This window comes from Medicago sativa, chromosome 2 (genome assembly GCF_051527215.1).
Source record: "Medicago sativa cultivar Bolivia chromosome 2, Bolivia_mono, whole genome shotgun sequence".
In the NCBI taxonomy this organism is placed as follows: Eukaryota; Viridiplantae; Streptophyta; class Magnoliopsida; order Fabales; family Fabaceae; genus Medicago; species Medicago sativa.
Window position 1 is genome coordinate 26,332,988 of NC_140750.1, and position 111,963 is coordinate 26,444,950.

At 34.1% G+C, this 111,963-nt stretch overlaps 6 protein-coding genes, 1 long non-coding RNA gene, 2 other non-coding genes and 1 pseudogene across 11 annotated transcripts; 6 read left to right on the forward strand and 4 right to left on the reverse strand.

The window, feature by feature from the left end:
- The first annotated feature begins 9,630 nt into the window (after nucleotides 1-9,630).
- Nucleotides 9,631-10,602, forward strand: LOC146945842 (uncharacterized). Its single transcript, XM_085744147.1, has one exon. The coding sequence runs from the start codon at nucleotides 9,733-9,735 to the stop codon at nucleotides 10,393-10,395; it is 663 nt and encodes a 220-aa protein (XP_085600273.1). The 5' UTR covers nucleotides 9,631-9,732; the 3' UTR covers nucleotides 10,396-10,602.
- A 3,637-nt stretch (nucleotides 10,603-14,239) lies between these two features.
- LOC146945843 (Translation initiation factor SUI1 family protein) lies at nucleotides 14,240-17,944 on the reverse strand. 2 transcript variants are annotated; one of them, XM_085744149.1, is made up of 7 exons: nucleotides 17,657-17,944; nucleotides 17,466-17,564; nucleotides 16,523-16,572; nucleotides 16,335-16,416; nucleotides 15,328-15,395; nucleotides 15,159-15,242; nucleotides 14,240-14,524 (listed from the first exon to the last, which is right to left on the reverse strand). In XM_085744149.1, exons 1-7 carry the CDS (start codon nucleotides 17,805-17,807, stop codon nucleotides 14,468-14,470), a joined length of 591 nt encoding a protein of 196 aa, XP_085600275.1. In that variant the 5' UTR covers nucleotides 17,808-17,944; the 3' UTR covers nucleotides 14,240-14,467. The 2 variants fall into 2 exon arrangements, with proteins under 2 accessions (XP_085600275.1, XP_085600274.1); XM_085744148.1 differs by having other exon boundaries at nucleotides 16,523-16,575.
- Nucleotides 17,945-22,002: 4,058 nt separating this feature from the next.
- On the forward strand, nucleotides 22,003-22,107 carry LOC146945844 (small nucleolar RNA R71). The gene has a single exon (XR_015029553.1). It is a non-coding gene; the product is annotated as a small nucleolar RNA R71 (small nucleolar RNA).
- A 9,358-nt stretch (nucleotides 22,108-31,465) lies between these two features.
- Nucleotides 31,466-40,423, forward strand: LOC146945845 (perakine reductase-like). Of its 2 annotated transcripts, XM_085744146.1 has the most exons (7): nucleotides 31,466-31,575; nucleotides 31,610-31,754; nucleotides 32,287-32,490; nucleotides 37,368-37,540; nucleotides 38,114-38,210; nucleotides 38,296-38,449; nucleotides 38,947-40,423. In XM_085744146.1, the coding sequence occupies exons 1-7, from the start codon at nucleotides 31,511-31,513 to the stop codon at nucleotides 39,123-39,125; spliced, it is 1,017 nt and encodes a 338-aa protein (XP_085600272.1). In that variant the 5' UTR covers nucleotides 31,466-31,510; the 3' UTR covers nucleotides 39,126-40,423. The 2 variants fall into 2 exon arrangements, with proteins under 2 accessions (XP_085600272.1, XP_085600271.1); XM_085744145.1 differs by lacking the exon at nucleotides 31,466-31,575 and having other exon boundaries at nucleotides 31,646-31,754.
- LOC146945846 (uncharacterized) lies at nucleotides 35,122-35,967 on the reverse strand (annotated as a pseudogene).
- An 8,349-nt stretch (nucleotides 40,424-48,772) lies between the features above and the next one.
- LOC146945847 (cytokinin dehydrogenase 2-like) lies at nucleotides 48,773-51,869 on the forward strand. The gene is made up of 5 exons (XM_085748859.1): nucleotides 48,773-49,441; nucleotides 50,247-50,374; nucleotides 50,456-50,722; nucleotides 51,018-51,286; nucleotides 51,457-51,869. The coding sequence occupies exons 1-5, from the start codon at nucleotides 48,841-48,843 to the stop codon at nucleotides 51,746-51,748; spliced, it is 1,557 nt and encodes a 518-aa protein (XP_085604985.1). The 5' UTR covers nucleotides 48,773-48,840; the 3' UTR covers nucleotides 51,749-51,869.
- Nucleotides 51,870-71,359: 19,490 nt separating this feature from the next.
- LOC146945848 (uncharacterized) lies at nucleotides 71,360-87,288 on the reverse strand. The gene is made up of 3 exons (XM_085748104.1): nucleotides 86,026-87,288; nucleotides 71,479-71,864; nucleotides 71,360-71,396 (listed from the first exon to the last, which is right to left on the reverse strand). Exons 1-3 carry the CDS (start codon nucleotides 87,175-87,177, stop codon nucleotides 71,360-71,362), a joined length of 1,575 nt encoding a protein of 524 aa, XP_085604230.1. The 5' UTR covers nucleotides 87,178-87,288.
- LOC146945849 (uncharacterized) lies at nucleotides 73,688-76,012 on the forward strand. The gene is made up of 4 exons (XM_085747689.1): nucleotides 73,688-73,937; nucleotides 74,979-75,061; nucleotides 75,160-75,486; nucleotides 75,563-76,012. The coding sequence occupies exons 1-4, from the start codon at nucleotides 73,688-73,690 to the stop codon at nucleotides 76,010-76,012; spliced, it is 1,110 nt and encodes a 369-aa protein (XP_085603815.1).
- Nucleotides 87,289-102,714: 15,426 nt separating the features above from the next.
- On the forward strand, nucleotides 102,715-102,786 carry TRNAP-AGG (transfer RNA proline (anticodon AGG)). The gene has a single exon. It is a non-coding gene; the product is annotated as a tRNA-Pro (tRNA).
- Nucleotides 102,787-110,168: 7,382 nt separating this feature from the next.
- On the reverse strand, nucleotides 110,169-111,379 carry LOC146945851 (uncharacterized). Its single transcript, XR_015028204.1, has 2 exons — nucleotides 111,242-111,379; nucleotides 110,169-110,743 (listed from the first exon to the last, which is right to left on the reverse strand). It is a non-coding gene; the product is annotated as an uncharacterized LOC146945851 (long non-coding RNA).
- Nucleotides 111,380-111,963: the final 584 nt, after the last annotated feature.

The window sequence follows — 111,963 nt, forward strand, 5'->3', positions numbered from 1 at the left end:
CAATTTTTTTTGTAAATACTATTATTTTTATTGATAGAAAAAATACTTAAATTTATTATATAAAAAATATATGTTTCATTTAAAATAAGTAGTTAAATTAATTAATTGAATTTAAACAAAAGAATCAAATTAGTTTGAATGGAAATGTTATTTTAACATAGGGACATTATAGTACTTTTAAATATAAACAACACTTCTCTCTTCTCTATTTCTCTCATTTCTCTTTTATACCAAACAATCCATCAAATCTACTATATTTCTCATCTTTTTCTCTCTTTTCAAACTCTCTCTTACCTACTTCTCTCTTCACAACTTCTCTTCTACACCAAACACACATCTATACATAGATATCATAGTTGGTTTAGTTTTCTAAAGTTGTCTAACACCAAAAGAAATTAAAAAGTAAAAAAATCTCAAGTTGGAGTCGAAAAAAATAAGCTCAACTCAGTTGTGAGCTGCCATAAAAAATGGGCTTTGCCTATTATACTTGGAAATTGCTGTTAAGCCCCCCACATTGCTACAGACACCCTAAAATTCCGAAAATGCTCATATCCACAATCATGGGTAGTTGCGTTCCAATGCTCTTGGAAGTTATGTTCTGATACTTCTAGCTCTATTAACAGGAACTAACTTTGTCTTCTTTTTGATCTTTGGCAATGGTTGTGTTAAGAAAAACAAACAAAATTCAAAATTCATATGCTTAGTCAAATAGAAAACAAAATTGGAACATCAAATGTATATGATTCTTGTTTTTATCTTCAACTACAATGGAACAAATGAATAAAGAGGTACGCGACCTCTGAGTGAGGATTCCATTTCTGAACAATTAGTGTAGCTAGAAACAATTCTTGATTTTATGATTGCATTTTTTTTTTCCCATTTTTCTTGTGGCTGATTCTGTTTTTCAGACGCTGCTGAATATGAAGCATGTGATTTTTTTTTTGTAAAACTAGTTTTAGTATGATATGATAATTTGAAAATTGTGATTTAAGGATCAGCTGTAATTAAGTTCATATTATTTGTGATTTTGTGATTTTGTTCCGTAAATATATTGTTAGCAATCTGCAGTCTCTAATGAATAGCATCAGGAAAGTAAGTTGCAAGGAAAATAAAGTTCAATCCACCTACTATTTAATTTTCTTTTATTTGTTTCATTATAATTATTACTTATCATAATCGAGTAAACCATCAAATTAGTCCCTGAATTTTCACGCGTCGGCCAACTTAGTCCCTCAATTATACGAAATTTCTAATTAGTCCCTGAATTTGTCAAACGTCGATCAAAAAGGTCCCTCCGTCAAAGTGCTCCGTTAGCCATGCTGACATGTCGCCCTGCATGCTGTGTTGTCTTGTACGCGTGGCAAGAAGGAAGCCACGTGTTCAGGGACTAATTTGATTGATTTGGAAAAAGTTCATTTTTCACTTTTCAGTTTATTTTTTTTCCTGCTTTTCCCATTTTGCCCCTGCATTACATATTCCTCCTTCTTCACATTTCAGTCAGAACCATCAAAAACATCATTGACCCTTCTCCTTCCCGCTAAAAATTTCTCCATTCTCACCCCTCCAAAATCATCATCATCTCCGGCGATTCTGACGTTGGTAATGAAGAGGAAAATGTTGGTGCTTCTGATGAAGATTTACGGTGGCTGGTTTTGTGACCACCAGGTGCTTGATAAGATGGAAAAGCTTTGTCGCAAACACTGCACTTGTGGTTCAACTTCACTGGTGATGGCGGCGACTGCAACGGTTGTTGTTCCTGTGAAGATGATGATTCAATTTGGTGATGAGATTCAGAGATGTTGATTTTTTCATTGGTGTTGCTTTGTGAGAGCATGATTTTTTCGTTAGTAGCTCCTGTTGGAGAAGAATTCAAAGCTTGCAACTCTAAAACCATTAAGCAATAATCAATTGATTAATTGAGGTTAAGTATGTTTGGTTGAGGATAGAAAATGAGTTGTGTTGGTTGGGTAGTGTTGTTGTGTTGTGTGTTGAGTGATGAATGAATATGAATGAGTTGGATGAATGACTTTTTCAAAGTCAAATCAAAACTAGTTATGTTAATGCCTATGCTTTGCTTTACTTGCTACTACGTGATACGTCTGCGCTACCTTTCCTTTTTCTCTCTCTTTCTAGGTGTATCATGTCATGAGTGATGTATGTGTGAACTACTACTAGCAGTAAATTTGTGTGTTATGTAATTTCAAGGATCTATTTGATATATGATTAAAAAATTCAGGGACTTATTTGATGGTTTTTAATATTAAGTAGGGATGTATTTGAAGGTTACATTTCTGAATCATCTTCAACCTCTTTTCATCACCATTAAACTTGGACATAGCTTGAGGAGTTTCATTGGCAGCAGGATTAGGCACTGTCTTGGCCTTTTTTACCTGTGTTATGCCTTTAGAATTGATATTTTTTAATCTTTTAGGTCTCCCCTGAAATAATATGAACACAATAATGCATAAGAAAATATTTTACCTGAGTCATATCAGATAATGTAACACAATTTTGCACAGTTTTGCACATAATTCTGCATAGTTTTACACACAAATTTTGCGCAGTTTTACACACGAATTTTGCACCATTTACATACAAATTCTGCACAATTTTGCACGTAGATAATCATCAAAATCTGCACATTTTTATGCATAATTCTGCCCAGTTTTGCATACAATTTCTGCACATTTTTATGCATAATTCTGCGCAGTTTTGCACAATTTTACATTTATTTTGCCCATTGATAGGTGTGATTCCTTCTTCATAATATTTCTTATAAGTATCTTTATGGTAATACCTTTGCACATAGTTGACAGGGTCGTCAACCTTTTTATGAATTGCCGAGACTGCATGCCGGCATGGTATTCCAACTAATTCCCAGAAATTGCATGAGCATGAATGTTTTTCCAGATCAACAGTGAAGCTATCAGTCATATTAACATGAGTCACTTGAAAGGATAATCTACCAGCATAATGCCTCAAAATTGGGTTGCTTTTGCCTATGTAATTTCTCAGACTTATGACTTATGACCTATGCCTTTTGCCTATATAATATTTCAGTTTCAATTTGTGTGTTCTGTAATTTCAAGGATCTGTTTGATATATGATTAAAAAATTCAAGGACTTATTTGATGGTTTTTAATATTACTTAGGGATGTATTTGAAGGTTACATTTCTGAATCATCTTCAACCTCTTTTCATCACCATTAAAGTTGGAGCTTGAAGACGAAGCTCGACTTTAATAACAGTTTTTTCCCATATCCCCATTTAATTAGAATGTAGATTGCATATTGTTTAATTAGGGTTCCAATTTTATACAATTGGGGAAGACAGATACGTTGGGGAAGAAAAGAGCTGTTTGGGAAGAAGCCAAAAAAATTTCTGCAAATCAATCAATTTAGTCCTTCAAAATGTTTGTTATTTTCGGCCAAATTAGTCCCTGCCTACGTGGCGTATGACATGTGAGAGGTTAACGGCCACGTCAGCCCGTTAACCCTCCGTTTGGACTGAAGGACGAAATTGATTGACAATTTACAAATTCAGGGATTAATTAGAAATTTCGTATAATTGAGGGACTAAGTTGGCCGACGCGTGAAAATTCAGGGACTAAGTTGAGTATTTACTCTATCATAATCCTTACCAGATTGCGAACTAACATGATAATATGAAGCATAAGAAAAGGGGATCACTTCCCCATATGGTATAACTTGACTATATCGGATCAGGCACAGTGATGCCCTATGTTGAAAAATGCCTATGAAGTCCGGATACTCCAAAATGGTGCCGTACCCGTGTCGGATACGTATCAGATACCGATACTCCGCGGATACTCCGGATACCGTATCCTAGAAGTATCAGAATTAATTATTTTAATTTAAAATATATATTATATCGGATACTTATAAGATACTCGACGGATACACACAGATACTTATAAGATATTTCACAGAGACGTATCCAAAAAAATAAAGTGTATAAAAATGAGATTGTGTTGTGAAAATTTAAGATACGAATCACATTATTTTTTGATTAACAAATTAAATATTATGATTTTGATGGATGAAAGTAACGAGAGAGGGAAGATTTAATCAATCAATATTAAACAAACTTTGTTTTGAGTTCTTTTATTGATACATTTGTTGATATCCTAACATATGAATGAAAATAGAATATGATTATACAAAAACTTTACATTTTTTATTTTGATCAGATGTATTTTATTTTATTTTTTGTAAATTGTGACTTTTATGATTATATAGTATGAGTAATCAATGTTTTTTTAAGTATTACACGCATATAAGTTTTAATATTAATATTTTGTTAACGTATCTTAGCCGTATCGTATCCTAAATTTTAAAATTTTCGCGTATCCGCGTACCCGTATCGTATTGTACCCGTATCGTACTACGTATCCGGGCTTCATAGAAAAATGCTTGTAGAAAAATATTTAATCAAATTGAAAATTGGAACCACGTTTTTGAAACAGTGAATCATATCAAATCATAAGATTACGAATAACAACTTAATAGCTTCAAATATGTCATAATAATAATGTTCAATTCAATAATTGAGAGCTAGAAAATGTGGGGGAAGAAATGTACACCACCAGCCTCACAAAACAAAATACGCAAATGTTAACTTGTGCCCTCAAGGGCACATTTTAAGGAACTTATTATAGAAATATATGTATCAAAAGTTGTGATGTCAACTTCTAAAAAGTTAAAATATTATATATTTCAATGCAAAATTGCTCTTTTTGAGTTTCTTAACATGTGCCCTTAGGGCACAAGTTAACATGACCCAAAAAAATAAAAAGCCATACATCATAAGTCAAAGTTAGGAAAGATCAGTTATAAAGCACGAACACCTTTAGGACTAGGCGTGTTGCGGTGTCTGACACACGTCAGTGTCCGATACTCTTATGATACTCGTATGATACGTGTCGGACAACCAAAACCGATGTTCAAAATAAAATTCTTTTTTCTATACTTTGATGCTCCAAAACCTATACAACACTCATATGAGCCGTATCGGACAACTCAGTCAAAAGTCTGAAACATTTGTGATTCCCAACATCCTTGTGTCATTTCTTTGTGGTGGGTGTTGTTGCACATATTAGGCCTTTACGGGGTTCTCATTCTTATCGCGGTTGGTTGCAGTTCTTATTCATAGTGCACTATTCACTCTTGAAATTTTTCAGAGCAACATCTATGAATTTCTTTCTAGTGTTGGGTACGCATGAATTCACGTGGAATTCGTAAGAACTGCCGAACCACACGTTTCAAAGAAGGAATAACGGTGCTTAGTTGAAGAAAAATGTTTAAACAATAGAAAATTAATAAATAAACGGCGAAATGGATAAAGACACCGCTAGCTATTTATTTATTAATTGCTACACAAGCTGAGTGTTCTCAAACCTATACAGGTCTCAATCTATTTGCTTGGTTTTATAGACAGCTTTCTTATATAGTTCTCTAAAATCTTCCGATGTGGGACTTAGCCTTTTTTCTCATTCAACAGCTTTGTCCATTTATGCTACTAGCTGCCTGTCAACTTTGATGTTTTGATGTTTTTTTTTCTTTCTTTTGGATGTGTAAATATTTTTAACATTGGTATTGCGAATCGAAGCGTACCGAAAGCTGTATACCCCTATACGTACCGAATTCTTCACACGTCGCGTACCGCGAACCCGTACCCGTACCGCCTACCAACGCAAATTGCAAATTGTGTGACTATGTCCGAGACAATAAACACTTCATCATGTTTATTCCAAAGGAGTATTTCTTTAGACTTTTGATCCTTTTCTTCTTGGTCATCCATTTCGAGCGCTACTAGGATCTCATCCTTCAAAACATTATCAACTTTGTTTGTTGTTAGGAAGAACATTTTTGTTGCTATGTTTTGAAGTGATTCCCTTCAAGTCGAAACAGTTTGTACTAGTCAAGAATAGTTAAACCTGAGTTAGTAATTTTTTTGGTGGACATGTCAGAAAAGAAATGTCTTAAAATTGATGAAACCAAAGTTAAAATCCTTCAAAAGTATTGCAGCCACCGATGAGGTTATTGGACTGAGTCGTTGACTAGATTGCTCTTTTAAAGACGTTTTATAGAACTACCGAAAATTTTGCAAGCAAACTATTATTCACAACGTCCCTAGGATAAAACAACTCAACTACACCCTCAAATATGTTGCTTAAATATGGTATTATGATCACTCTAATACGGTCCTAGGACCACTCTTAAACGGAAGGGATAATGGTTACTAAGACAACTCCAATTATTGAAAGGACAATGATATTGTGACCACTTTAAATATCAAAAGGACACATTTATCAAAAGAGACAAAAAAACCCACTCTAAGTATCAAAGAGACAATGATATTATGATGAATTTTGCTCTTCACCCAGCAAATTTCGCTCGCGCCCTGCAGCCATGCCCAAAATGCCCCCGCGGCAGTTAACTTGCGCAAGCGTAAATTAATGCGCAAGTTAAGTTACGTGGCGCAAGTTAAGTGGCGCAAGGCTACTTTTTTTAATTTATTTACTATTTTCAAATTATGTTATTAACTATTTTCAAATTATGTTATTAACTTTATTCTAAATTAATTTATTAACTTTATTGGAAATTAATTGCTACTTTTTTTTAATTTATTTACTATTTTCAAAATTATGTTATTAAATTTATTCTAAATTAATTTATTAACTTTATTCTAAATTATTTTGTTTACATTAATCTAAATTATTGATTCGATATTATTCTTTAAATAAATACAAATATAAATAAAGGTAAATACAAAATTAGAAACTAAAAGCAAATATAAAATAAATGAACAAAATTGAGGCATATAATAATATCTCATTTTATTAATAATTCATACAATAATTTTGAACTTATTCACTAAATCTACTTATTTTATCCTTCTTGGGGTAAAAAGTGAACAATCTTCGTGGGGTAAAAAGTGAACAATCTTCGTGGGGTAAAATAGTGAGCAACCTTCTTGGGGAAAATACATCATCAATCCTTGGACTAAATTTAAATCTGGTTTTTTTTACCACAATAAGTTCTTTTTACCCACGGTAAAAAGTTTCTGCGGTTAAAAAAGCAGGTTTAAAATTATCACAAGAGTCGATCACTTCCCCAAGTCGGCTACTCACTACTTTACCCCGACGAAAATTGATCACTTTTTACCCCAAAGAGAATATTGAAAAAAAAAAAGAAAGAAGAGAAATAGAGGGAGAGAGTGAGGAGGGGGAGAAAGTAATATAGTGTGAGGAATTAGGGAAGTATGGAGAGGTATTTATAGGTAGAAATGAGAGCCTAGGTTGTAACTACCATAAATGTGGTAAAAAAAATGTGTAAATGTTGTAAAAAACGTGTAGATTGAAGGTTGAAAATGTGACCACCGTCCACAAAAACGTGTGTTCTTGAGGACAGACCACCGGCCAACGTGCGTGAATTAACTCGCGCATAGGCCAGTGGTGGGTGACTTAAGTCACGCATTGATTACAACGTGCGTTAGTTAAGTCACGCTGCGTGACTTAACTAACGCAAGGGTATATTCGGAAGGCTTGCAGGGCGCGAGCAAAATGTGTAGGGTGAAGTGCAAATTTCTATTATGATAACTTTAAATATCAAAATAACATAACACACTCTAATATCAAAATGAAATAACTAGCAGATATGTGTAAACTAAACGATGCAAGACTTCATAATATTTCAAGTCACACTACTATACTCTACTATCCAATTTTGATCTCTATAAATTTTATTTTATTTTCAATTCACACGCTATTGTGTTCCAACAACACATAAATTAATCGTTAAAAGATAAGTATGATGAGTCAGACTTAAGACAATGATATATCTAGTTAAGTTCTAAGGAGAAACACTTGTGTGGACCAGGACCAAGAATTTTGGTTTGGTCACACACACAAGTTTTTTTCTTCTCTCTCTTCTCTTCTCTCTTCTCCATTTTCTCTCTCTTCTCTCTTATCTTTTTTCTCTTTGTGTGACCAAAGACCACTTGTGTGGATCAGGACCACAGAAGATTTTCTCTCCTAAATGGTATCATTACATGCATACAAAAAGTCCAAATCAATCGTTTAGTCTACAGTATTGCAAATTAACAATATTCAATTAACATTGTTGCAGTCAGGTTTGACGTCGGCAAGGAAATCACGACGAAATTAACAATGCTCAAAATCACCATCCCTTTATAATTTTTTTTTACTAATAGATAGCTACAATGTGGTCCATAAATTAGTTTAAAATTATAAATATATAATGATATGGTGGCTATTCAGGTGAATATGTTTGATTAAAAAACATAGTAAAATAATGTTAAAACCACAGGCTGGTTGAAATATGGTCCATTAACTAAAATTATATATGTATTGATTTCAAATCTTTAATATTTATTTACCTAAAGAAACAAATGAAGATGATTCATCGAATGCTAATTAGGCACATAATGGACCCACCAACCGTCCACCCTACAATTTTGTCATGCATCACAATCGATTATAGTCCCAATTTCTCACTTAATTCATTTCTTTGATTTGTATATAGGGTGTTTGATCAAAATCAAACAATTTATAGTTATAGTTAAACTATGTATGTATGTTGACTAAATCGAATAGTTGAGATGTGAGTTGTTTGATTTTGATCAAACAACCTCCCATCCATGATTGTAAAAAATACAATTGTGTTAAATTTAGATCATGTGTCACATTCTTTTGGCGATTAGTTTTTCTTTTTAAATTATGTCACCTTGATTGGTGTTCCTAGATAAACTCAATTTGAAGATCTAACCAAGTGTTTGGTTTTTCTTATAATCATTGTTTGGATGATAAATTTGGTTTGGATGATATATTTATGATTTTTAATCAAGGACTCTAACTTATTGACACCCAAATAATGAACTTTTTTTTTGGAGAGAAATAATGAACTTGTTAGATTTGTTGTTTTATAGCTATAATAATTCAAAACTTTTAATGGCTTAATTTAAGTGTTGAATTTTTTTTTTTGGTTACAATTTAAGTGTTGAATATGAAAATGGTATTTTAATTTAGTTTAGATGTTACTATAATTTAGTCCAAATGCGACTCTTTTGTGGAATATACCATTTAATTACACTTTTTGGAATTATAAAAATCATAGTACCAAATCAATGTTGGCCAACATCAACGAAAGAAAATTTGATTGGTTCTAGTAAACTCTATCTATAAATATGATTGTGACTCAAATTTGTATCAATCCCATTAAATCTCGATTCTTCGTGGCAACAACCATGACCACAATTGAAAATTTTCACACAACTCTATTTAATTTGTTTATTTTTTGTAGTAGCATAACATCAATCAATAAGTTAACACATGACACAATGATGAGTTCACTTCATACATTACACCAACGTTACGTTATTAAAATGTTCCTTATCACGTCACGTTAATAATGCTACGGTAATAAATTACTATAAAAAGAAAAAACATGCACTTGTTCAACCCCTCCCTCCTTACGTTTGATCAAAAAGAAACAGCTTATAATAAAATAAGCAAAACGTTAACGTCATTTTAAACCCCACTTCACAAACATTTTTTATATATAAAGAAAAAAACTTACAACATTAACCAAACATCACCATTAATTTCTCAGTTACAGAGAAAAACCTTATCTGAACCAAAGAAAATTTATATTAAATTTGTCTTTGAATACAAGTTATTTTTTTATCACTATGGGTGAAGAAGATTCTGTATCAATATATGATATAATTGTAAGTTGGTTTACTCCTTCGTGTATATTCTTAATCGTTAACCTTGTCATAGGTACCATAGCTATTACTTCTCATTTTGCCACTAAAAAAAAACGGCAACTCGACTCGCCGCCGCAACTTGTCCGTTCATCGTCGTTTCTTGGACGAGTCACATCCTTTGGACTCAGTTGCTGTAAATTTGAACCAGCATCAGCAGCAGCAACAATAACAACGCCTGAAGAAACCCAGGTCGAACTGGTTCAGAACCAAGACTTGACCCGAGTCAACAGGACAGTATCATCTACCCTGTTGGACCGGGTCAAGTCAATCGACCTGGGCCTCAATAAAACAGAAATGAATGGAGACCCAGGTGATTCTACACCGTTGATCCGAGCTCCGTCCTTGTTAGAACGGCTGATGTCGGGGAATTTTCGTCGATTAGATTCGGTAAAGGTGGTGGAGAAGGAGAAGAAACCTGAATCAGAACTGGAACTCAAACCTGAAAGGAAGTTTGTGAGAGGAAGGGCAGAAGAGGAAGAAGTTGATGCAAAGGCTGATGATTTTATAAAAAGGTTTAAGCAACAACTTAGGTTGGAAAGGCTTGATTCTATTTTACGTTATAGAGACATACTTCATCGAAACTGAAGAGAATAACATTCAAGAGAGAAAAAAGAAGAAGAACAAGAAGAAGAAGATGGTGTCTTTAGTAAAAGATGTTATATATGGTTTGTTGTTTGTAAAGATGTTATATGTTGCCAGGTTTTAATTAGTTTAGTGTTATTGAAATACTGTTTAGTTTTGGAACTGATTATGATTCATTATATCATACAATTAGTTTAGTAATTTCATTCATCCTTGTTTTGTTCACATCCCAAAAATAAATTTAAGAGGTAATTGGAACAAACAGATATACAAGTGAGTACTGAGTTGAATAAACTCGTCTGAATATATGATGACCTACGTGTCAGCTTACAAGTCAAAGCATAAGGAGCATCATATGCCGTCTTGGTTGGGAATATTCGAGAAACATTTGTGGGGACCATGACCAAGAATTTTGGTTTGGTTTTTCTCCTTCTCTCTCTTCTCTTCTTTCTTCTACATGTTCTCTCTCTTCTCTCTTCTCTCTTTGTGTGTGACCAAACCAAAATTCTTGGTCTTGGTCCACACAAGATTTTCTCGGAATATTCAGTCCAAAGGAATTAGGATGTGTAGAAAAATATTTGTACCATCACAATCCAAAAATAAATATCACAGAGAGATGTTTGTTTCATATATTCCAAATTTATTGCACAAATGTGAGATTGAAAATCCTTCATTTCTACCATTGTTTTAAAGTTTTCATAAATTATTTATACGAGTGTGTTTGTTTTAAATTATTTGAGAATAAAATGATAAAAATATGTGTTCTTATGTTTTTGTAACAAGTTTATTTAATTTTTTTTTTGTTAAGGTATATGTACTTTTTATTCCTGAGAATATAATTAACAATGATTTTCCACTTTATATTCTCACGTTAAAGGGTGAGAATCTTTTATTCCCTTGACAATAAGAATGTAATGTCCTGCAAACACAATTTAGTTGGTAGCTACAAGGACAATATTATGTAGAGGTTAAAGTTCGATTATGAACTCTCCACATTTAAAATGTGTGAGCTTTAATCATTTGTCTACTTGACCAAAAAAGAAAAAGATGTAATCACCTATAATTTCTCACTTTCACATTATTTTAACTTCTTTAAAAAAAACTTAAATGTTTTATTTTAAATTTTAATTAAATATATTTTAAAAATATTTCCGGAAAATTACATTACTTACCAAACACTTTAATATGAATAATTCATTCCTCTGGGTTAACACTCCGGTTCCCAAGGGAAAAGGATAATGATAACCGAAATTTGATCAATCAGGTGAGTAAAATCTAACCAATAATTATTTCACCCAATAATCGAACTCAGGCTCTTCTAAAAATAATGTTCTGAGGAATAATAATATTCCAAGGATTCTAAAATCAATCCTTAAAATCAATCACACCCACACCCTTAGATACATATCATTTAATTATACTTTAGGAGGCAAACTGTTGGAACAACACTTTTGGCTTAAAGAAAGTCTGTAGACATAAATCTGGAGATTATACGGTTTTTCGAATTTTAAATTGTTTTTCTATATTCTCGGATGCTTGTACATCGGGACCCATATTCACACTCAATAATATATCATGGGTTCAAATAACACATCTGTTTGGCTTAACGCCAAGAATAGTTTGTGCTCAAGGAAGTTGATGACGTGGTCATTGCGTGAAGTGAGAAAAAAAAAATGAAAAAGATTCTTATGAAAATATAGGAATGTGGCTAGTGGAAGCTTGTGTAGTGATTTTAGTAATTATAGATAGATAGATTGTGGCAGATAGGACTCATGCTTTGTTAATTGGAAAAATGTTCCTACGTCAAAGATTCTAGAAAACACCACAAAAATAACCTCATCGGCAATTTTAACTGACGGTAGTTAACTGCCGATGGAAATTGGGATTAAGTTTGTCATTTCATGATGTTTCTTAACTTTGTTTGCAGCAATTTTCTGTTAATTGTAGACATAAATCAATCGTCAATCAATACAACTACATTTTACTACAATTTATCCCTTCTTAATTTAGTTGACTTTGCTTTCTAATATTTTTTGGGTGAAAAAAAAACTCAGTGATAGACTACTTTCCTCAACACAATCGACTAAAGAAAAAGGGATCATTGTTGTTGAGTAATACTAATCCATCATTTGACTAAAATAAATTCAATTCGCAGTCAATAATAATAGATTACACTATAGTATGGTGAGTAACTATCTCACTGAGATTCAAGACGATATCAGTGCAAGTGCTATGTGAAAGGTTTTTGCTAAGTATGGACGCATTCAAGCAGTAGTTATCCCGACAAAGAGAAAAAAATGCAGATGCAGATTCGATTTTCCTAGATTTAGAGGTTAGAGATCTAAGATTGTTTACGGTCAAACTAGATAGTATAATAATTTGAGCCAAGAAAATCAGCTTTAAGTTACCATGGTTTCAGAAAATTGGGTACGGTGGGATAGAAAATTAAAGTAATCGGAAGAGTTTTGAAGTGTACGTTAAGAATGGCGAAAAGAATGCAGATGAAGAGAAAAATAATTCATTCAGAAAGCAAGGGAGGGAAATCATATGTTACGATTGCAAAAGAATCTCTAAACAAAACATGGAGAGTAGAATGAATGCAAAGAAGAGTCAGGTGTTCGCTCATTCAACAAAATGTATGTCGGCAAGCTCTTGTGGGTTAGCGTGTTGAAGAGAACGTCCTAGTTCAAGTTCTTGTAGAAGACACAATTGATTGTGCTCAGGATATGAGTTGATGAGGAAGATGACATAACACATTTGGAATGCAAAGGGACACAATCGTGGCTGTAAATCACATTGAGACTACAGATAATCTTCGACCAAAAAAAAAGACTACAGATGATCTGTTATTTGTTGCAACCTTGCTAGTTATCATTAGTCCTGGCTTGGCCATCTACGATATCACATTGACTCGTAGATTTTGAGCATTATTTAAGTTTTGTAACCATTGTCAGAGTCCTCGTGTTCAGCCAGTTCAGGGGATCATTGTGGTAGCAACTGTTCACGTTTTCCAGATTATTTGGCATATAAAAAATGAGTTATTTCACTAAAATAAAAAGTACATAATGTATCGATTTATTTCTCTCATTTATCCATTTAATCTCTCTAGTTGGGAAACTTTCTAAAGAGACCATGATTTCTTTACTCATGAATCATCCATCCTTATAATTTTCTCAGTTGATATTTCATCCTAGAATAGATCCTCCCACTAGAAGGATTGATTGGACTCCTCTATCCCAGAATTGGTTGAAATGCAAGACAGATGATCCCAGAATTGGTTAAAAGGGTTGATTGGATTCCTCTTTCTCTCTTGTGTGGGTTTGGCCTTTGTCCCCCCACTTTGTTTTTGATTATTTATCTTGAATATTATTCATAAGGTGTGATGCAAATGATTGGTAGAGTTTATAGTGCCAACCTAATTAGGACCATTCTCCCTATAGTGATGTCTTTACATACCTTAGTTAATATAAATGCAGAGACAGCCTCATCAGCATACGATATCTCAGTTCAAAACTAATTATAAATGAAACAGCTTAAAAAATTGACTTAATGAAAGACCTGTAATAAATTCTGGTTCTATGTTCAAACCTAGATGCCAGAATACTCTAAAAATGCAGATTAATTATGAAAGCCGAAAACATTTTCTATTTCTAGTCTCATTTTTTAATTATGAAAATGTTACATTGTTTTCAAACTGTTTCATGTGTTCAAATGTTAACACAGGAAACAGTAAAAACAACATTTTCAAGTTGGCATTTTATCCATGTAGAACTTTTCTTCACACAAAACTCTTAAGCACCCTTAACTAACTTAAAAGATTAATAAATGCTATTATGCTAGTACAATATTGAAGCAAATAAACCTTTTTCATTTTTTGCCTCTATACGCACACAGTGCATTGAACATAATTTAACTGAAAATACACATAGGACCATGCCCTAATATATGTTTAATGGCTAAAAGTAGTGTTCAAACATTAAATACCAAGTTTATCAGCCATTCCTTTCAAAATCCAGCAAAATAGCTGATTCTTTTCTAGCCACCAGTCCAAAGTTTTTTTTATAAATAGTCAAAATCAAGCAGCTGGAACCTTTTTCCCATCTTCTATAAAGAAAATTGCTCTTTCTGGAACCTGAAGAAGGAAGATAGATTTCCAAATCACATAAAAGTTCTCTAGTCTTGGGATAAAAACACAATTTTCATTTATAAAGAACCTGTGGCATGATGCATAATATAAAGAGAGCTAGGAAATTAACCTCAACCTGCTGAAGACTGCTAGCTTCTCATATCAATTAGAAATAGACCATGGAAGATAGAACACAACCTCACCACCTCTTAGTTATAGATCTATATTTTTCTAGGTTTACTACTAACTAGATTATACTTGTATCTTGTCTACGCTAGTGTTTTAAACAGCGGTCATTCTCCTAGGCAGATTTTGAACAAGCCTTTATTTTTTGTAATTGTGATGGACAACACTGCTCTACGCATAAGCATTGGATGTGTTTCTTGTGGTGGGTAATATTTTTAATGATTATTTTTGTAATCATAATGTTTTTAATGGCTCCTTTCAGCACTTATATCCTAGGTTAATGAAGTGTTTCATAAATCCCTTAGGCTGGTGTCAAAGACAGATTGCCTATTTAAATAACATGTTTTTGTAGATGAAATTTTATAACCCAAATAAAAATCCACCAGTATCTCTTCCACAAATGAATATGCAAATTAGAACAGAAATTGTATTACTGAAAAAGAATAACACTCACGTCAGGCCATGTATCTGTAATGAATTCCACGACGTCATAAGATATATCCCCTTGTACATCAATTTGCTCTTTCTCAGTTGGGCCCTGACACCAATAAAAGAAATAGTATAAGTGATTATATCCAACTATTAAGCAACTATGCATGTCCATTACGTAGAAGCCAATAAACCTTGACAACGGAGGCTCCTGTAGCAAACTTTTTCCCGAGTTTCTTTGAAGCATCACTGAGCTTGACGCCTGAAATGCAATAAAAGTGTCGAGTTAAATACCAATGACGTTTATGTAATGATAACTCAAAGCTATCGTTGCTGCATTATAAAAACCTATGGACAAATGTACTCCAAAATTAAAGCCACATACGTAACGGACAGGTGGTTGTTTCCCGGTACGCATTGGGTACTTATGGATACGTATCCGGTACGTTCCAAAAATATTATTCAACAAGGAAAAAAAACTAAATATTTAAATATGGGAACATGAGGATGCCGTTTGGGTATGTACAAACCTGTACCCCCAGCCCAATAAATGTGAAAACATTGTATAAAAAAAATAAAACAGGTTTTCCGCCCCATTCTTCTGTCGATAATGTTGATACTTTTGTGTAAAATAAATGTCGATACTTTCTTTATTACCTTATGGATTCTTTTCCTACTTCCTACCATACAAATACCCAGTTTTTTGCTATGTAAATATCCCCTCCCCTAATTTCAGTTTCAAGTGACAGAGTAGCAATTCAGTACCAATTCTAGTTTCTTATTCAGGTAATTCAAGTTCTTTTTCCTCAAAAATCTAATTTCTTATTTATATTACCATAGCCTAGTTTTTTTGGAAAACCCCGTACTCCAACATATCTAGAATTGTGCAATGTAGAGAAAGAGATACAATAAAAAAATGGAATGAGATTAGTGGCTGATATTTGGTAGAACCTCGTATAATCTATTTCATTGCATCAAATACCTTGATCCTCCCTCATCCCAAATAAAAAAATAAATATCAATTGCTAAATATGGGATGAAAACACTTAGTGTTAACAATCTCTTATCATTCCATTTCATTTCAAAACACTGGAAATTTTTTTATTTCTTTCAATCCTCCGGTTTCATTCTATTCTACATATAATCATTAAATATCCAAAAAAAAAAAAAAAAAAGTAAGAGAAAGAAAAATACAACTCACCGAAAAGTTCCAAGCCTTTCACGGTGGTGATAGATTTTCGTTTGTTACGTACGACCTTCTCAATAATAACCTCTTGCTTGTCCTGAAAAGAAAACATTGCATCTGATCACATCAATCAAATGATGGTAATTGTAATCGTAAACATTTAATATCAAATGAAGATTGCATTCAAGAATTCCAAAACATACCTTTTTCTTTACCTTCCCACCTGGAAGACGCTTGACCTCTTCTGGCTTCCCTGCTAAAATATCAAAATAGGGAATTGAATAATAACCAATAGGCAAGCAACACGTTACAATAATAAAAAGAAAAGGAGGGAAACAGCATTCAGGTCACAACCACAAAAAAAGAAATCAGAAATGCTATTTGAAAATCAATTTGAGACAACAAAATTTGACAACTTTTCAAATGGTTAACACAGTTCAATAAGTTGTTAATAGGTATATAAAGATTGGATAACTGCTTAACCATCTACTGAACTTAATTAACCATAAATTTAAACACTAGTAACCACAACTCCATGCATTCCAACTACTTGTAGGTTTGAAAACTTGAAATCAAGGTTAATCACATTTCATTGGTCATTAACCCTCGGGTTAACAGGGGAAAGAGACCTGGCAATCCAGAGTTCGGTCGGTCGGTAAGTAAAGTATGACCAATGATTCAATCTTGAGTTCTCTCAAACAATTTTTCCTTAATTAGGTTTCTTAAAAATCGTGGTTGGGCCTAACACAACCCCACAAAACCGGATTGTGTGGTGAGGATTGCCCCCACTTATAAACACATTGTCAGGCCATGTCCTATCCGATGTGATACTCTTAACAAGGTTAATCACGTTTAAATTTGTGGCTAATAAAGCTCAGTAAATAATTCATAAGTTGGGACACCTTATATACTTATCAACCAAATAAAACACTTTATCAACCAAGCATATGAACTGCTTTAACCATTTAAAAAGTTATCGAATTATATCGTCTCAAATTGATGTTCAAATAACATTTCAGAAGCAAACAAAATCCAATGCAAAACAAAAACTCAAAATCATGGTTACACTCACAAATTAAGTCACAAATTAACAAAACCATTCTTCATCATCAACATTCAATTACAAAATAAAAATAAAAAACAAACCTGATGAAGCAGCACCAGCACTAGCACTAGAAGCAGCAGAAGAAATACCAGTTCCTTGTAACTTATCAGCGACTTTACCAACTTCTTTCTCATTCACCTCTACAAAAAAACAATAATTAATTAATTAATAGAATAAATCACAATAAAAAAAAGGATCAATCAAATTAAGAAGAATAAGAATAAGATGATACCGTTAAGAAGATTAGGGTATAAATCAGGTACGTTTTGGATCAACCAGGGTTTACATTTCTCAAAATCGGATCCGCCGAATTCGCAATATTCAGGAGGTAAACTGCATACTTGGCAGTATAATACACGAACCGGTTGGGGTTTCTCTGCCATTGTTATTATGCAGTGATATGTTAACTTGTTTTGGCTTTTGAGAATGGAGGAGAGAATAAAAACGATTCCTTTTCGAAACGCTGGTTTTTTAAGAAAGACGGTGTCGTTAGAAGATGGTTGGATTTTGAGGAATTGTGTCAATACGATGTCGTTTTGGCTAGACCAAATAATATTTTGTTTTTGGCTTAAATAAGAAAAACGTCCCTGTAAGTTCGCGTGTTTTTGGTTTTAGTCCCTGTAAGTTTTTTTGTTGCGAAACAACCCTTGTATTTTCATAACTTTTTGAAATTCGTCCCTGCCGTCACCATCCGTTAAAAAAACGCACATGTGGCTAACGGAGGCTGACGTGGCGACCTGTGACATGGCGAAATTGGTTGATGTGTCCATCCATGTGGCCAGTCACCAAGTTTCAGGGACCAAATCCAAAAACGAAAATTACGAGAGGGACCAAATCCAAAAACGAAAATTACGAGAGGGACTAAATCCAAAAAAGATGGTAATCACGAAAAATTCAAATTAAAAACCAATTTCTCTTCCATCTTCTTCCTCATTCCTCACTTCCAGCTTCTTCTTTATCTTCCTCCTTCTTCACCAACATTCTTTAAAAAAAATCCAGAAAAAAAAACCATAATCAATTAAGCATAAATTTAAACATTCAAACTCTAATCAAATACCTGAACATAAATCCAATCCAAACCAATCCTAATCCATCATTGTTCCCAATTCCAGGAATTAAAACCAAGAAAAAAAATATGCATATTCTTAATCCAATATACGATGAAGAAAAGCCCAAAAAAATAGAAGAGAAAAGGAACACCGCATGGTAAAGAGGTAGGCGATGATGATGAGGTGAAAAAGGGAATTGATGTAGGTTCTTAATCTTCTTAAAATATGGCATATACTGGTGATGTCCACCTCAATCAACTTCCACCACGCTCCATCAAGGGGGACAATGTTTGTATCCGAATTTCGCAGCAGGAGTGTGAGTTAGGGATTGAACCATTTGTCCAAATATGGCCGGAAAAAACCCCTACCCGCGGTGGAGGAAGAAAAGGGTCGACAAAAAAGTGGTTCCTTTCGTGAAATTAGTTGGACCAATGGAAAGCCCTAGTCGAGATGATAAGGAAAATGGTCTTACTTTTTCCGATCAGTGCACTTGGTGGACAGAACGACGCCGAGAATGGGTCAGCGGCGGTGGTGGTTTTAAGAGAGAAGAAGGACGCCTGAGAAGAAGAAGGAGTTTTTTTTTTTTTGGTTTTTTAATCCAACGGTAGTCTTTTTTTAATCCAATGGTTGTTGTTGTTGGATCATTGTAAGATAAAATAGTCCTTCATAATCTAATGGTAGCTTTTTTTTAAAAAGATCAAACGGTTAAAATTTAAAAAATTAATGAAGTCTATGGTGGACCACTCTTATGGTGGGTTTACCATAGACATTTGAGGTTAAACTTGACGGTCAAGGATTTATTTGGTAAACGGAGGAAAATGTGAGGGACTAAAATGCCATTTTTATTAATTGTGGGACCAAAATGAAAACAAGAAATTAAATAAGGGATCAAATGATGTAATAAGCCAAAACTATATATGCATTTAATTTCTAGAAAATCAAATATAGAAGAGTTAGCAATGGATGATGAAGACATTCTTAGGCGTGTGATTACAAAAACGAGGAAGATGAAGAAGTAGAAAGATAAAGAAGAAGCTGGAAGTGAGGAATGAGGAAGAAGATGGAAGAGAAATGAGTTTTTAATTTGAATTTTTCGTGATTACCGTCTTTTTTTGGATTTAGTCCCTCTTGTAATTTTCGTTTTTGGATTTGGTCCCTCTCGTAATTTTCGTTTTTGGATTTGGTCCCTGAAACTTGGTGACTGGCCACATGGATGGACACATCAACCAATTTCACCACGTCACAGGTCGCCACGTCAGCCTCCGTTAGCCACATGTGCGTTTTTTTAACGGATGGTGACGGCAGGGACGAATTTCAAAAAGTTATGAAAATACAAGGGTTGTTTCGCAACAAAAAAACTTACAGGGACTAAAACCAAAAACACGCGAACTTACAGGGACGTTTTTCTTATTTAAGCCTTTGTTCTTTTAGCACAAATAATATGTTACACCAAATGATAGACAAATAGCTATGAAGCCCCGATACGGATACGGGTACGATACGATACGGGTACGCGGATACGGGAATTTTTTTAAATTTAGGATACGATACGGTTAGGATACGTTAACAAAAACTTATAATAAAACTTATATGTATGTAAAATACTTGAAGAAAATTAACATTGATTACTCTTCATTATTGTATTATTATAAAAATTTCAATTTTTTAAAAATAATACATGTGATCAAAATAAATTTTTTTGAAAGTTTTCTTATAAACCATATTACATTTTCATATGTTGGGATATTGAGAGAAACATCATTAAAAGAACTCAGCACAAATTTTATCTAATATTGATTAACTGAATCACATCTCTCGCTACGTTCATCCACAAGAAGTATAATTTCAAGTGTTTCATTGAGAAACAATTTTATTGATGCATATCTAAAATTGAGTCATATACATCTATAATGAATTTTTACAACATTGTCTCACTTTTTTACTCTTCATCTTTTTCTAGGATACGTGTCTGTGAAGTATCTTAGAAGTATCCTTGTGTATCTGTGGAGTATCACATAAGTATCTGATAAAATATTTATTAAAAATTAAAATAATTAATTCCGATACTTCGTGGATACGTATCCGCGAGTATCCGTGGAGTATCGTCCGGTACGGGTACGTCTCTGTTTTGGAGTATCCGGGCTTCAGACAAATAGTCATCAAAATATTAACAAAACAACAACACTTTATTTACAAGGACTATAAGGATTGACATGACCGTAAATATATTAAGGGATTGGTCTCATGTCACAATGTTAACGGAACATTTTAATAATTTGAGATATTTTAGAATTTCGGTATATTAAATGACTAATGTGAATTACAAGACGAAAATTATTATTTACCCTAAATAATTATAAGATGGTAGGATTTTTATTTTATTTTTTCAGTATTTTGCAATCACATAGTATTATCAAAAACTTCCAAGACCATTAAATTATGTCATACTAATTATTTTTCATATGTTTAGGCAAGCTACCTTAGCAAATAATATATGTAGACCGGGTTGCAAAACTTAGTGTTACTAGCGATCTATAACCTAAAATCGATTCAAAGTTGATAAGACAGTGAAAAACATTAAAGACTAGATATCTTGAATAAACATTAAACATAATCAAAATGTAGTAAAAGAGAAGAACATTATAGATTACATGGTTCAAAAAGTTCCATAGAGATTCATCATTCAACCCTAATATGAAGAGCTTAGTTATTGATGGTAATAATAGACAAAATCAAACTCTCTCAAAAAAAAAAAAAAGACAAAATCAAAGAGAATGAAAATTATACATGCAAAAAGTGAATACCACATGATTTCAAACAAAATTTCCCATAGTTGTGTGAACTTTATTATCTTCATTGTGCTTCCGTAATTTCTATCGCATGTCTTTTGATTAGATCAATCCAATGACCTATACCAAAAAGACTACGACAAATTATAAAGTTGTCTGGTTAGGAAATTACAAGACTCGCAATGATTCAATTCAAAACACTACATACTCTTTCCTAAACTATGAGTAACTCACTCTAAATCGTCTATATTAAAATCTTAAAATAAATGATAAAACACTCGATAAAACACTAAAATACATGCTATGGTGGAGAGTCATTAGTTTTTCCCTTATTTTTGTCCATAGTGGTTATTGACAAAGCTAACTTCTTCTTCAGCTGAACAAGAATCAATTTGATGATTTTCAAAACAGAGGTTACACTGCATCACTTTTTCATCTTCTTCTTTTTCATGCTTTTTATCTGTTGAGAAATTTTTTGCCAGTTGCTCTCATAATTTTGGTGAGAAGTTTATTTTGATCTAAGATTGCATCAATGATATCTAGTTTGAGCAATCTTGCTTTCCGTTGTGAGTTCCCCTAGTTGTATTCAACTTTTTGATGGTTCAGGGCCATGGATTCTATGTTCTTGATAGCATTAACAACATTCTTTGACCATAAAGACCCTCTCACTGTTGCATCTAGAAAGGGTTTGATGTTGTTGTAATTCATTCATGAAGATGTGAATTTGGGTTGTATCATCAAAACCATGATTAAAACATTTTCTCAAAATAGCTTTAAAGTGCTCCCAAGTTTCACAAAGAGTTCAACTACTCTTTGTGATAATACAATTATTGCATCTTGTCTTTTGCTTTGTGGATAAATTTGGTTGATGCACTTGTCTTTCATTGAGTTTGGCTTATTTTAGATTCTTCATTGTCGAGTTGAAGAGAAGATTGCCGACATGATCTTTTACCTCGCATACAAAGCAGAACAACACAATAACAAACCCGTCAAGAGCAGAGGGTAAGAGAATTCAAAGAATATATCAAACAAATATTTAAAAAATAAAATAAGATAAAATAAATAAATAAAAATATAATTTTTTTAAATATTCACAAAATTAAAAGTAGTTACAAAACTTTTTTTTTTTTGACAAAAAGTAGTTACAAAACTTAAAAGGGTTGTTGAGTAACATATTATAAAAGGGTTGAAACTATTTATGGTAAAGTTGTGTTGAGATTAAGCTTCATCAGTTAGTTTTCTAATACCTTTTATTGATCGATTATATACTCCTCTTATTTCAGTCAGGGCCGGCCCATAGCCCGTCGGGGCTGGACGACGACACCGGGCCTCAAATTTTTGGGGGCCCATATATTTTTTTTATATGTAAGGTCCTATAGTAAGTGTTATATAGAGGTAAAAGCGAGCACTAGACAAACTGGTAAGAAAGCTTCAGTGGTAGAGCATTGTGTATTTGACCTTACAGCCAGGGGTTCAAGTCCTGCCGGCGTCTTTTTTTATATTTAATTTCCTTCACAATGCCTCAATGCCTCTTTTTCGTGGGGCCCAATTTGACCTTACAGCAAGGGGTTCAAGTCCTGCCGGCGTCTTTTTTTATATTTAATTTCCTTCACAATGCCTCAATGCCTCTTTTTCGTGGGGCCCAAATATATTTAATTTTAATCACTTTTTTGCCCAAACTAATTCCTTTTGCTTAATTAAAAAAGAAAACCCTTTATTTAATCTGTCACAACCACAATTAGAAGTTAGAAACTCAGAAGCCACCACACCCACCCACCCATATCCTTTTGGATGTTATTATAATTTACTTTAAAAAATTATTATTTTTTCCTATTTTTATTAGGGGCCAATTTATAAGATTAAAACGGGGCCAACGAATTGTTTAAGACGGTCCTGATTTCAGTTATACATTCATTTATCTCTCTATATACATCTCGTTGTCTCACAAATAACGGAAGATCCATTTATTCTCTATCTTTCGACGTCTCACTCACTTAGCTAATAGAATAGTTTTACATTCTGATAGTGCGTGTGATTGCACTTCCTAGAAAGAAAGTCTAAGTCAAGCACTTCCTAATTTAGGAAAAATAAATTTCGGGTTGCACGTCAGAAAAGCATTAAATGTAGAAATAGATACATCGATATCATATAACAAAATATAATTTATTTATAACCAGTCAGATCAAATATTTACCTTAGATTTCTAACCAATACACCTAATCCCAATACAAAGAGATTAACTACACAGGATTTTAACTACAAGAAGGATGTAAACAATATGCATCAGACTATGCTTTATGGCCTCAAACAAGGCAGTAGAAAGTGGTAGGATAAATTGACATCTCTCTTATTACAAGAAGGATATAAACAATATGCATAAGACCACTCTCTCTTCACCCTCAAGCAAGATAGTGAATTCACAACTTTGTTGGTGTATGTTGATAATGTGATTCTAGCATGAACTTCACTCCACGAGTTCACTAGAATCAAAACCATTTTGGATACGAGCTTCAGGTTAAAGATTTGGGGGTACGTAAATGTTGGAAATTTAGGTTTTAATAGAAAAATAGATTTCATAAAACATGTTCAACAATTATGAATCAATAGCGGAAGCAAACAAGACATTGAACATGATTATGATCGGATCTACGACATGTTTGATTTATCAAGGATATTAAGAATTAGGGTATTATGAATACCTGGAGATGAAGCTTTGATGACAGCCCTCTCGACAACAACGATAAAGAGAGGAGGTGATCTGAAACCAAACATCAACGTCAACACGGTTAGCGGCGGCTAATTTGGTTCTTCCTCAACCGGTACCTTTATGCCTCAAGTTCTCTTCAGATGGGGAGAAAAGAGAGTATTGCCGCGTACGGTATATTGGGGACCATAGCCTCTTTTATATTGGATGGCCATTAGGGTTTCCCATTATTCCGTTAATGGGCCATCCAGACATCCACTCATGGAGTCCATATCAACTAATTAAATATTATTTAATTATCCAATTAGAAATCTAATAGCCTTATTACTTAATTTGATCACTAATCAACTAAGGCCCACAAATGATAAATAGCTAATATAATTATTGTTACGATATTTGCCCACATAATATTATTGGAATATAATAAATAATAAAATATTCCAACAATCTCCCACTTGGGCTACATATCTTAATAATTATATCAGAATTCTTTAGGCGCGCATCCGAATGCTATTTATCTTTAGATTTCAACTTTACAATCTGGTCCACCTCATACATTAATAATGGGACCACCGCGGCTGTCGCCACTGACATATAACGTGACGGAACCCCGACGACCACCATATCAATGCACTTGATGACATAGATTGATATGGATGAGTGGCATGGAAATTTCATGTAATGTGATCTCTAAATCATGCCTATTTCCAACTGATCCAACTGAAAACTTTAGTGAGATCAAAAACTGAAGTTTGCAAATTCAATATTTGCACAAAATGATACATAAATGGTTATAATAAATATAACCTCATGAACTTTATTTCTGCAGAAAATCATAGCATAAAGTTTGTATCAATACCAAAACAAAAGTATAGAACATAAAATTAAAGAGACTCCCACTAATCCAAGACATCCTTAATGACAACAACCATATGAAAGACCTTATGTGTCATGTCTTTGATTAGTGGATCAGCTAGCATAAAATTTGTCTCAACTTGTTCTATCTTTCAACAACAATAATCTATAAGGCAATAAACTTTATGAAAGTTGTTGAATAACTCTATGACTAAATTATGTCACTATATATCTTGAGTGGTCTTTCATTACCTTTTACTATATGCAACCAAGTGACATAAATACTTACAGTCATTTCTTGAGTTAGGATGTGTGTTATATACTGACATCCAAAAGTCAGAGTCTGACACACAAATGATCTCCAAATTGTCAGATCTCTGACGTGAGCATAAGCTCTCTTGTTCTCTTTAATAATCCTTAAGGTTGCTTTTCAACAATTCAAACTTTGAATTGCTCAAGTATCTGCAAACAATCTGATTATATATGCTATTTCCAAATGCATATAAATAAGATCATACATAAAAAATCCTATAGTCAAAGCGTAGGAAAATACTTAATTTTATAATTTTTCTAATTGGCAATATTTGAGACTGAAAGTTTCTCTCAGTGAATGTCACATATAATTTATTATGTCAATTTATTTTCAACTTTATTGATATAAACCTTTTGTGACATCTGAAGGATACTTTGAGAATAATCTCTAAGTATCTAAAACTTAATACAAAAGAAGTGTCCCCAAGATCTTTCATCGCTAAGCTTTCATTAGAGATATTCTTGGTTTCACATAACTAATATATCAATGTTGACTAAACAAAATATAATTGACACATTAAACTTGAACTATAAATTTACTCCCACTGAGCTTAATAAAACCACAATTCTCCATAATGTTATCTTAAAACCAAATGAGACAATTACTTTATGAGAATTTGTGGTAATACTAAAGAGACAAATTTCTTAACTTATAAGTGGATTTCATGAATTTGCAAACCATCTATTTTGTATCAATTGACACAAGTTTGATTCAGTTGCACCATATTGCATCATTAATGTCACCATTAAGAAACACTATATTGAAATCCATCTTGTGTAGCTCCAAAATTATAGTAAGCAAACTAGTATCATGACTGTCCTAATAGAGTCATTCAATTAAACTAAATAGAATTTCTCTTTTCAGTCAATTCTTAATGACACTAGAATCCCTAGTTCTTGAGGGTGTTGAGTTTGATCTATATGAAATAATTTCTTAACTTAATTGAGAGGAAGAACAATATTGTCCTTATGAGGATCCAAAAATACTATAATAGTAACTACATGAATTGGTTTAGAACTAATTCTTCCTCATTCAATTTTGTTCGATTACCATATCTCTCCCCCAAAATCAATATCCTCAAGAAAATTTAACAATTTCTGTCTCAAAATTTCCTTAATTTGTGGGACGAAAAATTTATAGTATTCAAAACCTTAAACAATATAGAATGTCACAATCATAACTGAATCGACTCTAATAATTGAACTTAAAAGACACATTGAATCATCATTTGAAAATAAAACTCAAAATATCTTGATTTATTCAAAGAGAAATTAAAACAAAAATTAATTCAAATAATGATTCACCAAATTGTCTTTTAAATACAAAAATAAGCTAGTAACGACAATCTAAAAATAGTTCAAAGATGAATAAAATAATCTTTATCGACTATGTCCATTCTAAATTGATATATCTTTCAACATCATTGGACATAAATCAGTCAAGACTACCTTTCTTTATTTGCCCTTATCTTTTGAGGTATTTTTCTGAATGAGCACCATTTTATTTTCTCTTGCTTATGAATTGATCATTTAAATGATCGCTTCAACCTTTTCTTATTTGCACACTTTATGAATTGATCATTTAAATGATCATTTCTAACTGTAACAGTTATAAACTTAATTGTGCAAATAAAATACTATATACTGAATTCTCGAACAAGTCATATGATAGTCGAAATTACTGAATTTTCGAACAAGTCATGTGATAGTCGAAATTATAGTGCCTTAGCAAGATTAAATATTTACATAATGTGCTCCTAACATTTTCTTTGCCTAATAATCTTAATGAAATACTCACTCTCCAACGAGAGCTTGTCTTTCTCTATATTGCTTTTGAAAGCACCTTAATTTAAGCAAAGAAAATATGACAAAAATTTTGTCATCTTAAATAACACCTCTAATACATATGATATTTTAGCTTTATGATCTCACGTGACCTATGAGATTTGGTGTATACTCACTTGTCAAACTTAATTCTCACATTATAGTTGCTGAATTTGTGAGAGAATGTGAGTTTCACCAACCTTATCTAAGGTCTAGATCCAAGAACAATATTAATATTATTCTTTAATTCCTAAAAGAACTTTTAAGAGTTAAAGTTTAACTCAAATTAACAGATACATAAACTATATTAGTTTAAAGAGAACAAGAGTAGCAAAAGCACTCACTAAAATACCTAGTGCACCATTAATATCAACTCTTTAAACAATAATATCAATTGCTAGTGGTATTTTACAGGAATGATCAAACAATGACAATTTACTTTAACAAAGAATAAATTCTTATAATTGTCATATGTTTATCATAATATATGTGAATGTAAACTCTTAAATATTTAAATAAGTTTACACTAACACAGCATCATCACACATGTCAGTAAAATATTAAAGAAACGTGCTTCTTTATTTGTAAATAAAAGACCTTAACAAGATACCAAGCGCACCATTAAAACACAATCTTTGGATTGCTAAGAATTAATTGCAAGCGGTACTCTCAATGCGATGTTCAAATATTGGTAATAAGTCCTGTCAGATAATGGGTGCCTTTTGACATCCTCATTACCCACATGGAAAATTAAAAAATTACCACATATTTAACATCACAAGTTGTAAATTAAAAGACCAAAAAACAAGATACCAAAGCACACCATTAAAACACAATCTTTTGACTGCTAAGAATTAACTGCAAACGGTAATCTCAATGCAATGATCAAATATGGTAATAAGTCCTGTCAGATAATGGGTGCCTTTTGACATCCTCATTATCCACATGGAAAAACTTAATAATTACCGCATATTTACCATCGCAGGTATGTAATTATCCGGCCAAGTTGTGCCTTCCTTTTGGCCGACTAAAACAGCTCGCATGAACAATTCCATACTACATCTTTTGTAATTCCAATTGAATCAAATCTACGCAACAGAGGTTACTTTTGCAACTTGTTGTTTCAACCAAAACAACTAGAATTACTAGACAATTCAATAAATGAATTTAAATAGGAATGGTCTTAATTTTACAATGCAAATGGGAAATGTCTTAAATTTACAAGGCACTACCGACATAATGTAGGCCGAATTAGTTCATTATGTTGCTAAGTAACCATAAGGTCACTCGACAACCCTTAAGTGTGAAGACAAATTCACAATAATTGAAAAGAAGATGCAAGTCCCAAAAAACAACACCAACGTGTGTATGACAATGCATTTACAAACATAAAAGCGACAACAAACATAGCATGAAATATGTCCTAAATGCATGATTGGAAGAAAAAAAAATAATATTATTGTAGAAACTTAATAACAATAAACTCAAATATCACAATCATGCTATAAACCAAATATTCAATTTAAAATCAAAAGAAAATTGAATCTTATATACACCAAAAAAAATATTCATGCCACAATTGATTCACATATATCAACGATTCTTTAAATAAAATAAGGAATAACTCTAGAGTAGACTCAATTATTTCGTAAATAAGGAAACAAACTTTATATGTTTATAAACAAACAAACAAAACTAGAATTATTATTTCCAAAACTATAAAGAACCAAATTCTTACCTTATGTACAAAAAAAAAAAAAAAAAAAATGTTCATAATATTTTGAGATGCGTTGCTAAACACTATTCAAAAGAGGCAATAAATTTCCATCAATAATATATGATAACCAAAATATATATAACCTCTTTATTTGCCAATTTCTCAAAATTCAACTTTAAAATGAATCAATCTTGACTTTAAACGGCAATCAGAATATTAAAGCAATAGTTGAAAATTATGCCCAATTAAAATATTCTATTTTCAAAACAAATCAAATCATCCAAATTAAAATCCTTATTTGTTATAACAATGGTCAAATATGTATAACAACATGACAACTATATATACTTTCAGATCAAGAAAAAAAATTATCATCTGAAATATGATCCGAAAAGGAAAGGTATTCGATGATGATGTAACAAAAAAAAAAGGGATAAGTCAAGTGTTTCAATAAAATAGGAAAGTATTAAAATACAATCCAAAAAATAAAGGAAATAACTCCACTAATATATGGATCAAATAATAGCGATCCGATATAATTGTTATATTCCAAACCAAATTGATAATTTTAGAGAGAGAAAAACAACTGACAAAGTATATTTGGAAACAAAATCAAATATACATAGAATTGTTTTAAATCAGACTTAATTGATTTAATATCGGTCAAATTAAATAAATCAATATCATGGAACAAATGGAAAATTTGCCCAGAAACTCTACTCCACAAAAAAAAAAAAAAATTACCAAACAAATCCTTTAACCAATTTTAATTAAGGTTGGAAAGGAAAAAGAAAAACAACTTTAACATCAATACAATATTGAATATCAGTGTGCTTCTAATTGTTTTTATATCCAAAACAACATAAATTTGTGAACAACACAAAAGAATCGTTCCATGGGGTTGTAGCAAGCAACCAAGTAAAACAACAACTAATTAATCAAAACGACATCATAGAGAAGGGTTTTGAAGTCACACGATTTTATACCCCTAAATCAATCTAGTAATTTCTGATAGAAAATAGAATAGATATCCAAATTGGTCAAATAATGTCCACAGATTTGGAGAAATTAACCGTAAGCCAAAAGATCCAAAGTGAGATTTATACAAAACTGAATCCTTTAATACAAAGGCATCGATGAAATACAGAAACAAATAGGCATCGAGAAAACAAATGGGCATCGATATCAAAGAACAGAATATATCACGCCACAAAACAAAATTGAACCTAAACATGGATCACGTATATAAATTGAATATATTAACATCCCAATAGATCAAACATGAAGTGGCTCTGATACCACTTGTTGGAAATTTAGGTTTTAATAGAAAAATAGATTTCATAAAACATGTTCAACAATTATGAATCAATAGCGGAAGCAAACAAGACATTGAACATGATTATGATCGGATCTACGACATGTTTGATTTATCAAGGATATTAAGAATTAGGGTATTATGAATACCTGGAGATGAAGCTTTGATGACAGCCCTCTCGACAACAACGATAAAGAGAGGAGGTGATCTGAAACCAAACATCAACGTCAACACGGTTAGCGGCGGCTAATTTGGTTCTTCCTCAACCGGTACCTTTATGCCTCAAGTTCTCTTCAGATGGGGAGAAAAGAGAGTATTGCCGCGTACGGTATATTGGGGACCATAGCCTCTTTTATATTGGATGGCCATTAGGGTTTCCCATTATTCCGTTAATGGGCCATCCAGACATCCACTCATGGAGTCCATATCAACTAATTAAATATTATTTAATTATCCAATTAGAAATCTAATAGCCTTATTACTTAATTTGATCACTAATCAACTAAGGCCCACAAATGATAAATAGCTAATATAATTATTGTTACGATATTTGCCCACATAATATTATTGGAATATAATAAATAATAAAATATTCCAACAGTAAATACTTTCTAGTTTAGATTTACTACAAACATCTGGAGTTCTTGGTTCTAAAGCTACTAGCCCACCTCTTAGCACTTCCATAAATAATAAAGTTGCATTATGATTCTAGCAAACCTCTTGAAGATTTTCTAGACTCATTGGTAAACTGCTATACTTGAACACCAGCAGGCCAGACATTATACAGTTGCTACTCAACAGTTGAGCCAGTTTTTACACTCACCAACAACCACACATTATAATGCAGCTTGTATAGAGTGATACATTACTTTAAACACAATCATGGATGTGGCATTTTGTTCCCTAAGAAGTCAGATTTGCGGATACTAGGCTATAAATAAGTGAAGGAAGATGAATAGAAGATAAGTTGTTGAATCAAATTGATTTATCGTAAGAATTAACCTAGAAACACATCATAAAATCAAGAAAGAATATTGAAAACACTTAGAAAAGTGGATTAGACAAGAAGATGAATATGAAAATGATTTATAGTCACTTTCATGAGAAAGATAACAACAAAAGATGACCGTTACAAGAGATTTGAAAATCTATTGATGAAATCCACAATGGTTGAACGAAAAAAATCCTTTGACAGAATTCTTTACCTCCATAAGACAAATATCGATTTAATTAAATTTTCAATTTTGCATTTATTAAAGAATTTACAATTTTTTCTTTGAATCCATTGATTTTCATGGAACGTCTCTCATTTTCATATGGCTACACATATTATTTTGGTCAAAGTCAAATAAGTCTTGCAAATACAAATAAAATAGTCATTTATCAAGATCAATGAATAAAATATGTTAGTGGGAAACAAGCATGTGATTCTCAACATTAATTAAGATTTAAGGTTCCCCAACACGTTCTAAAGGGGATCAAGACACTGAGGAAGAGAGGAAGAGTGTAAAAAACACAAAAATGGAAGATGTTCCTCGAGTGAAGCTTGGTAGCCAAGGCCTAGAGGTAAGTATCCTTCACTATCATCCATATGAATAATATATATGATTTGTTAATTTTGTGTTATACTATAGTATACTATTCCTCTATTACAGAAGATGTTGGCATCTCATTGATAAAATATGCATTCACCAAAGGAATCACATTCTTTGACACAGCAAATGTTTATGGACCCAATGGTGTCAATGAAATCATTGTCGGAAAGGTTCACTCTTCACTCTTAAAGTTAATATATTTAGTCAACTTTCTAATAGAAATAGATCTATTCTTTCTTTGCCATTTACATGTTTTTTGTAATTGTAAATACAAGTTTTTTTATCCTATAAAAAATTGCATTGCTTTTATTTAATTTTTTTATGTTAAGAAACAGGATTTAAATAAATAGAAATTTTGAAAAAAGATAAAAAAAAAATGTAAGGTAAGATATGTTAAGATAGTAATTTTTTTTCAATCGTAATATTACTTTTAGTGTGTATAACTTTTTATAAAATCATCCGATCTGATTTTGTTATTTAGATATTTGTTGAGATATTTATAGAAAATCATCTATGAGATATCACTAAATTATTTAAAAAAAAATAATATCATTAAACGAATGTGTAAAAATAAATTTATATTGTTTATGTATAGTTTTTAAACTTTCATAGTAAACTTCTGTATAGAATAAAATCAAATCATACTAAATATTTTTTTGGTTCTACAAATTATGCTAACTTACATGACATTTGATCTCTCAGGCATTGAAAGACTTACCACGAGATCAAATTCAAATAGCCACAAAGTTTGGGATTGAGAAAATGGAACCAAATAATGTCATAGTAAATGGTACACCTGAATATGTTCAATCGTGTTGTGAAGCTAGCCTCCAACGTCTCGGGGTGGAATACATTGATCTCTATTATCAGCATCGCGTTGACACCACAATACCCATTGAAGACACAGTGAGTATAATTTACCACAAAAAATATCTTCAATCTGGTTCTTAGCAAAGTTTAGTTTAAATAGCAGTTACGGTTGCAATGGCATTGCGATCTTTGATATTTGGAGAATTGCACTTAAATGTGGTTAATGCACTCTCTATCGCATACGGGCTGCATTCTCGGCAACTACAAAAATTTATTATGTCACAGTCTAGTCGAGAATGCAGTCGCGGACTGATGGCGATTTTCGCAAGTGTACGAAATCGTTCAAGTAGTAAAGTTAAAACGGTAAAATCGAGTATCGAACTCGAGGATTGCGTTATACTATTGAATTGTATTTCAGAATTAATTGAACAAAAAGGTACGAGATTTGTTTTTAGTGCAATAATGAAAATAACGGAAAATAAAGTGATTAAGATTAATGGGAGAAAGATGTTAGGGATGAGTTTCGCTAGATGACCATGAAAAACTAATAACTTAGTCTAAACTATTGAATCGACTCATATGATTGTTACCGAATTATCTAATTTATTCTTTCCCTAATTCCTTAGTGACAAAATCTTTAATCCTAAAATAATCCCTAATTCCTTAGTGAATTTGAAGATTAGGGTTAAACATTAACGAACAAGAATTCTCTTAATGATTCCAAGGGTTTGTATCTATTCCTAGATTACAAAGGCAAGGATCTCTTATTTCAAAGCGTTTATCAATTCCACTTCCGTATCACAAAATAAACCATGAATAAATTTAAAGGCGGCCGACACAATAAAAAGCATTAAAAACGGAAATAAGAGAAACAATCATATGAATTTCAATCAATAAAATAAACTAGGTCATAATAAACATGTTCATCTAGGTTTACTCATCCCCGACAAAGGAGGGTTTAGTTACACATAATCAAGCAATAAACAATAAAAGAAGAATTACAAGGTGAATTCATGTATAAACCTTGTTAAAACTCCTTTAATGATGTTCCAAGTCGCTCCAAATCGCTCTCCTATGTGTTTCTATGCCTTTTGATCTCCAAAAAATCGTCTCTTTAAGTCTGAGACCGAGTTCCTTTAAATAGACACAGGCAAAATCGGCTACCGATGGCATCCAATCGGTAACCAATTGCCCACTTAAGCCCAAAATATGTGATCCAGAAAAGGCAGAATCGGTAGCCGATGCAAAGCCATCGGTAGACGATTTTTCCAGTGTTGAAAGATGGAAATTCAGCAACAAAATCGGTGGTTGATTGGAAATATCGGTGACCGATTTCTGACTTCCTCAAACTTGTGTTTTTCCTCCTTTGTGGCTTCTAGCTTCCAGAATTACATCAAAAATGGTCCAAACATTACATAAAAAGTGCTTAACAAACTAGGATGACAGGGTGTCATCACAACCCCAAACTTGAACTATTCCTTGTCCTCAAGGAATTTACTTGCAACAGTGACAAACGACAGTAAAATAACAGGTACCTGATGAAATGATAGTACCCAAAAATTCAATCTCCCTCTAGCTAAAGATGAGCTAGTTTGACTTGTTCGCATCCACCAATTCACAACTCCACGCAAAAATTATGAAATAGGGTTCTACCAGTCGACATGCAGGTCTACATATTACCATACGCTTGAAAAGTTTCTAAACATCAATCAAAGTCAAAGTCATTACACACTTTTGAGGTCTTTAGGGTTATAACGGGGCTTAGGTAAAAGGTGGGATATATTTGGATAAGTAGGCTACACAAAATTTGAGTTAGGCATTCCTACAAGTGATAAACAAAATTCAATCCCCCAATTCCCCTTTGAAATAACGATTCTAGGTACCTAGAGAACATTTTCAAAACTTGGGACACTTCGAGTTTGAAGTTTACTCGGATATAGCAATGTGTGTCCCTTTTTTCAATTTCATTCTTCTTTTTTTTTTTTTCTCATTTTTTTTTCAAACTTTTTGATACACCATTTTGTGTGTATTTTTCATTCCTTTTCTTTCTTTCTTGTTCTCTAGTACGCCACCCCAAACTTATTAGGTTGAAAATTCCAAAGGCAACCCCAAACTTATCATTTAGCAACATTCTACATAGCCTAACTCAAAAATAAAATTTCGGATTAATCATCCTAAAAGGCTCTAGGCTTCATTTGTAGTTTGTCACCGAACAAAAAGTTCTAAACCTACCGGCTCAAATTGGCTTAAAATGGATAAAGCAAAAGTAAACAAAATAGGGTAGGCTTCAAAAAGGCTCACAGGACCAAGCACCTTTGCCTCAGTGTGTAAATGACAAAGACCAATCAACAGTAGAGAAACAATGCAAGTTCTAGAAATGTAGTTGCATGGAAATCTAATATAACATATAAGTAAATTGGAAAACAAAGTTTGGCAATGAACCTTATGGCTGAGATTTCTGGGAGTTGTGACTACCTAGCAACGCCGTACACTTCGCCTTTGAAAAACCAAGTCACTCCTCCTTTTTGAACTTTCAGAATATCATTTCATCAAATCACTGTTACTAAACTGGAATAGGTCACATGAAACAAACAAATTCATTAATAATAAACAAGTTCAAGAACAAGTACAAATAAGGGACACTACTCAAGTTCAAATCAAAATACAACTGAAACAAAGTACTGGATCAAATAACAAAAACAGAAAAAAATCTAGAAAATTGCTTACTGACGTGGGTTGCCTCCCACGAAGCGCTTTTTTAATGTCATTAGCTTGACGCATCAACCACTGTTAAGGTGGCATATATGATACAAAGAACACATCATCCTTCTTCTTCCTTTTGTTGGATAAGAACTCCATGAACTTGAGCAATAGATGATGTTGCTTCCATATCATTTTCAAGTGGACAACAATGAACAAGGCATAAATGGCATCTAGGACTTCATCAATCTCTTCCTTTTTCCCTGCCTTGTTGCTAAAAAAAATTGGAGAAATGTTTTGTTGAGGAATTTCTGGTTGGACATCTAAATCTCTCCAAAGTTGAGACTTTTGAGTTTCCTTACCAACTAGATCAGCCTCAATATTTATTGATTCCCCCTCATCTTCTTTCTTTTCCACAACAATGAATTTATCTCCAATCTCCAGCTTCTCAAGCTCAACCACTTGCTCAAATAACCTCTCACATTGACTCTCAAATGTTTCAATCGAAACATGATTATCAGTCATGAATTCAATCAAAACATCGTTGATATGAAATTTCTCGTCATATGAATCTAGGGGAAGAATTTGAGTAGGTAAAATTTGCTCCCATTTGATATTTTTCATGAAAATCGTATTTTCTTCTACTTCCATGACCAACAGATCTTCTTTCGGCATTGGGACATAATAATCAAAAGTGTCACTCATATGTCCTTCTCTACAAAAATCAAATCTATGAGGAATAAACCGAAGGAGATCTTTTTCGAATGTATCTCTCATGATTTATCCCTCAAGTATACGACATTGTGCGGTTAGAAGACAAGTTTCAGTTTCATCCCGTAGTTGTAAAAGAAGACAATCATCAAACTCTTCCATACTCTACGGACGATAAATATCTCAACAAAGAAAAATAATACTAACACACGACATTAGAAAATCAAAAAAAATAAAATAAAACAAAAATTTTATTGCAGAGCAAAAAATTTCAATTAAGCAAAAAATAAATTCAACAGCGATTTAGCAATCCCCGGCAACGGCGCCAAAAACTTGATGGCAATTTTCGCAAGTGTACGAAATCGTTCAAGTAGTAAAGTTAAAACGGTAAAACCGAGTATCGAACTCGAGGATTGCGTTATACTATTGAATTGTATTTCAGAATTAATTGAACAAAAAGGTACGAGATTTGTTTTTAGTGCAATAATGAAAATAACGGAAAATAAAGTGATTAAGATTAATGGGAGAAAGATGTTAGGGATGAGTTTCGCTAGATGACCATGAAAAACTAATAACTTAGTCTAAACTATTGAATCGACTCATATGATTGTTACCGAATTATCTAATTTATTCTTGCCCTAATTCCTTAGTGACAAAATCTTTAATCCTAAAATAATCCCTAATTCCTTAGTGAATTTGAAGATTAGGGTTAAGCATTAACGAACAAGAATTCTCTTAATGATTCCAAGGGTTTGTATCTATTCCTAGATTACAAAGGCAAGGATCTCTTATTTCAAAGCGTTTATCAATTCCACTTCCGTATCACAAAATAAACCATGAATCAATTTAAAGGCGGCCGACACAATAAAAAGCATTAAAAACGGAAATAAGAGAAACAATCATATGAATTTCGATCAATAAAATAAACTAGGTCATAATAAACATGTTCATCTAGGTCTACTCATCCCCAACAAAGGAGGGTTTAATTTAGTTACACATAATCAAGCAATAAACAATAAAAGAAGAATTACAAGGTGAATTCATGAATAAACCTTGTTAAAACTCCTTCAATGATGTTCCAAGTCGCTCCAAATCGCTCTCCTATGTGTTTCTATGCCTTTTGATCTCCAAAAAATCGTCCCTTTAAGTCTGAGACCGAGTTCCTTTAAATAGACACAGGCAAAATCGGCTACCGATGGCATCCAATCGGTAATCGATTGCCCACTTAAGCCCAAAATATGCGATCCAGAAAAGGCAGAATCGGTAGCCGATGCAAAGCCATCGGTAGCCGATTTTTCCAGTGTTGAAAGATGGAAATTCAGCAGCAAAATCGGTGGTTGATTGGAAATATCGGTGACCGATTTCTGACTTCCTCAAACTTGTGTTTCTCCTCTTTTGTGGCTTCTAGCTTCCAGAATTACATCAAAAATGGTCCAAACATTACATAAAAAGTGCTTAACAAACTAGGATGACAGGGTGTCATCACGGACGTTTATTTAAAACCTTGAATTGTAGCTATGTCATTGATTTGCTTGCAATATTCGATTTTCTTTGAATCATAGATGGGAGAGCTTAAAAAGTTGGTGCAAGAGGGAAAGATAAAGTACATAGGATTATCTGAAGCTAGTCTTGAGACAATTAGGAGGGCACATGTTGTTCATCCTATTACTGCTGTTCAAATGGAGTGGTCCCTTTGGACACGTGAAATTGAGCAAGATATTGTTCCACTTTGCAGGTACTTGTTTAGGATGTGTTGCATTCTATATAGCACGGATACGGACACGTACATCGGACACGACATGGACACTGACACTCCGATACCGCTAATAATTTGAGAAAATCACATAATTTAGTGTAATTATAAGTGTCGGTGTCATGTTGGTGTCGGACACGACACATGTTTGACACCGGGACACGTCTAATCCAAAGAGTGTCCGTGCTTCATACTTGCATTTGCTTGCATGATTTTCTATCCTATATTAAAACATTGAATTTAGTCTCCAAAATTGCATGATCAGAGTAACTTTAATGACTAAATTGATTAATTAAAAGAACTAATGTGATAGAGTTTTCAATTTTATGGGTGGTTTTGGAACTTGGTTACTTCATAATTTTAAAGACTAAATTGGTGATTGACTGAACTTAGTTCGGTGGCTCTAAATTGGTGATTCACTCGACTTCAAGACGTTAGTGAGGGATGTCACTTTTTATAAACATTCTTCGATCTTGTATCTTTCTAATGTAGAACTTAGCTTTTTCTCAATATTATATATCCTTAATCATATGACTCTTGCAAAAACAATTTTAGGGAACTTGGAATTGGAATTGTACCATACAGTCCTCTTGGCCGCGGATTTTTCGCAGGCAAGGCTGTCACAGAAAGCATACCTTCAAATAGTTTTCTGGTATGGACTTGATTCTTTTGTTTCTGATGCATAGTTGTTTGGCTTTTCTCACTGTTCACCATTCACCAACTTCTCTTTTCACCAGGTTTCCCATCCAAGGTTGCAAGGGGAGAATCTTGACAAGAACAAGATCTTATATTCTAGGATAGAAAAATTGGCATACAAGCATAAATGTTCAACTTCACAACTTGCTCTTGCTTGGATTCTTCATCAAGGAGACTATGTTGTACCAATCCCTGGTAATCTTATTTGCTAGAATAAATGGTAATTTCTTTAGTGTCTAAGTTCAACATAGGCCCAAGTTGTCAGAATATTGGGAGATCAAACTAACGAGATTTTTGGATCATGATTTAACTGGTTGAACCATATGATTAGACGGTAAATAAATAAATAAACAAATATTACAAATGTATTTGATAAAATAAAAGTTGAACGAACTACGGTTGAAGTTCAACCTAGTTCTATAAAGTTGTGAAACAACCATAGTTGAACAAATTGTTAGACTCATCAGTTCTCGATTTCAATCAATTGAACTAGTCGATTGAGTTCGATTTTCTCAACACTTGGAGGTAGACTAATACAAATTTCTAATCTTAGGAATTTTATATTGTTTTTCACATTATTAACCTCATAAGTGCAATTTGACCATTCACAATGTCATGCAATATATAACCTTTAATTATAACTTTTTTTTGGAAGCAAATAACATTTGTAGAACCTCTAATATGCATTGTAGGAACAACCAAGACGAAAAATGTTGATGGTAATGTGGGTTCATTTCATGTGAAGCTTAGTAAAGATGATTTGAGGGAGATTGCAGATGCAATACCAATATCTGAGGTGGCAGGGGATCGGATTACTGATATTTATGTCAAATGCTCATGGAAATTTGCTAACACTCCACCAAAATCATAGCTAAATAATACAAGTTATGTAACTTCACAAAAAAATTGGGATGCACCATTCAGTCATAGTTGTATTGTAGCATTATCCAATTAATCTTCGATAAGTTATGTATGTCCTGTTGAATTTTAATTAAGTAATTTCCTGTTTTGAATAAATCCTTATTATTAGGGAGCAGTTATTTGAGTTGTTTAATTTGTATTTTGTTTCAGTTAGTATGCTCCACGTTTTAGGATGTGGTAGTGGGTGGTTATTTTAATTCCTATGTAAAAGGCTACATATGCCTGTACTGTACTCAGTTTTTTCAATCAATTGAGTTTTTCCTTTCTCACATTTTTGTTACAATTATCTGTGAGTGTTTCTACATTTGGTATCAGGAGCCTACCCTGGGCCTGATAGAGATTGAAGCAGCAGCTTTTTTGCCGTAGCAAATGGCATCTGAAAATAGCAACTTTGTGCAACCGGCAATTCCACGCTTTGATGGTCACCACGACCATTGGGCTATGTTGATGGAGAATTTTTTGCGATCAAAAGAGTATTGGCCATTAGTTGAAGATGGCATCACAAGTTATCCAGAAGGAACAGTGTTGACAGCCGCTCAGGAGAAGCAACGGGAAGAACAAAAATTGAAGGACTTGAAGGTGAAAAATTACTTATTCCAGGCTATTGATCGTACAGTCTTGGAAACTATTCTTCAGAAAGACACCAGCAAGCAAATTTGGGACTCGATGAAACTCAAATATCAAGGGACAGCAAAAGTGAAGCGTGCACAACTTCAAGCCCTTCGAAGAGATTTTGAGGTTCTTCATATGAAGATGGGAGAGTCGGTCAGTGACTATTTTGCAAGGACAATGGCAATTGCAAACAATATGCGGATCCATGGCGAGAAACTACAAGATGTTACTATCGTTGAAAAAATTCTCCGATCAATGACTGCAAAATTTGATTATGTAGTTTGTTCGATTGAAGAATCACATGACATTGATAAACTTTCCATTGATGAACTGCAAAGTTCGTTGCTGGTTCGTGAGCAAAGAATTAATAATCACGAGTCTGCAAGTGAAGAGAAAGCTTTGAAAGCCTCCACCAATGGTCCAGTTGATTTTGAAGGTGTTGGACGTGGTCAAGGAAGAGGCAGAGGCAGAGGCAGATTCAATTCTTATTCTAGAGGCAGAGCACGTGGTCAAGGATCAAGGTTTGACAAATCCCACATTGAATGCTTCAATTGCCATCACTATGGCCATTACAGGTCAGAGTGTCCTAATTTCTTTAGAGGTCAGGGAGAAAAATCAAATTATGCTATGATAGAAGAAGAAGAAGAAGAAGAAGAAGAAGAAGAAACAACCTTATTGATGGCATGCCATAACAAGGAAGAAAAATATAATAATATGTGGTACTTAGACTCAGGTTGCAGTAACCATATGTGTGGCAATAAGTCTTTATTCTCTGAGTTGGATGAGTCATTTAGAGATGTTGTGAAGTTTGGAGACAACTCAACTGTTGATGTCATGGGAAAAGGAAATGTCAATGTCCATTTGAAAAATGATGTTGTTGAAAAAATTTGTAATGTATTCTATGTTCCAGAACTGAAAAGTAACTTGATTAGCTTGGGCCAACTTCAGGAGAAGGGGTATGAGATCACAATTAAAAGTGGAACATGCATTATCAAAGACACAAATAGAGGAGTGATATCTTGTGTTCACATGACGGGAAATAGAATGTTTCCAATCATTGTAGGTGATGGTGCAGATTTTCAGACTTGCTTCGCTGCAAAGGTGAAAGACATTGCTTGGTTGTGGCACCTTCGATATGGACATCTCAATTTTAATGGGCTGAAGACTTTGCTGCAAAAAGGAATGGTAACAGGGCTTCCTCAAATCACTACTCCCTCACAAGTTTGTGAAGATTGTGTTATTGGCAAACAGCAACGTGATTCCTTTCCAAAGGGAAAAGCATGGAGAGCTAAACAACCTCTAGAGTTGGTTCACTCAGACCTTTGTGGACCTATAAGTCCAACTTCAAATGGAAACAAGAGGTACTTTATTAGCTTTATTGATGATTATAGTAGGAGAACATGGGTTTACTTCTTGCCGGAAAAGTCAGAAGCTTTTTCTGCCTTTAAAAGCTTCAAAGCTTTGGTTGAGAATGAGGCTGGTAGAGCAATTAAGGTGTTGCGGACGGATCGTGGTGGAGAATTCAACTCACAAGAATTTTCTAACTTTTGTGAGATGAACGGTATCCGAAGACAATTAACTGCAGCTTATACACCACAACAGAATGGGGTTTGTGAAAGAAAGAATCACACAATTCTAAACATGGTCCGAAGTATGTTGTCTAGAAAAGCCATTCCAAAATGTTTTTGGCCTGAGGCTGTTAATTGGAGCATCCACATATTGAATAGAAGTCCAACATTAGCAGTGAAGAACATGACACCTGAAGAAGCTTGGAAAGGAAACAAACCAGCAGTGGATTACTTCAAAGTTTTTGGTTGTATAGCCTTTGCCCATGTTCCTGATGAAAAGAGGAAGAAGCTTGATGCTAAAGCCGACAAATGTATATTTCTTGGTGTAAGCGAGCATTCAAAAGCTTATCGGTTGTACAACCCGGTCACACAAAAAATAATAATTAGTCGAGATGTGGTATTTGATGAAAGCAAAACATGGAAGTGGAGTGTTAATAGCACCGGAGAGTACATTTCAGTAACTGATGATGAAGTTGAAGAAGAAAAACATGATCAGCCTTCAAGTTCTATTATCACAGGTTCATCATCTGCTCCCTCACCAAATTCACAGCCTTCAAGTTCTATTATCACAGATTCACCATCTGCTCCCTCACCAAGTTCACAAGTAGAAGTGGAAGATGCAGTTTCAAATGAGTCTAGATTCCAACGGACAAGAACAAGGCCAGCATGGATGCAAGATTATGTGATTAGTGGAGTTAATCAAATTGATGATCAAATTTCTCATTTTGCATTATTTTCAGACCATGATCCTATTGCTTTTCATGATGCCATCAAAGAGTCGAAGTGGCAGAAGGCCATGGATGAGGAGATTGAATCAATAGAGAAAAACAATACATGGGAATTAACAAATCTTCCAAAGGGGCAGAAATCTATTGGAGTAAAGTGGGTGTATAAGACAAAGCTCAATGCAGATGGTAAGGTGGATAAATACAAGGCTCGACTAGTAGTTAAAGGCTATAAGCAAGAATATGGGGTTGATTATAAAGAGGTATTTGCTCCGGTGGCTAGACTTGACACAATTAGATTGGTTATTTCAGTTGCAGCTCAAAATTTGTGGTCTATTTATCAATTTGATGTTAAGTCAGCTTTTTTACATGGTGAATTACAAGAAGATGTCTATGTTGAGCAACCATTGGGATATGAGAAGCAAGGGAATGAGAAGAAAGTTTACAAGTTAAAGAAGGCACTATATGGACTAAAACAAGCACCACGAGCTTGGTATAGTCGTATAGAGTCTTATTTCATTAGAGCGGGCTTTCATAAGTGTCCATATGAGCACACTCTTTTCATTAAGCTTGCAGATGGTGAGAAAATGCTTGTAGTATGCTTATATGTTGATGACTTGATCTTCACGGGTAATGATAAAGTCATGATTGATGCATTTAAAGCTTCTATGATGACTGAATTTGATATGACAGATTTGGGTCTGATGTACTATTTTCTTGGCCTTGAGGTAGTACAATCAATTGCTGGTATTTTTATGTCACAAAAGAAGTACGTTTTGGAGATTTTGAGCAGGTTCCAAATGGAGGATTGCAATGCAGTCTGCACTCCTACTTCTGCAGATTTGAAGCTAAAAAGGGATCTTAATGGGAAGAAGGTAGATTCCACTCTCTTTAAGCAAATTGTAGGAAGTTTGATGTATCTAACTTCAACCAGGCCTGATATAATGCACGCTGTCAGCCTTATCAGTCGGTATATGGAGAATCCAACAGAGTTACACCTCCTAGCAGCTAAAAGAATTTTCAGGTACTTGAAAGGAACTATTAATTTTGGAGTGTTTTATAGAAAGGGAGAGCAAAAGGGTTTGTTTGGCTTCAGCGACAGTGACTATGCTGGAGATGAAGATGACAGGAAAAGCACATCCGGATATGTCTTCATGATGGGCTCAGGTGCAATTTCATGGTCATCCAAAAAACAACCAATAGTTACTTTGTCCACTACTGAAGCTGAATTTATTGCAGCTACATCATGTGCTTGCCAAGCCATTTGGTTGAGAAGGTTAATTAGAGAGCTTGGATACAATGAAGAAGAGCCCACACCAGTATTTTGTGATAATGTCTCTACCATTAAGCTGTCAAAAAATTCTGTTCTACACGGGAGGAGCAAACATATAGATGTTAGATTTCACTTCTTGCGTGATCTGTGCAAGGATGGTGTTATTGATGTTATCTACTGCAGGAGTGAGGAACAGATTGCAGATATAATGACAAAACCGCTCAAGACTGCAGTGTTTGAGAAGCTTCGTAGCATGTTAGGAGTTTGTTCAAGAAAGGAGGTTGTTCATGATGCTTGAAAGTTGGTTGATGAAATGCTCTCTGCTGTAAACTGATGTCTGCTGTAGGACATTCAGTTTAAGGGAGGAAATGTTGAATTTTAATTAAGTAATTTCCTGTTTTGAATAAATCCTTATTATTAGGGAGCAGTTATTTGAGTTGTTTAATTTGTATTTTGTTTCAGTTAGTATGCTCCACGTTTTAGGATGTGGTAGTGGGTGGTTATTTTAATTCCTATGTAAAAGGCTACATATGCCTGTACTGTACTCAGTTTTTTCAATCAATTGAGTTTTTCCTTTCTCACATTTTTGTTACAATTATCTGTGAGTGTTTCTACATGTCCATCATTCTCCTATAATACTCAATAATTTTACAACTTATAGTGATATGTGTTTTTTATAACCAGAAAATAAAAGTGATTCTAATATCTCATTCATGAATCAAGATGTTAGTAATAATGACATCAGTGGAAAATTGTGTAACAGATTAAAATGATCATACATTGGTAGAATACAATACCTTGTATTATGTCAATTGATTCTTTTATTTTTATCAAAAAAACTTGTATTATGTAGGTGGATTTTCTTCTCTCTGTATATTTGGTGAGGAGCTACTTTTTTTTTTTTTTTTTTAATAAAACGAGATATTAATTAAATAAAACGAGATATTTGGTATAAAACGCTGGTTGTGAAGAAAGACGGTGTGGTTAGAACATGGTTGGATTTTGAGGAATTGTGTCAATAAGATGTCGTTTTGGCTAGACCAAATTACAATTTTAGTCTCTTAACTTAATTTTAATTTTCGACAATAGTTTGTTGCTTTTATATTTTTTTCATTTTAATTTTGTTCTTTTGATCTATTTGTATGTGAGTTTTCAAGCTTCAAACTTATGATTTTATTTTTATAATATTTTAATTTTCAACCTGTTCAAAAAAAAAATATTTTAATTTTCAAATTTATGGTCTTCATCTATGTTTGCATAAGAATATTAGATTTGAAACTTGAAAATCCATATAAAAAAAGGACAAAATTAGAATTAAAACAGATAAATGACTAAGTTGTTACCTAAAATTAAGCTAAGGGACTAAAAGTGTAATTTTGCCTATTATGTTTGATAAAATAGTGGGCAAATAGTCATTAATGTGTAACGAGTAGCTATATTAATCTTTTAAAGTATTAGGGTGCGTTTGAATTGCAAAACAATATGTGCTTTGATAGAACATCACAAGATAATTGTACCAAAAAAAAAAAGAAAAGAACATCACAAGAAAAAACGACACAACACAGGACAAACTTTTATGGTACTGAATAATTTTCTATATTATACGATTTTTGGTGGATAAAAACTATTTTTGTATTTTAAATAACTTGTATGTGGAACAAAAAGTTGTGACGTGGTTTAGTGAGGGACAAAATGTTTAGTTTTTGTTCTGTCCCTAACCTCCAGTTTGTCCTGTCCCTTAAACCGTTTCAATCATCAAACGCTATACTCAAGTAATAAAGTAGTAAGTTATCGCCTCCACATGAATTGTCGTTCAACTCCGTAATTAGATGAATTTATTTGAAAGTAAAGAATTAAGAAAAGATAAAATTGGTTGCAAGGTCTTAATTGTTCTGTCCAATACGAGATTAGATTTTGTGATTCAGAAGTTTAACGGTGATTAAAGATTCCTTGAATCCCCTTTCTTCTTTGTTGGAATCAACTCAGTTGATTATTATTTTATGAACTGCCTTTTTTTTTATTTAAGAAAGTAGAACATGACCAGGTGATGAATCAGTGGAAGTTTAATTTCAATATCGCCGCAATTCAATCAGTTACAATTGTGGCGTTCCCGTAAGATGAGTCATAGTCCTAAATTCATACTTAGATTCAATTAAAAGAATTTAATTTAGAAATTAATCAATTTACTACTGTCGGGGTCAAACATAATTAGGGTTGTCAATTCTATTATGCTCCATCTAAGAAGTGAGACAGACATATACAAATTAAATCTGACTTTAGAATCCTAAATTTAATAAAAAAAACTTTATGGATTGAATCCAACAAATAAGAATGGGTTCATCGTGGAACCATAATCAAAGAGGTTTAGTTGCTCAGGGCAACCAACATCATTTCAAAACAATAGAAAAACATACCCTAGTGAGAATAAGAGGAGGGTGTAGATCATATGCCTTAAAGCTCTGATGTTTGATCCTTGCATTGTACGACTAACTTTCTGAATGGATAAAAGAGTGTGCAAGGGTCTCTATTTATAGTACATCATTACTTAGAGGTTAAGAGAGAAAAAAATAAATAGGGTTTTCAACTAAAACAACTTGAAAAAAAAAAAACAATCAGCACTCCCTGCTGCACACCATGCACATATCATATGAACTGGGGTGCAAGGGCGCATGAGGTAGTAGCCAAGTCTTCCTCATGGGACGGGGCGCATGGCCTGGGCACATGTGCACTTCTGGCTGCCCCTCATGTGCGAAGTTTGCTGCTTTCGTCCATTTTTCGAGCGTTCTACTGTCTTACAATGCCTTGGAACTTGAAATGAATTTCCTTCACTTTGTATTGTCTTCAAAGACCTTTGAAGAACCATTGATCTTCAATCTTCATATCCTCGATGCTTTACGTGATGTGTTGTTTTGCCGATTTACATGGTTTTTCACTAAAGAGACTCAAAACACCTATGGAGTTGCATGGTTTAAGATAAAGCCGAATTACAATGACTCGAATGAAAACAATACAAAAAGTTCCTCAAACCATTGACAACTCCTTTAAATGACTTTTAATTTGTCTTCAAATGCAAATAAAATAACTAAAAACATAACCTAAAATATCATATGATGTTCCTTCATCAAAAGTGTAATAAGATATTCTCATAGTGATAATGATGTATTTGACCCTTCGACCTGAAACCACTATGTACTCTAGATGTAGAGATGTCAAAACGGGCCGGGCCGTACGGGCCGGCCCGTTTAGCCCAATTAATTATAGGGCTTAGGCCTTAAATATTGAGCCCGAATTTTAATAGGGCTTTTTAGCCCGGCCCTAAAAAGCCCGGTACCCGTTAGGGCTAGCCCGAACGGGTCGCGGGTAGCCCGTTAGCCCGCATAACAAAAAAAATCCGATAAATTATATATATTTTTCAAATAATTCTTTACTTAGTTGATTATCAAAGTAAAAAAAATAAAAGTGAAAATTCAATGAATTAACACATATAAATGTAATATAAAATTATATTTACTCGTTTCATTATTTATAATTTTAAAGATCGAATATATAAATATCTATAACCATAACGTATCTAATTTATTTAAAATTGTTTTTCTCGCCGTTTTAGTTTACGACTAGTGTACGAAAATTTTTACAATTTATTTTTGTGCTAGACATTATTTAAACATATTAAAAATATTATTTATAAAAAATTTTATAGGAGTATTTTATAGTACTTTTCTTTTATATAAAAAAAATGTAATTTTTAATACGGGCCAGCCCGTTAGCCCGCGACCCGTGTAGGGCAGGGCTTGGGTAGTATATTTCAAGCCCATTTTCCAACAGGGCTTTTTGGCCGGACCCGATAAAACCCGAAGCCCGTTAGGGCCGGCCTGTTTAGGGCCGGGCCACCCGTTTTGACAGCTTTATCTAGATGTAGTAGTCAAGTACTTTATCGCCGCTCAAACGTTGTCTGTAACAGGATGCCTATTCAGTCGGTTGATATGTACTTCACGAATCATGTTCAGGGACATAAGTGATCTAGATGAAATTTGTCCCTCATACATAATATGATGAATATCTATGGACCCAATATTGAACTAGATAAGGGTGACACGGTCTATACATTGTGTTCAATATGGAGACAAGGGCAAAAGGGTAATTACATATATCGACATCTAAGTTCTTTATATATAAATATATGAAATAAATTATACTTATATAATAAATCAAGGAAATTACTATGAAATACTTACGGGTCACATGTTGGTTGGTTTGAGTTGGATTTGACCAAATCCATAACCTGAACCATATATGGTACTTCAATTTGGGTGACGTAAAACAACCATTTGTTACATCATTAGGTCGTTTGGGCAAATCCAGTAATTTCTGGATTGGGTTGGGTAGTGAGTTGTCCTAATTATTTTTGTGTTTTTTAATATTAAAGGACTAAATGATAAGTTTGTCATTTTTTTTTCATAAAAATTACTCAACTTTTTATTTTCTTTAAAAAAATTGTGTAACGTATTTTCACTATATTTTTAGAATAATATATAAAATAATAAATGATAATATCAAATAATAAATTTCATCATAAAATATTTGTAACACACTAGTGCATGACATAAAACTACAATAGAATCAAAATAAGCAAAAAGTGCAACATCCATTTTGAATATTTGACTTGATTTATGACCAAAACCTTTGGTATTTTCCTTCTTTCCTATAAGAAAATAAAAAATATTGGCATTAACCTTTGGTATTTTCCTTCTTTCCTATAAGAAAATAAAAAATATTGGCATTATGGGTTGGTGAGTTTCTTGAGTCTAGGTTTGGTTTTTCCAGAAACCCAATTTTTATGGGTTTTTCAATTTTTGAAACCATATCCACCCAATTATCCGATCTAACCCACCTTAATGAGATTTTTTTTTCTTCCTATGGGTTTGACTAGATTTTCCGGATTAATCCAAACCTTGTACACCCGTAAAAATACTTATATAATATATATAAAATATGTTTATTTTTGGTCAAAAGGAAGTTATTTTTGGTTAATATATACTTATATAATATTTATAATATATATTTCATGGATAAAGTAGCCTTAATGAAATATGTTTATTTATTTTTGGTCAAACAAGAAGTTATTAATAAATTGATTAAATCTACAAAATCAAACGCTAATTTAAGAATAATTAATATTTTTTGAAAAGAAGAATAATTAATAATTTTTTTAAGGTAGAAGAATAATTAATATTATTAATAAGGTCCTTTAGATTATTTATAATTGTGATAAGTTGGTCCTTTAAGTTTTTTCGTACCACTTAGATCCTTTAAAAAAAATTCATATCACTTAGATCTTTCTGTATTAATTAAATATAATCAGATTTAATTAAGTTGCATGCACCATATCTCTTCCATTTAATCCCGTGTGAAATATTTTTAAAGTTTATACACACAAGTTAGAGGTATAAATTGAGCTGAGCACATCAATTTTATATCTTTCAAACAATGGCGACTAATTTTATGATTTCAACTCTCGTAGGTTTGCTATACCTATCCATCACAGTATTCATCACACATGGAGAAGTCCCAATCCCCAAAGATCTAGCCCTAAAGCTTAGTCGTAACCCACAAATCCTTTCTCAAGCCTCAACCGATTATGGCCACATTATTCATGAAAGCCCCTTTGCAGTTTTGGAACCAACATCAATCAGTGATATTACTAACTTGATAAACTACTCAAACTCTCTTCCTCACCCTTTTACCATATCCGTTAGAGGACAAGGCCATTCGGTTCTTGGACAAGCCATGACACAAAATGGCATTGTTGTGAATATGACTCAACTCAATGGGTATAGAAATGGATCTGGAATTGTAGTGTCTGATTGTGATGTGAAAAATCCATTAGGTTGTTATGTTGATGTGGGTGGAGAACAATTGTGGATTGATGTTTTGAATGCTACACTAAAGCATGGACTCACACCTCTCTCTTGGACTGATTACTTGTATTTGACCGTTGGTGGCACTCTCTCTAATGCTGGAATTGGTGGTCAAACTTTTAGATTTGGACCACAAATCTCCAATGTTCTTGAATTGGATGTTATCACAGGTATGACTCGTTCAGTTTCTCTTTTATCGATTTCCTACATACTAGAAAATATTCTAACAACATTAGATATGAACATATCTCTTACGTGAAATTCAAACATTGTTTTATCACATGGTAAAAATCTAACCCCTTTTTCTTAAACCAAATTTTGATGTTAACTCATTAATTTTGTTTTAAGATTAAATATGTCTTTGGTCTCGAGGCGGAAAGGAGGGGAGGCATGTCGGTGTCATGGTCAAACAAATAATAAATGATGCAAATATTATTTTATCTTTTTTATTTAATTTTTTTGACAAATATATTTTATTTAATTTCATTTAGCTTTATTTTTATATTTCCTTATTTTTATATTTCATTTTATGATATTTGTTTTTGTATTTTTACTTTATCTTTAGTATGGTTAATTAAAGTTATATTCTTTTTGTTTTGTCAATTTCATATCTTATTTTAAATTATGACTCTTTTAATTATTTTTTATAACAAGATTTTTTTTATAAAATTTAATAATTAAATTCATATATTGTGTCAAAATAATGTCTAAGAAAAATATTATTGACTCATTTTTATAGAGAAACGAGAGAATACATAGAGAATACATGATAAACGCAATTCATTCACCAATTTAAATTTAAAGTAGTTAGAAATATAGTACTGCAACAAATAATAGTATTTTTAGTACAATCCTTAAAAAAAAAAAAAATATTGTTAGTACAAATCAATTTACATGGATCAACCGGAGCCATTTCTTTGTAACTAATTAACTGTATTCTTTCAATTTACATGGTGCCCTGTGTTGTTTTTTTAGGGCAAGGAAATATCGTGTCATGTTCACCAGAGAAGAACTCAGAGGTATTTTATGCCGTTCTTGGAGGACTAGGTCAATTTGGAGTGATAACCAGAGCAAGAATACCTCTTGGACCTGCACCAACTAGGGCAAGTATTATCATCTCTTTTTCGTTCACACACAAAAGGTTATTAATTATCAACAACAAATCATTGTTTGATTGTTTGCAGGTAAAGTGGTTGCGTCTAATTTACAATGACTTTACCGCATTTTCCACAGACCAAGAACATTTAATCTCATTCAATAAAAGAAATGACACCAATGGAGCGGATTATGTTGAAGGCATGCTTCTATTGAACAATCCACCATTGATTCTTTCCTTTTATCCACCTTCTGATCAACCAAGGATAACATCTCTAGTTACTCAATACGGTATCACCTATGTCCTAGAGCTTGTCAAATATTATGACACAAATTCTCAAGCAAATATCACGGAGGTAATTTCTAACATATTTTGGTTCTTATCTTTTTTATTGTCCCTTTAATTTTTGTTTATTACCACTAAGGATCTTGGTGAAAATAGTCTTTGATAATTCGAAGTTCAGGTAAGAGGTAAATAGAACCATATATAAGATTGTTCCAGATAAGATTTGAATTAGGGTTCTCCTAATGACCTAATCTATTTAATTGAAACTTGTTAACAACTTAAGCTCAATCGTTTGCTTTATAGTTAATTTAACTATAATAAATATTAATTTAACTTAATTAAGTGTCTTATTGTTTATTGAACAGGAAGTTGATAATTTGGTCAAAGGGTTAAAGTTTGTTCCATCGTTTATGTTCCAAAAAGATGTAACATACGAGGAATTTTTGGACAGAGTTCATACAGAAGAGTTAATTCTTAGATCAAAAGGACTTTGGGATGTTCCTCATCCTTGGTTGAATATGTTCATACCAAAATCTAGAATCTCAGATTTTAATGAAGGTGTTTTCAAGGGTATAATTCTGAAGCAAAATATTTCTGCTGGAATTGTCCTAGTCTACCCCATGAACCGCAACAAGTAAGTTTGTTATGAGATTTATCTAAATTTTAAGATACTAATTAATAAGTTATATATGAGTTATACAATATTAGAAAAAGTTGAATCACAACAAAAAATTAGAGATGTCAAAATTGAAGACTAATTTTACTTTTTCTCTAATATTTGACATATGCATTGAAAATTTGCAGGTGGGATGATAGGATGTCAGCAATTACACCAGATGAAGATGTATTCTACACTTTAGGTCTTTTGCATGCTGCAAAAGGATTGGATGAAGTGAAAGCATTTCAAGCTCAAAACCATCAAATATTACAATTTTGTAATGATGCTGGTATTAAGATTAAGGAATATCTTACAGGAAACAAAACACATCAAGAATGGGTTCAACACTTTGGCACTAAATGGAAACTGTTTGAAGAGAGAAAAGCTAAATTTGATCCCAAGAGAATATTGTCACCTGGGCAAGGGATTTTTCAGTAGACAAAGAGCTAGATTTTAATTTTCCCATCTAAATAAATAAAAGTGGTTTTTATTTATTTATATATAAGATAGAAGATAAATAAACATCTATATCCTATAAAAAAAATAGATATCTATATCATTATTGTTTTTTTGGGGATGGGTAACTCACTTGCTTGGGCTAAGGGATTAAAAGAGTTAAAGTTTAATGTTTAACATAACAATTAACATACTATCTCCAAATAAATTTGAAAGTAACCTAAAACTCATTTGCATTCAAATTCTAACTAAACAGCTTGAAAAAAAAACCATAGATCAAACAACACAAAAGCCACTTTCAATCAAACCATAACCTCAATCCATCACACGATGTCTTCTTTTGCCGATTTACATGTTTTTTCACTAAAAAGACTCAAAACACCCATGGAGTTACATGCTTTAGGATAAAGCCGAATTACAACGACTCGAATGAAAACAATACAAAAGTTCCTCAAGCCATTGACAATTCCTCTAAATTACTTCTCATTTTCCTTCAAATGCAAAGAAAATAAATAAAAACATAGCCTAAAATATCATATAATGTTTCATCATCAAAAGTGTTATAAGATATTTTCATAGTGATAATAGTGTATTCCACCCCTCGATCTGAAACCACTATGTACTTTAGATGTAGGAGCGAGTCGAGTACTTTATTATTGCTCAAACATTGTATGTAACATGATGCCTATAAAGTCGTTTGATATGTACTTCACGAATCATGTTGAGGGAGATGAGTGACTTATATGAAATTTGTCCCTCCTACATAACATGATGAATATCTACGAACCCAATATTGAACTAGACAAAGATGACACGGTCTATACCTTGTGTTCAATATAGACACAAGGGCAAAATGGTAATTACTTATAATGACATCTAATACTTTACATATAAATATATAAAATAAACTATTACTCATATAATAAATCAAGGAAATTACTATGAAATACTTAGGGGTGTATGTGGGTCGGTTTGACTTGGATTTGGCCAAATCCAAAATCTAAACCATATAGGGTACTTCGGTTTGGGTGAGGTAAATTAACCATCAATTACATCATTGGGTCGTTTGTGTAAACCCACTAATTTTGGAATTGGGTTGGGTAGTGAGTTGCCCTAATTATTTTTATGTTTTTTAATATTAAAGGACTAAATGATAAGTTTGTCATATTTTCTTTCATAAAAATTGTTCAACTTTTTATTTTCTAAAAAAAATAGTGCAACGTATTTTCACTATTTTTTTAGCATGAGAAATGATAATGTCAAATAATAAATTTCATCATAAAATATTCGCAACAAACTAAAGGTGCATGACATAAAGCTACATTAGAATCAAAATTTAAAAAAAAGTCCAACATCCTAATTTATAACTCTAGCATGTTTTGATTTCAAGTTTTGAAAATTTGACTTGATTTATGACCAAAACCTTCGGTATTCTCATTCTTTCCTATGAAAATAATAATTTTTTTTTTGGCATTAATGGTTAGTGAGTTTCTTGGGTATAGGTTTGGTTTTTCCTGAAACCCGTTTTTCATGGGTTTTTCAATTTTTGAAACCATGCATATCCACCCAATTAACCGATCCAACCCACCTTTATGAGTTTTTTTGGATGGGTTTGACTAGATTTTTTCGAATTGATCCAAACCTTGTACACCCTTAAAAATACTTATATAATCTATACTATATATAAAGAAAACTACCCCTTTCAACACTTTTGGGTTGGATTTTTCTTTCCAAAAATGCCCTCAATTTTCAATACAAATAACACATGTAACAAATAGATAAGAATAAATTTAAATATTAAAAAAATGTAACACGATATGAATATATATATATATACACACACACGTGTATATATATATTTGTTAAGGAAAGATAATCTATAACATAACAATAATAGTAATAATAAGATATGATTTGAATTTATTTTAAGAAGGTATGATTTGAATTAACCATGAATTATTGTTGGTTTGAAGATAAGGAAGGATTTTGTTGAAGTTGGAAGATTGAGAAATCAACGAAGAGAGAGAATCTCACTTGGAAGTTGGAAAGATGTCACGTGAGCTATTTAATTGAGCTTCTAATCATAGCCATCTGTTTTGATCCAAAGGCTGATATTTATTCCTACCATTTTCATATAAACATATCATTCTCACATGATATCCCCTATATATATATATATATATATATATATATATATATATATATATATATATATATATATATATATATATATATTAGGCAGAAGACTACATACAAGGGTCAAAGAGGATCCTAGATTGGGTATTCCTGATATAATCAACAGGACACATAGAAAGTGGAATGTGGGTGTATGCCCTAGCAAAGCATACAGAGCTAGGAGTCATGCAAAAGAACTAGTTGATGGATCTTTTAGGGAACAATACACTAGGATGTATGACTATTGTCATGAACTTCTGAGATCAAATGAAGGATCTACTATTAGGGTGACAACTATACCATTTCAAGGGACTGAAGGTGATTTGAGCAACCCTAATGCAGTATTTTTCCCTCACTTTCAAAGGGTTTATGTATGTTTTAAAGCCTGTAAAGAAAATTTCATGAAGTGCAGACCCATAATTGGCCTTGATGGATGCTTTCTCAAAAGGTACTATGGTGGTCAACTGTTGGCTGCCATTGAGAGGGATCCTAATGATCAAATGCTACCAATTGCATTTGCAATTGTAGAAGGTGAGACTAAAGAATCATGGAAATGGTTCTTAGAACTGTTGATTAATGATTTGGGTGGCACTAGATTGTTCAAGACATATTCAATTATAGGTGACTAGCAAAAGGTAAAGTTTTTTTCTATTCTTCTACACTTCTTAATTTATTGCAGATTTACATTTAATACTAACTCAAGTTTGATCTTACAACAGGGTCTTTTACCAGCTATTGATGAATTAGCATATGGAATTGAACAAAGGTTTTGTGTCAGGCATCTGTATAACAATTTCAGAAAGAAGTACCCAGGGATGAAACTGAAGTAGTTGATGTGGAGAGCAGCAAATGCCACATATGCTAATGCATTTGAAAGAGAGATGAGGGAGATCAAATCCATCTCAGAAGGAGCTTTTGAATATCTAATGAACATTCCACCTAGACATTGGTGCAAAGTAATTAGATGTAAATAGGACATTTATAGCCACAACAAGTCAACCTGTAAACTTCCATCACCACCTCCACCACCAACTACAAGTGCAAATGGTAGTACATCTACTCAGCAGGGAACTGCTGCTTCAGTTCCAACTCAGCAGGGAACTACTACTTCAGTTCCAACTCAGCAGACAACAACACAGTCAGATCCATCTCAGGTCACTGCACCAACTCAGACAGCTCCTACTAATCAAGGTACTACCCACTTAGCTCCAAGAAGGCAAAGGGCTGCAACAACTCATCAGCCTAGTGTCCCAACTCAAAATCCATCTCAGCAGCTTAGTGCATCAACTCAAAATCCTTCTCAGCAGCCCAATGCATCAATTCAACCACCAAAGATTAAGAAGAGAAAGACCAAGGAGAGGGTTGTATCATCTCAAGCTCCTGCTGTGAAGAAACCAAGACAGAAAGCAAGGAAAGATGGTGTGGCCTCTACACAGCCTATGTAACTTTGATGTTTTACCAAGCACATAAAATTTATCTTTTTGTAACTGTAATGTCTAGAACATCTATCCATCATGTTATGCCCTTTTGGTTAAGTACTGTTGGTTATGCATATTTGGTGTAATGTCTAGAACATCTAATTTAGATTATGCCCTTTTGTTTAAGTAATTCTGGTTATGTAATGTTGATGTAATGTCTAGAACATCTAATGTGCTTTTGGTGTCATATTCTGGACAAATGGTGTAGTGGCTAAGACCATATTTTTTTGTTAAGTACTAGTGATATCAACTATATTTTGCTTCTCAATTTTGTGTCATTATATAGTTTGGCAGGTTAAGTACTTACTAATGATATCCAAATTTGCTTCAAATTTGATATCATTATCGCATTGCAATATAATTTTCAACAATGGTATAAACCATATTGTTATATTATATAGTAACCTTCAATTCTTTTACCAAATTACATCATTTTCATTACTCTTCATAAAGAATACAAATCATTACATAAACCAGTGACAATAACAACACTTTAACATAGCTGCAAACTAACAACATAACATAGCTGCAAACTAAACAAGAAAACTACAATAAGAACCTAAACCAGTGACAATCCCTAACAACACTTTAAATTTGATACTAATTCACTAACAATTATGACCTATTTGCATAGTATAAATGTCCCTAATACCAAACAGGTCCCAAAGGAAACAAAGCCAAAAACAAGTGACAACTTTAACCAATTTTTTGTCTTTGCTAAATCCATCTTCAACTTCCTGTTCTTCCTCTTTCTTTTCTCACTCTTCAGCTTCAGTTCCAATCCCTCCTCTTTGGACTTAGTACGAAAATTTTCATCCTCTACCAACTTAAAGAACCCACACCCTTTTTCAAATGAATTCCTGTAATTATTGCAACCCCAGAATTTCTTACCACAATTCGGATTTGAATTATCAGTCACTGTTCTTATTACTGGAAAATCTCCACACTTACATTCCATTCTTGTTCTTCTCCTAAGACTGGACCCAGTTGAAACAAAACCTTCATCATGTACCCAAACCTGTGACTGTGTTTTGGAACCTTGTTTTGACATGTTCTGGATGCACACCAACGAAGAAGATGAAAGAGAAGAAGAGAAGAAGATGGAAATGGAGAGATAGGCGCGAGAGAGAAGGAGAAGAAGGGGAAATTGTGTTTTTGGAACCCTAATTTTTGTTCCCCACAATTTTATCCCTCATATATACTGCTGAGTCATACCTGCTTACTCATCTCAGTTTTTTTACACCTGGCACGCCTACATGTACAAAACTAACGTTTTTTTGGAAAAATCTGACGGAAAGGACTACATTAGTTAACGACAGGTGAGTTAAGGGACTTATTTGACAGACTTTAAACTTATGGGACCAAATTGAATAAAAGAATTAAGTTAAGGGACCGGCAGATCAATTTAGCCTATTTTTTTCTTTATGATTTAAAAAGTGTAACAAACTAAATGAGTATATTTATACTTCATTTTTTAATATCTTAATTATACCCTTAAACAACTTTTTGTATAATAAAGATTGTTGTTAGTGTTATTGAAATAAATAATCATGTTTAATTTGGTTTGTTATAACTACAAAGCAACAAACATTTATTTTTTTAGTTTTAATCAAAATCAAAATTTCATAAAAAAAACATAGTTCATAATTTTCAAATTTTAGCGCTGTGTAAAGAGCGGAAAGACGGACACGTGAGGGCCCGCCTTTTCGCTAGTAAATATAATATTTCTTATTTTTTTCTTCATCATTATTTCTGTAATTTTAATTTAAATAAATAAAGTAGTGGAAAACTATTGTCAAACATTGAATTTTTTTCTTGACATGAGAAGCTGTAAGCCGTCTATCAATGATTCAATTGCTTGACATGATTAGTTGATCCAATTTTTATCGTAGACATCTTTTTGAGTTGTAAGTATTGTCCTCTCTCTTCTTGTTTAATCCGAGTTACTTTATCAGATACAATTTTTACTGGTTATAGTTTATTCTTTATGTTTAAACCTTCTTATGAAGAAGAGTGTTCCTTATTTGAAAAATAAACAAGTTATAGGTGGTTCTTTTAGTTTAAGCCAGTAAAAATTAGATAATCTGTTATAATCCAGCTAAACATTTTTGTGTATAAAAACAAGTCTTGCTTTTGTTTTTGTTTCTAGTTTCGGCGGCATGAAAACTCTGAGAACGTACATTTGACACATTCCAACTATATATGACATGATAGTGAAGAAATCTTCTAAAGACTTGTGACAACTCAGTTCTGTAGTATTGTATATTTGTATAAAGTATATTTGATAGAATTATGGACGCACTATTTTTACAAATGATGATGATAAAGTAAGAAACAAAACGAACAATATGCACTAAACTGTAATCTATTTGAGAATATCCCCACAGAGCTTCTCGATGTATTCTGCAGCTTGCTTATATAAGTAGCCCCTAGACGTAGGTGACGTTGCACCAAACTGGGTTAAGAAATAACTTGTGCCTTTTACCTTATATCTTTATTAGAAAGTTTTTATTTGTTATTTGTGTTGTCCCAATGTCTTGACATCTTACTTGAAATTTCACTTGTCTTGACATCGTGATCAACATCTTTACTACGTGCTAGAATTTCAGAAATCATTACCTTGAAGTGTTGGTTGAAATGCGTCCATATTGGCCTAAGCTTTCCATACAGATCCAATGATAGCATACTCTAATGTATGGCACGAAAGAGCGATGGTGGTGATTTTAGATGTTTACTTTGCAACCTTTGGTGGTCTTAGATCTTAAAGGGTTTTAGTGGTGGAGATTTTGTTTTTTAAGATTGGGGTGTTGGTCATAAAGTATTGTGAGTGATGATGAGGGGTGGCATAATCGTATGACAATTTGTGGTGGTGTGATTTTATTGGATGCCAGTTGTTAGTAACTAATATCTCGTTTTATTTTGGTTATCAATTGGATTTTGTGGTGACCTCAGACATGGGCCTATCTTCGTCGCTGCTTACTCATTTGGTTGTTTCTATGTTGGTTTGTGGCTTGATTTTGGTGGTTTGTTTTTGAGTTGTTTTTTGAGCTGGTTCTGTTTGCGCTACTGTTCCTCTTGTTAACTACCTTGAAATTTGTCTTCTAGATACTAGTGGGCCTAATACTTTTGCTTCGAGATCGGAAGTTAGTGTCTAGTTTGAAATTTTTAGGATGGTTAAGGTGTCTTCTTCACGGTCCAGGTATTGAGGGGTGTCTTAGTGATTGTTTCTGGAGTTTGGTGGACCAATCACTTTTGATTTGAGATCGAGAGTCAGTTTCTTGACTCATGTTTTTTGGCGTGTTTTGGTGTTTTCTCCGACAGATTGAGGATTGATCAGTGGTTGAATTCGAATTATTAGTGCAAAAACTTGGCTCAGTTGTGGTGATGAGGTGAGGTGTAGTTTGTGGTGATGAGAAGGTAAAGTGTTGTTGTTTGGGATTTCAACGGGTGTGTTGGTTTTTTGGAGTGGCTTTGGTGCGAGTAGCGTGCGATAGGTGTTTGGATTTTGTTTATGTGGTCATTCACGATGGAGTGATAGGTTTTGGCTCAACTTTTGGTTTACGCTGGTTTGTAGGGGTTTAGCTTGGTTAGGGTGTTGATTTGGTTATAGAGGTTTGTTTTTTATTGGTGTTTAAGATGTACAGTGTATACATTTCCTTTTGGGTGTTCCTCTTATATACGACGCTTTTTGCTTGTACTTTATGTCTTTACGGTCCCTGTTCGTCTTATGCAGGTACTTAGTTATTAATAAATTTTGCCGTTAAAAAATATAATATATTGATGAATTTAGGAAAGCTCATTGATGATGAGAATTATTAGTAGTTAGCTTCAAAACAACTTAGTTTTTTTAGAGTTTTAGACTTTTTAGAGTTATGCAGCTAAACTTCTGTCACACAAAAAAGAACCTTTTTATTGTAATATGAGGGTAGAGCTATTGTTTTTAAATTGCAACACTCATTATCGATATATTAAAAAATTTGAAAATACCAGCAACAAGAAAAAATAAAGAAAACTCTATTAGTTTGCCCTCTAACATACAACACTCTAAAATTGGTATTTGTAATCAAAAGTTTCCTACATTGTGCGATAATATCTTCAAATTCTTTGAGGTGAGTGGAGGTAGATTGAATGGCATCAGCAAGGATCTTGTTGTCTCTTTCAAACTGAACAGCTTAAAATCCGGATGAGACTGCCAAGATATTCGCCTCAAGCAGTTCCATAGCTTAAGCTTCTAAAATAGACACCGAAAATGGTGAAAACGCATACTTTCCCAATAAGAATTTACAATTAAAGCTTGACATTACTTTTAATATCATATCAGAATTAATAATAAAATTCATATTTGAGACTATTTTATCTGTATTAAAATAGAAATTATATGAACACTATTTTTCTAACACTATCTCTAACATTCAACTATAGTATTGAAAGATAGCTGTGGAGCATACTCGCATGAGGAAATCATGAAGAAAAAATAACAACGGATAGTTTGAAATCATATACAATGGTTTATGTGTGTTCCATAAGCTTTTGCGGCTAATGTACCTAACAAGTCCTGTGTGAATTCATATTTGAGACTCTTACATAACTATTATTAGGTATGTTGGAGGGTGTGGTCTTGGGTGAGGGGAGGGATGGAGGGTGGAGGGTGAAGGTGGCTTCTCGGTGAATTCATGCTATAAGATACTTGAGAGGTTGTTTTTGATTGAAGATAATATTCCGGAGAGTGAGGAGAGGGTGTTTGCACTTATTTGGAAATGCCAAGCTCCGTCGAAGGTTTTGGCTTTCGCTTGGATGCTACTTGATATATAGAATTCCGACAGGGATGAATTTAGCTTTTAGAGGAGTGTTGAATGAGGAGGCATCGATGAGTTGTGTGTTTTGCGGGAGTGAGGAGGAAACAACGTTACACCTTTTCTTGCATTGTGAGGTGGTTATGAGAATTTGGCAAAGGATGATGTGTTGGTTAGAGTTTCACTTAATTCCTAATACCCCTACATCTTTTTCTTCATTTTGAATGTTGGTTAAATGAAGCTTCTTCTAAGAAATTAAGAAGAGGGTTTTGTTTGATTTAGCTTGCATCTAATTGGGTGATACGGAAGCAAAGGAATAAGATTATATTCAATAACGGTGTGGTTGATTTTAGATGCTTTCATCGAGAAGATCAAGGTTCTAAATTGGTATTGGAGTATAATTAAGCTAAAAAATGCGACGTGTTTATATTATGGGTGTGGTTGGAACCCTCGGGTGTGCTTACTTAGATGGTTTTTTTGGGTGTTTTATATAGGGGGCTGTTACGGCTACTGTTTGGCTTTTTGGTTCTCAAATATATACAATTTTTCAAAAACCAAACTAAACTCAAGATAACGCTAACATTAATTGATATGTAAATTATAAAACTGGTCCAATCCATCCATAATAAAGAATAATAATTAAAATTGAAATTAAGAATTAAAACTATATAAGCACTATGCAATAATAATAAATAAAGTAAACTAGGGTAAGGCTAAAAATAATTGCTAACGATGCATGAATTATGTTTGGAACTACTATATTCATATCTACGCAAATCTCTTTCCGATTAATATTGGCCACTTCTGCAATCATGACGAGCCAAAAGATCTCAACGAAGATACCAGCAATCGGCGAAATAAGAGTAACTTCTAAAAATGATATTCCAAATGTGTAAGTCAGTGCGAATAAGATCAGAATGATGGTGCTGTTAACTTGGTGGTTTATTGTAGTAACAAACAGGAACAATTGAAACAATAATACAAAAACAGTGAGAAAGACTATCACCACTGTTTCATGTTTTGCAACAAATTGACCACCATATGAGGTATAATTCTTGAATATCGCAAAGAAGAGTAATAGAAAGCATAATAATGTTGAGATTACAACTACTTTCAGAAACCTCTTCTTGTCATTAGCGTTCCACCTGTATATATATTTACATAACTTCATGAGATTACATACATATTTGATGAGTGTTTTATTTAAACCGAAAGAAATTAAAAATTAATAAGGGATTGAGTACCTGTTGAAGTTAAGTACATCAAAGGAATTAGATTCTTCCATCGCAATCACGTGATCTTCCATTCTTTTTTATTTAGGGTTACGGTGAATATTGGTTGAGGACTTGGATGCTTAAATAGTTGCATGGTTTAACTAACATCACACGATAAGTGTGATCGTAAATTTTGGAGAACTTTGTTGTTCTTTAATGAATCATTATCTCTTTTGTTTTTTATATTCAAATTTTAATAAAAAAAATTATTATCTCTCGGATAAAACGATTGGACGAATCAACATTTTAGTTTTTTTTTTTGGTATATAAAATAAGTTTATTTTTTCCTTCAAAAAAAAATAAGTTTATTTTTGGTCAAAGAGAAGTTATTTTTCGTTTGTATATATTTATATAATATTTATAATATTTTTTTTTTGTGGTGGTCGGGATTCGAACCAGAACCTTGCATATATTATGCATTGTCCTTACCAACTGAGCTAAGCTCACGTGGACATATTTATAATATATATTTCTTGAATAAAAGTGGCCTTAATGAAATATGTTTATTTATTTTGGTCAAAAAAGAAACTATTAATAAATTGATTAAATCTAAAAAATCAAACGCTAATTTAAGAATAATTAATTTTTTTAAAAGAAGAATAATTAAAATTTTATTAAGGAAGAAGAATAATTAATATTGTTAAGAAGGTAAGTTATTTAATTGTAACATGTTGGTCTTTAAGTTTTTTCGCACAATTCAGGTGCTTTAAGTTAATTGCAACAAGTAGCTCCTTTATAAATATTTTTCTGTATCACTTGGCTCAATCTTATTTACTAAAGCTTAACCCGTAAAGCTAACCCTAAACCTAATTTTTTCCCCCCATTTTTTCATCCACTTTTCTAAGCCATTGGATCTTGCGCATTTAGGCGCCATTCAATTTTAGCCATTGATCATATTATATTTATCTCTTCTATTTTCCGAAACAACTATTTCGTATTTATCTCTTCTATTTTCCGAAACAACTATTTCATATTTATCTCTAATTATAATTTTGGTCATATCCGAAATTTGTTATCAATTCACTTAAATCCGAAATTTGTTTTCCTATAGTTTTGGCCATCCGAATCCTTATTTATTAATTAACCTGACAAATTTCCCTTTCAAAAAAAAAAAATTAACCTAACAAATTTCATTCGTATCCTCCTTTTTTTTTTTTAAACAAATATTTTCTACACTTTTACGATTGCAATTTAACATAACAAATTCCATCTAAAAAAATGCATCGCACAAATTTTATTCTTATCCTCTTGCCTTTTTTTTTTATGAAGCAAATATTTTGGTTATATATACGAAGCCCTAAACCTGTTTCTCTCAATCTTATATCTTATATCTTATATATATAATAAAGTTTAACCCCTAAAGCTATTTCTAACCCTAATATTTTCCCCCATTTCTCCCTCCACTTTTTTGAACCATTGGATCTTACACATTTAGGCGCCATTCAATTTTAGTCATTGGTCATCTTACTTAATTAATGCCAGCCGAATTCTGTTATCAAGTTTGCTATAATTTTGGCCAGACGAATTTTGTTACGAAGTTTGCTATAATTTTCCCATATTTCCATCTCTTTAGTTGTGAAGCAACGTATCACACGATCCATAAAAGTAGAACTATATTTGCTTGCATTCACTAAACTATACCAATATCACTAAAACTATATTTGCTTGAGGTTCACCTCTTCGAATCTCTTCTCCCGATTCTGCCAACTTCGGATTCATGAAATTGCTCCGTCATCATTTTCAGGTCAGGTTTCAATTCTTCTTATCTTAAGCTAATAATATTCCTTATGGCCAACACTTACACTCCGCTCTTATAGCTGTTACTAGAGGAAAGAGAGATTTTAAGATGAAAGCTAGAGTAGCTCATATTTGGTGTATACCAACAAAGAAAATAATTAAAAATATCAAATAAATTGATTGCCTTCTCATAAGGTAATATTATGCTATGAAATTTCATATTGTGTTCTATATTTAATATGATATGATGTTCATATCAGAGACACTTATGTTTTCGTGGTATTTAGGTTTTTCAATAGTGATGCATCAACATTTTGTTTTTTGTAAGTTGTAACCATCCTGTCGTATGCTTCATTATCCATAGGTTAAGTGCACTTTAGTTGGATTCTACATAATTATTTTTTGATGGATTGAGATGAGACTTATTTTGGAATAGCTTCTTTTTGTGATTTTAAACAATGGATTCATGCTCAACAACTTTTTTTTGTGAGATTGTATATATTTTCAGCATAAGTGGTGAACTAATATTCGGGGATTCAAAATACTTATATGTTGCTCTAATTTCCCTGCCGTACGTTATTTTCATTCATACTCTTGATGGTTTAGCAGATACATGGATGACAAACAACAATTGCATCAGTATTAGGAGGTGAGAATTCGTACTCATTCGAGAAGAAATTGTTTTCGTTCAGAGCAGTTTGCCAAAGATGTTCAGGAGTTTTGGGAAAATTATTCATCAGTAGCAGTCTACGAGTATGTCTTGAATGGAGCAGCCAAATCCCACGCCCAGTTTTGTATCAATCTCTGTTATTGTTTCCTAGCAGTAATTGGCACTATTGTGATTCTGTGTTTGTTATTTTTAGAGATATTGAGGTCCTGTTTTTGTTATTTTAAGAGTAGACATGTTTTTGTGGAGAGAGCTGGAATGAAGTGTCACATTTTTTTCCCTGCATCTTTTAACATGTCAGTCTATTCTTTATCGAATAAATTAATTAGTTTGGGGATCGTCATGTTGTCAGTCTCTCTTAATTGGTCTGCATATTGGATCTTTACAGTATTTTGAAGTTTTCCATTTGTAGTGCTTTGGATTGTTTTGTATATAGCCCTAGATTATGAGGTTGTGGAAGGCAATTGGTTTAGTATTTTTAAGTCATCCAAAGGAATATTTTGTAGGGTTTAGATGTGAATTTGTTGAGGCTTCGTTAATAGTAAGTTGATCGAGTTATATTCATAGTATGATGCCTTCTCTAAGCTTACTATGATACTATTATTCATTTTTAAAATTGCTTTGCGTGTCACTATAAGTCATTGAGGATTTGATATCATGTAAATAATAAAGTAAATCCTAACACATTCCACATAAGAATGAAGATATTGGTTACAGTTGGAATCTTATAAGTCATTGAGGCATGTTGATCTTATTGGTTACAGGTGTTGGAATGATTAACGAGTAACAACTTGCAAATTTACTTTTAAGTTTCAAGTTTTGTAAACCCTACCATGTTCTTGAATATCTTATTTGAAGTGATGGAAAATGATTAAGTTTTGTAAACTATTCAATATAAGTTTCTTTAGGTATCGCGCTTAAAATTTGTGGCTGCATCATTCTAAATAGCAATTTTCTAAAATATATTAATGTCTCTCTTTGTTCAAGCCTCAAACTCTAACGATGTCAATTTAATATGAATTGTGTAATACATCATAATCATCATGTGAACTATTCAATTCCCCTAAAAAAAAATATATATTCAATTACATTTTAGTTATCCGGTAAAACTTATTCATGACTTTTTTTGGTTGGTTTGACCCGTGCATCATGTTCTAGTTAAGTTAATTAAATGCAACAAGTTAGTCCTTTAAGGTTTTTCTGTATCAATTAGGTCATTTAAGTTATTTAACTGTAACAATTTGGAGGATTTCATATATTAAAAATATAAGTTATTCGGTGTTTAAAAGTTACAATTAAATAATTTAAAGACCTAAGTGGTGTTGAAAATATTTAAAGACTAACTTTTTACAATTAAATAACTTAAATGACGTAAGTGATGCAAAAAAACTTAAATGACCAACTTATTATAATTAAATAACTTAAAGAACTTGTGGTATAATTTTGCCCATGGTATATATATATAAAACTAAATCTTTCAAAAAAAAAAAACTAAATATAATAAGATTTGTCCACGTGAGCTTAGCTCAGTGGTATGGACAATGCATAATATATACAAGGTTGGGGTTCAAACCCCGACCACCACAAAAAAAAAAAAATAATCAGATTTGAGAGGTTAAAGGCGAATAATTATGTTGCATGCACTGTATCTCTTCCATTTAATCCCGTGTGAAATATTTTAAATTTTATATCTCATTATATATATATATATATATATATATATATATATATATATATATTCTTTTCTCACAAGTTAATTAGAGGTACAAATTGAGTTGAGCACATTAATTTTATCTCTCTCTCAAACAATGGCGACAAATTTTATGATTTCAGCTCTTAGTGCTTTGCTATACTTGATCGTACCTGACCAGAATGTGGCTTCTGGTGCTTTCTTTAATGCGGTGTGTCATACCCCAAATTTTGACCACTTTTCTTGGTTTTTTTAAATTTTTATTCGTGTTTTAAGGCCGTTTATTTTTGTCGTCTCAGACGGAATTTCGGCAGAAAGGTATTTTAAATACCTCATTTTGTTTACCGAAGGGGACTGTAACACCCTATTTCTATTAAGCGGTAAAACGCGCAAATACATCAGAAATATTCTAGAAATAGATGCTACGTCTCAAAACAAACCCAACAATATCATGCATATATATAATATCTCAACGATCACAGCGGAATTCAAATCATAAACTTCAACATATTCATGCCATGGTCAATAAATCCTCAAATGAAAATACTTCAAATCCGACAAGTGGACAATAACAACAACATAGCAACAGAATCCAAAACAACAAATAGACGCTAAGCCTAATCAGAGCCTAGATACTACGACACTGATACGACAACGGAGAAAGCTCCCGTCGTCCGAACATCCAACAAGCAAACTCACCAAGCGTCTAGTCCTGCACAACGTCTACCCATCCATACAGACAGGTAGGCGGTCGAAACCACTGGGGGTAAGTATTACATTAATCATAATCAAACTATAATAGACTGATGTATAATTGTAAAAGAGTTCACAAGTATTTGCATGCATGTTCAACATCAATCATTCAATCATACAAGCAATACAAGTATACACTTACCACCCATCATTAACAATCTCAAAAACAATCATCTGACAATTCAATTTATGCAATGCGCCTAGACTTGACACATATATGCATGTGGTACCAAATCAACAACAATGGATGCAACAAAAACATCCAAGTAAGAGTACACCTCCTCTTACTATGTAAAAGTACACCTTCTTTTACATTTCAACAACAACAACAACATGATATGATGCATGGACATATAGCAATGACTCGATAATGCACAACTCCAACATAACAACTATCAAAACAATGTAAAAGTACACCTCCTTTTACATTTCAACAACTCAACAACATTGCATTATCAAGAATCATGCCCATACATTCAACAATCATAGCTCACATAAGGTTCATCCACATTCATCATTATCAATTTACAATTCGTTTCCATTTACATCACATAAATCAGGTAAAATGGAATAACACAACAATTTATGATAAGCATCATTCTCAACCTTCCACAATCATTCAAACATAATTATTTAATCATATGTGACCATTCACAAAAGATTCATAAGACTTTAGTCCTTCAAGATTCATTTCTACTAAGTTCGTCTCCAAAAGTCACCTTTTAAAAATAATAGAATTTATGAACCAAAACCAACTCTACAAGCTCAATTGCCTATGCCATGTATTCTCACAAGTCGCTTATAGGTGCAGTAGAGGATACATAAGCATTTCATCGGCCAAAAACGACGAATTCAAGAAAAACTCAAAGTTCGTCTCACTTTTCCACTCTTTACAAAATTTTCCATTTTCAAAGCAAAACAAGTTAGATCCATCACCTCATAGATTAGATAGTATTAAACACCTTAATTGAACTCATAAAACATAAGTTTGAAGTTTGGAAACAATCCAAAGGGGTTTGGGTCGACTTAGAAATAGTTATGCGGATTTTTCATAAAATTTTCTCTAAGACCTCCTTGGAGTATTTTGCTCTTAACTCAAAAACAAAGAATCATTTTCAAGTCAAACCAAAGCCATTGGAAAGCTAACAAAATTATCTACAACTTTCATGTTTACACCGAAAGCCAATTCAAAACAGAAACGAGGGAAAAAGACGCGAGAACGCGAAACAGGGGATGCTGCCACTGTGCAGCTCGCCGTGGCGAGTGAGCTCACCGAAAACACCTCCTGCTTGCCTCCAACTCGCCTCCCACTCGCTGTGGCGAGTTGGGACAGTCCTGTTACGAGAAAAACTCACTTTTTCACCCCAAAACCCCAATTTTGACTTCCCAAAGCTCAAATTTGATCCCAAAGTTTGTTTAAACATTTCTAAACATGAAAAGACACTCAAAATCATGTAAAACTTGCATCAAAACATCCTTACAACAAAAATCATCATTTGACCCATTTTTCATCAAACTTCAAACAAAACAACACAAAGTCATATCAAACTCTCCAATTATGATTACCCAATGTTTTAATCATCAACAACAACATCCCTCAACAACAACAACCGCTAAACATCATGAATTTACCACTAATTCAACAACTACAACATAATTCATCAACTATTTCACTCAAGAACATGTTATATGTATATAAACCCATTTTGTCATGCAAATTCAACAACAACAACACAATTATCATTCAATTCACATACCCAAACATTGCCTCACAACATAAGCACGAATTTCACCATTAATTTCACAAATAATCAATTATTCAAATAAGCACTTATGTAAGAAGTTAGGGTAGAAGCTACAACTAAGTGATTATGAGTAAAGACTAACCCCCTTACCTCTAACACCAAGAATCCTTAATTCAAGCTTCAATTTAGCTCCTAGATGGTGAATCTCCCTCTTGCCTCTAACCCTTGTTCTTGCTCCTCTCTCTAGTTTCTATCTCTTCTCCTCTCCAATGAAATGAAATGAAATGAAATGAAAATGTTGTAACCCTATCTCTTCTCACCAACATTAGTTTATAAAGGCTCACTTAATGGGCTTATCTCACAACCTTAATGGGCCTAACCCATTTCTAATTCAACCTCAAAAATGTTACTACTCACTTACCGGTAAAATACAACACTAACGGTCACTTAACGGTAATTAAAATAATTACTACACCCTCTCTAGTAACTAGGTAAAATAATAACTTCCACTAAACACTAAAAATAACTTTCTGCAAAATTACAAAATTGCCACTGCCCTCAAAATGACCAAAATGCCCCTAAGTCCAAAATGACTAAAATACCCTTCTACACCGAATTCTACGAATCCCGACCAAAAATACACACAGAGCAAATAATCACATAAGAGCACTTATAACACACATAAATAAATAATAAAATAAAACTAGCGAAAATCGGGCTGTTACAACTCTCCCCCACTAAAAAGAATTTTCGCCCTCGAAAATTACCTGAAGGAAACAACTCCGGGTACGCCACCCTCATCCTACTCTCTGATTCCCAAGTGGCACTCTCACCGGTTGGTCCAACCCAAATCACTTTAACCAAAACGATCTCCTTGCCACGCAGACGCTTCACTTCACGATCTTCAATCCTAACCGGCCAAGTCTCAACGGTCAAATTATCCCTTACTTCCAAATCATCCACTTGAATCACATGAGACGCATCATACACATACTTCCTCAACTGAGACACATGAAACACATCATGAAGATTCGACAAAGATGGCGGTAACGCAATCCGATACGCTACAGCCCCAACCTTCTCAACAATCTCAAAAGGTCCAACAAAACGAGGAGTCAACTTCCGACACTTCAAAGCACGTCCAACACCAGTTACAGGATTCACTCTCAAAAACACATGATCTCCAACCTGAAACTCAAGGTCTTTCCTCCTCTTATCATGATAACTCTTCTGCCTACTCTGAGACGCTCTCATCTTCTCTTGAATCATCTTAACCTTCTTGGTCGTCTCTTGCACAACTTCCGGACCTAACAAGGCACTTTCTCCTGACTCATACCAACACAAAGGAGTTCTACACCTCCGACCATACAAAGCCTCAAATGGTGCCATTCCGATACTAGAATGAAAACTGTTGTTGTAAGTGAACTCAATCAACGGTAAACATTCAATCCAACTGACACCTTGCTCCAACACACAAGCTCTCAACAAATCTTCCAAACTCTGAATAGTCCTCTCCGTCTGACCATCAGTCTGGGGATGATACGCGGAACTCAACCTCAACTTAGTTCCCAAAGCATCTTGCAAACTCTCCCAAAACTTAGAAGTAAACCTCGGATCCCGATCCGACACAATACTAGAAGGAACACCGTGCAATCTAACAATCTGCTCAATGTAGACCTCAGCCAACTTAGCCACAGGCATACCGGTCTTAATAGGAATAAAATGTGCCGACATCGTCAACCGATCAACAATCACCCAAATCGAATCAAAACCCTTAACAGTCTTCGGCAACGCTCCAACAAAGTCCATTGATATACTATCCCACTTCCACTCTGGCACAAACAACGGTTGCATCAAACCTGACGGCTTCTGATGTTCAATCTTAGACTTCTGACACACCAAACAAGCATACACAAACTCTGCGATCTCTTTCTTCATTCCAGGCCACCAAAACAACCTCTTCAGATCCTGATACATCTTAGTCGCTCCTGGATGAATACTCAAACTACTTCTGCGACCTTCTTCCAAAATCTGCCTCTTAAGCTCAAGAACTCTCGGTACACAAACACGATCACGAAACATCAAAACACCGTTCTCACCCAATCTGAAGTCCCCACCTTTACCTTGATTAACCAACACTACTCGATCTACAAGTTCCAAATCTTCCTTCTGACCGTCCTTAATCTCTTCCAAAATATTACTTGTCAACTTCAACATCCCCAACCTCACACCATCCGGTGTCAATTCACTAACCAAACTCAAATCTCGGAACTGCTCAATCAACTCCAACTCTTTTACCATCAAAGCAGACATATGCAACGACTTCCTACTCAAAGCATCAGCAACAACATTGGCCTTTCCAGGATGATAGCTCAACTGGAAATCAAAATCCTTAAGATACTCCATCCATCTCCTCTGCCTCATATTCAACTCCTTCTGGTCAAACAAATACTTCAAACTCTTATGATCACTGAACACTTCAAACTTAGAACCATACAGATAATGCCTCCAAATTTTCAACACATACACAACGGCCGCCAATTCCAAATCATGAGTCGGATAATTCTTCTCATGCACTTTCAACTGCCTTGAAGCATAAGCCACCACCTGACGATTCTGCATAAGCACACCACCAAGACCCATCTTAGAAGCATCACAATACACAACAAAAGATTCCTTCGGATTCGGCAAAATCAACACTGGAGCTGAAGTCAACCTCTTCTTCAACTCTTGGAAACTCTTCTCACACTTAGCGTCCCAAACATAAGCTTGTCCTTTCCGAGTCAACTGCGTCAATGGCAACGCCAACTTAGAGAATCCTTCAATGAACCTCCGATAATAACCTGCCAATCCAAGAAAGCTTCTAACTTCAAAAACAAACTTAGGTGATTCCCATTGCAACACTGCATCAACCTTCGACGGATCCACCGCAATGCCACCTTTAGAAATCACATGACCAAGGAAACTCACTTCCCGCAACCAAAACTCACACTTTGACAACTTAGCAAACAACTTATTCTCCTTCAAAACTCCCAACACCATCCTCAAATGCTCGGCATGCTCTTCTTCAGACTTAGAATACACCAAAATGTCATCGATAAACACCACCACAAAACGATCCAGAAAAGGATGAAATATTCTATTCATATATTCCATGAAGACACCTGGCGCATTAGATACTCCAAATGGCATCACAGAATACTCATAGTGCCCATACCTCGTTCTGAACGCAGTTTTGGATATATCTTCCGCCTTCACTCTAATCTGATGATATCCTGATCTCAAATCAATTTTGCTGAACACTTTCGCACCAACCAACTGATCCATCAAGTCATCAATCCTCGGAAGCGGATATCGATTCTTGATTGTCACCTTGTTCAACTGCCGATAATCCACACACAACTTCATGCTTCCATCTTTCTTCTTAACCAACAACACAGGAGCTCCCCACGGCGAAACACTTGGCCTGATAAACTGTTTCTCCAACAACTCTTCCAACTGCTTCTTCAACTCTCCCAACTCTGATGCAGACATCCGATACGGCGCAATCGAAATAGGACTCGTTCCAGGCACCAAATCAATTGCAAACTCAACTTCCCTCTCCGGCGGTAACTCGTTAATGTCGTCCGGAAAAACTTCTGGAAACTCTTGCACTACCGGCAAATCACCAACTCCTTTCTCACTACTCTCCTTCAAGGAAGCAAACATCATGAATACACAAGCTTCACCATCCAAAGACTTCTTCACTTGCTCCGCGGTCAAGAACCTTCTACCTTCCTCAGCTACCTGTTTACGTTGGATTTTCGTAAACAACCGCTGGTTTACAAATGGTAACTTGCAAGATCAACCAGTAAATCTTAGGACATATTGTGTTTGTTCTTGTTGTTAGAAATTCTGTATCTCTGGTGTCGAAAATATAAGAAATATGATAAAAACAATCGAATTCAATCCACTTGAACTCAATCGAACTTAATAAAGTAAAGTGCAAGAACACTTAAAGAAAAAAAGGTAAATTGTATTGATTAAACAAAAGTTGGTACACAGATTCATACATTGCAACTTGTGACTCGTTTCTCGCTTCCATACGGATACTTTGAGTGTAAGTTTGTATGATGGAATTGTGACCCGTTTTTCCTATGAAAAACTACTATTTATACTAAGTCTAGAAATAACTACACTTCTTTGAAATTCAAACTACAACTGCCACAAGTCGACAGTTTTGCTTATTTGAAAACAAACTTAAAATACAAACTGACTTAAAGAATAACTGTTGATAACCACCTTCGAAAACTGCTCTGTCGAAGTCTTCTACCATCTTCGAACCTAAATTTGCTTTCAATACAACACTCTGTTCGAATCTTCTTTAAATCTAGGTCAACTATACTCTGACCACATTTATTACAGCTAGTAAAATATATTGGCTAACAAATTGCCCCCCAGAAACGCCATTTTCGATTTCACCGAAGAAGAAAAAGACGTTTTTGAAAAAAAAAATAACTAACATTCTCCATCGAAATGAATGATGTCAGTATTTAATTCAAAACTAATTCAAATTTCCTTTAAATACTGACCCCACAATCTTAGTTAGTGGGCCACGTTCTCTAATATTGGAAAAGACGCCATTTTTAATGGTAAAACTGTCAAAATAAGATCTTGACATGTGTCATGATCAAAGGTCCATATAAAAACAAACTCACCTTTACTCTTCCCACTTTTCACCATTTCATTTTCACTTTCACTGTTCCTCTTCTCCGCCAAAATTCTCTCAAAGAAAAAGCTTCGAATTTTCTGCAACTCCTATCTTTAAACACGAAATCTTCACTATTCATCAACTTCTCACCAAAACATTGAAACAATGACAAACGCAGCAGGAACTTCTCATGTGAATCGCGAAGAACCCATTGATTTCACTGAAGAAATAGCCAAATGCTGCTCCTGCTTTTGTGAACGAACCAGAGATCAATGAAGCTGAAAAAGCTATCTGGAAAACCCAGGTAATCATCCCTTGTACTGATACTCCACATGCATTCTTAGGCCCCATTTCTCTAGAACCTGAAACTCCAGAAATTAACTCTCTTTTTCCATGTATTGAAACTCAACCTCCTTTAATTTTCACAAAAGGTCCTTTTGACCTAAGTTTTGTAAAATCCAAAATTAGGACTGAACCAAAACCTTCTCCAGAATACATTGCTTGGTTAGACAAAGTTCAAAAACAAAAGGGACAATTCTGGAAGGAGAAAGGGATTTTTGATCTCATCCAAATATCTCGATATGGTCCAAAATACCATAATGAATTGATATTTGCTGCTTTACATTTTTGGAACCCATCGAACAACAGCCTTCACTTGAAATGTGGAATGCTCACTCCTACCCTTTTAGATGTGGCCGGCCTTACTAGCTTAAAACCAACTGGATACACCTTTAATCCAGATGTTACCACCTCTCAATACTCAGTAAATTTCGATAGCCCTGCCTATGGTTTGTTTATAGCTAACAACCATGATACCAAATGTGCTGAAGTATCTGCAGATGAACATGTAGCTTTCTTGACCTACTGGTTATCTATGCATGTTTTTTGCTCAAGGTCAGTACAAGTCCCTAAGAAATTCATGTGTCTAGCTAATCAGTTACATGAAGGAACAGATATCTGTTTAAGCAAACTGATTCTAGGTTCTTTGTATGAAACCCTTAACCATACAACTAATAATCTTAGAGATTATCCCCGAACTGGTGGGAATTTAGTTGTATCAGGACCCATATGGTTGTTCCAACTATGGCTTTTAGCCATTTTTGGATCAAAACTTGCTTCGATCCTACCTTCCTCTTACACATCAGCATACTCAGAAAGGACCACTGAAGGTATAGGCTTAGCTATGTTTCACCCTGATGGGAACAAATCTTCGCAACAACTTTTTGAGAATGCTTACAAAACCTTGCTTGATTGTCCCATTTTCACCCCTATAATGGCACCATTTACCACTAGGAAATATGGACCTAACTGGTTCAAAGAGGATTTTCCCACTACTTCGAAAACAGCCAACAAAACAGAAATCAATGCTATATGGGAAGCTTATTTGACCCCTACCTATCTATCTAGCAGACTTACACCTGGTAGCCCTTATGGAGTATATGGTTACCAACCTAACCATGTAGCTAGACAGTTTGGTATGGTTCAATCGAAACCTAGCTCTTTGTTCAAAAGTATAAGTGAATGGAAAATTCCTCTGATCGAACCTGTGTGGAAATCCATAATTCAAGCCAAGAGAACAACTGTGTTCGAGCCTACATATTTCTCAACATCATTTGCATGCTCTGAAACATTCTTTCGATGGTGGCGAAATTATTACATACGCCAATCCAATCGAGGGAATCCTGATGAATTGCTGCCTCAACTGACCAGTACTTTTCACACTTTGCAGAACAAAGACAAGAAGACTAGAGGTACGCACATTAAAGAAATTCAGCAATTTCAAAGATATTATCAAACAGCATATAACCCTTTACATCCAAGGAGGACAGTATATTATGCTGCTCAGACCTTGAGAGACAAAATTCGAGAAAAAATTCCAGAAACAATTTTTCCCCCTGGAACACCCAATAAATATCTTTATGTTTTAGAAAAGAAAATGAGACTAACAAAATTTCCATCTTGTAATCTTGCTTTGGCCTTTAGGCCACCATACCCAAAATGGTTACTTTATAATTTCAAAATCCCACAGAATAATTTAGTAACCTATGCTAAATGCAATTTATATCAATATAGTGGTGAACTTGGCTATGAATTATCCCAAGTTCGAATCGAAACTCCCAGTATCATGGGTATGATTTTTTCCTTTACTAAAATATATTAATACTATTTTTAGAAAAAATAGTACTTATCTGTATAATCACATATTTCAGCTTTGCCTTTAACTCCAGGAGAAACAAAGCTCGATGATGCCAGCACCCAGAACACTTCAAAAAGCAAGTCCTCAGGTTACAAAGTTAAGTAACCATTGGCCATCGGAATAACTGTTCCCAAACTAAAGAAGTTGAATCGAAGAAATCTGAGGCTGCATCGAAGGAACCTCCTAAATCAAAGGAACCCAAAGTGAAAACAACTTCATCGAAAAGACCTACTAGATCGAAGAACAAGAAAGAACAAGCAACTGTCGATCTCTCTGATGATGATGACGAGGTGGAGATAACTAAAGAACAGATCGAAGCTTCCAAAGTAACACTTCCCAAAGTCAATACTGAAGGAAGAAGGAAAAGAAAACAAGAACAAATATCACTTGTCCAAGAAAAGGAAGTCGAAGTGGAAGCTTCTGAAGGTTCTCCCACCATCTCACCATCTAAACCATTCAAACGTCTTCGAAAGAATTCTCACTCTAGTGCTCATTCACATGTTGGTGATAATGGTTCGAAGGTATTTTATCAAAACCATATTTTATACGAAATATTTCTAAGTGTCTTGTTTTAAGCATTTATCTTATTCTTTTTAGGGTATCGAACAAGAACAAGCTAATCCATCACAACATGGGCAAGACCTTCCTTCTTCGAAGACCACTTCACCAATTGCTGAAGACAAAGAAGATGAGCATGATGATGCTAGCAGTCCAGAAGGTCTTAAAGTGAATCTTTCTCAACAACAACAAACAGAAACACCCACTGATGACTTGGTAAATGATGAATCACTCAACAATGATCAATCTTATTCTGCACCCACCCTTGGAGATAATGTATCAAACTTTGCTACTGAAGATACAAAAATCACTACTCGACAAGATGCTCCTGGTGATGCAGAGATGATTGCTCAACAAGATACTCCTATGATCGATCTGGAAGAAATCGATCGATTGGCCAAAGATGATCCTTTCAACGCTTTTGCCTTGATAGCTAAGAGTAATACTCTTTTCTCAACTAGCACTGGCCAAACTTCTGATTCATCCTAGGGAAATCCCTCTGAGACTTCAAAGAACAACTTGCTAGCATAATTTCAAAAGAAGATCATCGAAGCCAACTTGCTAGAGTTGATTGAAAAGGATGCTGGAGCTCTTGCTGAAATCAGGAGTTTATTTGAAAAGCTTGGTGCTCTCCCAACTGGTTGGAAATTTTGAAACCTGTTTAACTATCTTGAACCAATGTTGGAGAGTGCTAATCAAAACTTCCAGAAGAGGAAAACTGATCAAGCTCAAATGGAAGAGAAGAAAGCGTATCATGATCAAATTGTGATCGAACTGTCATCCTTCCAAGAGAAATTTAAAACTCTTCAGCAAGAAAGAAACAATGCGAAGCAGCAAGTGGTTGACATCGATGCCAAGATTAAAGAGCTGGAAGCTCAGAAAGCTGAAATTTTGGCTAAGGATGAAGCCAGAAATCAAGAAGCCAATGAAGCTGTTAACAAATTCAAGCTCTCCAAGGAACTAGAGTCTATCATTGCTCAACTTGCAAGTGACAACCATGCTCTCGATACTCAACTGGCTGAATACAAGAGCCAAATCGAGAAACTCATCTCATCATTTGAGATTTAGTTCTGTTTCTATTTTATTCTCTAAGACTTTTATTTTATTTCAGCCTTATCGAATATCTTGGTCTGTAATGTCTTTATAACAATTTATGGACCATTTTCTGTTTCGAATGACAATTTCTTTTCAATCATCGAAATTCCTTTCTTATTTTCTTATATCGAATTCAAATTTTATTTAAATCCAAATAAGATTGGAACAATTTCCAAGACATTTTAATGATGAGGAAACAAAAAAGTAACTTTTTTGTTTAACCCAACAAGTTAAACTTGTCTAGGAAGTTGAAAAGAAATAAAACAAATAAATGACCTTTTAACACAGATTAATCCTTTTAAAAGAAAACCTTTAAAACTTCCCTCAGATTACAAAGTTAAGTAACCATTGGCCATCAGAATAACTGTTCCCACGTGTCATCATCTTCAAAGCAAGAAGAACCGTCTGATTGAATCACTTCTTTCAACTTCCCTCCCCTATAAATATGATTTTCCTTTTATAAAAATCACTCTTTTCTTTGTTTCGTCTGAAAAATCCTTCTAACTCAAAGCTTTCTTTCCCAAATCATCATGACCACCATTGATAATCTGAGTGATGATCTTTTAGTCAAGATTGCTGCAAAGATTGCTGCTCAAAGCAGGAAAGATCTTTTCGCCTTTCGCCATACCAGTAGCAGGCATTGGCGTGTCAGTGAGGATTCTGAAGTTTCTAGGGCTTTTGGAAATGATGTCCTCTACTTCCTTTACGACCCCAATGAATGGTACAACAATGCTATGGTGGCTCATTCTAAGTTTGCTTTTAAACTTAGACTCTGGAATCATGGCAACGCCATGTTCTGTATTCTTCGAAGCACTCAACACATGTTGGATGCTAATCCAAACATTGAAGAAATGAAACGCCTCCTCACTACTGCTATCAACGCCACTGGCTCTCTGAGTGCAAGGTACTACCGTCTTCTCATCAATGCACTCTCCATGCCTATGCCAGAAAACATCCTCGAAGACTTCGAAGATCTTGCATGGACACATCGATTGGCAGAATTTCGAAGCGACATTTTGGGAGGGACTTCAACTTATCGATTTTGCTGTCCTTGGTGGAATAGGCCCATGCCTATTTGGCTTACTAGGCGTCGTTTTTGCAACAACTACCACAACTGTGCAGGAGATGGGAGAATTGGAGGCTGGTATGCACTTCTACCTGGGCCAGATCATGAATACTACTTGGTCAATGCTTGCTTCAGGTGTCGTCTCGATACGGAAATTCGCTGGTTTCTCGATCGTTTTGGGATTGTAACTGAATGGTGAAAACCATCTTTAAATGCTTTTTAGTCTTTAAGTATTTTATGTTTTCTTTTGTAATGGTTTTTCCATTTTAAGCATTTCGATGTAACCTGCCCATCAGTTGGCATTTTTAAATTAATGCCAAGTTTTTATTTCGAATCAAATTACTCTTGTGTAATTTTAATTTCTTGTAACATCGGTTTATATTTTTTCAAATATTTACCGTTTATGCGTAGAATTCTCTGATCTTCTTGTAGTTCTTCGATCTCATACGCATTATTCGAAAAAACTCTTAGAATTTTCCATGGTCCTTCCCAACTAGGAGACCATTTTCCTAAACATCGATCCTTTTTGTCCATAGGCAAGATAACTTTCCAAACTAAGTCCCCTTGCAGGAATAATTTCGATTTAACTCTTTTGTTATAGGCTTTTGCTATTCTTTCTTTTTGCTTTGTAAGCACTTCTAAAGCCATTAATCTTTCTTCATCAATATCTACTAATTCATCCAACATCATATCCAAATATTGATTTGTTGGAATTTCGATTTGTCTTTGAATTCGAGTAGATTGAAGTAAGATTTCTGTTGGCAATACAACATCATGGCCAAATGTTAATCGAAAAGGAGTAGTATTTATAGATTCTTTAGGAGAAGTTCGAGCTGCCCATAAAGCTTCATAAAGAAACTCATGCCATTCTTTGGGTTTTTTCTTTTGGCTAGCTTTTCTTTTGATTATAGTAATCAAATTCTTATTTGCTGCTTCTACCTGACCATTTGCCTGAGCATAATATGGTGTTGAAGTCAACAATTTATATCCTATTTCTTCAGCAAATTTTACCATCTTTCGACCAGTAAATACAGATCCTTGATCTGTAGTAATAGTTTCTGGTATGCCAAATCTATAAATAATAAATTTTTGAATGAAGTTTATAACTTCATCTTGAGTAACATCTTTTAGTGGAACAGCTTCTATCCATTTAGTGAAATAATCTATTCCAACCAAAATATATTTGTAGCCTTTGGATGACTTAGGTTTGATTTCCCCAATTACATCTAAAGCCAATCCTCTGAATGGCCAAGGTTTCACTATTGAATGTAATTCACTAGCTGGTACTTTTTGAATTCCAGCATGTTCTTGACATTCTTCACAACCTTTAGCAAAATTTATGCAATCTTTTAACATGGTTGGCCAATAAACACCTTGTTGAAACAAAAGCCATTTTATTTTATGGCCTGCTTGATGTGTACCACAAGCACCACTATGAGTATTCGATACAGCCAAATATGCTTCTGCTTCACTAAGGCATTTAAGTAAAACTCCTTCTGGAGTCTTTTTAAATAATTCATTGCCTATTATCACATAACTCAAGGCTCTATATTTGACTTTTCTACAAGTTGTGCCATCTGGATTTTCCAAAAAATTGACTATGGGTTTTCGCCAATCATTATCATCCAAATTGTTAATGACCAAAATTTCAGAAAATTTTGCACTCTGAAGGTATCCTTGAGATGCTTCCATGCCCCCAAGTTTTGGTCTTAACAATTTGTTAGGCATAATGTCTATCGAATTACGCTTTGTTTTAATTTCAATAACCTCTTGCTCTTGTTCCTTCGAAAGTTTGTATCCAGAAGCTAATTGAGCTAAATCATTAGCTTCTTGATTTTCTGCTCTAGGAACATGTTGAACTTCAATTTGAACAAAATGTTTAAGTAATGCATTAACTATAGTGTAATACATTATCAAAGTTTCTTTGAGGCATTTATATTCTTTTGTTATTTGCTTTATTACTAATTCAGAATCACCTCTAATAATTAAACATTTTGCCCCCAGTTCGAGCAAAATCTCTAAACCATTTATTAAGGCTTCATATTCTGCCTCATTATTCGAACAATATTGGCTAATTCGAAATTTATATTTGATTACTTCATTTGTTGGTGAAACAATAACTATACCTATTCCAGAACCATTTTTATGACTAGACCCGTCGAAATACAATGTCCATGGAAATGTTTCGATGCCCCCAGTCACAGGTTCTTCAATGGAATGATCAGCAATAAAATCAGCCACTATTTGGCCTTTCACAGTTTTCAAAGATTGATAAGTTAAAGAATATTCTGTGAGTGCCAAAGCCCATTTACCAACTCTACTATGCAGAATAGGTTTAGATAACATGTGCTTAATAATATCGAAATGGGAATAAACATTAACATCAAAAGGTCTTATATAATGCTTAAGTTTCACACATGAGAAATACAAACAAAGACATAATTTTTCACTAGGATGATATCTTGTTTCAACATCACTTAAAACTCTACTAAGATAATAAATGGCTCTTTCTACACCATTTTCATCCTCTTGTGCTAACATACTCCCTATAGTTCTTTCAGATGATGCTATATATAACTTCATCTTTTTGTCTTTCAACAAAGGTGAAAGAATAGGAGGATTAGATAAATATGACTTTATGTCTTCAAATGCCTTTTGGTGTTCAGGCTCCCATCTAAAAATTTCCTCTTTCTTTAATCGAAGTAATGACGAGAATGCTTGTGCTCTGCCACTTAGATTAGATATAAATCTTCTGAGGAAATTTATTTTGCCTAATAAAGACTGCAACTCTTTTTTTGTAGAGGGTGCTTTAGCCTCCATTATAGCTTTAGTCTTATTTTGATTGATTTCGATGCCCTTTTTATGGACAACAAATCCTAAAAAATCACCTGCACAAACACCAAACGCACATTTTAATGGATTCATTTTTAATCCATATTGTCTCATCCTTTCGAATGATAAACGTAAATGTTCTAAGTGTTTGTTTTCAGAAGATGATTTCACAACAATATCATCAATGTAAATTTGCATAAAATCTTCAATTAAATCATGAAACATTGAATTCATTGCTCTTTGATATGTAGCACCAGCATTTTTAAGACCAAATGGCATTACTATCCACTCATAACATCCTAATGCCCCTGGGCATCGAAATGCTGTTTTAGAAACATCTTCTTCAGCAATAAATATTTGATTATAACCTGAATAACCATCAAGCATACTCAAATATTCGAAACCTGCTGCAGAATCTACCAACATTTCTGCTACTGGCATAGGATATTCATCTTTAGGAGTAGCGAGATTTAAATCTCTAAAATCAATACAAACTCTTATACTTCCATTTTTCTTTTTAACAGGAACTACATTAGCTAACCAATCAACATACCTTGCAGGTCTGATGAAGCCACATTTGAGGAGTCTTTCGATCTCTTCTTTTATTTTTGGTAGAATCTCTGGTGCAAACCTTCTTGGAATTTGCTTCACTGGTTTCTTGTCTGTCTTGATTGGCAATTGCAACTCTACAACCTTTCTACTCAAACCAGGCATTTCATGATAATCCCAAGCAAAGCAATCCTTGTAATTTTTCAAAAGCGCCACAATTCGATCTCTGAAGCTCTTAGGAATCTTTGAACTTATGTATGTTGGTCTTTTTACAGAACCATCTCCTATATCCACTTCTTCAAGAGGATCTTGGGCCTTCATTTTTATTGTAGATTCCATTGGATCTTCTTCAAAACCCAAAGGTTCATCATCGTAAATACAGTCTAATTTTTGATCATCAACGAGGTCATCAGAATTATTTTCTACTGAAGTATCGAAGACCTCTTCTTCTTTGGCTGTTTCAGCCAAATCGAAGTTTTTCTCGGCTACATAAGCCGTAATCTTTTCCCATATGCTGGGCTCAACCATTGATCAATTATTGATATCCCACCCAGTTGGTGAGATTCCATTTGCTGAATATCCTTGGTCATCAGTAACCCTCTTGTACGAAGTACTTCTTGTCTTCAGCAAATCTGTTTCCTTTACAGGTATCTTCTCATGGCAATCTTCATTGTTCACCACTACGAAGTCATCGTCGAATGCAGTTTTCCAACGAAAACCCCATTCTGGTGCAAGTTTTACAAAGAATTTTTCTTCTTTAGTCATAGAACTTGATGCATCATTTTCCATGAATGGTGCAATATATTGAAGCTGTTTGTCAAAGTTCTTTTTGTTGATATCTTGATTATCAACTTCAGCTTTGAAATAATAACTCTGATCAGCCTCAATATTCTCTACCAAACCATCTTTCCTCCAAATCACAATCCTTTGATGCATTGTAGAAGGAACTGCACCTACAGCATGGATCCATTCCCTCCCTAATAATGCATTGAAATTGGCTTTAGAAGGAACTACCAAAAACACAGTTGCTCTGGTTATGCTTCCTACTACCAATTCTAGTTCGATAGCACCAAGAGATTGTCCAGTAGATCCCTCATAATTAGTTAGCACTACATTATGTGGTTTCAAATCACATTCATAAATACCAAGTTTCCTTAGAAAAGATTGTGGTAGGAGATTAACAGTAGCACCACCATCTACTAACACTTTGTTAATTCCAACACCATTTAATTTAGCTTGAATAAACAAAGGCTTTAAATGAAGCTTCATGCTATCATCAGGTTTTTCGAACACTGCATGTTGATCTTCGATGCAGCCATTGTTCATAACATAATAACACAGAGGCCTATGACGAGCCATTTCCTCAGTGAAATCACATTCATCATCATGATTGGCCTTCGAAGATACATCATATGCATATTCAATTGGTAGTACAGAAACCACACATATAATGTCAAGACTTGGTTCAGAATCTGAAAAAGTAGAAGTTAGAATATCATCATCCCCTTTGGGGATGTTTAAAGCAGAAGATAATGGAGGGAAAATTCTTTCAGTAGCTGGTTTTTTAACCATTTCGAAAACTATTGGTTGTTTTCCCTTACTTTTGTCATCATTAGTGACATCTTTCAAAACTCCTTCCTTTTTCTGGCGTTGAAAACGGCGCCATTGAGTTCTAGTCATAGGATTCTTACCTTTATAGTTATTTTTGTAAGCATACTTGTTAGGATTAGAACTCTCTGGTTGGTCTGGAACTTTGACAGCTCTTTTTACCCATTTTGTTGGTGGTGCTGGAGGCGCAGAATGACCAGTTTTCTTGCCCCCAGAGAAAACCCAAGTATCAATAGGAGACTTCGATGAAGGAACGAACGTCTTCTTATGGTTCTTCACTTGATACTTCTCTGAAGTTTTCATCTTGTAAGGAACGCCTCTTTTGTTAAAGCCAAATTTAGAACGGTTCTCGAACCACCCTCCTTTATGTTTTGTTTGAGGTTGATATCCTTCAACTGATTTCGCAGCTTCTTTATCGAACACTGCACTGCATCGAGGACAAAGCATAGCATTGGTGTTAGATATTTTACATCGGTTTAAAAAATCAACCAAATCTTCTTCAGCCTTTGGATATGCTTTCTCCATTTCCTTGGCCAATTGATCTTCAGTAACCACTGGCTCTTCAATTTGATGGTCCTCAGTAACCATTTCTGCATCAATATTCTCTGAAATTTCCACCATATTGATAGAAATACCAGCAAACATGGATTCTGCCACATTGGCAGAAACATCAGCAAACATGGACTCTGCCTTTTTCATAGGATCTCCATCCACTTGCTGTTTTGATTTCTCTCCAAATTTCAGTCTCCCTTCATCAAGAGCTTTTTGTACAGAATCCCTGAAACGAGTACATCGAGATAGGTTATGACCTAAAAAACCATGGAATTTACAAAATCCTCTTTTCTTCCTTTGTTCCAAAGGAGGCAACTTCATATTAGGTGGCACTAATATTATTCCATCATTAACTAAAAGATCAAAAATTTCTTCACTTTTAGTAATATCAAAAGTATAAGTTTTAGAAGGATATTTGTCACTCTTGGGATCTTCAGGATTTTTTCCATTGGATGGCCTCAACATTTTACAAGCATATGGAGGTCCATCTTTTAATTCTGCTAGGTTTATATCATTGTCTTCAACGATATCTAAACCCCAATCGAATTCGGGTTCACTATCTCCTGTTTCTATATAGGCAATTTTTTCCTTTTTAGGAAATTTGTTATGAGTTCTAGTTTTTTCAGCTTTAAGTCTTTCAACTTGTCGAACTCTGTCTGCCAATTGGGCCATGTCTCTTAAGTACTGGGTATCTAATTTCTTTCGAACAGAATAATCGAGGCCACCAGCAGCCATTTCGACCAATTCATATTCTGGGACAGAAGTAAAACATCTAGCCTTAAGGAGACGAAACCTATTGAGATAATCATCGATTGACTCATGACTTTTACGTCGAACACTGGCCAATTCTTTCAAACTAATCTTAGATTGACCCATGTAAAATTGTTCATGAAAGGCTTTTTCTAATTGGTTCCAACTATAAATTGAATGAGGAGGTAAAGTTGTAAACCAAGTAAAAGCATTTTTTGTCAAAGAACTTGGGAAATATTTCATTCTCAAATTTTCATTTTCTGCAATATTTCCCGCTTCCATGAGAAACCTAGCAATGTGTTCGACAGTAGATTCATTAGTTTCTCCAGCAAATTTGGTAAACTTTGGAATTTTCCAATTTCTAGGCAATTCAGCGTCTAAAACATACTCAGACAAAGGAGACACAAAATTTGGTCTATGTAAACCCATATTAAAACCATTTTGGGCTAACAAAGCCTCGACAATACCCGCTATATTATTCTGACCATCGAAATTGTTTCGACGGGCTTGTAAAACCACTTGATCGGCATCTTGGTTTCTATTAACCAAAATGGGTTGTCTTTCAGGTTCTGCCTGAACTTGTGGTTGTACTACTTGTGGTTGGACAATATTTTCATGATTTCGAACCACTGGTTCATCAGCAATTATTTCAATTGCCCTCAAATTTCGATTTTGAGGCAATTGGGTATTTTGGATTGGTGGAGCGCCAAAGAAATTAGCAATTCTTTCCATTTGATCAGACAACCTTTGATAACTAGTGCTGGTGTCTCGAATTAAAGGATTTATGACAGTACCAATTTGTTGGGTCATCATATTAACCATATCATGATTAGTTTCTTCCATAGTTTGCCTAATGGCAGCCATAGAAGCATTGGTTAAATTTTGTTGGGGACTTCTATATGTGGTAGATACCCCAGGACCAAAAAGTTGTGGTAATGAAACATTTAAATTTTCTGAAAACATATTACCACTAGTTTGTAAGCCTTGCATCAATGATGATGGCATACCATATGGCATTGATCTATGATCCCAAACTCCTTGAATAGAAGTATTATTTGGATAATCATGGGAAGTTTGGGTAACCATCGAAGGCATGGCTTGAGAAATTACTGTGGCCATCGAAGGCATGGCCTGAGACGATGTTTGAGTGGCTGTATTACTAGTTGGAACAGCCTGTGATGTTCTAACATTCCCTGGGGATGGAACATCATCTTCAACCGTCACTTGATCCACATCTTCATTTGAAGATGTTGGATTTGTTTTCTTTTGGTTGTTAGCGCGTGTCATATTAAAAAGCAATTTCTTGTTTCTTAATTGCATACACAACAAAACAAACCAGAATTAAAAGAAACTCTAACAAAAACTATAAACAAAAAGCACAAACGGTCCCACTGGGCGTGCCAATTTGTTTACGTTGGATTTTCGTAAACAACCGCTGGTTTACAAATGGTAACTTGCAAGATCAACCAGTAAATCTTAGGACATATTGTGTTTGTTCTTGTTGTTAGAAATTCTGTATCTCTGGTGTCGAAAATATAAGAAATATGATAAAAACAATCGAATTCAATCCACTTGAACTCAATCGAACTTAATAAAGTAAAGTGCAAGAACACTTAAAGAAAAAAAGGTAAATTGTATTGATTAAACAAAAGTTGGTACACAGATTCATACATTGCAACTTGTGACTCGTTTCTCGCTTCCATACGGATACTTTGAGTGTAAGTTTGTATGATGGAATTGTGACCCGTTTTTCCTATGAAAAACTACTATTTATACTAAGTCTAGAAATAACTACACTTCTTTGAAATTCAAACTACAACTGCCACAAGTCGACAGTTTTGCTTATTTGAAAACAAACTTAAAATACAAACTGACTTAAAGAATAACTGTTGATAACCACCTTCGAAAACTGCTCTGTCGAAGTCTTCTACCATCTTCGAACCTAAATTTGCTTTCAATACAACACTCTGTTCGAATCTTCTTTAAATCTAGGTCAACTATACTTTGACCACATTTATTACAGCTAGTAAAATATATTGGCTAACACTACCGTCTTAGAAAACGTTACACTCTTGGTCAAACAATTAATGTTAACACCAAAAGTCAACATCCAATCCATACCAAAAATAACGTCCATATGCTTCAACGGAAGACACACAAGATCCAACTCAAAATCAACATTGCCAAAACTAACAGGACACTTAGCACACACTAAAGAAGTAGTCACCGATCCACTAGCTGGGGTATCGATAACCATCCCTCGAGACAACGGAGTCACAACCAAACCCGAACGCTCAACACAACTAGCCGCGATAAAAGAATGAGTAGCACCAGTATCAATAATTGCAATCAAAGGAGTACTATTGATAAAACACATACCTCGGATGAGATTATCCGGATGCTCCACCTCTTCCGCATTCAATGCAAACACCTTGCCCGCAGCCTTCTTCGGTTTGGTACACTTGGTGCTGATATGCCCCTTCTCACCACAATTGTAGCAAGTGATCTCCTTCTCCACAAAAGTACAATCATAAGCCTTGTGACCCGCCTTTCCACACTTGTAACAACTATCACCCTTCTTGCAATCATTAGCAAAATGACCCAAAGTGCCACACTTGAAGCACCTCACCTTAGCAACATTCACCTTAGAACCTCCACCACCTTCTCTCTTCTTGCCTTTGTCTTTGTTATACGGCTTCCCAAATCCATGCCCCTTTCCTTTCTTCTCATTCTGAGCCTTGTAGTGATTAACCTTAGCTCTTCCAGCATCATCAAACATGCGACACTTATGCACCAAAGTGTCAAAATCACGAATCTCCTGAACACACATATACTGGTAGATGTCGGGCCTCAAGCCGCTCTCGAACTTCACACACTTGGAAACCATAGCATCCTCCGCATTGATGTACGGACAAAACCTCGAAAGTTCCTCAAACTTTGCCGCATACTCAGCCACCGAACGGTTCTCTTGCTTCAAGTTCAAGAATTCTACTTCCTTCTTAGTCCTCAAATCCTCAGGAAAGTACTTCCTCAAAAACTCAGTCTTGAACCTAGCCCAAGTCACAGCTCCACCAGCCTCAAGCCTCCCCTTAGCATTGGTCCACCAATACTCAGCTTCTTCTGCAAGCATATGAGTAGCCATCCTGACCTTCTGGTCCTCACTAGTCACCATAGCACGAAAGATCCTCTCCATGGCTTGCATCCATGTCTGAGCTCCATCCGGGTCATACCTACCCTTGAACGTCGGCGGACTGTTTCGCAAGAAACGATCAAGCCTTCGCTCCTCAGCCTCTCCAGGATCACGATGACCAACCGCCGCCTGCTCGTTAGCCTGAGCCATCGAGGCCAAAGCCTGCGCAATCGCTCCATCATCTCTACCACCAGCCATCTTACTTCTACACAAAACCAACCAACAGATAAGAACAACAGCACAACAACACAAGAACAAGTACCGAAGGTAACTCATTACCATTCGCATACTAACAGGGCAATTCAACAAACACTAATCTACTAGTCTAGACAAGACTGACCACGGCTCTGATACCAACTTGTAACACCCTATTTCTATTAAGCGGTAAAACGCGCGAATACATCAGAAATATTCTAGAAATAGATGCTACGTCTCAAAACAAACCCAACAATATCATGCATATATATAATATCTCAACGATCACAGCGGAATTCAAATCATAAACTTCAACATATTCATGCCATGGTCAATAAATCCTCAAATGAAAATACTTCAAATCCGACAAGTGGACAATAACAACAACATAGCAACAGAATCCAAAACAACAAATAGACGCTAAGCCTAATCAGAGCCTAGATACTACGACACTGACACGACAACGGAGAAAGCTCCCGTCGTCCGAACATCCAACAAGCAAACTCACCAAGTGTCTAGTCCTGCACAACGTCTACCCATCCATACAGACAGGTAGGCGGTCGAAACCACTGGGGGTAAGTATTACATTAATCATAATCAAACTATAATAGACTGATGTATAATTGTAAAAGAGTTCACAAGTATTTGCATGCATGTTCAACATCAATCATTCAATCATACAAGCAATACAAGTATACACTTACCACCCATCATTAACAATCTCAAAAACAATCATCTGACAATTCAATTTATGCAATGCGCCTAGACTTGACACATATATGCATGTGGTACCAAATCAACAACAATGGATGCAACAAAAACATCCAAGTAAGAGTACACCTCCTCTTACTATGTAAAAGTACATCTCCTTTTACATTTCAACAACAACAACAACATGATATGATGCATGGACATATAGCAATGACTCGATAATGCACAACTCCAACATAACAACTATCAAAACAATGTAAAAGTACACCTCCTTTTACATTTCAACAACTCAACAACATTGCATTATCAAGAATCATGCCCATACATTCAACAATCATAGCTCACATAAGGTTCATCCACATTCATCATTATCAATTTACAATTCGTTTCCATTTACATCACATAAATCAAGTAAAATGGAATAACACAACAATTTATGATAAGCATCATTCTCAACCTTCCACAATCATTCAAACATAATTATTTAATCATATGTGACCATTCACAAAAGATTCATAAGACTTTAGTCCTTCAAGATTCATTTCTACTAAGTTCGTCTCCAAAAGTCACCTTTTAAAAATAATAGAATTTATGAACCAAAACCAACTCTACAAGCTCAATTGCCCATGTCATGTATTCTCACAAGTCGCTTATAGGTGCAGTAGAGGATACATAAGCATTTCATCGGCCAAAAACGACGAATTCAAGAAAAACTCAAAGTTCGTCTCACTTTTCCACTCTTTACAAAATTTTCCATTTTCAAAGCAAAACAAGTTAGATCCATCACCTCATAGATTAGATAGTATTAAACACCTTAATTGAACTCATAAAACATAAGTTTGAAGTTTGGAAACAATCCAAAGGGGTTTGGGTCGACTTAGAAATAGTTATGCGGATTTTTCGTAAAATTTTCTCTAAGACCTCCTTGGAGTATTTTGCTCTTAACTCAAAAACAAAGAATCATTTTCAAGTCAAACCAAAGCCATTGGAAAGCTAACAAAATTATCTACAACTTTCATGTTTACACCGAAAGCCAATTCAAAACAGAAACGAGGGAAAAAGACGCGAGAACGCGAAACAGGGGATGCTGCCACTGTGCAGCTCGCCGTGGCGAGTAAATCTACTCGCGAGGCGAGTGAGCTCACCGAAAACACCTCTTGCTCGCCTCCAACTCGCCTCCCACTCGCTGTGGCGAGTTGGGACAGTCCTGTTACGAGAAAAACTCACTTTTTCACCCCAAAACCCCAATTTTGACTTCCCAAAGCTCAAATTTGATCCCAAAGTTTGTTTAAACATTTCTAAACATGAAAAGACACTCAAAATCATGTAAAACTTGCATCAAAACATCCTTACAACAAAAATCATCATTTGACCCATTTTTCATCAAACTTCAAACAAAACAACACAAAGTCATATCAAACTCTCCAATTATGATTACCCAATGTTTTAATCATCAACAACAACATCCCTCAACAACAACAACCGCTAAACATCATGAATTTACCACTAATTCAACAACTACAACATAATTCATCAACTATTTCACTCAAGAACATGTTATATGTATATAAACCCATTTTGTCATGCAAATTCAACAACAACAACACAATTATCATTCAATTCACATACCCAAACATTGCCTCACAACATAAGCACGAATTTCACCATTAATTTCACAAATAATCAATTATTCAAATAAGCACTTATGTAAGAAGTTAGGGTAGATGCTACAACTAAGTGATTATGAGTAAAGACTAACCCCCTTACCTCTAACACCAAGAATCCTTAATTCAAGCTTCAATTTAGCTCCTAGATGGTGAATCTCCCTCTTGCCTCTAACCCTTGTTCTTGCTCCTCTCTCTAGTTTCTATCTCTTCTCCTCTCCAATGAAATGAAATGAAAATGTTGTAACCCTATCTCTTCTCACCAACATTAGTTTATAAAGGCTCACTTAATGGGCTTATCTCACAACCTTAATGGGCCTAACCCATTTCTAATTCAACCTCAAAAATGTTACTACTCACTTACCGGTAAAATACAACACTAACGGTCACTTAACGGTAATTAAAATAATTACTACACCCTCTCTAGTAACTAGGTAAAATAATAACTTCCACTAAACACTAAAAATAACTTTCTGCAAAATTACAAAATTGCCACTGCCCTCAAAATGACCAAAATGCCCCTAAGTCCAAAATGACTAAAATACCCTTCTACACCGAATTCTACGAATCCCGACCAAAAATACACACAGAGCAAATAATCACATAAGAACACTTATAACACACATAAATAAATAATAAAATAAAACTAGCGAAAATCGGGCTGTTACAGGGACATTTTTACATTTTATTAAATTCATTTATTTCATCTTTATTATTTTGAATTCTTAATATCTAAATTCCTTTTTATTCTATGTACTTTATTTTATCTATTTCCTTCTACTTTTTTATCCATTAATGTCACGGTTTTGTTAGTTTCTTTTTAGAGTTTCCTTTTTATTTTAAGGTCCAAGAAGAGTCCAATAGTCCAGTTCTCCTCCAATTGATCCATCTGTCCAGAAGTGGTGCCCAAGTAAGGGCATTTTTGTCTTATATTTTTCAGTCTTACCCTATTTTGTCACTATTTAAGCAGCAATGATTGGCACAGAAAAGGGGGCTGCACAAAAATTTCACAAAAATACTTTTCTAAAACGGCAGGGAGAGAAAGGGAATCAATACTCTCTTTTCTCTCTAAAAATCCCCAAGAACATTGCAGCCCCAACTAGCTCACAAAATCTCGTAAAACCAATGGCAGAGAAATTTTGATCCAAACAACAACACTGTTTCTTTCCTTTCACTACAATCATTCACGAAAATAACAATTCAACATCCAATAACCCATTTCAGTTCATACACAAACCATTCACAAAGCCATAAACAACTTTTCGGCAGTCTCAAACAAAAAAACAAAAATTCCTTTCAGCAACTAATTTTTTCATATTCAAATTCATTTTCCAGCAACTAACATCCCGACAATAACATTCATAAACCTCCATTTACAGCAACAACAACACAAGCCACGTTTAAAAATCAGCAGGGATTCAAGTATCAAAGGCACAAGCATCGAATCCTAGAAGAACCACAACGATCGACCTAACACATGAGTTCGTGCTGCTGTTTTTGAATCCAAAACCAAAACAGATCCGAAGCTAGAGAAGGAAGCAAAAGAAGAAGAATAAGGTATCACATTCATGTCTGTTATGCATAGATCTAGGTTTACTTCCAACTTGTTTTTTTTTAAAAAAAAATCAATTTCAAAGAATGAAGAAAGGAGAAGAAAAGGGAACAGATCGTGAAAAGATTTGACAAAAAATGAACATTGAAACTTTCTTTTGTTAAAGTTTAGTGTAGCTGCTGGACCGGTTCGGTTGAACCGACCCAGGTCCTGAACCGGTCCAGCTTCTTTGATCTGACCCGCTCCAATCTGCTAAGCCCAATTGCTTGTTTTCTTATTTATCTTCTGTTGCTGTTTACACCCCCAGCACTGCTTGCTCCACCTCCTATCTTCATTTTAAAACTTTTCCTTCACGCATTCTTTTTCCTTGCATTTTTATTTGGATTTCAAAACTTTTTTTACTTTAGCATGTTTAAATTCATTTATATCTTCATGCATTTATTTGATGTGTTATCATTCACACCATGCATTCTTCTATCTTGTTCATTTAATGACTATATTTTCATATCATACAGTTTAAACTTATTTTTGTCACTTTGTTCCAAATATCTTAAATACTGTAATCTCCATGTTTGTTTTATGTGTTGCTTTAATATTTTAAAAACATTACTCTATGCATTTTAAATGTTTTTTTTACCCCATAATATCTTGTGTTGATTTGGCTTTAATACTTTAATTTCTACTTCATGCATTTCTTTAAAACTTCATCATCATGCTTTCCATTTGATAAGTCATCCTAGTATGTGATATCTTTAAGCTTTTTATTAGCTTGTTTGCTTTAATTTGCTTTTTATTATCTTGTTTGCTTTAATTCTAGTATGCTTTTTATTCTTGCAATTTCTTCAAATCCCATGATATTTAGTGTGTATTTAGGCATCGATGTAATTTATTTTGTTCTTTTTTCATTTCCTTTAGATTGGATCTAGGATGGTATGTAATAGCGTAGTAATTGCACACACCGACACGAGCACCGACACTACACTACTTTATTTATTGCTTTACGCTCGCTTTATTTTTCGCATCGTTACGCTAGCTTACCGTTAAGTTAGAAAAAGCTTTTTATCTCAAAAATCAAATATGTCAAACTTCAAACATTTTCTTAATAAACCTTGGATCCAAATCCAAGTTGTTTTTCCTTTTGCTTTTTCTTAATCAAATTCCTAATGAATCTTAAATAAACTTAGACTAAATTTCACAAATAAAATGAAACAACCTCACTTCCATTTTATTCTTCTATACCTTGAGGTCTCACAACCCTTCTTAAAACCATTTTCAAAAACAATTTAAAATCAACATAACCCACCAAAAAATATTTTTGAGAGAGAACTACGGCGATTTTGATCCCTTTTAAGGGTACGTAGGCAAGGGTTTATTCCTTCCAAATCGATCAAATAAAAATAACAAAAGCTCACACTTCTTCTCCCTCCATTCTTTCACTTAGACTTTAATCAAGAAATTTTCAAATAAAAATAATCTAGCACAAAATAGAGTTAGAAAGAGGTTCCCACGGAGTACCGTGGACGATGCGGGTGCCTAACACCTTCCCCAATTGTAACCAACCCCCGGATCCAAAAAGGGTTTTAAATTCATCTTTTCCCTTCCCACGAATAAAGATCGAAAAGTCCAAACGATTGAAGGTTTAAAACCAATCAATGGATTGACACCCGAAAATCATGGTCTACACGGTGGTTCACAGTGGTGAGAATACTTCAGTGAGCGTTGGACCGAATAGGGGTGTGTACCTGCAAACACTCTGACGCTTAAGTCAGTAGAGGTTCAGAATGGGGCGTTTGAGAGTGATATAGATTCTTTCTTGGAGGCTGCGAGGAGCCTCCTATTTATAAAGGTGGGTGAATGCAGAGCCGTTTTAGTGGCACACGTGTGACATGCTGTTACGAAATCGGGGGAACTGTAACCGCTGATGAGATATTCGCGGGAACGTGGGAAAGAGACGTTACAGTTCGTTTGAACAGATCTCAGTTGCTCCGAGCACCCCCCCCCTCGCAGAGAAGGCGTACGTTGCGAGTAAATAGCCAAATGTGGCATTTGAGCTTGGTTTGTTATTGGGCCTAGGTCTTTGATCGGTCCAGAACACTAGCCCTCCAAGTTGTGGCTCTTGATAAAAGTGATGACTTAAGATTAAGCGGGGGAACTAACCGCGGAGGTCTCCTGAGTGTTTGAATGATATCTTAAGGAGATAGTTTGTTGCGATCTTAAGTAAGCCAGTTTGGTAAGAGTATTTAGGGCAATATGCGCAGAGAGCCTTAACAGTCCTCTAAGGGATGCCGCGCCAATTCTACCATAAGCGAACAAACTGATCGGAATAGGTGAGCGTAGCTCGGGACTTGACGTCGCTAACCTTTCTCAAGTGTTCCCCACTTGGTGCTGGACTCGTTATCTAGTAACATGTGTTCGACATCTCTATGTTCACCCATGCAGTTCAGAAGTGGAAAAGATTCCCTCGTCAAAGAGTTGGTTATTTGTCATTCAGTCATTAATGCCAATGTCTCGAAGGTGAGATTGAGGGGGACATGACCTTTGGTTCCTTACTGCCATGTGTAAAGGCTATGATAGTACTTGAGTACCTAGGACCTTGATGGCGTCCTGGTTTAAGCTTCCAAGACGTTATTAAAACCGTTGATTTAATCCTGACCATTGGATGCGTTGATTGAGATGATCTGGATCGTTGTTTCGTTTCATTAATGAAGAGTTGCATGTGAAGGACTGCATCAGATCGTGTTCGCATGTTTTCTGAAAGGTTGTGAAGGAAGTATAAATAAGTTCAAACATATGTTTGGAACACTTTACATTTCTTCGTATTTTAGCAACTCTTAAGTTTTCAGATTTTCTTTGGGATTTCTAGTGCATTTTCGTCCTTCAACTCTTCATCAACCAACCTCGTCTTTCTCCTTCAACATAGGTTAGTTGCTTCTTCATTCTCTTTCTATTTTTATGATTTGATTATTGTAGTTTTTGTTGTTTAAAATTTGTAATATGAATGAGTAGTTTTCTATGATGCCCGGATACGTAGTGCGATACGGGTACGATACGATACGGGTACGCGGATACGCGAAATTTTTAAAATTTAGGATATGATATGGCTAAGATACGTTAACAAAATATTTATAATAAAATTTATATGCGTGTAAAATACTTAAAAAAAAACATTGATTACTCATACTATATAATCATAAAAGTCACAATTTACAAAAAAATAAAATACATATGATCAAAATAAAAAATGTAAAGTTTTTGTATAAATCATATTCTATTTTCATTCATATGTTAGGATATCAACAAATGTATCAATAAAAGAACTCAAAACAAAGTTTGTTTAATGTTGATTGATTAAATCTCCCCTCTCTCGTTACTTTCATCCACCAAAATCATAATATTTAATTTGTTAATCGAAAAATAATTATAGTGATTCGTATCTTAAATTTTCACAACACAATCTCATTTTTATACACTTCATTTTTTTTTTTGGATACGTCTCTGTGAAGTATTTTATAAGTATCTGTGTGTATCCGTCGAGTATCTTATAAGTATCCGATAAAATATATATTTTAAATTAAAATAATTAATTCCAATACTTCTGGGATACGGTATCCGGAGTATCCGCGGAGTATCGGTATCCGATACATATCCGACACGGGTACGGCACCATTTTGGAGTATCCGGGCTTCATAGGTAGTTTTAGGGTTACTCCGTTCTGGTGGTTTCCACTATGTACGAGGAGTATTAGGACTTAGAGTCTGTTTGGATGTTGTGTTTTTGAGTCTTTTGAAGGGAAGGAACCACTGGCGATCAGTTTTATCCTTTTTAAGGTTTTCATTTGTCACCATTAGGTGGTGGTTGGCAATGATCCTCTTTCGTCCTTCCCGTTTTAGGGTCAAGGGTTTCTTGTAGCCATGACAAATCTGACGAGTGAAGGAAGAGTGTGTTTGATCGTTTTGGATTCACCCTTTCCGTGCTTTCCTTACACGTTTGGTTCATGGCAGGTAACCCTAATAGGATCGAGGCTGTTCCACATGACATTTCCTGGATCGGGAAAGAGCCCCTGGATGCGATATCTTTGTTCTTTTCCAATGGTGCGATGGAAATCCCGCATCTTTTTGTTGGAAGGAAAGAAGACTGGGAAGTGAACTTCCTGAGCACCTCGGACCGGATATGCTCAAAGTATGTTGCCAACCGTATTCCTATGTATGAGACGGTTTTCAAAGAGATGGGGGTTCAGGCTCCCGTTCTCGCCGTTTTTCATCAGTTTGCTCCGGTGGTTGGAACTATATCCCTCGCAGTTGCATCCGAATTCTTACCTCTTCGTCAAAGCCTTTGACTTGTATGCCAATATCTGCGCGTTTCTCCCTCCAAAGACCTGTTTTTTCGTATTTTTTCGGTTCTGCGGGAGACATGGAGAAAATGTGGGCGAAAGTGGGTCACTTTTTGCCAAGATAAGAGGTTGTTTGAAGCCTTTGAAGGAGGAGCATATAACTTTGAGGAGCGGTTCATTCTGGTGCGACCGTAAACTGAAGTTGCGTTGAGCAACGTTCTAAAAACTATGGAGAGGCCTCATGCGATGGGAGGTGTGGTCTCCAGTCGGGTCCTGCGCTTCAACTTTTTCTGGTATCTAGACCACTTCGAGTATAAGTCCAAATTCTATGAGTGTAAATATGCTCTTCTATCGAGCCGAGAGAAACTAGGATACGATAGGATCCAAGAATTTGTTGGGTCATTCCACCTTGCTGTGGTGGTCGACGAGGAGGGTAATCGTCAATTGGATTCGCTTGGGAATCCGATTACCGTTCCTCACATGATTGATACTCAGAGTTTAGTGCTTTCTCCTAGCCCGATGGAATTTCTTGGTAGATAGCTCGTTTATTTGTCCTTTTAGTTCTGTTTTATCACCTTGGATATCTGCTGATGTCTTATTCTGTATGAATTTTATGAATCTTTATGAATGCATGCATGCATGGTTATGCGACAAAAACGGTGAAAGCATAGTCTAAGGTTTAAGTCCATGATGATGGAGTCAAGGGTAAGAGTACCACCACAAGGTAGGGACTATGGTTTCATTTGTACCTGTATCACGGGTTCTACCAAGTTCCAAAAGTCATTGACTTCTTCTGGATATTATCGGCTGACAGGACCGACTCCTGGTCCAACAATATTCGCAAGAAAGTCTCATTTGAGTGTAGTTTCATGTGTTAACTAATTTCAAGACTGCTATTGATTAGTCACCGCACTACACCCTAAAAGGCCAAGATGGGTAAAAGGTAACTCTAAAGGTCCTCATCTTCACGGGACACTCATATTGAAAAGTAATAACGCCGACACGACTGCTCGTGATGACAGAGTACTACCTTTATGAGGCCTCCACTGAGCGGGGTTATATCACATGTACACAAAGCTCAAGACTGCTCTTGGTATGACACTATGATTATACCACCATCCTATCTTATTTATTTCACTCAAGTCCGGGTAGGGGACTTATCTCACCACTCACGAAATTTAAACAAATAAACAAGTATTGTCATGTATGTAAGCAAATAAAATAATAACACAAAAACAAATAAAATAAGTTAGGCTAAACCCTCTTAGGGGATTGGTCCCCAGTGAATTCGCCATTTCTGTCGCGGTGATTTCGGAGATCAAGCTATTGATTAACGTTGATTCACAAATTTTAATTCACCACCAAGCTTTTATTTTTTCCAAGGAAGAGGGGAAAAGATCGAATAAACCCACAATTTTTAGAGATTAAAGGTTCGGATGTTGGTTATGTAAAGGGAAGGTTTTAGCACCCTAAACGTCTATAGTACTCTATATTTTTTTTTGAAATGTAAATATATTTATTAGAATACTAATTCATTGAGATATACATGTAAGAGTTCTGATGGCACTTCCTCAATTCATATTTTATTTGGATTCAAATGAGAAATGTGGGCCATCTGATGAGCTGCCTTATTACATGCTCTAGAGATAAACCAGAATTGACACATGTCAAACTTGGATTGAAAGGATTGGATTTCCTTTATAATCATCCCTAGATAAGATCTATCTACCTTATTCTTCGTATTCACTAGTTGCATCACTTTCTCATTGTCTCCTTCAAAAATAACATTCCTAAACCCACATTGTAACACCCCGTTTTTCCAACTTAAAAATTTCATAATTAAAAATCAGAGTAATTCAACTTTAACGGAATGCTACACTTCTTAAAAATTCATAAACTGAATAAATAGCAATTTATTCTTCAAAATCATTTAACATAAGTAATTCAAAACTTCGAAGCGGAATTAGTTCATTCAACATAAAAAGTCTTTAGCACGCAGGCCTCATCATAAAAATCTCAAGTCTTGTTCAACATTTATTCATAAAAATTCATAAGTAATACGTAAGGAATAGAAATAGAAGACATAATCCCATCCCGTTACGTATCAGAGCACCTAAGACACACTTGTGAGGAGTCCACTCACGACCGCAACTAATTCTTGTTACCTGCAAGTTACTCATACGAAGAGCAACATTTCCAAGCAGAGGGGTGAGATTTCTCAAACAATAATATTAAGTATATAAATCATATAAAGTACATTCAACAATTTAAACATCTTATAATTCATTAATCATATCTAACAACTTAAACTTCCTTAACTAGTGTCATTAATCTTCTTATATTGGTCGTAAAACTATCTTAATACTAATCATAAACATCTTCATATATTATCAATTACTAATCTTAACATCATCATATAACATCAAATAATAGTCTCCAACAATCATCACATAACATCAATATTAATCACAAACGTCACCACATTTCATCAAACATTATTTATAAGCATCAACACCTAATATCAAATATAATCATAAGCATCATCATGTAATTTCATGTAAGTATTATTATCAAAACATATCATTACCGAAAACAACTTCATAATCAAATTCGTAATCAACTTCATATATCAACATAATTATAACTCACGTAACATCTTATCATAAATCATTCGTCTTCATTCATCATAACACTTCATTAATAACTTATCAACTTGACATCTTAACAACTTGACATCTCAACATCTTAACAACTTCGACTCGACTATGCAACTTCCACTTCTCAAATCATCTTAAATCATCTTGATATGCAAATGCATGTGGTACCAATCCAGGGCATTAAGCCCCCATCTCTAAGGTCATAAAGGACCTGTCGGGCATTGAGCCCCCATCTCTGAGGTCATAAAGGACCTGTCGGGCATTAAGCCCCCATCTCTGACTATGCAACGACACAACTCTAATGCAACGACATAACTTTCGTACAACTTAGACAACTTCATGAACATCTATGACATCCTAACATCTTGACAACATAACATCTTAACAACTTGATGACTTCATAACGACTTGACGACTTAACAACTCTTATCATCTTAACGTCTTAACATCTTAGCATCTTGACAACATATGGATCACATAAATAATTCATGTCATATCATAATATAACAATATCAAATGATAATAAACAACATCTTAAAACATCATATTCATCAATCATAAACAACTTCATATAACATCGTATTTAAACATCAACAATAATTCACTATGTATCTTTGTAAAAACATAATAAATTATTCACAACATATTTTCATGTCAAATCAAAGCTACTGGAAAGATATCACAAATATCAACAAATTTCATGTTTACAACAAAGATCAATTCAAAACAGAAACATATGAACAAAACGCAAAAACATGAAACAGAGAATGTTGTCACCGTACAATTTTGCTAAGACTTCCCTGTAGTATTTTCATCATAACTCAAAGATCAAACATCATTTTCACGTAAAACCAAAGCCACTAGAAAGCTAACAAAATTATCTAAAACTTTCATGTTTACGCCTAAGACCAATTCTCTACCGATCAATACCAGTTTTCATTTTAAATTCGGAAAAGTTGTGCTGAAAGTCCATAAAAATTCATTGTGACCTACGTGCAGTAATTTGACCATAACTCAAGTTCTATAAATTGTTTTGACGTGAGACCAACGGCATTAGAAAGCTAACATCCATACCTACAACTTTCGTGTTTACACCTAAGAGCAATTCCGCACCGATCAATACCAGTTTTAATATCAAAATTCGGGCAGAATGCAGATTTTCTTCAAGTTTCACATAATCTCATGGTGCTAACCTCAAAACTGATTCTAATTATCATCCTAATGATTATCTAAGGTTTGTACACAATTTCTACATCAATTCAACAAGTTTTCATCATCTAATCATCAAATCTCTCTCAAAACCCTAATTCTCAAATTCTCACAAACTCTCCCCAACTTATTAGATGTAATCTAATGATTTAACCACTTAATATTAATGCAAGATAGTCTCACCCTCACCTTAGATTAATTCCAGAATCAGCAGCAGCGTTCTTCTTTCCTAAGGTATTCTCCTCTTCTCTTGACTTTTCTCTTCTCTTCTCTTCTTTCTTGTTCTCCTCTTTTCCAAAAAGCGGTTTTTAAGGTAAACTCTTTCTAACCTAAGCTTCTCTATTTATAATACTAAAATATTCTTCCCAAATCTATTTAGGCCCAACAACTTATTCTTCTTTCTATTCTAACCTCCAAATCCACTCACACTAATAATCCTCATATTCTAATAAATAATATTTCTCTACTAAATATATAATAATACACCAAATAACAAATATATATCTATAACAATTAACAAATATATTATGTTAGTAAATACCAACATATAACATAACAAAATATCACTCAACAAAATATATTAACTAAATTATAAAAAGACATCTAATCTCAACAAATCATATATCCCTCATATACATCATATAAATATATAAATATATTCTAAAACTAATTAAAATAATTAAATAAAAAGGAGGCGTTACACACATTCCATGGCCAAACGAACAGAATGGAGGAGAGCAAAGGCTTCGGCTGAAGTAACATCCTCTGAGCCAGGAACTTGCCAAGCAGCTGCGGCCATGACTAGCCCTTCATTATCGCGAATCAAAGCTCCTAAGCCCCACCATCCCTGAATCTGAAGATTGGAATCACAGTTGGCCTTTACCGTTCCACTGTCTGGCTTTCTCCAACGCATGTTAGGCTGGTTCTGAGGGCGAGACGATATAGATTCAGAAGATGAAGGTATATGCTTCGTTGGGGAAGTGGCGTGAAGGTTGGCGTTGAGATATTCTTTTCTATAGGAATCTCTTGCCTATGTACCCGCAATATTTTGTTTTGCTTTATTTACATTAATATCTTCAATGGATTTATTCCACCATCTCTTTTGATCTCCTTACCACCATTATGGAAAAAGGATCCACTGTCATAACTACCTGGAAACGCTTGACTGACATCTTTGAGGATAATTTAAACTCACGTGCAGTTGCTCTTGAGCAAGATTTCTCATCCACTCGCATGGAGGATTTTCGTGATGTTTCTGCCTATTGTCAACGTCTCAAGCAACTTTCTGATCAGTTGAAACGTTGGAGCACCTATCAGCAATCACTGTCTGGTCCTTCAACTGGTGTCTGGTCTTTTTGACCCGTATCGCGGGGTTGCCACCTTAATCCTCCAAAGCAATCCACTACCATCATTCTTTAAGGTGCGATCCATGCTTACCTCTGAGGAATTAGGCTTTGCAAAAATGCACAACACTAGTTCTCACACTGCCTTGCACCCTGCAGCTCAAAGGAACTCCGATGACTCCTCTCAGCAGCGCTCAAATCATCGTCAGAACAACTGCTCTGGATCCGGCTGCAACCTCAACAATCAGAATCGCTCTGGAGTGCGTGGATAACATGGTGGTTCAACCTCTGATGGCCCATTTGGACCCGCGACAACAGCTTCTTCTCTGCCTTCTTAGCCCTGGCAGCAGGAGTATCCACCCCGGTCTCCTTGGGGCTGGACCCCACCTCATTGGGGTGTGCCTCCTTGCCCTTATCCTATATCATAGTTTGACGATATAATATAAGGGGAATCGTATGTTCGTGCATTTCATAGTTACATGGACACCAGAGAGGAGTCACGAGGTGCACACCGGCATGGTGGCACGGGGTGCGTTTTAAAACCACCTTATCCCAATGTGGATCGTTGAGTCTGATAGATGAGTTGATACTCATCTCCTTAGTGGTGCTGCCATAACCCTCTGCAGAGCGGTGATAATTCCGGTATCATTTGCATGTGATGTCCTATGATAGGCTTCACACTCATGTAGAGTCTGCATTTTTAGGCTAAATGTGCATTGTGATAGTTATATGTGGAATGTTTATTTTAAATCCATTTACCATGCCTACAATGTTATGCATGTTGTATTTATGTAATTATGTTGTTTTTAGATCATGAACCTCTACATTAATCTGTGGATCGGACCTTACCCCATATCCAAATAGGGAGTCATTAAGTGGGAATGGTGGAGGCTTTGGAGCAGTAGTGGTTTGACAGTCAGGCTTGATGCCATCAATAGGTCTCAACACCAAATCATTCAAATTAGAGTTAAGGATCAGCTTAGATTTCTGCTTGGAGAGTATTATATGTATTTGCTCTACACCTATTTGAGCACTGTTGTAAATGATACTATCATGAGAAATGAATACACGTACACTATTATATATATTATAAAGTGTATGAATTAAATTTGTAAACTCTCTTCGCATGAAATTATTTTATCAAATATAGTATTGGATTCAGATCGTCAATTTGTAAAATGTTTTCGAAAGAAAAAAATGTTTTGAAATTATCAAATCGTAACTGAATTAGTTAACATATTTCATTAACCTGAACGGGCTATTCCAGTTGTCACAGGTTACAGTAACTTCCTAATTCTTACACATAATGCACTCTCACCAGTAGCCTACTTCACCAGCAATTAGAAACTTTTCATTAATGGAAATCCACACATTAATATGCTGGAATACCGTTTTAAATATCTAAATCTACCTGTATTATGTGTTAAATCAAAGTAATTTAATTGGCATACAAAACTATGATCAACTTATGTCAAGAATACAAAACAAACGTACATAACGATATGAGCAATGCTATATCTCTAGAAAAATAACATCAAGAATTCTTCAAGAATAAAGAATAGCCAATCGCAATGCACTATTTGCCACAATTCAAGGAGGTGTAGCTGAAAAATAGGAAGTGAACAAATTAATCATCCAATTAAAATTTGCCAACTGTGCCTTGAAAAATTCTTGAAGCTATTTTTCTTGAGAAGTAGCATAAGTAGCATTTTCCTAACGATATTGCCTCGTCCAATAATTAGCTTAACCTTTCCTTATTTTTTGAAAATTTGTTTTCTTTTTTTGATAGGATGATAAATTGTGTTCCTTGCTAGCGAAATTGACTTGATGATTTTGTTGTAGCAGTATTTTCTTTGCACAATTGCTGGCGAAAAAATATCATCAAATAGGGCATTTGGTCTAGTGGTATGATTCTCGCTTAGGGTGCGAGAGGTCCCGAGTTCAATTCTCGGAATGCCCCTTTATTGATGTTTTATTTTTTACAAATAAACTGCTACAAAAAAAAAACCACTTCAAGGGTACTATTAGAACCAAATATAATCAAACACTCAGATGAACAATATATTGTTTCTGTCACACACTTATGTGGTTCGGTTCATAATGTTAACCTCCAATCTTTCACCATTTTTATGTTAATTCATACATTCTCACTAACGAAAATTGAAACTGTTTTTTCACAAATTACGTTGACAAGCTTATGAATAACACATAAAAGCTTATTTATTTGCTTAAATTGTTTTGCAAAAGCTCAAAAATAAACCATCCAAACTGTAGCTAACTAGCACATGATCTTTTTGTAAGGCCTTTTTGTACAATGAATTCAAATTAAGGAATAATGTTCGGATGATTTTGCCTTTGAACCTGTACACATATGATAGTAGCTCAAATTATTTTATTTTCAGCTCTGTACTTGTTATCCTAAGTTACAATTATACATTACCATGGAGTCTACGTCCATGCTACTATCATATTATGGTCAAATCATATAGGTGTCTAGTATCACATAGTGATATCCATATTCCATAATTATACAAAGGTAGTTGATTTTAATTTTCAGGCACTGCATACTATACCAGTCTTGCTGCAACTTTAACACTCATAAGTGTATCAGTGTATGTCACTGATAAAATGTACATTTCTATCTTGTGTGCTAAATTGTCTCTGGGTATGCTTGAATTGAAGGTAATTGTAGAGAAGGCTGAAAGTAGTGAAGATTAATAGAAGATTTAGAAATTTTTGTACCCTTGAAGTGGTTGTAGATAGTTATAAGGACTATAACTGTATTTAACCTAACCTTATTGAAAAGGTATTTTCAGTAAAAGGACGAGGGGTGCATGCATGCAATGAACCGCAGAAGTCTTCTTACCAACCGGGCTACTTAGTGCATGAAAAGGTATTTTGTTCGATGTCTTTATCTACCGACCGGGCTACTTAGTGCATGTTTGAAGTTACGGAAAGTTTGAAGAAATTATGGCGATACTTGATTTCATTGAAGGTCTAAAGTGTAACTTTTGCAAAAATCATACCGTAATTTGGCCAAATTCAACTTCACATTTATAAAGTCGGGGAACGGAAAGTTCTTGCTAATAACTGTGTCACTAATAATCAATTTACAATTGTTTCATGAGATTTGAAATTCGTCTTTTAAGTTACAAAGTCAAATTTTTACTGTTGAAGTAACAACAACTCATGGATACCGTCAATTCAAACATGTAAAAAATTCCTAAATCTGACATGTGACTGTTCCTCCACACGAACATTGGCCCAACTTTTAATTACATATGAATAGAAGGCAACAATTATATATAGGTATTTTTTTTTTTTTTTTTACGTTTATCAGCACGGTAAGTCATCGGGATTAGAAGGCATAATTGAAAAGTAAAATGACTCAATTGTTTTGGGATAATACTTTTGTACAAAAGAATCACTTATTAGAGACTTGTATTCTCACAAATATTTGAGAATGTTAAACTAATAGAAGACTTCTAACCTAGGTTCAACTCAATATCAACTGGATTTGAATATCACTACACACGCACACACAAATAACATTGATAAAAGAAATTGTCGTGAGCTTGTAAAAATACCCAATTAAATAAAGACATTCATCTCTAAATCATATCTAAAGTGTTTAACTACTCATAGTAATTGAATACAAATACCAAAGAGAAAAGAAAAAGTAACATACATCAGAACAAGTGGAAGAGAGAATTGGAAAACACCATCTTTTGCTGTCATACTTCTTTGCCTCTAAACCGTCAAGTTTTTAAATGAATATTTCTGGATAAAAATAGGCAATTTTTGAACTGAGCCATGCATGACTCAAAAATAGAAAAAGTCATTTTTCTGAAAGAACGCTCCCAAAATGTTGAAAAGTCACTTCCTGGGACATCATTGAGTACTTTCACCACCATGAAGTTTTATTGGTATATGAATGAACATGTCAATGACACGACTAATACTGCAAATTAAATCTCTATAGGTAAGTTGATGTGAATTTTCTTGTGCAATTCATTATGATTTCATTATCGTCTCTATAAATATATCAATTTTTCGTTTTAGTCCCTCTAAAATTTTCCTTCAACTTTTAGTCCCTATAAAATTTTCAATCACTACTTTTAGTCCCTATTTATAAGTAAATATTTGTATTTTTTAATGAAATTATGCAAAAATGTGTAAATTATTGTAAAATAATTTCCCAAAAAAATTAGAATTTATTAACAAAACACAAATTAAATATGAATTTTTAACCTAAAAAATATAAAAATTCATATAAAATTCATGTTTTGTTAAAAAATTCTAATTTTTTTGGGAGAGATTCTTATAATATTATGAATTATTCTGCAAAATTTTATTCAAAAATATGAATTCTGCATATGAGTTTACTTTAAAGGAGAGACTAAAAGTGAAGATGAAATTTTTTTTAGGGACTAAAAGTTGAAAGAAATTTTTAGAGGGACTAAAACAAAAAGTTGACATATTTATAGGGACCAAAAACATACCCTTAAATAAATCACACACAATTGAACTTCTCTCATTCTAATGAATTAAACATGACTCTTATAGTCATGCATTTAAATCACAAACAACAACACCAACTATATGCATGAACCACAAATATTTCTTGCAAAAAATGCATATCTCCCTGATTCTTCATATATTAAATATGATTTTTTACGTGACCAAAAAAAAAAGATTTTTTAAGTCATGAATGTGATGCTAGAATGAGTATGATATATATATCAGTAATCGAAAGTGATTGTAAATTTTAACCTGAATTATGTTGATGTATATACAAAGTGTTTTCCCCCTTGCTTGTACATAGTTTTCCTTTTTTCTATATATTTTTTTGGTAGTGTTTTCTTTTTTTTTCTATATGAATATATATTATGAGTGGGCGGCAGGGGATGAGAGGGGATCAGAGTTTCTTGAGGGTGCTAACGTAGTCGAGATGTATACGCTTCTCTTTGATGTTCTTCTCACTCTGGGTCACCAAAAAAAAATTATTATATAATAATAACTATTTTTTTTTTAAAACAATAACATAAAATTTGTAACGTTTTATTATTTTATGAATTTTTATATAAATTACAACAATTATTACTTTGAAATTAGACGATTTACATCAACAATGTTAATTATTGATTCGGTCTTTTATCTATCTTTAACTATTCTTTTGTATTTTATTTTTTTTTCCTTTTATTTCTTCTTTTTACATGCATGTGTAAGATAAAAGACAATTTTACAACTGAACGGGTACAATTTCCTTTTTTATTTTTATTTTGAATAAACGGTTATAATTCCTTTTATTTCTTCTTTTTACATACATACATAAAATAAAAGACAATTTTACAAATGAATGGGTACAAAAATTGTTATTTTGTAAAAATATTAACATATACTATTATGAAAACTAGCATCTCTAAATATTTATATATCTTATTCAACATCCATTATCTTTAATCAAATACTTATTATTTTTAGATATTTTTCCTTTTGATTCTTAATAAATTGTATTTTTTTTCCCTGTTATTATGAGTTTACTATATTAAATACTTTATGTATACTCAATATTCAATAGATATATGTAAATTTATATATCTATATTTATTTTACTTTCGACAACACCATTAACATATATAAACCAGTTAAACGTCCTTGTGAGCTTAGCTCAGTTGGTAGGGACAATGCATAAAATATGCAAGGTCCGGGGTTCAAACCCCGGCCACCACCAAAAAAACCAGTTAAACACAATATAAAAGTGGCAAAAGTACAAAGTCAACTTACGGTAAAATGAGAGTACAAACCTAATGGTATGTTAAAAAATCCAACATGGAAGACTAGAATGGAAACATAGCTAGCGACTTTCATTTGGCACAATGAAACATAATGAACCACTTAAACAAATATAGACTCGAGGTTCATACATAACACGTCCTGGATTTGCATAATTAACGCCTTCACGTCCTGGATTGCACTTATGAGTATTGAATCCCACAAAATACTCTTTTCAAGAAATCTCATTAGTGGAAGTTGAGCATCACCTCCTGCAAGAGCAATAGAGCCTCTAAAATGTATTTTTCCAATTTGATATGTCATTAAACTATGCATATTTTTCTTTAATAATTATAATCTTTCTTTACATATTTTTTTCAAGAACCTCATAAAATATACACATAAACGGATTTATACAAAGAAACTTAAACACATACACGGATTTTAAATTATTATTTTTTGCCCAGTCATGCTTTGGATTCAAAATACCATAAACGTATTCAGTTACAAATAGATACACATAAACGGTGACAAGGTGATTGTTAATTGATGAGAATTATAATGAAATTGGGATAAACGTTCATCATCGATATCATATACACATTACAATGACGTGTACCTTAAAAAATGATGAAGTTGATTTGGGGCAAAAGAATTAACTAAGATATTCTAACATAAACAAAGGTCAATCTTTAATCTTGATATCAAAGAAGCTGAGTGTTAAGAGAACTTAGAAGAGTTAACTAACAATTTGTGAGAACTGAGAAGAAGGAAGTTTCTTTGTGTATGTTGAATTTATACAAGTGCACGATAGTTAAATTTTAAAATGCATTAATTAATAGCTTGTTAATTATTGTTAATTACTCCACCTCATTGTAATTTTTTATGTGAGGTAATTTTATTAAATTTATTCTTTATATAATTTTTTATGACATATAGTTGATGATTTTTTTTTTTTTTACTTAAATGGTATTTAAGATATTTGATATGTCTAGAAATAGAGCTTATAAATGACACAATTGCGGTGATTGTGTTGCAGTGAATCGACACAGCAAAAGATGAACGCATGTGTGGTTGAGAGTTTGTTCAACGGTGGAGGACAACAATGCCTACAAAGCAGGTACCCGCTCTGATGCCCAAGTCAGTGTTTGCTTGAGAGAGAAGAAAGCGTAAAGTGTGATTCTTTGATCGTACCTGGTTCTGGAATAGGTGTCATGCTTATATTGATAGTTTGAATGAAACCAGTCCCGCGTATTCTGGCGTGGGATGCAGATAATGCTTGGATGTCAATATAAAGGTTCGTCCTAAGTTTGAGTTTGTTTGCAGTTGATGTTGGTCTATATGGATAATTAGTTTGTAAGCTAGAGGGGGGTGAATAGTTTTTGAAAAGTTTTTCCGGAGTTTAATAAAAAGTGAGTTGAACAAAACCGACTATTGGAATCATGCACGAACAATCACAACAATATACAAAAAACAAATCTATGAGCAATAAGATTTAATCTAGAATTGAGAGATTCACGATACAAATCTTATAAACAATCAAACTTCAATAAACCTTGAACAATGTACAAAACTTATAGACAATTTCAAACCAAATCTATATGAACAAAATTACTAAGCTATCAATTGAAAATACAATACATGTGAAATTGAAGAATTGAATAGATTTTGCAATCAATTGATCTAAGCAAATTATTTGAAACCTAATTCAATGAATTAGATTATTTTTCAATGAAAAACAACTTAGATTAACACTAGCAATTATCCTAACAATTATTCAATTAATCACATGCAATAGTAGAAAAAGTAAAGAGGATAGGGAATATTTTTATAGTAGTTCGCTCTTTCTCGTCCTCGCTAGAGCTACGTTTACTCTTCTTGATGAAGTACGTATTCACCAAGGTCATCCACTAAGTAACAAATGTTGATTACAATGTGTTTACAAGAGTTCCTTGAAATTAAACCTAATTCTTCAACCCTTATTTAAACACTCCCCCAAACTTCAAATAACCTTTGAATTTGGTGCTCCTTGAATCTTCGAATCCTTGAATACCCGTGCACCCGTTCAAACTCTTCACTCGAGTCTTCGATGCTACGTCTGGTAAGCGAATTCCCTTCGACTTCAAGAACAGTTAGAAATACCCCCGAGTCCTTTGGAGGTGGAATGAGATTATTCACTTCACTTTGGAACCATGATTAAGCCCAACCAATTTCCTAGAAAGAACCAACTTACAATCCCTACTATCACCCTAGCAAATCAATGTGACTCAATGTACAAAGTGATTCTAAGAAAAAGTGTTTGATCTTGAAGAATGTATGAACAATGGGTTTTTGAGGCCTAGAGAGAATCGATGCAAATTATTCAATAAATTGAATTGAAAGTTGTGAGGAGGAGATTGTATATAATGAGGGGTTATAAGAGTGAAATTTTGCATGAAAACAACTTGGTGAATCGATTCACTAACTGAATGAATCGATTTAGACAGCACAAAAACAAGTTAGAGACACATGAAGGATGATATGATTCAGTGCATATGTGCATCGATTCAGCTAAGCCCAGGATGAAGATTGATACAATTCATTTCAAACATGAATCGATTCAAGCTATGTCAGAGAGTTTTATGAAATGATTCAGACATATATGATACGATTCATGCATTTTCTTTGAAATAAATCAGAGTGAATCGATTCACACAAAGTCGGAGACTTTTGTGATGCGATTCAGATATGTATGAATCGATTCATGCAGTAACATATGGAATTTTTGACAGATATGCAAAGAAAAGCAAGACTTGAGACACAAGTATGCTTGGGTGCTTTAATATATTAGAAAACCTCAACTTAAAGCATAAAATGATAAACAAGCTAACATCATCAAAAACTAGCTAGAGGCTTCAGTTGAATGCACATATTACTTTGTATATGCGCCTATAGAGTCAGTGTATTAATTTTGTTGTACCTTTTTTATTGCGCCATTGTAGGGCCGAGGTCTGGTCTAGAACATTTGCCCCATAGCCCTTATCATCTTTACGACGTATGGAGCTTGTTACGGGTTTGAAATTTAGTGGTCACTCTCGATACTTAGGAGATGCCTTCCTATCGGGATAGCGTTATAAGGACGTTTGTCGGGGAGTGTCTGAGTAGCAGTTGAAATTTTTTGAGTAAGGGTAGATCCTACATTTATTTCTGACCGGTCCAATTGACCCATTTATCAGATGTTTTGACGTGTCTCCCACGATTCTGTAGATTAAGGTGACACACTGGATAACGTTTGAGTGTGGTTATGTTCTCGAAGTGTGATCTAAGGCATGGAACCTTGATTTTTTGCCTTCAATCAAATCGAGACGTTGATTTCAATACCTTTGGATAGTTATATAAATGGGAGTTTGGCAAACTTGAAATGTTTTTGACCTCTCACCTCCCTTATATATTTCTAGTTCATTGATCTTTGGAGATCTTCATGTTTGTTCACTTACGTCTATGACTTAAATTGGAGCACATAATATAAATTTAAATTGGCGTGCGTAATTTGGCGAGCGCAGTTTTAATTTAAATTGGCACACGTAATTTAAATTTAACCAAATAATAATTGAAGACAATGCATATGTTGATATAATATTTTTTAAGTATCGCATATACAAAATGACGCGAACAATAATTGAAGATAATTAAAAATAACAGTTACATTATTTGCATAATACCACAGTGGTAATGCAACATGAGAAGCATAAGAGGACAACACAAATATATCCTGAGGCCCTCCATGAAAGGGAGGCGCATCAGGTAATTGCTCTGGGGCTGCCTGAACTGCAAGGTCATCCTCTTCTGGTTGAGGCACAACATCCTCACCCTACTGATCATCGCCACCATCAACCACATCCATAACTGTTGGGAGTCATAACCACCATTTGTGGCATCGTGTAGCTGATAATGATAATTCATGTAATGGGTCGGGTCATCCACCTGTGACTGTGTAGGTTGAGAACTTCCTTCACCATCATTGCGATTTGACCTCCGACCTCTTCCCCACTTTGGGATATGAGCGTTTACCCATTCCCGCCTGACGCTACCAGTCATGGCAAGCCTAACAGATATGATCCTAGATGGGTCAAGTTGCTGCTCCTGCTCCTCATCAGACATATCTACACATAATTTTAAAAAATTAACATCATTGAAAAAAATATTAACAAAATGAACATCATAAACTAACTAAAAAAATAATCTAATATCATCATTAAATTAACAAAATTAGCATTCTAAAATCGACATCAAAATTAACAAAAATATACATTCATCAACATCATCATATACATTGATAAAAAAATACAAGAATTCTCACAATTCTAATATCATGGACTTCTACACTATCAAAATCTAAAACAACTAACATCAACATTCCCATTTAGGCATTTTAACAAACACTTTGAGTGCAAAGTATGAAACTTGTTATCATTATGTTAATTTGACACCATTCAAAACCACATTGTACTTAAAAATCATTCAAACAACATTCACAGCAACTACATTCATATATAACATCATAATCTACACATGCAATCTACCAAAAGTTTAATTTCAACATCAATCCTAACCACATGTACTCTACTAAAATTAACAAAAATGAACCTACACAAACTAACATTATCATTAAAAATGATCAACACTACTCTTGTTGTTTTGTTGAGATGAATTGCTTGATTTTCGACAAAATGGAATTGGAGAGGTTTTTGGTATAATTTTGTGTAACTGATTTTCTGATGGAACGGATGAAAATTAACTGCCGAAGAAACTTCGGTAGTTAACTACCCATGGAACTAACCGATGACAGTTAACTACCGAGGGATTAAACCAGTCTTTTCAGATGTTTCTTAGCTTTCCTTTCAAGTGGCAACAACAAAATTCATGCTTCTATGGCTATCATTCTTTATTTGCATCTATATTATTTTTACTCCACTTCAAAGTAAGAGTGTATTTTATTTTTTTAGGAGTGTTAATCGAACAACTATTTTTGTTGACAACTTTTGGGACAACCTAAATATACAAAGAAATAAATATGAGTATTGACACAAATATCAAAACAATAAAAAGAAAATGTAAAAACATAATGTGAGTATGAGAAAGAAAATTATCATAAAATGATTGTTCAAATATCATTTCTTAATTTTTTTTTTTATCAATATAGTTATTTAACTTCGTCTGAAAAAGTTAAAGAAGTGTAACATTCACCAATGTGGTTTGTAGATACTCTAACTAGACAACATTGATACTTTTTCATTGAAGTAATGACTAGTCTAAATTTCAAAATATAAAATTGGATAAAGAAAAATTGTAAGATACATATTATTCTAACAAAATTTATTTA

Excerpts from the sequence above, each read along its gene's own strand:
- LOC146945842 (XM_085744147.1), top strand. The coding sequence starts at position 9,733 with ATGGGTGAAGAAGATTCTGTATCAATATATGATATAATTGTAAGTTGG.
- LOC146945843 (XM_085744148.1), bottom strand. The coding sequence starts at position 17,807 with ATGGCAGAGAAACCCCAACCGGTTCGTGTATTATACTGCCAAGTATGC. Across the intron at positions 16,576-17,465 it reads TGCTGGTGCTGCTTCATCAG|CAGGGAAGCCAGAAGAGGTC; the intron begins GTTTGTTTTTTA and ends TTGATATTTTAG. Across the intron at positions 16,417-16,522 it reads GTGGGAAGGTAAAGAAAAAG|GACAAGCAAGAGGTTATTAT; the intron begins GTATGTTTTGGA and ends TTTTCTTTTCAG.
- LOC146945845 (XM_085744146.1), top strand. The coding sequence starts at position 31,511 with ATGGAAGATGTTCCTCGAGTGAAGCTTGGTAGCCAAGGCCTAGAGGTA. Across the intron at positions 38,211-38,295 it reads TACCTTCAAATAGTTTTCTG|GTTTCCCATCCAAGGTTGCA; the intron begins GTATGGACTTGA and ends TCTTTTCACCAG. Across the intron at positions 38,450-38,946 it reads CTATGTTGTACCAATCCCTG|GAACAACCAAGACGAAAAAT; the intron begins GTAATCTTATTT and ends TATGCATTGTAG.
- LOC146945847 (XM_085748859.1), top strand. The coding sequence starts at position 48,841 with ATGGCGACTAATTTTATGATTTCAACTCTCGTAGGTTTGCTATACCTA. Across the intron at positions 49,442-50,246 it reads TGAATTGGATGTTATCACAG|GGCAAGGAAATATCGTGTCA; the intron begins GTATGACTCGTT and ends TTGTTTTTTTAG. Across the intron at positions 50,375-50,455 it reads TTGGACCTGCACCAACTAGG|GTAAAGTGGTTGCGTCTAAT; the intron begins GCAAGTATTATC and ends GATTGTTTGCAG.
- LOC146945849 (XM_085747689.1), top strand. The coding sequence starts at position 73,688 with ATGTGTCTAGCTAATCAGTTACATGAAGGAACAGATATCTGTTTAAGC. Across the intron at positions 75,062-75,159 it reads GCAAGTCCTCAGGTTACAAA|GAACCCAAAGTGAAAACAAC; the intron begins GTTAAGTAACCA and ends CCTAAATCAAAG. Across the intron at positions 75,487-75,562 it reads TTGGTGATAATGGTTCGAAG|GGTATCGAACAAGAACAAGC; the intron begins GTATTTTATCAA and ends TATTCTTTTTAG.
- LOC146945848 (XM_085748104.1), bottom strand. The coding sequence starts at position 87,177 with ATGCAAGCCATGGAGAGGATCTTTCGTGCTATGGTGACTAGTGAGGAC. Across the intron at positions 71,865-86,025 it reads GTGTAACGTTTTCTAAGACG|GTAGCTGAGGAAGGTAGAAG; the intron begins GTAGTGTTAGCC and ends CAACGTAAACAG. Across the intron at positions 71,397-71,478 it reads AAAGATGGAAGCATGAAGTT|TTGGTTGGTGCGAAAGTGTT; the intron begins GTGTGTGGATTA and ends TTGATGGATCAG.